Raw genomic sequence first — 139,412 nt, 5'->3', positions numbered from 1 at the left:
TAGACTCGAGGGCCCCCCCAGATGGAGGCCGGGACCCTGGGAGGAGTTTCCATCCTGGGAAACTAGCAACCCTTCAAAGAGCAAGGTGGAGATGGGACAGGCCACAGCAAAACAAGGCTTTCGGGGGTTTACAAATCTAGAATAGAAACTACCACTCTGTACTACTACTACTATATTTTTTTAAAAAACATTTATATGTAGTACTACTACTATTGTCAGTGTACTTCAGTCACTATTTGTAAGACAAGACTTTTTTCCTCCCGATGGCTTTCTGCTGTTTTGCATCCGAAAATAATTTAATAGTTGTTATGAATCTGACTTTCCGTTACATTATTTTACAGGGGTCTTTAAAGAAAAGCGAAATTAGGGTCAGCAACTCTCTAGCTTAAGTGCTTTTAGGTTCTTGATGTGGCATACCGGAGACTACAGCCAAAGACAGTGCTCTGAATCCTGTTATAACTTCAAATGGGAATTCAGGAGGATTCCTTAATCAACTGGTTGCTTCATCAAAGAGGTACTCGGGGATCTTTTTTACCAGTTTTTGCTAAAGGCAAACCTTTTATGGATGAAAACTGAGATAGCAGAGAGAAGGAAGCATTCCTAGTACAGTGTAAGGTAAAATTTCACAATGTTACTTTCTAGTTCCAGCCCATCTGTATTAGTTTCCTGTGGCTGCCATAACGAATTACCACTTAGTGGCTTAAAACAACAGAAATTTATTCTCTCACAGTCTGGATGCCAGAAGTCCAAATCAAGATGTTGGCAGGGCTGCACTCCCTGCAGAAGGTCTTAGGGGAGAATCCCTTCTTTGCCTCTTTCAGCTTCCGTGGCTTGAGGCCATATCACTCCAATGTCTGCCTCCGTCTTTACATTGCCTTCTCTTCTGTGTCTTTCTTCTTTTGTCTCTTATTAGGACATTTGTCATTGGATTTAGGGCACAGTCAGGTAATCCAGGATGATCTCATCTCATCCTTAACTTAATTACATCTGCAAAGACACTTTTTCCAAATAATGTAACACAGGCTACTGGGTTTAGGACATAGACATATCTTTTGGAGGGCCCTTACTCACCCCACCTTTCTAGCCTCTTCACCTGCCATCCACCAACTCCAATTCACACAGCTGTCACAGCTAATTGATGCTTACAACAATACTAACTTGTCAGTGCTCTTTCAAGCCCTGTTGAAAAGGCATTGCCTTTACAAAACTTTCCTTCAATTCCATTCCTCACATACCCCATTGGAAGTAACACTCTCTGATCTGAGCCGCCACTCTCTAAAGGCATTTATTTGACTCTTAACCTTCCATATGGGTAAGAAGCAGTAGATTAGGAATGATGTCTTTATCATTTTTGTATATCATCTGGCAGCAAGCACAATGCTTAGGCAATGCTTGTCAAGTGCATGTTTGCTGAATCTTATTAAGCCTCTAGAAGTAACTACCATTTATAGGAAATACAGGGGACAAATGTGTTAACTTACACCATAAGGATACAATCAGCAAAGTTTAGAATGTTTGGAACATTACATAACAAATGACTCTATTACTTTGACAAATAAATTGCAAAATAAAAAAGAGGAAGGAGAAGCCTATGGATTAAAAGGGACTTACAATTGTCAGGCTATGACAAGCTGTTATAAAATTTGAATGAAACTGCAAAGGGCCAGGAAGACCCAAGCCAATCTTGAAGCAGAATCTGAAACACTTAACGCTACCAAATTTTTTTCTTTTTTCTTCTTTCTTTTTTTGCCACACCACGAGGCTTGTGGGATCTTAGTTCCCTGACCAGGGATTGAACCCGTGCCCTCAGCAGTGAGAGCACAGAGTCCTAACCACTGGACTGCCAGGAAATTCCCACCACCAAATATTAAAAATTACTATTAAGCTATAGTAATTGAGATAATATGTTAATGGCATGAGGGCAAATAGGCCATGGAAAACTATTTAGTAGTATCTACTATAGCTGCACACATGCGTATGTTATGACCCAGCAATTCCACCTTTAGCTGTATACTCAGAAATGTAAACATACATCTACAAAAATACATGTACTAGAATGTTCATAGCAGCATAATTATTAATAGTCCCAAACTGGAAACAGTTCAAATGCCATCAAGAGTAAAATGCACAGGAAAAGTAAACTGGGGAATAGTCACACAATGGAATACTATACAGTGATGAAAATGAACATACACAAATTACACTGGACAATATGAATGAATCTCACAAACATGATGAAAGAAGCCAGACCCAAAAGAGTATATGCTATATGAGTCCATGCTCTTTCAAGACCTATTGAAACCAGACCAAACTAATCTATAGTATTAGAAGTCAGGTTAATGAGTACTCTGGGGTCTGCAGTGACTGAAAGAGAATGCAGGGAGCTTGTTTTACATGGGTGTGTTCAGTTTTTGAAAATTAATTGAGCTTATGATTTATATACTTTGCTTTTTGCAATACTTCAATAAAATCTTCAAAAACAGATCATCTTCAAAAATGTAAAGCAAGAAAAGAGACATTAACCAAATGAAATGCTTGGTTCTTGTTTAAATCCTGATTTGAACAAACCCACTGTGGAAAAGAAATGTTTATGAGACAATTAGAAAAATAAGAACACTGACTAGAATTTTGATGATATTAAATAATCAATTTGTGGGTTATGTTAGTGGCTGTTCACAGCAGCTTTTTTTTTTTATAGAGTCCTTTGAAATAATATGATGCCTAGGATTTGGTTCAGAATAATTCCATCTTCGGTGGAAGATGAGGTAAGAGGGGGAATATTGGTCATGAACCGATAATTACTGAAACTGGATAATGGATGTCTGGGGGATTTATAATACTATTCCCTTTGATTTTGTATATGTTTGAAATTTTCCATGATAAAAAGTTTTATAATGTATATTAGTTTTAAGTACAGTACTATGGTAATAAAATACCTAAAAGCAACTTTAATTTTTTCAAATGTTTATAGATAAGTGATTTATTAATTATAAATTTATTAAAAGTTTTCCTAAATGACTCCTACTTGCTAGTCCTTAATGGTGAATTTGACTTACTTTATGGGCAGTTCTTGAGATATTAATGTAAAAATTTATAATTCATATTTTCCACAGTTAAGACTACTCTTGATTTATCCATTCAACAAATATGGGCCCAGGCCTTGCTTTAGATGTTGAGGATACCTCAGAGAAAAGAGCAACCGGGTTTCTATTCTTGTGGGGTTGATACTATAGTGAGAGAGAGTAACAAATAAATTAATACGTATATAAAGTAATTATATAATTTGATTAAAATAATGTTAGAGGGGACTTCCCTGGTGGCGCAGTGGTTACGAATCCACCTGCCAATGCAGGGGACACGGATTCGAGCCCTGGTCCAGGAAGATCCCACATGCTGCGGAGCAGCTAAGCCCGTGCGCCACAACTACTGAGCCTGTGCTCTAGAGCCCGCGAGCCACAACTACTGAAGCCCACACGCCTAGAGCCCATGCTCCACAAGAGAAGCCGCCACAGTGAGAAACCCGCACACCGAAACGAAAAGTAACTCCCGCTCGCTGCAACTAGAGAAAGCCCGCACGCAGCAACAAAGACCCAGCGCAGCCATAAATAAATAAATAAATAAATAAATAAATAAATAAATAAATAAATAAATAAATAAATAAAATTAGAGTAACCGCGGTGGATTTTCCTGCTGTCAGCGTCACCCAATTAACAGTTCTGGGACTTCCCCTCCATCAACTCTACTGCCCCTCTGGGTAGAGGGAGGTGGCAAAGATCTCACCATCTATGCTGAGGGGCCTTATGCATGTCCTGGGCTGTTGACAACAGGAGTGTGCACGTGGGACAGTTTAGGTGGATGCGCAGCAAAAGTTCAGAGCATAGGGTTCAGGGTTTGGGCTGCATAGGCAGCTTGCCAATGGAGAGCCAGCTTCCATGGCCCTTCTCATTTGCTAACTCTCCACCAGTTCCTCTCCTGGGATTTATATGTGTGTGTGTGTGTGTGTGTGTGTGTGTGTGTGTGTGTGTGTTTTAACAGCCCCTGACCTCCATTAGCTTCTTCCTCCTACATCCCTTTCTCTCCATCTGAGGTACCACCCAGGAGTTTCTCAACTAGAATTTGAAAGTTGTGGAGGGCAGTCATCTGCTTCTCTCTCTGTCACTGCCTTGCTCAGGGTTCTTCTCAGGGCCTTTCCTTAAGAGCCTAGTTTGAAAATTACACATATTGAATATTGTTTTTTCTCTTTGCATTCCTGCTATAAGAACACTAATTCTCCTGGACACCCTCCGTCTCTGGAGAAAAAGTCCTGAGGTACGGCAGATAAAGGAAAACAGAGAGAGTAAAATTTCAGCATCTTCTTTTGCTATGTGGAGAAAGAAAGAAATGGGATTTCGGGCTTCCCTGGTGGTGCAGTGGTTGAGAATCTGCCTGCCAATGCAGGGGACACGGGTTCGAGCCCTGGTCTGGGAAGATCCCACATGCCGCGGAGCAGCTGGGCCCGTGAGCCACAGTTACTGAGCCTGCGCATCTGGAGCCTGTGCTCCGCAACAAGAGAGGCCGCGATAGTGAGAGGCCCGCGCACCGCAATGAAGAGTGGCCCCCACTTGCCACAACTAGAGAGAGCCCTAGCACAGAAACGAAGACCCAACACAGCCATAAATAAATAAATTAAAAAAAAAAAAAGAATGCAGGATCTAGCTATTAAAAAAAAAAAAGGGGTTTCATGAGAGAGATTGGGGGTCTCCTTTAGACAGAGTAGTTGGGGAAGGACTCTCCGAGGAAGTGACATTTTTTTTTTTTTTTTTCCTTTGTTTCTATTTCATTTATTTCTGCTCTGATCTTTATGATTTCTTTCTTTCTGCTAACTTTGGGTTTTGTTTGTTCTTCTTTCTCTAGTTTCTTTAGGTGTAAGGTTAGATTGTTTACTTGAGATTTTTCTTGTTTCTTTAGGTAGGCTTGTATAGCTATAAACTTCCCTCTTAGAACCGCTTTTGCTGCATCCCATAGGTTTTGGGTCGTCGTGTTTTCATTGTCATTTGTCTCTAGGTATTTTTTGATTTCCTCTTTGATTTCTTCAGTGATCTCTTGGTTATTTAGTAACGTATTGTTTAGCCTCCATGTGTTTGTCCTTTTTACGTTTTTTTCCCTGTAATTCATTTCTAATCTCATAGCGTTGTGGTCAGAAAAGATGCTTGATATGATTTCAATTTTCTTAAATTTACTGAGGCTTGATTTGTGACCCAAGATGTGATCTATCCTGGAGAATGTTCCGTGCGCACTTGAGAAGAACGTGTAATCTGCTGTTTTTGGATGGAATGTCCTATATATATCAATTAAATCTATCTGGTCTATTGTGTCATTTAAAGCTTCTGTTTCCTTATTTATTTTCATTTTGGATGATCTGTCCATTGGTGTAAGTGAGGTGTTAAAGTCCCCCACTATTATTGTGTTACTGTCGATTTCCTCTTTTATAGCTGTTAGCAGTTGCCTTATGTATTGAGGTGCTCCTATGTTGGGTGCATATATATTTATAATTGTTATATCTTCTTCTTGGATTGATCCCTGGATCATTATGTAGTGTCCTTCCTTGTCTCTTGTAACATTCTTTATTTTAAAGTCTATTTTTTCTGATATGAGTATAGCTACTCCAGCTTTCTTTTGATTTCCATTTGCATGGAATATCTTTTTCCATCCCCTCACTTTCAGTCTGTATGCGTCCCTAGGTCTAAAGTGGGTCTCTTGTAGACAGCATATATATGGGTCTTGTTTTTGTATCCATTCAGCCAGTCTATGTCTTTTGGTTGGGGCATTTAATCCATTCACGTTTAAGGTAATTACCGATATGTATGTTCCTATGACCATTTTCTTAATTGTTTTGGGTTTGTCTTTGTAGGTCCTTTTCTTCTCTTGTGTTTCCCACTTAGAGAAGTTCCTTTAGCATTTGTTGTAGAGCTGGTTTGGTGGTGCTGAATTCTCTTAGCTTTTGCTTGTCTGCAAAGCTTTTGATTTCTCCATCAAATCTAAATGAGATCCTTGCCGGGTAGAGTAATCTTGGTTGTAGGTTCTTCCCTTTCATCACTTTAAGTATATCATGCCACTCCCTTCTGGCTTGCAGAGTTTCTGCTGAGAAATCAGCTGTTAACCTTATGGGAGTTCCCTTGTATGTTATTTGTCGTTTTTCCCTTGCTGCTTTCAATAATTTTTCTTTGTCTTTAATTTTTGCCACTTTGATTACTATGTGTCTCGGCGTGTTTCTCCTTGGGTTTATTCTGTATGGGACTCTCTGCGCTTCCTGGACTTGGGTGGCTATTTCCTTTCCCATGTTAGGGAAGTTTTCGACTATAATCTCTTCAAATATTTTCTCTGGTCCTTTCTCTCTCTCTTCTCCTTCTGGGACCCCTATAATGCGAATGTTGTTGCGTTTAATGTTGTCCCAGAGGTCTCTTAGGCTGTCTTCATTTCTTTTCATTCTTTTTTCTTTAGTCTGTTCTGCAGCAGTGAATTCCACCATTCTGTCTTCCAGGTCACTTATCCGTTCTTCTGCCTCAGTTATTCTGCTATTGATTCCTTCTAGTGTAGTTTTCATTTCAGTTATTGTATTGGTGATCTCTGTTTGTTTGTTCTTTAATTCTTCTAGGTCTTTGTTAATCATTTCTTGCATCTTCTCAATCTTTGCCTCCATTCTTATTCCGAGGTCCTGGATCATCTTCACTATCATTATTCTGAATTCTTTTTCTGGAAGGTTGCCTATCTCCACTTCATTTAGTTGTTTTTCTGGGGTTTTTTCTTGTTCCTTCATCTGGTGCATAGCCCTCTGCCTTTTCATCTTCTCTATCTTTCTGTAACTGTGGTTTTTGGTCCACAGGCTGCAGGATCGTAGTTTTTCTTGCTTCTGTTGTCTGCCCTCTGGTGGTTGAGGCTATCTAAGAGGCTTGATGGGAGGCTCTGGTGGTGGGTAGAGCTGACTGTTGCTGTGGCGGTCAGAGCTCAGTAAAACGGAAGTGACATTTAAGTTGTGACTTGAAAGGTAAGAGGGAACCAATTACAAGAACAGGTGAGGGAAAGACTCTAGACAGCAGAAACATCAATCACAAAGGTTAAGGACAAGAGAGAGTCTGGCATGTTCTGGAACTTGACAGAAGTTCAGAGTACTGGAAACCTCTTCTTTCCCTTTCTCTCCCAATGAATCTTTGCTACTGAGATGCTACTATTAGAACACTAAATAGTAACAAAAATTTGCATTTGGGGAAACTCAATACTTAAGCATTTCAGGATTTTTTTTTTAACACATTTATGTACAGTTCATGAACTGATTTTTCCTCGGTTTATAAGCACAAGCAGACATGCTTACTATTTTTTCTCTTTGGCATTCATATCCATAGACATACAATAATTAAACCTAACATGATTCTGGCAACTATGGAAAATGATAGCTAAAGTCTATTACTCCTTGACTAGTCACTAAAGAATTGCATAGATGTTGCCCAAGAGCCTTAAAAGGTCATACAAGTAAAAATATTCATGAACACTTTTTTAGTGCTTGGAAGAATGTTTAAGTTATGTTAAATAAAAATTCAGGTTGTGAAACTACATATTTAACTATGATTTCAATTATTAAAAATATAAATACAGACATTGGAAAGAAATACATCAAAATATTAATAGTAATCACTAGGTAGTGGCAATCTATTTTATATATATATATAGGAGTTTAAGAAAGAAAGAACAGAAAAAAAAAAAGAAAACCAGTAGAAATATTCAATGGATACTTCAAAATTATTTTCCAGAACTGAAGGAAATGAGTTGCCAGAGTGAAAGGATTCACCAAATGTCAGCTCAGTGGGTGAAAATAGATGCACACCAAGTCAGATTATTGCAGAGTTTCAGCACGTTGAAGGGAGAGAGAAGATTATTTAAGGTTCCAGAGAGAGAGAAAAAAAAAAAAGAGGCCACAAACAAATGACTGGGAGTCAGAATGGCTATGGACTTCTCAGCAGGAGCAGAACCTAGAATACACTGTCTTCAAAGTTCTGGGGCAGCAATGCCCTTGTCCTAATGGTGGCACAAAAGCAGCAGAGTTCCCACTCTTCAGGAGCTATATGCAGTTGCACAATAGGCATATCAGAAGTAACTCACATAAATCAAAGCCTGGAGGGCTCTTCCCACATGTTTTTCTCTGTGTGAAACCCCTGGACCTTTGCACATCCCAGAGTGTGAGTTGTGGGGGGGATCTACAATAGTAATCAAGGTTGGAGTTTCCAGGTGGAAGAGGAACTCAGGGTCACCTTTAATATCATTTAAATAAAATAAAGTAATGTGATATTTCTTACACCACCCAAGATTGTGGTTGCAAAATCATATCTGCTATAATAGTTATTAGGGTAAAATTTAAGGACATAAAAATTATGGTAATAATCATAGGTATAAACTAATTACTATGGAAAATCAAATGTCGGTGAGTTGGTGGTTTATATAAAACACTAAGTTCTCCAGATTACTAATAACTTCCAACAGGTTTCACATAGAAGTTCCAAGATAGTAGCAAACGCCTGCCATCCTTAAATTATTCTTCGAAAAGACCTAGCTTCCTGCTTGGAAGGAAATACAGTGAGAACAAAACACAGATTTATATTTCAATAAAATATAATTCTGCACTAGGATAGTAGGATGCCTATTTAAAATGCTTTTCTTTATTGTGAAGGTAAAAATAAAGCTCTGTGAAATGAACAGAAGCACTTTTTTTTTTCAAGGTTTTAAAGACTATTTTTTTTAAGACCAGTTTTAGGTTCACAGGAAAAGCGAGAGAAAGTTTCCGAGATAGCCCATACACTCTCCGACCCCGCACTTGCATGGCCTGCCCTACTATCAACATCCTCCACAAGAGAGGTATATTTCCTACAATTGATGAACCCACATTGAAACATCACTACTACCCAAAGTGCATAGTTTACATTAGAGTTCACTCTTGATGTTGTACATTCTACGGGTTTGGACAAATATATAATGACATGTATCCATCATTATAGTATAATACAAAGTATTTTCACTGCCCTAAAAATCCTCTGTGCTCTGCCTATTCATCCCTACTTCCCCTCTAACTCCTGGCAACCACTGCTCTTTTTACTGTCTCCATAGTTTTGCCTTTTCCAGAATGTCATATAGTTGGAATTATTCAGTATGTAGCTTTTTCAGATTGGCTTCTTTCTTTTAGTAATACACATTTAAATTTCCTCTATGTGTTTTCATGGCTTGATAGCTCATTGCTTTTCATGGCTGAACAATATTCAATTCTTTGGATATATCACTTACTAAAAGGATATCTTGGCAGCTTTTAAGTTTTGGCAATTATGAATAAAGCTGCTATAAACATCCACAGGCAGGTTTTTGTGTGGACATAAGTTTTCAACCTTTTTGGGTATATACAGTGGTCCGTCAGTACCCACAGGCATTGGTTCCAGGACTCTCGTGGATACCAAAATCTGCGGATGCTCAAGTCCCTTATATAACTTGGTACAGTGTAGGTGGTCCTCCATATTAGCAGGTTCCACATCCTTGGATTCAACCAACCACAGATCAAAAATCGATCTACAGGGCTTCCCTGGTGGCACAGTGGTGAAGAATCCGCCTGCCAATGACGGGGACACGGGTTCAAGCCCTGGTCTGGGAAGATCCCACGTGCTGCAGAGCAACTAAGCTGTGCGCCACAATTACTGAGACTGCACTCTAGAGCTCGTGAGCCACAACTACTGAAGCCCGGGCACCTAGAGCCCGTGCTCCGCAACAAGAGAGGCCACCGCAATGAGAGGCCCGCGCACCACAACGAGGAGTAGCCCCCGCTCGCCGCAACTAGAGAAAAACCTGCACGTAGCAACGAAGACCCAACGCAGCCAAAAATTTAAAAAATAAATTAAAAAAAAAAGATTAAAAAAAAAATCGATCGACAGGGAATTCCCTGGCAGTCCAGTGGTTAAGACTCCCACTTTCACTGCCAGGGGCCCAGGTTCGATCCCTGGTTGGGGAACTAGGATTCCACAAGCAGCATGGTGTGGCCAAAAAAACAAAAAATGAAACAAAAACAAACAAACAAAAATCGATCTACATCTGTGATCTACTACGAGTTAATTTTTGTGACGGGTGTAAGGTCTGTGTCTAGAGTCATATTTTTTGCCAGAAACACTTTCTGTGTTTAAAAATTAATCACTGCAGAGAGAAGATGCAGAAGTACTTCTGTTTCAAATACCAAAAATCACACTGAAGAATATTTTTACTGAGATATAATTCACTTACCATAACATTTGCCATTTAAAAGTGTACAATTTAGTGGTTTCTAGTATATTAACAAGGTTGTGCAACCATCACCACTAATTTCAGAATATTTTAATCACCCCTAAAAGAAACACAATCAGCAATCACCACCACCCCAATGCCCCCCTCCCCCAGACCCTGGTAACCACTAATCTACTTTCTGTCTTTATGGATTTTCTTATTCTGAACATTTAAATTTTTTTTATTAAAATTATTTATTTATTTGGCCATGTCAGGTCTTAGCTGCCGCATGTGGGGTCTAATTCCCTGACCAAGGATTGAACCCAAGCCCTCTGCACTGGGAACGCGGAGTCTTAGCCACTAGACCACCAGGGAAGTCCTCTGAACATTTTATACAAATGGAATCATACAATATGTGGTCTTTTGTGTCTGGCTCCTTTCACTTAGCATAATCTTTTCAAGGTTTATCCATGTTGTAGCATGTATCAATACTTTATTCCTTTTTATTGTAGGATAGTAAGTAGTCCATTGCTTAGATGTACCACATTTTTAAAACATCCATTCATCAGTTGATGGACATGTGGGTTGTTTCCACGTTTTTTCCTATTATGAATAACGCTGCAATTGAATATTTGTGTACAGTTTTTTTTTTTTTTTTTTTTTTTGTGTACAGTTTTTATGTGGACATTTGTTTTCATTTCTACTGAGTGTATACCTAGAAGTGGATTTCCTGGGTCATGTGGTAACTCTCTGTTTAAACTTTTGAGGAACTGCAAGACTGTTTTGCAAAGAGGCTGCACCATTTTGCATTCCCACCAGCAATGTGTGTGGATTCCAATTTCTCCACATCTTTACACTTGTTATTACCCACTTCTAAAAAAATATAGCCATCCTAGTGTATGTGAGGTGGTACCTCCACACTGAGATTTTAAAAGTATTTGTGGAACAATTACTGATTGTAGACTAAATACTGATTGTAGAACAAATATTGATTATTTTGATCAGTGAGTTTTTCAAAGCCCAAAGTTCAGTTATTTCTGAAGTGATTAATGAGAGTGTAATTAATGAATAATCACTATCTCCTAGTCTAGCCATGTTTTATGACTTCCCACAAGTATCTATATCAAGTTACACAACCCAGACAATTATACAAATATTGAGTGATTGTGTTTGTGATGGATATAAACGGGCTATACAATAAAACCACTGACAGCTAGAGGGTCCCGTATAACAGCTCACAGAAAGAGAAATCTACTTTTGATAGAGAACAGAGTATAGCTACATTAAAAAAATTTTTTTTTTTGGCTGCACGGCACGGCATGCGGGATCTTAGTTCCCTGACCAGGGATCAAACCGGTGGAAGTGGAAGTGCAGAGTCTTAATCACTGGACTGCCAGGGTAGTCCCTAGCTACATTCGACTCGCTTGAGTAGTTTGAGCTCTACAGAGACAGTGTAAAATAACATATCATTTTTTTTTAATACATTTATTTATGGCTGTGTTGGGTCTTCCTTGCTGCTCGCGGGCTTTCTCTAGTTGCGGTGAGCGGGGGCTACTCATCATTGCAGTGCGTGTGCTTCTCATTGTGGTGGCTTCTCTTGTTGAGGAGCACCGGCTCTAGGCGTAAGGACTTCAGTAGTTGCAGCGCGCGGGCTCAGTAGTTGTGGCTCGCAGGCTCTAGAACGCAGGCTCAGTAGTTGTGGCGCATGGGCTTAGTTGCTCCACGGCATGTGGGATCTTCCCGGACCAGGGCTCGAACCCATGTCCCCTGCATTGGCAGGCGGATTCTTAACCACTGTGCCACCAGGGAAGTCCGCTACATTTAATCTTATTTGGGATATTTGTATTGGCTTGTTTAATCAGCTAACCAAAGCTCTTAAAAAAAAATCCATTAGAGTATAAATTCAGGTTCCTTATCAGCATTAAGGCATTTAACAGAACAGCATCAAAATAAATAAGGTATTTTTATGATATCCTTCCTGTGGTAGGCTGAATAACAGTCCCCCCAAAGATATTTATATCCTAATCCTTTTGAATGTTACCTTATGAAACAAAAAAGGACTTTGCAGATGTGATTAAATTAAGGACCTTGAGATGGGGGTGAGTATTCTGGATGACCTAGGTAGGCCCTAAATGTAATCACATGTATCCTTATAAGAGAGAGACAGAAGGAGATTTGACACAGAAGTGAAATCATGGAGGTAGATTGGAGTGATGTGCCACAAGCAAATGAATGCTAGCAGCCGCCAGAAGGCAGGAAGGCACATGGAACCGATTCTCCCCTAGAGCCTCCAGAGGGAGCCTGGCCCTGCTGACACCTTGATTTTTTGTTTTTTAAGGATGTTCTTTTTTTCTTAATTAATTAATTAATTAATTTATTTTTGGCTGTGTTGGGTCTTTTTTGCTGCCCACGGGCTTTCTCTGGTTGTGGCGAGAGGGGGCTACTCTTCGTTGCGGTGCACAGGCTTCTCATTGCGGTGGTTTCTCTTGTTGCAGAGCACGGGCTCTAGGCACGCTGGAGCTTCAGTAGTTGTGGCGTGCGGGCTCAGTAGTTGTGGCTCACGGGCTTAGTTGCTCCACGGCATGTGGGATCTTCCCAGACCAGGGCTCGAATCTGTGTCCCCTGCATTGGCAGGAGGATTCTTAACCACTGCACCACCAGGGAGGTCCCTGACACCTTGATTTTGATCCAGTGAAATCGATTTCAGACTTCTAGCCTCCAGAACCGTGAAAGAATAAATTTCTTTTGTTCTAAACCGCCAAGTTTGCTGTGATTTGTTACAGCAGTCATAGGAAACTGATAAACCTCTCAAAAAAAAAAAATCTGAAGTAAAAATACTTAGAATCTGGAACTCTATTTATAACCTACCTAGCAATCAAGAGTCAGAGTAGAATAAAAACATTTTCAGAGAAGCAAGTTCTCAAGAAATTTATCTCCTCTGCACTGTTTCTCAGGAAGCTACATGAGTAAATAAGGGAGTAAAGCAAGAAAGAGTACACAGATGAGATCCAGAAAACATGATCTCCAACCCAGGAAACTGGCAAAGGGAATTCCAAGATCCTGCATGCCACACAGCATGGCCAATAAATAAATAAATAGGAAAAAACCAAAAACAAGCCAAGGGAAACCCTAGGATGGCAGCTGGTACAGGCCTAGAGAGTAAGCAGTTCAATTACAAACAACTTGAAACTGATAGATTTCTGTTGTGATTGAATTGGTGGAAAGTTTTACTGAGGGGCTATAGGAAGAATTAGGAAAATAAGGAAAACTAATCAAACAAAACTGGGCAGTTATTAACTTTAGAATAGACAAAAAGTAAAGGAAACAATCTCACTAGATTGAAATGCTCAGCTATGAGTAGGCATATAACCTAAATACAGGTCTTTGATTTAACAAAAATTGTGATATTGTGGGTATGGGGGAGGGAAAGCAGAGGGGATAGTAAGGTTTGAGAACTAAATCCTCATCTTCCATAAGAGGAAGTCAATAAATGAAGTCTAAAATTGATTAATCAAAAGGTAACAGTACATACAAATTCTTTACAAAAATGAAAATGTGTAAATGCTAGAAAAGTAGCTAAGTTGAAAGTAGTTGTTTCTGGAGTGGAGGTCTGGAGGGATTGGGGTGAGATAAAGCAGGGAAATAGCTTTTTTGTTGTTGTTTTTATAAGCCCTTTAGAAACTATTTAACTTTCAAAATGATGTCTACGTTTTAAGAAAAATAAAATTCAATTAAAAATAATTTATACAAGAAATATACATACTCTTAAAAGAGAGAATGCCAGGTCAAACACATGGCCAATGATATTGCACTGGTAGAATTTAGGTTAACTATTCCTAGAGTATTAAAAATAATTTCTAAACATGGGCAAACTTTCAAGAGAGAAGTGTTGACTCGCTTGAGTAGTTTGAGCTCTACAGAGACAGTGTAAAATAACATATCAATGACAGCCACCTGCCTAGTGGAACAAAACTCTTACAAATTTCCATAAGACCCCAGCCATCTCCATTAGATTTAGTCTAGTCTTGAGGGCAGGAACTATAATTCAGCCTATTTCTACAATGCCTGGCTTGTAATAAGCAACTCAATAAGGGTATGATGAAAATGGGATGCAGGTACACTGACCACATGAAAAAATTAGGTGAATTAGGTGAGGGAGATAGCAGTTAACAATCTGGGATTTGGGATCAGAAAGAATTCTGAGTTCCTTCTCTGTTATTTATTAGCTGTAGACTACAGACAATATACTTAGTTGGCCTGTTTATTCATAAAAGAGTGAGAAATACTAGTTTCTGTTTCAAAGAGTTGTTCTGAAGATAAATAAGATGGTGCACACAAAGTCTTTCATAAAGTCTGACACATGGTAGCCCTAGATGAATGGCAGCTATAACTATTAACAAATGGAGACTCTTGAATTTCTTGCATCAACCCAAATGACTGCTAATGTAAATATTGTTTTTTGTTTTTTTATTTTTTTGGCCGTGCCACACGTCTTGTGGAACCTTAGTTCCTGGACAGGGATCTAACCTGGGCCCCAGCAGTGAAAGTGCTTAGTCCTAACCACTAGACTGCCAGGGAATTCCCTAAATATAGTTTAGATATTTACTAATGAGAAAGAAAAGGAGAAGAAATTAACATTTTTTGACCTATTATGTGCCAGGTACTTTACACATGTTATTATTTTAATTCTTACAATAATAGTAATAATTATTATCTCCATTTTACAGATAGGGAAACCAAGGTTGAGAGAGGTTAAGTAATTTCCTACAGGTACTCATATATTTTTTTAGTGACTACTTTGTGTAAGGCTCAATTCAAGACACTGGGAGGGACTTCCCTGGCGGTTAAGACTCCGCGATTCCACTGCAGGGGGCACAGATTCCATCCCTGGTCGGGGAGTATTGAGCAAAACAATCACAGTCCCTGAAGAATCTTTCATTCTAGCAAGGTAGACAGACAATACAGTGACAATGTAATTATAGATTATAGTAAGTGTTATTTAGGAAATAATCAGCATCTTGAGACAGAAAATTAAAGGAGGAATATGCTTTAGATAGAATGGTCCAGAAAGGCGTTTTTAAAGAGAAAGTTGAGTTGAGATCTGAAGGATGAGAATGGGTAAGCCATGCAAGGAGCCAAACGAGAGAGCTGTAGGGAGATGGTACAGCAAATACAAAGGTCTGGCTGCAGGAAAGAGCTTAGAAGTTCTGGAGCATGGTAGTAAGCTGTGTGGATAGAGGCTGGAGTTGTTTGTATTGGCCAAGGCCAGACCATGAGGGTGTTGGGGCCCATGATAGGCTGCCCCAAAAATGTACCTCAGTGGCATATTGATGATTTGGAATTAAAGTTACTTAAGAAAGGGACACTGCCACAGGGACACGTTGACCCTTCTGTCTCCCTGCGAGCAGGAAATAAACCTCTCATGTGAAAGGTGCACTACCTGCATCTAGAGGTAAAAGGACACCCTTATCGCCAGAGACAGGGAATTCAGGCAAGAAGCCTATATAAACAGATCTTGTTACTTCTTTAATTTGCTACCCCAAGCCTAAACTCTGTTTAGATTATTCACTAATTGAGCACCCCAAACTAAGTTTCTCTGTCCTGTCAATTTTTCATAAATTTATCGTTTCTTTGTCTAAAACTTACAAGCTGCCTGCTTTGGCCACTTCCTAGGTCCCATTTCTATGAGACCTCCTTGTGCTCCAATTAAAATTAGTTTTTTCTGCCTGTTAATCTGTCTTGTGTCAATTTCATTATTAGTCCAGCAACAAGAACTCAGCATGGGTAAAGGGAGAAATTTTTCCCTTCCTGACAAGGGCTTTACAGAACATGGTAAAGAGTTTGGATTTTATCCTAGGCATACAATGAGAAGCTAATGTAAGGTTATAAAGTACATGAAGGGCATAATCTGTTCGTTTTTAAAAATAGCCTTCCTTTTGCTGAATGGATGCAGTGGGAATGGAAAAGAGCAGAAGTGGCGAGACCTGTTAAGGAGGTTGTTAAGGACAGTTATTCAGGGAAGAGATAAAAGAGACTTGGAATAGAGTGGAGGACAGAGGTGATAAAAGCAACAGGACTGCACTGGACAGGGAGAAGAAAGGAATCAAAGGTCTGGTTAGCACCACGTGTCTAAATGAGAAAGATGAGGGTGGCGGTAAGGGGGGTAAAGAGTTCTGTTTTGGACAGGTCCATTGTGAGATGCTGGTGAGCCATCTAAGAGGAGATATCAGTAGGCACCTGGCTATGCAGGATGGAGAGGACCATCCATCTAAGCTGTAGATGTAGATGTTTCCTTGGGGGAATGTAGGAGGTTAATAAGCAGAGGAACACTTAAAGGGGCCTGAGAGCTTTCCACCCCACCTGGCTGTCACTTAAGAAACTACAACGTATCTTGGGACTTCCCTGGTGGCACAGTGGTTAAGAATCCACCTGCCAATGCAGGGGACACGGGTTCCAGCCCTGGTCTGGGAAGATCCCACATGCCACAGAGCAACTAAGCCCATGCGCCACAACTACTGAGTCCGCACGTCACAACTACTCAAGCCCACGCACCTAGAACCCGTGCTCCGCAACAAGAGAAGCCACTTCAATGAGAAGCCCGCGCACCACAACGAATAGTAGCCCCCGCTCGCCGCAACCAGAGAAAACCCGCACGCAGCAACGAAGACCCAACGCAGCCAAAAATAAAATTAATTAATTAATTAAAAAAAAAAGAAACTAGGATATCTAGGTTCCCGTGGGCTAAGTGTGGCCCAGAGGCGCAGTTCCCAGAGCCGACTATGGCACAGGCCCATGATTCATTATTTCCTGGGTCCACAACCCACATCTAAGCTCGTCGAGTCACCCCAAGCACTGCCCAAACGCCCAGAGTACCCTTACGGAAGCCAGCGGTCACTGAGGGCGAGTTGGGCCAGGGTGCGCGGGCTGCCGGGATTTGTAGGCTGACTGGGGCGGGCGTTTGCGCAACCTCCTTGAGACTCTGCCGGACGCTGCGCCACGTAGACAGAGGGAAGTGCCCCCTGAGCCTGCAGCAGTTACTGCAGGACGGCTGTCGGAAAGCGCAAAATTGATCTTGCTTTCTTTCTTCGAATCATTTGGGGATGACGATTTCTCATCAGTTGAAGGATAAATTCCTAGTCCTAAAGTGACATTCAGTGTCCTTTTCATCACGATTTCGTACCCGTGGTAGCCTTAACACTTCCTAATTATTCTTCAAGACTAGTCTGGACGTTTCCTCCGAGAAAGGGGCTTGCTTTGCACCTCTCTTCTGTGCTTCCACAGCACTCTCTTACAATTCTCTAATAACAATTATAATCACGGCCAGCCTTCCTGAGCGCTTCCATGCTCTAGTCTAAGCTATTTATCCGCACCACCTCATTAATTCTCACACAGTTCTCTGAGACGGTTGCTATTATTCCCATTTTGCAGATGAGAAAATTTTGGTTTAGAGACGCGATGTAATTTGACCAAGTTGAGCAAGTTGAAGTGTAACACTACTAAGCCCGGCGTCTCTCCCACTAGACTACGAGTTCCGGGTGGGCACAGTCGGATCTGCTATTTACTTTCCCGCGGGCCACGCCCCGGGGGCGGGATCTGGTGACGACACCGCGTCCCATGGTGCCTTGCGCGCCTGCGCTGCAATTGGCCCGGAGACTCGGCTCCTTTTTCAAATTGAGGCGCCGAGTCGTTGCTTGGTTTCCTGGGCTTCGGGCGGAGACTAGGTCGGTGATTCGAAGGCTCGGGCGGGTGCAGGACAGACGCCGGGGCCAGTCACAGTCCCTGGTGGAGAGCGATTTCCCCGGCCACGCCAATACCCGACAGGGGAGGAGGGCACCCGGGTCCGCGCCGGCCGCCGAGCCGCTCCCCGCCCCACGGCGCCCGAGTCCGCGACCAGGCCTTGAATTTTCGGCGGGGACCGTCATGGCGTCTCAGCCGAATTCATCTGCGAAGAAGAAAGATGAGAAGGGGAAGAACATCCAAGTGGTGGTGAGATGCAGGTAGGCCGAGCTTGGCATGATTCCGAGCCCCGGGCTTTGCTGCAGGGCTCCTTCCTGCGAGGTCCGAGGAGAGGGCTTTTGTTTGCAATTTCTGAAGGGACCAGACCTTCCTGTTTCATAGTTATCTGCGTTCTGTTTGATAAAATGACACCAGGTTGCTGTGAGGAGTAAATTAGTATTTTTTCTTTTTTTTTTCAGAAGAAAGGACATTTATATCTGAGTTTATAGTTTAAACTGCTATTGAGAAGGAGAATTTGGTCGCCGTTCTTTAGTGAAATGTGTTCTTTTCTAAAAAACTGCTGTCGACAAAGATTTAGGTGTCACTCCTTGCAGTTGGTCCGTTTGGAGATGACTGCACACCTACTTTACAGATGTTTTAGCACTTATGTTGGGATTACCATCCTCTCCATCACCTCTAAAAACGTAATCAGTCCCCTCTTCTCTTTATTCTAGATGGAATATTTCCTTAATCCCTACTAAACAAGTAAACATCACTGTATTTAAAATTTAAAAATTAAGTTGTAGAGTGAGTTTATGTTTTTAAGATCAAGGAGAAAACTTAAGTTCTGCTACATTTCCCAGTGAGTGGGTGAAAGGGTTCAACTCTCCCCTGATTGGTTTCCATATCACTTCCCAATTTTAAAATGAGCTAGGAGAGGAAGAACATACTTGAACATACTTGAGGCCCTCCACGGTTTACTGGTATTTGTGTGTTTTTTATGTCTGTTTTTGCTGCTGTTGTTTTAAAAACTACCAACTATCAGAAACTTTTCTGTAAGTCCAAACGTATTCTAAAATTAAAAGGTTATTTAAAAAGTGTATTAACAAACTTTCTTAGGTTATTGCCTACACAGCTTTGGTGACTTGAGTTGTAGATATCAAAGGTAATAGCTAACTTTCTAAAGTAGATGCCAGAGAAGACATTTGGTGGTAACCTTAAGTCTAGCCAATTACATTCTAGTTGCACTCTAGGGCTTCTGCTAATAGTTACTTGTTTTCAAGATTAAAAAAAACAGCCTATATTCAAATGCAAATTTTTAGATGATTTTTGATTGTTTAGTAAAGTCAAGTGGTATTACCTTTTCTGTGTGGCTTTATTTTCTTTAATTTCATTTTTATTGTTAGTTACAGAATATGTCAGACCTTTAAAAAGTTATAGAGAACAATGAAACAGACATCTGCGTATCCATCACCCAGATTAGAAACAGAACAATCATTACATCTAGAGTCCCGGAGTATCCCTCCGCATCCCTTTTCTCTACCCCAAGAGTTAAACATTATCCTGAACTTCATGTTTATTATCTCCATACATTTCAAGGCTTAACTTAAAAAAGATTTCTTTTACTTTATCACTAATGAAAATTGCTTAGGTTGTGTCTAATGTTTACAATAATTTCAGTATAAAGAGATGTTTTTCTTTTCAAGTTAGCCTTTTCTTTTTCAAATAGCCTTCCTAATGCAAATATGTCCTTAAACTTTACTAAATAAACAACTTATGAGGCCCTCGGAGGTTGTCAAATCTTTTCTGTAAAGGGCCCAGATAGTAAATATTTTAGGCTTTGCAGGTCATATGTGGTTTCTGTCACATACTCTTATCTGATTTTTTCCCCCGGTTTTTTTTTTAATTTATTAAATTTATTTATTTTTGGCTGCATTGGGTCTTCGCTGCTGCGCCCACGGGCTTTCTCTAGTTGCGGTGAGCGGGGGCTACACTTCATTGCAGTGTGTGGGCTTCTTATTGCGATGGCTTCTCTTGTTGTGGAGCACGGACTGTAGGCGCGCAGGCTTCAGTAGTTGTGGCTCACGGGCTTAGTTGCTCCGTGTCATGTGGGATCTTCCTGGACCAGGGTTCGAACCTGTGTCTGTTACATTGGGAGGCAGATTCTTAACCACTGTGCCACCAGGGAAGCCCTTTTCCCCCAGTTTTAAACTTTTAATTGGCACAGTTTTTTGTAGCCTAAGAGATCAGCAAAATTTGAAGAGATGACTTCATTACTTGATTACAATGAATACAGTCTTTACGATGTTCTTTACTTGTACAACAGCTATATGAATATTTATGGAATGAATGAATGGATTTAGCACTTCATTCAAAAAGTCCGCTGGACACGACTTTTTTTTTTAAAATCCTCAGTCTTTCTTTACCATTTTGGTTGTTTGAATTTTAATATACTGTAGTGAGGCCAACTAAAATTGATGGGTTTGCTAGTGTCATCAGCAGAAACCTTGCAATATCTAATTAAAGAAGTCTGGATAGGAAAATAGTTGCTTAGCAGCACTCTTTATTGTAGTGCAAACAGTCCCTTAAGCTTCTCTCTGGGAGCTTTGATAGCTCTTAGGAATGTGTGATTTGTGTGAATTTCTACTACTCTGCCCTGACAGCTTGAATGGTATTCATTTGGTAACTTAATCACACATCCAGGCAAGAGATTAGACCAATTGGAAAAGGTTTAACCACATGAGAGGAATTCATTCCACTTGATACTTTTGTCCTACCTCAGTACAAGTTGGTATTGACTTAATTTTGTTGAACTTTTAATAATACTGCATACTGTGACTTATGTGCATTGTGTAGGTTTCAGTACATTTGACAAATGACAGCATGACCAAATATTACTTGGAAGTTACTGAGTTAAATTTCCCAGGATCACAAATTTGGTCTTCTGACCAGTCAAACATGCTAGGGGGTGGGGCATGCCAGAGGACATTGAGGTATCCTTCTTAAAATAAATAGCACCTAGGTTCGTCTAGTAATGAGGGGAAAGATAATTTCCTATTTGGTGTTTCCTGTCACAGTATGTGATAATGAATGGGAAAAATGAACTCAGGTCAAGAGTACACCTTTCCCTTTGGCCCAGACGTGCGTTAAATATATCAATATCTTATAGATGCTATTCTGTGGACTATGGTTCTTTTTAGCTTTCCGATCATTCCCCTTAGGATGACATTTATTAAGCAGTGTAGTATAACAGATATTTGAGTGCCTGCTGTGTGCTAAGCATAGTAGACACTGGGGAAACAATAAATTAAACAGGATTTCTTTCCCTACACTGTGAGGTTGGTACTATTACCAACCTTAATTTTCAAATGAGGAGACAGGCACAAAGAGCTACATTTCCCAAGCAGACTGGATGGAGAGTCCTCACTCTACTGAAATGCCTAAGGAGGCATTTATTATCTTAGATTACTTCACAGGGAGTCTTTCCCGTCACCCATGCCTCTCCCCTCTCCCACCCTGTCCCAATTAAGGCCACATTAAACTTTTGCTGTATGTTCCTACCTTTTACGTACCCTTTCTAAACATCACCTCTCTTATAATCACTTGTTTTATGTCACTGTTCCCCACTAGACCTCACAGTGCTGTGAGGACAAACTGAGTTAATACATGTGAAGCACTTGGAACAGTGAGTACCTGACACCTAGTAAGCACTCAACGTATTAGTCATTATTTTAATCTGTTTTTTATTTTGTGCCATTTATCCACTGGCAGGTTAATATTTTGAACGCAAATCTGGCATGTTATTTCTACTACATCATAACCTAACTTGACCGGATTCTAAGAACAGTGGAAATAGAATTCTAAAAAATAAGTTTGGCATTTTTTACAAGTTAATTCTGTTAGCATCTACTCCAAGAAACTGTCAAAGTTGTACATGTCTTTCAAAACTTTTTAAGAAACTAATTTTATTTCTGGGAATTGAAACCTTAAAATTCTGCTGTCTGCCTTAGCAGTGTCATTTACTCCTCATTTAATCTCTATCACTAACAATGTAGTTAAAACTTCACATTGTTCTTGTCTGAGGTATTAACAAAAATGTCATCAGTAACCAGATAACTAAGAGTTCTTGAATAACCTTGTGTGTTTCTTTTTACAGACCATTTAATTTGGCAGAGCGGAAAGCTAATGCCCATTCTGTAGTAGAATGTGATCACATACGGAAAGAAGTTAGTGTACGAACTGGAGGATTGGCCGACAAAAGCTCAAGGAAAACATATACTTTTGATATGGTACTTACTTCCTAAAATGCTTCTACTTCTTTATTATTCACTAATGTAAAGTTATCCTAGTACACATATTTTCTGTAGGTTCTAGTGTACAGTTACAAATTTCAGTTAATCCTTTAAGTTGTCAAATGGTTTCTAGTGGGCTGAATAAGTTAATATATTAAAAACAAAATTATTAAAGTTATTCTGAAGTTTTTTTTTTTTAAGAAATGCCTTTTTTTTTTGATAGGTTTTTGGAGCATCTACTAAACAAATTGACGTTTATCGAAGTGTCGTTTGTCCAATTCTGGATGAAGTTATTATGGGCTATAACTGCACTATTTTTGCGTGAGTGAAACACTATTTTTCAAATTGATGAAAAGGTTTAGATGAGTGTATTCATTTTTTTGTTTAACACTTTTGTTAATTTTGACAGATATGGCCAAACTGGCACTGGAAAAACCTTTACAATGGAAGGTGAAAGGTCCCCTAATGAAGAATATACTTGGGAGGAGGTATTTATTGTTTATAACAGACTTCTGTCTCTAAAGTGGCTGAAGAATAGCCAAATAAAACTTGGTTGAAGGCCTGTCTTGAAATGGAAAAGATCACAGTACCCATGTCAAACATGAATTTAGGATAAACTACTACTACAGTAAAATTAAAGTATATGGTATGGCTTTTGTTTAAGAAACATACATTCTTATTGGGAGAGAGAGGAGCAATACATATGGCACAGTTACGTGATAAGAGAAGGGTCTGTTTCGGAGAGAATAGTTGGAGCAGACTATTGTGGGAAAGTGGAATGTGAGTAGGGCTTGAAGGGGAAAACCTTGCAGTGCGGGAGTTAGTATCATAAAGTTAGCATACGGGGGAAGCGGTATGGTACTTTATTAATGATGGCTTTGAGTGTTCAAGAAATTAAGATAGCTGTATTGTTGGATATTATAGAAAGCACATAGTACGTTTCACAAAGATTTCTATCAAATGTGTTTAAATGAGTTTAATGACTAAGTTAATTTTCCATATTATCAACATTTAGGTAGATCCTTTTTTCTAGTGGTTACATACCTGAGGTATTAACTTACTTTATGCATGGATAATAAAGTTATGGAATTGTAATCATAGGAGATATGGAACAGGATTAAAGCACAGTTTCAAAATTTAGAGAGTCGTAACAGTTTTATTAAGGATGCTTAGACATTTGAGAAACAACTTTGTTTTATGTCAGAATTAGAGAATATACTGTTAGATGAACCACTTCTGATTAAAATGATGGTGTTATGTTCTCATGAGAAAACTTGGAAAGGATTATTGAAATTGGCTTTTATAAGTAGCTTGGTTCAATTGGTTTCTGTGTAATGCTCAGGCATAAAGTGGCTGACAGGAATGACAGATTTGTGGAAGGTGTAAGGAAGAATAATTACTATTAAACAGACTGTTGTAAATGGCTTGGCTTCTCCAACAGGTTAGTTTTTGTTTTGTTTTTAAACCTGTTTTGACATACTTATGTTTAAATATACTATAAAGGAGGCCCTTGTTATATGTGTTTTAACTATTGCAGTAAACGGCATTCTTTAAAGTCTTTATTAACATTACAATTTCAGGATCCTTTGGCTGGTATAATTCCACGTACTCTTCATCAAATTTTTGAGAAACTTACTGATAACGGTACTGAATTTTCAGTCAAAGTGTCACTGTTGGAAATCTATAATGAAGAGCTTTTTGATCTCCTTAATCCATCTTCTGATGTTTCTGAGAGACTACAGATGTTTGATGATCCCCGTAACAAGGTAACTTCAGTCTTTGAGAATGAAATGTCTCCAAATGTTAATGTGTGATACTTTGGGAAGTCCATATATAGATATATATATTTTAAACCAATCTAATGGATGCTTTTTTGATATTTTGTCAGAGGGGAGTGATAATCAAAGGTTTAGAAGAAATTACAGTACACAACAAAGATGAAGTCTATCAAATTTTGGAGAAGGGGGCAGCAAAAAGGACAACTGCAGCAACTTTGATGAATGCCTACTCTAGGTGAGAAAGCCATTGTTTCCCCCACCGCTCCATTTCCTTTTTAAGAAGAATTATGAACTTGGGGAATCAAAGTGGGGTGAGTCAAGGTATGTGAGTCACACGTCTAGATTGTATGCTAGATTGCATGCCTTAGTAATTGGCTTGAGATTTATAGGGAGAGCACCAATGTTGGGAGAATGTTGAAAGGAGAACAAAGACAAGTTGAACTTGAGCAGAAGTATTAAGTCTTTTTAAGGAGAAGATTTCTTTTCCCAAATGAAATTATACATGGGAGCCCAGATTAAAATGTGGCTGCTGTAGTTGATTTGGCAGTGGGATGCTCAGAGGCTAACCTCCTCAGCCTTAGGAAGGTTTGCCCTGAGCACTTTTCTGGAGCCTCTCAGTGTACTGAGAACACAGTTTGAAAACCCCTGATTTGAGTAAGGATTAGAAGAAAATCAAATGACTTTATTTTATTTTTTTCCAGCTTTATTGAGGTATAAATGACAAAAATTGTATATATTTAGGTTGTGCAACGTGATTTTTTTTTTTTTCCCCAAATGGCTTCATTTTAATGTAGGAACACAAATGGTCACTAACACTGGCTTTCAAGAGGAGAAAGGGGCATATTTGATAGTACCCCTTATAGGATGCATCCCAAACCCTCCAAATGCAGTTCACCAAGTCAGAGGTGATTTTTTTTTCTGCTAGTCTTTGAAGGAAACATCAGAATGTAATTGAAAGAGCTATGGATTAGGAGTTAGATATTTGTGTTTAGTTCCAGTTCTGCAGTTAACTAAATATGTTACTTCAGGTAGTTAAACTTATCTGAATATCATTTTCCCTGAGCTACAAAATGACTTTTAGGGCTAACTCTCATTTCTTTGCTCTCTTATAGTTGGACATTTCTACAATATGCTATAACGATTATAATTGCAACTCTGTAAAAATATGTATGCATTTAAAGAAAGAAGAAAAATAGCATAACATGAAAGTAATTAAGATCATGGAATTATGGGTGCTTTTACAATTTTAATTAAATTTTCCTATAATAGCTTTCCATTTAAAAAATTAAGTTATAAACCAATCATAGAATGAAATTTCCATTTTCATTAAATGATTGGTTTATAACTTTATTTAGAATTTGAGGAATGAACTTAAGAAAATTTCTTTTCTCTAAATACTTTTCTCTGAAATATGAAATTCTTATTCTGTAAATTTGAATAATTAGGGATTCCCTTTTTTGTACATAGACTGGAATAAAGATCTCTTCTTATGAATGTATGTGATAAAGAGAAGGAAAACGTAATTCATTTTTCCAAAATCAGAGTTAACTTTTGTGCTTAATTACATTAATTCCATAATCTTCAATTAAGAATGGATAAATTATGGTAGGAAAACATGAGATGCATGTTATAATTCAAATCTATAGTTTATATTTTTCCATGTGCCCTTCCTCTTTTGTTATATAAAATAATTCAAATAATTTTGTAAAAATGATACTTATTGTAAAATTTTCCAAGTAACGTGAAAAGTACAAATGAGGAAATTAAAAATTACCATATGCCAACCATCAATGACATTAACAAACATAATGTCATTTACCAAATGTCACTGATGCAGAAAGGAATGATGTCTTTGGTTGTCTATATGATTTTGATATCTCTCAGATAAAAGTTGAATGTCAGTATACAGCATAAGACAGACTTTGGAAAACTTTATAGTCTAGCAGTGATTATCTTGTAGTGTTTTGGTAAACACTGCTGTTTACTAATTTCTGCTGTTCAGTGGAAGGAGCTACCTATCTCTGATGACATTCTCAAAGCAGAGCAATGTACTTTTAGAACAATTGACTTTGAAGGGGAGTAATCAGATGGCTTGCCTGGTGCTGTTTGAATTTATGGTAATGACATTTCAAGTGGTTCTTTTTTTAAAATTTTTTACTTTTTGGCTGTGTTGGGTCTTCATTGCTGTGCACGGGCTTTTCTCTAGTTGGGGGCGGGCTGCTCTTCGTTGCGGTGCACGGGCTTCTCATTGCGGTGGCTTCTCTTGTTGCAGAGCACGGGCCCTAGGCATGCAGGCTTCAGTAGTTGTGGCTCGTGGGCTCTAGAGCGCAGGCTCAGTAGTTGTGGTGCACGGGCTTAGTTGCTCTGCGGCATGTGGGATCTTCCTGGACCAGGGCTTGAACCCATGTCCCCTGCATTGGCAGGCGGATTCTTAACCACTGTGCCACCATGGAAGCCCCTCAAGTGGTTCTTATAAGTAGAAAGATCGATTGCAAGCCTTCCCTTTTGGGATCTCCCCTGCGGGCAGCAGGTACAAAAAAACAAAAACCTAGCATTCTATTCATCCACTGTCTTCCAAAATCTTATTAGTATCTTCTCTGATACTATCTTTTTCTACCCTGGTGGATTTAGATCTTTCTTTGCTGTTTTCAATATTTTATAGAAAGCAAATAATGTTTTGTATTATAATGACTGGGCAACTTGGTCTTGTTTTCTAGTCGTTCCCACTCAGTTTTCTCTGTTACCATACATATGAAAGAAACTACAATTGATGGAGAGGAGCTTGTTAAAATTGGAAAGTTGAACTTGGTAAGCATCAACCTTAATACCACTGTTTCATTCTTTCTGTTTTTTTTTTCTGGTTTTATTGAGGCATAATTGCCAAATAAAATTATGTATTTAAAATGTACAGTGTGGCAGGATATCCTTTCTCATGGCTGAATAATATTCAAGTGTGTATGTGTGTATCACATCACATCTTCTTTATCTGTTCATTCATCAATGGGTACTTAGGCTGTTTCATACCTTGGTTATTGTGAATAATGCAATGAATGTGGGAGTGCAGATATTTCTTTGAGATAGTGATTTCATTTCCTTTGGATACATACCCAGAAGTGGGATTGCTAGGTCAGATGGTAGTTCTATTCCAATGTTTAATTCTTTATCACCTCATAAAGCAGCTTGAAGGTTTGTATTTATAGACAATATTTTTGTAGTCACTGGGTTATTAGGTTTGTAGTGGATTGTTAATTATAGAAAAATTACTGGCTATTTAATATATTTATGTACAATACGAGAATGAAAGTCTTCTATTCCAAATCCAATAGACTGAGAACTTACTTTTATTTTTAAAATTTAAGGTTGATCTTGCAGGAAGTGAAAACATTGGACGTTCTGGAGCAGTTGACAAGAGAGCTCGGGAAGCTGGAAATATCAATCAATCCCTGTTGACTTTGGGAAGGGTTATTACTGCTCTTGTAGAAAGAACACCTCATGTTCCTTATCGAGAATCTAAACTAACTAGAATTCTCCAGGACTCTCTTGGGGGGCGTACAAGAACATCTATAATTGCAACAATTTCTCCTGCATCTCTCAATCTTGAGGTAAGCTCTTTGAAAGGTATCCGGAAGTGTAGTAGCTATAATTCTTATTTAATATCACATATTTTTAAAGTTCATCAATTGGCTTCATTCATTCTATACTACAGTAAAAAGAATCTGGACATTGCATGTGGACATGTAGAGGAGGACACCACTGAAAAAATTGTCTTTCTCCTTTCTGACAGTTTTTAATCTTAAAAAACTACTTACTGGGACTTCCTGGGCATGGTGGTTAAGAATCCGCCTGCCAATACAGGGGACATGAGTTTGAGCCCTGTCCGGGAAGATCCCACATGTCGCGGAGCAACTAAGCCTATGCGCCACAACTACTGAACCTGTGCTCTACAGCCTGCGAGCCACAACTACTGAGCCTGCGTGCCACAACTAATGAAGCCTATGCACCCTAGAGCCCGTGCTCCACAACAAGGGAAGCCACCGCAATGAGAAGCTCACACACTGCAACGAAGAGTAGCCCCCACTCGCCGCAACTAGAGAAAGCCAGTGTGCAGCAACGAAGACCCAATGCAGCCAAAAATTTAAAAATAAAAAATAAATAAATAGTTACTTAAGGGGGGGTGGGATGAATTGGGAGATTGGGAATGACATATATACACTACTGTGTATAAAATAGATAACTAATGAGAACCTACTGTATAGCACAGGGAACTCCACTCAGTGCTCTCTGGTGACCTAAATGGGAAAGAAATCCAAAAAAGAGGGGATATATGTATACATATAGCTGATTCACTTTGCTGCATAGCAGAAACTAACACAACTTTGTAAAGCAATTATACCCCAATTAAAAAAAAACCAAACTAGTTACTTAATTGCATTTTTCCACACAGTCTTCAAAGAAAATTGCTGTGGTCATTAGCAGTGGATGGTCTGATTGAGGACTTAGAAGTGGGTTAAGTGAATGCTACTGTTTTAGAGGCTGCTTAGAGAGCACTGAAGATGGGGTTGGATGTGTGGGAACAGGTAGGAAAACCAAGAGAAACAACAAAGATGGTAAAATCTTTTATTGGGTTATGTGCTTTAAATGGAATTAGGAAAGGTCTCTAACTCCCCTTTCATTTAAAAAAATATCTTTATTGGGATATAATTCACATACCATAAAATTCACCCATTAAAAGTATATAATTCAGTGATTTTACTGTATTCACAGAGCTGTGCAACTATCACCAAAATCTAAGTCTAAACATTTTTTTTAAATTAATTAATTAATTTTATTTATTTATTTTTGGCTGGGTTGGGTCTTTGTTGCTGCACGCAGGCTTTCTCTAGTTGCGGCGAGCCAGGGCTACTCTTTGTTGCGGTGTGTGGGCTTCTCATTGTGGTGGCTTCTTTTGTTGAAAATTAATATTTTCAGTAATTGGCCTTTTCTTTTCATCACAGGAAACTCTGAGTACATTGGAATATGCTCACAGAGCAAAGAACATACTCAATAAGCCTGAAGTTAACCAGAAACTCACCAAAAAAGCTCTGATTAAGGTATTTGTGAATTTTTGTGGAGTAATGTAATCTTGTTTGACAAATGTGAAAATGAGGAACTGAAATAGATAATTGTTAAAAAAATTTATTAAATTGCCTATGGTAAGGCTTTTCATCTAATGATTTGAACTAAATACCCTATGTGTTAAAATGTTTTTCCTAATGCTAATATGTTGACTTTACCAGCTCTATCAAGTCAGCAAAATTTAAGTGTATAATGGTGCTTCAAGGAAGTTTTAATTAGTAGTTCCCTAATGAATAATGATATTGAGCATCTTTTCACATGTTTATTATCCATTTGTATTATCTTTTTTTGTGAAATATCTACTAAATCCTTTGCCCAATTTTTAATTGGGTTGTCTTTTTATTAAGTTGTAAAGAGTTGTTCATATCTTCTTGATACAAGCCCTTTATGAGATTGTTTGTAAATATTTCCTCCCAGTCTGGCTTGTCTTTTCCTTTTCTTGGTATTGGTTTTTTTTTTTTTAATTGAAGATTTTATTGAGGTAACTGTAGATTCACATGCAGTTGAAAGAAATAATACAGAGAGATCCTTTGTACATTTTATCAAACAAAATAGTGAAAAATCACCACAGGGATATTGACATTAATAACAACTCACTGATCTTATTCCCCAGTTTTCCTTGTATTCACGTGTGTGTGTTTAGTTAATGCTATACAATTTTGTCACATGTGTAGGTTCATGGAGCCACCACCACAGTCAAGATACTGAACAGTTCCATCACAATAAGGATTCCTCATTGCCCTTTTATAATCTTTTCCTTCCCACTTTCACCTCCCCTCCCTAATCTCTGCTATCCACTATCTGTACTCTATTTCTAAACCTTTGCCATTTCAAAAGTGTTATTGAATGGAATCATATAGTATGCAAACTTTTGGAATTGCCTTTTTTTTTTTTTTTTTTTAATATTTATTTATTTACTTTTGTCTGCATTGGGTCTTCGCTGCTGCGCGCGGGCTTTCTCTAGTTGCGGCGAGCGGGGGCTACTCTTTGTTGAGGTGCGTGGGCTTCCCATTGCAGTGGCTTCTCTTGTTGCGGAGCACGGGCTCTAGGCGCACAGGCTTCAGTGGTTGTGGCTCGCGGGCTCTAGAGCGCAGGCTCAGTAGTTGTGGTGCACGGGCTTAGTTGCTCCGCGGCATGTGGGATCTTCCCGGACCAGGGCTGGAACCTGTGTCCCCTGTGTTGGCAGGCGGATTCTTAACCTCTGTGCCACCAGGGAAGCCCTGGAATTGCCTTTTTTTCACTCAGCATAATTCCCTGGAGGTTCACCTGACTTGTGCATATCAATAGATTTTCCTTTTTAGTGCTGAGGAATATTCCATGGTATGTGTATACCATACATACAGTTTGTTGTCACATTCACCTGTTGAAACACATATGGGCTGATTTCAATTTTTCACAATTATAAATAAAACTGCTTTGATCATTTGTTTACAGTAATTTGTGTACACATAAATTTTCATTTTTCTGGGATGATTGCCCGAGAGTATAATTGTTGTATGGTAATTGAATGATAAGTTTTTAAGGAACTGCCAAGCTGTTTTCCAGAGCGGCTGTACCATTTTACATTCCCACTAGCAATGTATGAGTCATCTAGTTTCTCCACATCCTTACCAGTATTTGGTGTTGTAACTATTTTTTATTTTAATCATTCTGATGAGTATGATAGGTAATAAATAATATCTCACTGTGGTTTTAACTTACATTTCTGTACTGGCTAATGATGTTGAATGTCTTTTCATGTTCTTATTTGCTGTTTGTTACCCTCTTTGGTGAAATGCCTGTTCATGTTTTTAGGCCCATTTTCTAATTGGATTATTTGTTGTTGTGGTGGTGGTTTGAAAGTTTTGAATATATTCTACATACTAGTCCTTTGTCACAAACATGGTTTGCAATTATTATCCCCCAGGCTGTACTTGTCTTCTCATCATCTTCTTATGGGCTTTTGCAGAGCAAGTGTTTATGATTTCGATGTGGTCTAATTTGTCAATTTTTTTCTTTTATGCATTGTGTTTTTGGTGTCAATTGCAAGAACTCTTTGCCTACCTCTAGATCCTGAAGATTTTTTCCTTTTTTTTTTTTAAATGAAGGTTTTGTATTTCTACATCTCACATTTAATTTCATGATCCATTTTGAGTTGATTTTTGTATAAGGCATAAGACTTAGATCAAGGTACATTTTTTTCACCTATGGGGTGTCTGGATGGCTTTAGCATTCTTTGTTGAAAAACCTATGTTTTCTCCATTAAACTGATTTTGCACCATTGTGAAAAGTCAGTTGGGTATATTTGTGTGGGCACATGTCTGGGCTTTCTATTCTGTTCCATTGATTTATGTCTGTCCCTCCACTAATATACAGTTTTATTGTTTTATTTTTTATTTTTTTTTATTTTTTTATATACAGTTTTAATTACTATAGCTTTTTAAAAAAAATTTTTATTGGAGTATAGTTGATTTACAATGTTGTGTTAATTTCAGGTGTACAGCAAAGTGTAATACCTCTTGGAATCAGGTAGACAGTTTAAAGGAAGTTTATTTGAGAAAACCTCTTTTTTCATAAAGAGCCTCAAAATTGTCAGGACCTGAGGAAAACTACAGTGATTTTATAGTCATTGTTTTTAAAATGCCAGGCTCCTTTATAAGCATTAATTTTATTTAGACACTTGAATATTTGAACCCTAATGTTATTATTAAATCTAAAATATTTAACAGTAATTCTTTAAGATGATAAAATATTCGGTCATTTTAAAAATTTCAATTGTTTCAGTGTATATTTTTAATAGTTTGTTTTAGGATCCAATTAAGGTTTACCCTTTGCAACTTTTGGATCTATCTTTAGGTTTCAATACATTGGTTCTTCTTCCATCTACTTTCTCTCTTATAATGTATTTGTGGAAGTATCTGTATTATTGTCCTGTAGAAGTTTCCTATACTATCTTGACATGTTCTATTCTTCGTATTTTCTATAAATTGGTAGTTGGATTTTGAGGCTTGATAGATGCAGGTTTTATTTATTTATATATTTTTGGCCAAACTACTTCATAGGTGGTGGTATATTCTCCCACTAGGAAGCACATAATGTGTGGTTCTTTCTCTTTTTGAGGGGAATTGATTATATTCAAGTGACTTGATCCATTAGTTCTTTAACGATCGCAAAATGATAATTTTCTAATTCAATTATTCTTTCTTAGTTGATTGCTGGACTACCTCTATAAAGAGGAACTTTCCCTCAGCTACCCAAGTGTATAATTCTTATAGGAAAGGCAGGACAAATGCTTGATTCATTTCCTTTGACAGTTTTGAGAATAATGAGTTGGTTTCCCAGCTTTCTTAATATCATTATAAACTCATGGACTTAAAACATTTGTGCTTACCAATTGTAGTTAATATCCTCGCTGATGTTCAAACTGTCCCGTCTTTGATCAGTGGGTACCTCTTAAGTGGGTTCTTGAGTCCTTTTCACTAGCCTAGGCTTCTTTGGCTTTCTTCCTATTTTCTTTGCCAAGATGTTGCAGGTTCATCCTGAATGTTTCTTGCTCCAGTCCTAGAGTCAGACACTTCTCTAAGAAATCCTGGTTCCTTTTAATGCGAGATGCTATTTAGAGACCAACCTGGGTACTGGAGGTTGTGTTTTTTCTTCAGAAGCCTGTATTTTTATAATGAGTGCATTTAAAGGAGTTTTGGAAGCTGTTGAAACACTTTATTCTAAACAGAGTAATATTGAATGAAAAGTATGGTTATGACTTTTTACCATACATTTTTATGCTTTAAAAAACATAGGAGGGCTAACTTTGTTTTATTTATTGCATATCCTCCCCAAACTGAAGTGCTAAATTGACATGACATTCTTCTTGCATAGGAGTATACAGAAGAGATAGAGCGTCTGAAACGAGATCTTGCTGCAGCCCGTGAAAAAAATGGAGTGTACATTTCTGAAGAAAATTTCAGGTAAGCCCTTGGCTATGGAAATTAATTTCTAAGAATAAGCATTTTCTGGTAATAGGCTATTTGAAGTGCCTCCTCTAGATGCTTCTTTTCGTTTTGACATTAACAAGTAGTTATGAAACAGTTTAAAACTCTTTTATGTAACTTTATTTTTAGATAATGATAGATTCATATGAAGTTGCAAGAAGAGTACAGAGGTTCTATGTATTTTTCACCCAGTTTCCCACATCTTAAGTCACTGTTTGTACAGTATCAAAACTGGGAAATTGACACTAGTACAATGTGTGTGTATAATTCTACCTCATTTTATCACATTTGTAGATTTGCTATAGTTCTACAGTTAAGATGCAGATTTATCCTATCATTACAAACATCTTGCTCCTGCTACCCCTCTGTAGTCATATTCATTCACCCTTCTTCCCCAATGATCCCTAACCCCTGGCAACCACTAATCTGTTCACTTTTTTTTTTTTAATATTTATTTATTTATTTATTTATTTGGCTGTGTCGGGTCTTCGTTGCGGCATGCAGGATCTTAGTTGCGGCACATGGGCTTCTCTCTAATTGTGGCGTGCAGGCTCAGTAGTTGTGGCATGCGAGCTTAGTTGCCCCGCAGCATGTGGGATCTTAGTTCCCCGACCAGGGATCGAACCCACATCCCCTGCATTGGAAGGCGGATTCTTAACCACTGGACCACCAGGGAATTCCCTCTGTTCACTTTTTAACCCTGGAGTAGTTTGTTTTAAGGAAAGCTTCTACTGAAGCTTCATGTAGAAACAACAATAATAACAGAGGCAGAAGGCAAGTGGGATGCTAAGGATTATAACTTGAAAATTCCTGAATGCGTTTATCCTTGAAGATACTAAGGAGGGTGACTTTCACAGGGCATTTCTGATAATAACCAAAAGCATTTTAATATAACCTTTTACTCTTTTATAGATGTTACATTACATGATCATTCTAATGGTGTATAAATCATTTAATAAACTCATTTTTTCCATTTATTTTCAATTACCATAATGTGCTATATCCTCCTGATCGTTGTTCATATGTTAGTTTTCCAAATGCTCCAATTTATATTGTGTATTTATATTGTGTAGGGTATTAAACAATAATTCTCCTTTTATTCTTCCTGTGTGACTTTAGTTTTGTTTGTTCCTTTCATGGCCCATACCCAGTTGGCAAAAACATTTTTACAAAAATCTTTTGTAAATTTGTACTTAATTCTTAAACTTGGTATTTTAAAATGTTTTCTTTTTTCTGTTTCTCTGGTTTTCAGATATACTCCTCTACCATACACACTAGTCCTGCATTATTTTTTTTCAAGTGTTCACTTTACAGGTGTCCCTATTTCTATCATTTTAATATTTTTTATATGTTATACTCAATAAAAACATTTTGTATTTTAAGTTTGGTATCAGAATGCTAGAAAACCCAACTTAAACTGACTTAAAACAGCAAGGATATTTAGTCCAGTAACTGAAGGATCCTGTTTCCTGTCCTGAGTGGTAACTTTCTTCTAGGGCTAGCTGTTCATCAAGGAAGATGGTCAGCAGCAGAACAGCTACCTTCTCTCGTTCATGTCTCGTGTGGATGAGAGGCTGCCTGTCCTTTAACCATCAAGACTGGCCAGGGGAACATCACTTGTTGATTAGTTTAGTCCTCAGTTATGTCCTTGTATGAACCCATACAAAGGCAAAGGAGTTGAATTTCCCTGATTGTCTTGAGCCAGTCAGGCTTATTCCCTGGATTTAGGGATGGATTTAGCTCCCCCACCACCCCGGCCCCCATACAGCTTGGCTGCTGTACAGTCAGGGGAGAGTAATTCCCCAGAGGAAATCTGGATGCTGGAAATAGGTGCTTAGTAGGCAACCAGTGGATATCTACAAGTGGTTTTGTCTCTTGATTTGCTAATATGGTATCTTCTGCTGTTAATAGTCAAACGTTGGACACTGCAGACTAATTTTCTTATCTTCTGTTCATCTCTCTGATGTAGTTTAGATTAAGAAATAACTTTAGTTTGTCCATCCCATTATTTTAAGGACAGTGTGTACTCATAATAGGCATGAGGCATGATCTGAAATAAAGTTCATTCTGAGAAAGCTCTTAGAATTATTATACTATAAGTCAGAGAAGGATCACAAAAGCTGCAGCCAACATTTAAACATTTATCCCAAGTTTAATAGACCTTTTAAAACTATATTAAAACTATATCATTCCCTCCAGCCTCTGCCTACTCCAGCTGGCCTGCCATAGCAACCCAGCACATGCTGTCTGCACAGGGGATGTGTCTATACAAGGACATCCATGCCTTTAAGACTGGGAGAGGTGGTATACTAATTGGAAAAGATATATGTTCCCATATGTTCATTGCAGCACCATTTATAATAGTTAAGATGTGGAACCAACCTAAGTGTCCATTGACAGATGAATAAAGAAGATGTGATACATAAATAATGAAATACTACACAGCATGAAAAAGAATGAAATCTTGCCATTAATGACAACATGGATAGATCTAGAGTGTATTATGCTAGGTGAAATGAGTCAGATAAAAACAAATTTATGATTTTACTTGTATGTCGAATCTAAAAAACCAAACAAATGAACAAACATAATAAAACAGAAACAGACTCATAGATACAGAGGACAAATTGGTGGTTCCCAGTGAGGAGGGTGGTGAGGGAGTGGGCAAAAGAGGTGAAGGGGATTAAGGGGTACAAAATTCCAGTTATATAAGTAAGTCACAGGGATGTAATGTAAAGCATAGGGAATATAGTCAATAATATTGTAATAACTTTATATGATGACGGATGGTAACTAGACTTATTGTGGTGACCATTTTGTGATGTATAAAAATATCAAATCACTATGTTGTACACCTGAAACTAATATAATATTGTAAGTCAATTATACTTCAATTAAAAATTATTTATCAAAACTATATCATTCATTAAATAACAATGTTGCATCCCTCTTGTATATTCAGTATAGGAAAAGCATTTCAAATATCCCATTCTACTTTAAAGAGCTATTTCCAATAAAGAACTAATATAGTTATCAAAAGACTGTTAGAATTAACTCTCCTCTTATACTTCAGTTCTGTCTTTTCCTTTAATTAACAATATCTCTAGCTAATAATTTGAAGAAATCTACATTCTTAAAATTCTTTGCCATTTAAGCACAGTGTGGAATAGAAAATGATTGGTAGTTACGAGGGAACTAGAAGAATGCAAAAGATAGCACTGACTTCTGAAACTTGCTAATGCTCAAAAAATCAGAGAGCCCCGTTAAAGCAGACCAGAATTATCTGGTCCAAAATGTCAGTAGTGCTAAGGCTGAGGAACTGTGCTTTAGAGAATAATCGTTTATCTCATGAGGATTTTTGCGGTGGTGTGACAGTGGTATGTGTGTGTACGGGGGTATGGGTGCTGGGGGCAGGGGGTGTAATTGCTCTATATACATACTTTAGTTTCCCAGGTTTTAGCCCCTTACCTCCACCCTTCCTCCTGTGACACCTCATGCCTTCACATCACAAGCCTCTCCTGGATTCTTTGTGTCTGGTTTATACTTTATATTCCTGATTCCTGATAGACACCTAGCTGTATGTCCCACCTCTACTTTTTTTATGTGGGTTATAATCTTCTGTCATCTTTGTAGCTTCTTAAATTATATATACACACATCTTTTTTCCCCCTCGTAGGTAGGGATTCTCAGTTTCAAAATGGAGAAAACAAGAAAAAGTCTATTTATAAACCAAGGACAAAGAATACATTTGTTTTCTGCACTTAGTATCTATCGCTTGACACTTAGGCATCATTGTCATGATAGTGATAAATGGTAGAGATTATATGTAACTGCCTCAATTGTGTTAGAATAAATTTTATAAGAATTAGGAAAAAATATTAACTGTCAAACTCCTTTCAAATTTTATTTTAGAGCCATGAGTGGAAAACTAACTGTTCAAGAAGAACAAATTGTAGAATTGCTTGAAAAAATTGCTGCTGTTGAGGAAGAGCTAAGTAGGGTAAGCATTCAAAACTGTATTGAATGTCATGCAAAAAGCAAATATTAAAAGACAATTTCAGAAGGTGAGGAACCTGATATTTTTTCTTTAAGATTTTTTTTTCTTGCTGACCTTTAAACTAAAAGTAAGTTGTATCACAATTTTTTTACTATCATCAATGATAATGAAGAAGCTATTTTGACACATATTAATGCAACATTTTAAGAAATTAACTGAATTGTACAATTTAATGTTAAAGCTAAATAGTGAATGCTGAGACATTTTCATCAACATGTTTATCAGCTGAGGAAATGCAGATGTTGGGAGAAACCAGATGTTAAATAACTAAGGTAGAAAGACCTGACCCTTCAGTGCCACCCTCACACTGGCAGTGTTGGAAGGAATCTGAAGAATTAACACCACTCCATTAGACCTATTACTTGTTTTTTGTTTGTTTGTTTGTTGCATGGCTTGTGGGATCTTAGTTCCCTAACGAGGGATCGAACCTGTGCCCCCTGCACTGGAAACGCAGAGTCCTAATCACTGGACCGCCAGGGAGCTACCCTGTTACTTGTTTTTAATGAATTTATAGGAAGAAACCAGATGCCGTATAAAATGTTCTAACCTACCTGGTAACTTGTTACAACTTTTACATGGAAATAATTTGTTTGGTTCTTCTGATATTATATTATGAACTAGCCAGGTATCTCAACAACCAGTTCAGCATTTTTTTAATTCTTAAAAAAAAAATGTTTAATGTGTTATATATAGGTTACAGAATTGTTTATGGATAATAAAAATGAACTTGACCAGTGTAAATCTGACCTGCAAAATAAGACACAGGAACTTGAAACCACTCAAAGACATTTACAAGAAACTAAATTACAGCTTGTTGAAGAAGAATATTTCACGTCAGCTTTGGAAAGTACTGAGGAGAAACTTCATGATACTGCCAGCAGGGTTTGTCCTTTGTTTTAATTTGTACTTGCATTAAAGAAATTAAAGAATGGGTAGAAGTAACTCTTAGCTTAAGCGTTAATTGTGAAATTCTATTTATCCACCCCAAATGATACTTCCACCCATTTAAGAAACATTATTTTACTATTTTGTATGAATTTTCTTCACTGGAGATGCTAAGTTAAGAAAAAACTATTCCTAAAGTTTTGAAAATAGAACATGACTTTAATATACTTTGTGGATGTTTAGAATAATGGTGTTGTAATGCTTTACCTGTGGTCATGGTTGAGATTAATCAGTCTTCAAGAATTTAGTATCTTCTAATGAGTATTCAATTTTTTTTATTAGGTGTACTTTTCCTAGGAATTAGTAACACATAATGGGGAAAAAAATTTGTGAGGGAGCATAATTACTAAAATAGATTGGCAAAATCAGTTTTCCTTGTCTAGATGGCTAGGGGAGGGGAAATAAACATTCCTGGATAAATTAGCATAAGTTTAAATTTTTCTTCTGATACAATATATAAAATTTACTAGTTCTTATCAGGAGAAATCCTTATGAAGCACAGATATTTTCATTAGACTGCTTTTGTCATATCCATCTTATCAACACTTATTTTTAAAAATCATATATAGTTGCTTAACACAGTTGAAGAAACTACAAAAGATGTATCTGGTCTCCATTCTAAACTGGATCGTAAGAAGGCAGTTGATCAGCACAATGCAGAAGCTCAGGATATTTTTGGCAAAAACCTGAATAGTCTGTTTAATAGTATGGAAGAATTAATTAAGGATGGCAGCACAAAACAAAAGGCCATGCTAGAAGTTCATAAAACCTTGTTTGGTAAGTTCAGGCATTTCTAATTCTAATCTTTGTGTGTTTAGTGTGAGACTAATTTAAAAACTGATAATTAAATATCATAAAAACTCAGGTGACAGTGTCACTAGTCCCCTCCAATGCACACACTATTCAGACTAGGGATTAATGCCTTTTTTTTTTTTTTTTAAAGGAATTCCTTTATTTTTATTATTTATTTATTTTATTTATTTATTTTTGGCTGTGTTGGGTCTTCGTTTCTGTGCAAGGGCTTTCTCTAGTTGTGGCAAGCGGGGGCCACTCTTCATCGCGGTGCGCGGGCCTCTCACTATCGCGGCCTCTCTTGTTGCGGAGCACAAGCTCCAGATGCGCAGGCTCAGTAGTTGTGGCTCACGGGCCCAGTTGCTCCTTGGCATGTGGGATCTTCCCAGACCAGGGCTCGAACCCGTGTCCCCTGCATTAGCAGGCAGATTCTCAACCACTGCGCCACCAGGGAAGCCCGATTAATGCCTTTGAATTAAAACAAATGTTAGTTGAGTTTTTTCTATAAAACTCATATTACATATCTTGTTACATATCTTGTGTTTCCTTATTGAAATTTTCTGTGCATAAACATTGTCCAACTTTTTTTTCTTTTGAGAATGTGTATTTTGAATGTTTGCTATATTGTCAGAATATGTGGGTATTATTCTTAACCATAACCATTGTTGTTATCTTCATTTAGGAAAGTAAGTATCCATTCGTTTATTATTATTATTATTTTAAATTTATTTATGTATGTATGTATGTACATATGGCTACGTTGGGTTTTCATTGCTGCACGCGGGCTTTCTCTAGTTGCGGCGAGCCGGGGCTACTCTTCATTGCCGTGTGCGGGCCTCTCATTGCGGTGGCTTTTCTTATTGTGGAGCATGGGCTCTAGGCTCCTGGGCTTCAGTAGTTGTGGCACACGGGCTCAGTAGTTGTGGCTCGTGGGCTCTAGAGCGCAGGCTCAGTAGTTGTGATGCACAGGCTGAGTTGCTCCCTGGCATGTGGGATCTTCCCGACCAGGGCTCGAACCTGTGTCCCCTGCATTGGCAGGCGGATTCTTAACCACTGCGCCACCAGGGAAGTCCCCCATTTGTTTATTATTAAAGTATTGTCTTCACTATAGAAAAGTTGGAAGATGCAGAAATGTAAAAAATTGTAAAAATCACCTAGAGTCTAGTCACTCTAAGCTAACCACTAAAAATTTTGTTTATTGATTTCTAGTTTCTCTTCTTTAGCCTCTTTTATCTACAGTAATACTGTGTATTACCTTCAGTTAGAGATTAGTTTTTAGAATATTCTAACTCTTGATTTACACTGAGTTACAGTTTTGGGTCTGATACATCTACAGATGTGCCAAGTGCTTACTGAGTACTGCAGGAACGTATTTAATTTATATTTACAATAATTCCATGCTTATGTAGTGAGGCAATTATTTTAAGCTTATTTGTTATTACAAATTTCCACAACAAGGATATAATTTTGCCAACCTCTTTGAAGGTTGTATTTGTATTTAAATATATTTATTGCCGAGTTTAAATCTTCTTTTTCTTTTTTCTTTTTGGTATAGGTAACCTGCTGTCTTCCAGTGTCTCTGCACTAGACACGATTACTACAACAGCACTTGGATCTCTCACATCTGTTCCAGAAAATGTGTCTACACTTGTTTCTCAGATTTCTAATATGATATTAAAAGAACAGTCATTAGCAGCAGAAAGTAAAACCGTACTTCAGAAATTGATTGTTAGTAAATCTCTTATTTTTGAAGGGTTACATTTGATAAGTCTTCAAAAACAATGTTAACTGCTATTCTTTCATCTTAAGCTTTACTAGACACAATGGTAAACATATCACTTTAAGAGAGTAGGTTTATATTTTTAAAGGCAAATCTCTTCATTGTTTTTTTCTCCCAGAAAGATTAATTTCCAAATGCATATATACAACTTTTGAAACTTTTTTCACTTAAATCCTGTAACATAAAGAGTAGGAGTTAGTAAGCCTTTTAATAACTAGAAAGAGTAGGTTTAGCTCCACATGAATTCAAGGGACCCATGACTTGTTAGCTGGCTCAGAAATTGGTCATTCATCTTTTCCTCAAGGGTTCTGGAATAGTCATGCTAATGTTACACAGACCCAACCAGGAGATATTAGGTAGTTAATTTTAAAACTACAGAAATACAGAAAAATATACAAGAAAAATGACTTATAGAATTTGGAGAATGTATATAATAATTTGTGGTGTCAGGTATGTGTGGTCAAGCCCTTCTGGACTTTAACTGTGAGGTTGTTTTTCATCATTCTGTAGAAGCCAGCCATCTAATTACACAATGTTGTTTACCTTTTCCATACTTGATTTGTATATACCCTTTATTTTGTAATTGTATCATTTGTCTAGGAAGTTCTTGGTCATCTCACTTTTTTTTCTTTGTACAGGCTCTCTGCCTCCCTTTTTGAGTTTAACAATATTTGTTGAACATTTTCCAAGTGAATACTGCCAATGTTCACTGACACTGCCTAAATTCAGTGCTGTATGACATTATTTGGTAGATTTCTTCAGTCACCCAAATTTAACAAAGTTAAAAGATACTCTGTTGGTACTAACTTTTTGGAAATTGATTCATTCACTAAATGGTAGTCTGTATTTATTGATGTCTTTCTATCAAGCTATAAGCAAGCTTGAGTCTGAGGAGATGATTGCTGCTCCCACAGAATGAGTTGAAATTAGTATGCTCGCTCTTCTTTCAAAAGAAAACCAGTACCCTTTTAAGTATTTACTAATTATTTCTGTTATAGTTCCTCATGCTTGCCCTAGTAAAAGGAGCTTGGTTCAGAATTGTTTTCTTCTTTTTATAAAAATTCCCAATCTACAGTACTTTCTCAACTCTTCTATGTAACTTGACAAGAACAAGAAGAACCTTGACAAGTTCTTCTGATACAATAGGATATAAGTTGCCAGGTCTTCAAATTTAAATACCTCCAGCCCAAGGCCTACTCTTGAAGACTATTTGGTTTCAGCCTTTTTGACTTAGTAACCTAAACTTGTTTGAGATTTATTTCGTTAAAATATAGTTGTAGGTGTTTTTTTTTCTTCCTTTGTTTGCAATGCTGAAATCTTATCAAATGACTGTCATTTTCCTCTCATCTGAATTCTTCTGACTTCTGTTGCATTAGACTGTTAAAAATCTATTGTACATGAAGCAACCATTTTCGTAATTACTGTATGCAGGATTAAGTAATTTATGATGAATATAAACTCTAGTAATAAATAGGCTCTGTAGGGTATACAGAATAGAGAATGGATACGTAGGATTTTAATATGCATGTGTTCAGTTAACACAGTATTTAAGATATTATCATTTATTTAACCAGCCAGATTTATGGAAGTGAAAATATTCTTTTTAAAGAGTTGTTTGTTTATTTTCAAAACCAGAATGTACTTAAGAGTGACCTCCTCAGTTCACTGGAAACAGTTTTATCCCCCACTGTGGTATCTATGCTGGAAATCAATAGTCAACTAAAGCATATTTTCAAGACTTCATTGATACTGGCTAATAAGGTAACAAATATTCTTATTATCTCAAATTGTTGTTTAAGAAAGAAACTCTATCTGTGGCCACATCTAGAGAGATGTCTACATGCAAAACCCATGGGTTGTGAGAAGGAATCTGGAAGAGGGAGGAGATAGGATGCTCTCTGCCATTGATGTGGTCAGCAGAATCATGGTGAAGAAAAATAAGAGGGAATGATCTTCAAGATAAATATTTAACTTCACATAGTAGCATATATAGCGGTCTATCATATGGTGGGGGAGGAAGATATACATATGAACGTATACCCATATATGTATGCATAAATGCCTCAACATGGATAATAAAAAATCTCTGAAAGTGTTTAGAAATAGTAACAATCATCTCTCAGAGGTGGGAGTGGGACTGGGTGAGGTTCTAGGGGCTGAAGGGGAAAGGGACTTTTCTCTGCATACTGTTTTCTACCTTTTCTATTTTGTATGTATTCAAAAAAATAAAAATAAATAAATAAATAAACTTAAGACCTTTTTCTAAAATTTTTATTTATTTATTTATGGCTGTGTTGGGTCTTCGTTTCTGTGCGAGGGCTTTCTCCAGTTGCGGCAAGCGGGGGCCACTCTTCATCGTGGTGCGCGGGACTCTCACTGTCACGGCCTCTCTTGTTGCGGAGCACAGGCTCCAGACGCGCAGGCTCAGTAGTTGTGGCTCACGGGCCTAGCTACTCCGCGGCATGTGGGATCCTCCCAGACCAGGGCTCGAACCCGTGTCCCCTGCATTGGCAGGCAGATTCTCAACCACTGCACCACCAGGGAAGCCCAAAACATTTTTAATTTAAGAAAAGAAATTAATTTTTTTTAACATCTTTATTGGAGTATAATTGCTTTACAATGGTGTGTTAGTTTCTGCTGTATAACAAAGTGAATCTGCTATACATAAACATATATCCCCATACCTCCTCCCTCTTGCATCTCCCTCCCACCCTCCCTAACCCACCCCTCTAGGTGGACACAAAGCACCAAGCTGATTTCCCTGTGCTATGTGGTTGCTTCCTGCTAGCTATCTCTTTACATTTGGTAGTGTATATATGTCCATGCCACTCTCTTACTTCGTCCCAGCTTACCCTTCCCCCTCCCTGTGTCCTCAAGTCCATTCTCTATGTCTGTGTCTTTATTCCTGTCCTGCCCCTAGGTTCTTCAGAACCTTTTTTTTTTTTTAGATTCCATATATATGTGTTAGCATATGGTATTTGTTTTTCTCTTTCTGACTTACTTTGCTCTTTATGACAGACTCTAGGTCCATCCACCTCACTACAAATAACTCAATTTCATTTCTTTTTATGGCTGACTAATATTCCATTGTATATATGTGCCACATCTTCTTTATCCATTCATCTGTCAATGGACACTTAGGTTGCTTCCATGTCCTGGCTATTGTAAATAGAGCTGCAATGAACATTGTGGTACATGTATCTTTTTGAATTATGGTTATCTCAGGTTATATGCCCAGTAGTGGGATTGCTGGGTCATATGGTAGTTCTATTTTTACTTTTTTAAGGAACCTCCATACCATTCTCCATAGTGGCTGTATCAATTTACATTCCCACCAACAGTGCAAGAGGGTTCCCTTTTCTCCACACCCTCTCCAGCATTTGTTGTCTGTAGATTTTTGATGATGGCCATTCTGACTGGGGTGAGGTGATACCTCATTGTAGTTTTGATTTGCATTTCTCTAATGATTAGTGATGTTGAGCATCCTTTCATGTGTTTATTGACAATCTGTATATCTTCTTTGGAGAAATGTCTATTTAGGTCTTCTGCACATTTTTGGATTGGGTTGTTTGTTTTTTTCATATTGAGCTGCATGAGCTGCTTGTAAATTTCGGAGATTAATCCTTTGTCAGTTGCTTCATTTGCAAATATTTTCTCCCATTCTGAGGGTTGTCTTTTCGTCTTGTTTATGGTTTCCTTTGCTGTGCAAAAGCTTTTAAGTTTCATTAGGTCCCATTTGTTTATTTTTGTTTTTATTTCCATTTCTCTAGGAGGTGGGTCAAAAAGGATCTTGCTGTGATTTATATCATAGGGTGTTCTTCCTATATTTTCCTCTAACAGTCTTATAGTGTCCAGTCTTACATTTAGATCTTTGATCCATTTTGAGTTTATTTTTGTGTATGGTGTCAGGGAGTGTTCTAATTTCATTGTTTTACATGTAGCTGTCTAGTTTTCCCAGCACCACTTAGTGAAGAGGCTGTCTTTTCTCCATTGTATACTCTTGCCTCCTTTATCAAAGATAAGGTGACCATATGTGTGTGGCTTTATCTCTGGGCTTTCTATCCTGTTCCATTGATCTATATTTCTGTTTTTAAGCCAGTACCATATTGTCTTGATTGCTGTAGCTTTGTAGTATAGTCTGAAGTCTGGGAGCCTGATTCCTCCAACTCCGTTTTTCTTTCTCAAGATTGCTTTGGCTATTCGGGGTCTTTTGTGTTTCCATACAAACTGTGAAATTTTTTGTTCTAGTTCTGAGAAAAATGCCATTGGTAGTTTGATAGGGATTGCATTGAATCTGTAGATTGCTTTGGGCAGTTGAGTCATTTTCACAATGTTGATTCTTCCAATCCAAGAACATGGTATATCTCTCCATCTATTTGTATCATCTTTAATTTCTTTCATCAGTGTCTTATAGTTTTCTGCGTACCTGTCTTTTGTCTCCTTAAGGTTTATTCCTAGGTATTTTATTCTTTTTGTTGCAGTGGTAAATGGGAGTGTTTCCTTAATTTCTCTTTCAGATTTTTCATCATTAGTGTATAGGAATGCAAGAGATTTCTGTGCAATAATTTTGTATCCTGCAACTTTACCAGATTCATTGATTAGCTCTAGTAAGTTTTCTGGTAGCATCTTTAGGATTCTTTATGTAGTGTCATGTCTCTGCAAAGAGTGACAGCTTTACTTCTTTTCCGATATGGATTCCTTTTATTTCTTTTTCTTCTCTGATTGCTGTGGCTAAAACTTCCAAAACTATGTTGAATAATAGTGGTGAGAGTGGACAACCTTGTCTTGTTCCTGATCTTAGAGGAAGTGGTTTCAGTTTTTCACCATTGAGAATGATGTTTGCTGTGGGTTTGTCATATATGGCCTTTAGTATGTTGAAGTAATTCCCTCTAGGCCACCTTCTGGAGGGTTTTTATCATAAATGGGTGTTGAATTTTGTCAAAAGCTTTTTCTGCATCTATTGAGATGATCATATGGTCTTTCTCCTTCAATATGTTAATACGGTTTATCACATTGATTGATTTGCGTATACTGAAGAATCCTTGCATTCCTGGGATAAAGCCCACTTGATCATGGTGTATGATCCTTTTAATGTGCTGCTGGATTCTGTTTGCTAATATTTTGCTAAAGATTTTTGTATCTATGTTCATGAGTGATATTGGCTTGTAGTTTTCTTTCTTTGTGACATCTTTGTCTGGTTTTGGTATCAGGGTGATGGTGGCCTCGTAGACTGTGTTTGGGAGTGTTCCTCCCTCTGCTATATTTTGGAAGAGTTTGAGAAGGATAGGTGTCAGCTCTTCTCTAAATGTTTGATAGAATTCGCCTGTGAGGCTATCTTACCCTGGGCTTTTCTTTGTTGGAAGATTTTTTTTTTTTAACATCTTTATTGGAGTTTTGGAAGATTTTTAATCACAGTCTCAATATCAGTGCTTGTGATTGGTCTGTTTATATTTTCTATTTCTTCCTGGTTCAGTCTCGGAAGGTTGTGCTTTTCTAAGAATTTGTCCATTTCTTCCAGGTTGTCCATTTTATTGGCATAGAGTTGCTCGTAGCAATCTCACATGATCCTTTGTATTTCTGCAGTGTCAGTTGTTACTTCTACGTTTTCATTTCTAATTCTATTGATTTGAGTCTTCTCCCTTTTTTTCTTGATGAGTCTGGCTAATGGTTTATCAATTTTGTTTATCTTCTCAACCAGCTTTTAGTTTTATTGATCTTTGTTATTGTTTCCTTCATTTCTTTTTCATTTATTTCTGATCTGATCTTTATGATTTCTTTCCTTCTGCTAACTTTGGGGTTTTTTTGTTCTTCTTTCTCTAATTGCTTTAGGTGTAAGGTTAGGTTGTTTATTTGAGATGTTTCTTGTTTCTTGAGGTAGGCTTGTATCGCTATAAACTTCCCTCTTCAAACTGCTTTTGCTGCATCCCATAGGTTTTGGGTCATCGTGTTTTCATTGTCATTTGTTTCTAGGTATTTTTTGATTTCCTCTTTGATTTCTTCAGTGATCTCTTGGTTATTTAGTAGTGTATTGTTTAGCCTCCACATGTTTGTATTTTTTACAGATTTTTTCCTGTAATTGATATCTAGTCTCATAGCATTGTGGTCAGAAAAGATACCTGATACGATTTCGATTTTCTTAAATTTACCAAGGCTTGATTTGTGACCCAAGATATGATCTATCCTGGAGAATGTTCCATGAGCACTTGAGAAGAAAATGTATTCTGTTGTTTTTGGATGGAATGTCCTATAAATATCAATTAAGTCCATCTTGTTTAATGTATCATTTTAAGCTTGTGTTTCCTTATTTATTTTCATTTTGGATGATCTGTCCATTGGTGAAAGTGGGGTGTTAAAGTCCCCTACTATGATTGTGTTACTGTTGATTTCCCCTTTTATGACTGTTAGCATTTGTCTTATGTATTGAGGTGCTCCTATTTGGGGTGCATAAATATTTACAATTGTTATATCTTCTTCTTGGATTGATCCCTTGATCATTATGTAGTGTCCTTCTTTGTCTCTTGTAATAGTCTTTATTTTAAAGTCTATTTTGTCTGATATGAGAATTGCTACTCCAGCTTTCATTTGATTTCCATATGCATGGAATATCTTTTTTCCATCCCCTCACTTTCTGTATGTGTCCCTAGATCTGAAGTGGGTCTCTTGTAGACAGCATATATACAGGTCTTGTTTTTGTATCCATTCAGCCAGTCTGTGCCTTTTGGTTGGAGCATTTAATCCATTTACATTTAAGGTAGTTATGGATATGTATGTTCCTATTATCATTTTCTTAATTGTTCTGGGTTTGTTATTGTAGGTGTTTTCCTTCTCTTGTGTTTCCTGCCTAGGGAAGTTCCTTTAACATTTTTTGTAAAACTGGTTTGGTGGTGCTGAATTCTCTTAGCTTTTGCTTGTCTGAAAAGGTTTTAATTTCTCCGTTGAATCTGAATGAGATCCTTGCTGGGTAGAGTATTCTTGGTTGTAGGTTTTTCCTTTTCATCACTTTAAATATGTCCTGTACTCCCTTCTGGCTTGCAGAATTTCTGCTGAAAGATCAGCTGTTAACCTTATGGGAGTTCCCTTGTATGTTATTTGTTGTTTTTCCCTTGCTGCTTTTAATATTTTTTCTTTGTATTTAATTTTTGATCATTTGATTAATATGTGTCTTGGCATGTTTCTCCTTGGATTTATTCTGTATGGGACTCTCTGTGCTTCCTGGACTTCATTGACTGTTTCCTTCCCATATTAGGGAAGTTTTCAACTATAACCTCTTCAAACATTTTCTCAGTCCCTTTCTTTTTCTCTTCTTCTTCTGGGACCCCTATGATTCAAATGTTGGTGTGTTTAGTGTTGTCCCAGAGGTCTCTGAGACTGTCCTCAATTCTTTTCATTCTTTTTTCTTTATTCTGCTCTGCGGTAGTTATTTCCACTATTTTATCTTCCGGGTTAGTTATCTGTTCTTCTGTCTCAGTTATTCTGCTACTGATTCCTTCTAGAGAATTTTTAATTTCATTTATTGTGAAATTTCATTTATTGTATTGTTTATCATTGTTTGCTCTTTAGTTCTTCTAGGTCCTTGTTAAACGTTTCTTGTATTTTCTCCATTCTATTTCCAAAATTTTGGATCTTCTTTACTATCATTACTCTGAATTCTTTTTCAGGTAGATTGGCTACTTCCTCTTCATTTTTTTGGTCTTGTGGGTTTTTACCTTGCTCCTTCATCTGCTGTGTTTCTCTGTCTTCTCATTTTGCTTAACTTACTGTGTTTGGGGTCTGCTTTTCGCAGGCTGCAAGTTCGTAGTTCCCGTTATTTTTGGTGTCTGCCCCCAGTGGCTAAGATTGGTTCAGTGGGTTGTGTAGGCTTCCTGGTGGAGGGGACTGGTGCCTGTGTTCTGGTGGATGAGGCTGGATCTTGTCTTTCTGGTGGGTAGGACCACGTCTGGTGGTGTGTTTTGGGGTGTCTGTGACCTTATTATGATTTTAGGCAGCCTCTCTGCTAATGGGTGGGGTTGTGTTCCTGTCTTGCTAGTTGTTTGGCATAGGGAGTCCAGCACTGTAGCTTGCTTGTCGTTGAGTGGAGCTGGGTCTTAGCGTTGAGATGGAGATCTCTGGGAGAACTTTAGCCATTTGGTATTACGTGGAGCTGGGAGGTCTCTGGTGGACCAATGTCCTGAACTCGGCTCTCCCACCTCAGAGGCACAGGCCTGACACCCGGCCGGAGCACCAAGACCCTGTCAGCCACACGGCTTTTGGGAAGTCTGAGGTCTTCTGCCAGCGTTGAGTAGGTGTTCTGTAGGAGTTGTTCCACATGTAGATATATTTCTGATGTATTTGTTGGGAGGAAGGTGATCTCCACATCTTACTCCTCCACCATCTGGAAGGTCTCCTCGAAATTAATTTTTTTTTTCTTCAAAGATAGAAGATCAGAAGAAGGAAATGGATGGATTTCTCAGTACACTGTGTAACAATCTACATGAACTAAAAGAAGATACAATTTCTTCCTTGGCTGAAACACAGAAGCTATGTGAAAACTTAACTGAAGACCTGAAGACAATAAAGAAAATCCATTCACAGGTATCTTATTTAGGTGATTTAAGGAGTGTAAAAAGAAAGTATTATGATCTTTAACTTGATAATCCCTGTTACAGACTGAAAGCTATATAACTAAATTAGAATCCTGAAAATACTGTAGCCACTTTTGCTTATGACAGTAATTAATGTGAAATAATTGAGAGTACTTCTCTTGATCAGTTAATATTTGATGATTTGCTACACGTAGAGCCCTATGCTAAAGCACGATAAGACATACAGTCCTTTCCTCACATCAAGAAGAAAGATGAACTGCAGAAATATACCATCAGGAGTACAATTAGAAGAAAATGGTCGTAGCATTTAAAATGAACATGTATCTACATCTTAACTTGATGATTTTTGTTGTTGTTGTTTTTGTTTTTAATGTAACATGGATAGTTATTCTCTTTCACAAACTATTCCCTGCTTTCTTTTACTATTTTTGTCTCATCAGTATCAGGCATTTACATGTAGTAAATTGATACAATTCTTAATTTTTATTGATAAATGTAATTTATGACTTGCTCCATGTAAACTATTCCTCAGTATATGACACTTTAAATCAAAACCAAACCTTCAAGCCAGGCAAGTCATAATCTATAAATATCAGATATATGGAAAATAATTTCTGGTATTCTTAAGCCCTTAGTAATGAATTCTGAAGTTCTGTTAAATGAGGCTATTACTACATGACAGAACTCTTTGGTCAGTGAAACTGTTGACATGGTTTAGTGACCAGTAAAGAATTCTTTGTTTTGGGAAGTGAGGGAAAGGGAATTCATATCCACGTCACCTGAAATGAGAAGGGAAACACATCTAAGGTTTTTAGATAAGAATTAAAGCAACTTTAGCTTTCTGCCCATGGACGCCACCGAGCGAGCATTGTTAAAGTCTCCCCCCCTCCAGGGCCCTCATGTCTAAGTCAGAGTCTCCCAAAGAGCCCGAACAGCTGCGGAAGCTCTTCATTGGAGGTTTGAGCTTTGAAACAACTGATGAGAGTCTGAGGAGCCATTGTGAGCAATGGGGAGCACTCACAGACTGTGTGGTAATGAGGGATCCAAACACCAAGAGCTCCAGAGGCTTCGGGGTTGTGACGTATGCCACTGTGGAGGAGGTGGATGGGGCCATGAATGCAAGGCCACACAAGGTGGATGGGAGAGTTGGGGAACCAAAGAGGGCCGTCTCAAGAGAAGATTCTCAAAGACCTGGTGCCCACTTAACTGTGAAAAAGAGTTTTGTTGGTGGCATTAAAGAAGACACTGAAGAATATCACCTAAGAGATTATTTTGAACAGTATGGAAGTGATTGAAATCATGACTGACCAAGGCAGTGGCAAAAAGGGAGGCTTTGATTTTGTAACCTTTGATGACCATGACTCCGCAGACAGGATTGTCATTCAGAAATACCACACTGTGAATGGCCACAACTGTGAAGTAAGGAAAGCCCATCTCAGCAAGAGATGGCTAGTGCTTCATCCAGCCAAAGAGGTCAAACTGGTTCTGGAAACTTTGGTGGTGGTCGTGGAGGTGGTTTTGGTGGGAATGACAGCTTTGGTCATGGAGGAAGCTTCAGTGGTCGAGCTGGCTTTGGTGACAGCCAGGGTGGTGGTGGCTATGGTGGCAGTGGGGATGGCTATAATGGATTTGGTAATGATGGAAGCACTTTTGGAGGTGGCGGAGGCTACAATGATTTTGGCAGTTACAACAATCAATCTTCAAATTTTGAACCCATAAAAGGAGGAAACTTTGGAGGCAGAAGTGCTGGCCCCTGTGGTGGTGGTGGTCAGTACTTTGCCAAACCATGAAACCAAGGTGGCTATGGTGGTTCCAGCAGCAGCAGGAGCTATGGCAGTGGCAGGAGGTTTTGATTACTGCCAGGAAACAAAGCTTAGCAGGAGAGGAGAGCCAGGGAAGTGACAGGGAAGCTACAGGGTCAACAGATTTGTGAACTCAGCCGAACACAGTGGTGGCAGGTCCTAGCTGCTATAAAGAAGACATGTTTTAGACAATACTCCTATATGGGCAAAAAAAACTCAAGGACTGCATTTGAGACTAATTGTATAACAGGCTGTTTTAGTTTCTGTTCTGTGGAAAGTGTAAAGCATTCCAACAGAGGGTTTTAATGTAGATTTTTTTTTTGCACCCATGCTGTTGGTTGCGAAATGTAATAGTCTGATCATGACACTGAATAAACATGTCTTTTTTAAAATGTGCTATGTGAAGTTAGAATTTCTTCATGGTGATGCCAGGTTCCAAATTTATTTACAACCTGCTTGGGTGGAGAAGACATTGTCTTCAGAAACCTTGGTGTAGTTGAACTGACAGTTACTGTGTTGTGACCTGGAGTTCACAGTTTTAAAAGGGTCACCTAAGCAAAGTCATGGAGGTTTTTGGTTATTAATATGATTGTTGGCACATCCTATGCAATATATCTAAATTGAATTATGGTACCAGATAAAGTTCTAGATGGGAATGAAGCTTGTGTATCATCCATTATCATGCGTAATCAATAAATGATTTAATACCCTCTTGAGGGAATTCCCTGGCATTCCAGTGGTTAGGACTCGGTGCTTTCACTGCCGTGGCCTGGTTCAGTCCCTGGTGGGGAAACTAAGATCCCGCAAGCTGCACAGCACGGCCGAAAAAACAACAAAACAAAACCCTCTTGAATGGAATGAAAAAAAAAAAGAAAGCAACTTTAAAATAAGATTATTTGTTTCCCTAATTGATAAGCATGTAACTTTTCAGACAAAAGGTTAATATTGGAAATTAGTACAAATGATAGTTAACATTTATTGAGCAACTCACTGTGTGTTTATTCCTCACACCAATATAGATACAGGTTCTATTACTAGCCTAGTTTTCTAATGAGGGAACTGAGGCCTCAAGTTCATCTAACAATAGTTAGCTCCCCTTATAGCCGTGGTGGTGATTATACTGCCTGAAAGGCATCCATTTATGAGGGGCTCTTCTATATGTTTCTAGAACATATTCTTGCTGTTTGAAATTGCAACAAGTTTACCTTAAACCTGCCTAGATCTTTTTAGGTATGTAGATCAGCTTTTTATTAATTAGCTGTTTTGAAATGTTTAAAATTGGCAAGCAACTGTTTAACAACAAACAAAACGGGACTTCCCTGGTGGTCCAGTGGTAAAGAATCCACCTTACAATGCGGGGGACGCGGGTTCAATCCCTGGTCAGGGACCTGGGATCCTGCATGCCGCGGGGCAACTAAGCCCGTGCACCGCAACTACTGAGCTAATGCAACTTAACTAGAGAGCCTGCGTACCGCAAACTACAGAGCCCACATGCTCTGGAACCACAACTAGAGAGAAGCCTGCACGCTGCAAGGAAGAGTCCACACACCGCAATGAAAGATCCCGCATACCTCAACGAAGATTCTACATGCTGCAACTAAGACCCGACACAGCCAAAAAAAAAAAAAAGTGCTCTTAAAAACATCCTAATATTTAAAAAAAAATTAAAAAAAAAAACCCACCTATGCCATGAAAAGTATTTTAGCATGAGTGGTTTGACTTCCCTGGCTTAAAGGAAGCAAGTTTACTAACTGAGCTATTTCTGAGATATTCTAGAACTTGAGGTTAGTGCTGACAAACCAATGATGTAAACTCTGAACACCTGGCTACATGTAGATAAATCTGAAAATACCTGCATTTCCCTCTACTTTGAGATAAGTAAAAATACTGACACTCTATTCATAATCAAAGTGTTAGATGTGTATTGTCAGCTTATGTGTTGTTCAGAAATGTGTTTAAAGATCCCAAGTATGAGAAAAGGTTAAGCTCTATTTATTTGGCCACACCTTGAGGCTTGCGGGATCTTAGTTCCCCAACCAGGGATTGAACCCGCACCCTTGGCAGTGAAAGCACAGAGTCCCAAGCACTGAACTGTCAGGGAATTCCCTCTATTTACATTTTATTAATATGATCCAACTAAGTTCTGTAAAATGTTTCAGCTCTATTAACTGATAATATTTTTGCACTTCTTGACCCATTAGATTTTCAGCATTACTTTGTCTTCTAGTAGTGTTATCAGTTAAGAAGCAACTATGTATATCTGTCAAAGTGGTTCTCAAACACAATGTGACATTTTGGTGTATTTGGTTAGTTTTGAGGTACACGGAAAGTAACTTGTTACTTATAGTTAAAATAAGAAAGTTTGCTAATTATTTACTTTTTTAAAAAATGCCTGTAATATTATTATCCTTGTAATATCACTTCCACAAATCTCCTGTATGTGAGAGAGATGGAGTTAAAGATCCCTTGTCAGGAATTTTTATAATTCTCACCTATGGGAAAATACTTTATATCAGTATAGAAAAAAGTTTAACTGTTATAATTTCAGTCTTTTCCTTCCCCACACCTTTCTTACAGGAACTTTGCCAGTTAATCAATCTTTGGAAGGAGAGATTCTGTGCTTTGGAGGAAAAGTGTGAAAACATGTGGAAACCACTTAGCAGTGTTCAAGAAAATACAGAGCAGTAAGATGTTTTAAAATTCTTTTTAATATATCTTTTCTGAATAAGTTACAGCCTTTATAATCTCCACTTTCCCCCCAAATACTTCAGTGTGTATCCTAAAAACATAAGCTACTGTCTTATATAATAATTATTTTATTTTAAAAAAATGTTTTTATTTTTTAACTTTTTTGGAGTATAGTTGATTTACAATGTTGTGTTAGCTTCAGGTGTACAGCAAAGTGAATCACTTATACATATGCATGTATCTATTCTTTTTTAGATTCTTTTCCCATACAGGTTATTACAGAATATTGAGTAGAGTTCCCTGTACTATATAGTAGGTCCTTATTAGTTATCTGTTACAACAGTTATTTTAAATTAGAAAATTAATATTGAGAACTACTATTATCTGATATACAGACCTAATTCAAATTTTGCCAATTCTCTCACTAATGTTCTTTATAAGAAAAGAAAAAGATTTTCCTCCTGGTCCAGGATTTACTTCAGGATCACACATTGCATTTAATTGTCATGTCTCTTGAGTCTCCTTTAATCTGGAGCAGTTCCTTAGTTTTTGTCTTTTATAGCCTTTTCTTTTTCGAAGAGCATAGAATATTTATTTAGTACAATGTCCCTCAGTTGGGGTTGGCTTTCATGATTAGTTGCAGTTGTCAAGAAAACCACAAAGATGGTATGTTCTTAGTGCATCTCAGATATCAAGAGGTTTAACTTTTTTTTTTTTTTAATTTTATTTATTTATGGCTGTGTTGGGTCTTCGTTTCTGTGCGAGGGCTTTCTCTAGTTGTGGCAAGCGGGGGCCACTCTTCATCGTGGTGCGCGGGCCTCTCACTATCGCGGCCTCTCCCGTTGCGGAGCACAGGCTCCAGACGCGCAGGCTCAGTAGTTGTGGCTCACGGGCCCAGTTGCTCCGCAGCATGTGGGATCTTCCCGGACCAGGGCTCGAAACCGTGTCCCCTGCATTGGCAGGCAGATTCTCAACCACTGTGCCACCAGGGAAGCCCAAGAGGTTTAACTTTGATAATTTGGTTGTAATGTTGTCCTCTAGATTTCCTTTGCAATTGATAAAGAACATAAGGGGAGATACTTTGAAACTATATAAGTATCCCGTTCCTCTTAGAATCTATTGATATGTATTTCTGAAACGATTATGATAGTGGTTGTCAAATGATCTTTTTTTCTAATCCCATCATTCCTTCAACATTTGTTAGTTGGCATTCTACTGAGAGGAAGAATTTTCCCTTTGTCCTGCCATTTATTCTTTTTTTAAAAAATAAATTTATTTATTTTTGACAGCGTTGGGTCTTTGTTGCTGCATGCAGGCTTTCTCTAGTTGCAGCAAGTGGGGGCTACTCTTCCTTGCAGTGCGTGGGCTTCTCATCGTGGTGGCTTCTCTTGTTGCGGAGCACAGGCTCCAGGTGTGCTCGCTTCAGTAGTTGTGGCACATGGGCTCAGTAGCTACAGCTCATGGGCTCTAGAGCACAGGCTCAGTAGCTGTGGTGCATGGGCTTAGTTGCTCCACGGCATGTGGGATCTTCCCAGACCAGGGCTCGAACCTGTGTCCCCTGCATTGGCAGGCGGATTCTCAACAACTGCACCACCAGGGAAGTCCCCTGCCATTTATTCTTATTCATTTATTTATGTTAGCATGTACTCATGGATTCTTTTATCCTCTGGGTATAGTCCACTATTATTTATTCTGATGTTCAAATTATCCCAGTTTTGACTAGTAAGAGCGTCTTCAACTTGTCTCCTGTGTCCTTTTGATATGATCTGTCCTTTTTGATCATTTTCTTACTTTCTGATATAGCAAGACATTCCAGGTATCTTGTACTTTCTCAGCCCTAGCTCTGAAATCATATTAATATAAACCAAGATCTGGGCACTAGATGTTCTTTTTTTTTAATTTGTGTCATGCTTTATTTATTTATTTTATTTATTTATGGCTGTGTTGGGTCTTCGTTTTTGTGCGAGGGCTTTCTCTAGTTGTGGCAAGTGGGGGCCACTCTTCATCACGGTGCGTGGGCCTCTCACTATCACAGCCTCTCTTGTTGTGGAGCACAGGCTCCAGACGCGCAGGCTCAGTAATTGTGGCTCACGGGCCCAGCTGCTCCGTGGCATGTGGGATCTTCCCAGACCAGGGCTCGAACCCGTGTCCCCTGCATTGGCAGGCAGATTCTCAACCACTGCGCCACCAGGGAAGCCCACTAGGTGTTCTTATTGCTACTGGGGTGTCATTTCTTCTAAGGCTCCCCAGGTGGACATAGCTAGAAATACATGTGTGAATGTGTATATATATGTGCACTTAAATATCTTTCTATTCTGTATTTGTACTCCCTTTTCAGACAGAAACCTGGCTCTCATCCACAATATATCTACCTATTTGCTCAATTTTAGAATACACATTAAGTAATTTCACAATTTCTAACCCATATCCATGATGAAATATATACTTACTAATTAGAGTAGGGTTTGGCAAACTATGGCTGCTGGGCCGGATGCCTGCTACTTCAAGTAATTTTATTGGACACAGTCATGTTGGTTTACTCAATCTGCCTATTTGTTTATGTGTTGCCTTTAGCTATCTTTGACTGCCTTTGCACTGCAAAGGTTACATCAAAGACTATATACCTGTAAACCTAAAATATTTGCTATCTGGATTTCTAAGAAAAAGTTTTTAAGAAAAGCTGATTCCTGCACTAGTGTTTAGTGTTGCTTTATAGCCTCATTGCTTGCCAGTCTCACATCCTTATCATATATTCCAATCAGCTTTATGTTTTCTTTTAGAAGTTTTATAGTTTTATGTAAGATTTAAATCCATGATCTATTTTTAATTTTTTGTTTAAGGTATGGGGTTTCTCAAGATTCAGTTTTTTGCCTATAGATATTCTAAACTCATGAGGATCAGGGTATTCTGATATTTACCCCTATTTTTGGCCATTAAATTGTTCCTTCCTGAAGTTCCAAACAGGTCTGCTGGCCACAAATGCTATTTTCCTTTGTCTGAGAATATCTTGATTTTCCTTTCATTCCTGAAAAATATATTCACTGGCTATAGAATTCCGGGTTGACAGGTCTTTTCTTTCCGCACCTGGAATATGTTGTTTCATTTCCTTTTGGTCTCCATGAGATGAGAAATCCCATCATTTGAATCCATGTATTCAAATGATTGTTCGCCTATAGGCAATTTCTCTGTAGCTGCCTTCAAGATTTTTTCTTTGTCCTTAGTTTTTAGAAGTTTGATTATATTGTGTCTTCTTATGTATTTCTTTGAGTTAATCCAATTTGGGTTTGCTCAGCTTCTTGAATCTGTAGACTTATGCCTTTCACCAAACTTGGAAATTTTCATCCATTCTTTCTTTTCTTTTTTTTTTTTTAAACCAAGAATTGTTTGTCTGTTTGTTTGTTTTTTGGTGGCACTGCTTGGCTTGTGGGATCTTAGTTCCCTAACCAGGGATTTAACCCAGGCCACAGCGGTGAAAGCACTGAGTCCTAACCACTGGACCACCAGGGAATTCCGTTCATTATTTCTTTGAACATTTTTTCAGCCTTATATTTTTCTCCTCTGCTTCTAGAACTATGATGACACAAATGTTAGATCTTTTATTATGGTCCCATAGGTCTCTGAGGCTATAGATACTAGTCTATTTTCTCTTCGTTGATTGATTGAATAAATCCTGTAATCTGTCTTTGTCTTTATGTCCACTGACCCTTCCTTTGTCATCTCTAACCTAGGTTGAACCCATTCAGTGAGGTGTTTTATTTCAGTTACCATGTTTTTCAGTTTTATAATTTTCATTTGCTTCTTTTTTTTAAATTCTCTTCTATTTCTTTGTTAAGATTCTCTCTTTTTTTTTTTCTAAATGTGTTTTCTTTTTTTTTTGGCTGCACCTCGCAGCCTGTGGGATCTTAGTTCCCCGACCACGGATTGAACACAGGCCCTTGGCAGTGAGAGCATGGAGTCTTAACCACTGGACCGCCAGGGAATTTCCTTTAGATGTGGGGTTTTTTTTTTTTTTAATTTTTATTTTATTTATTTTTTCATACAGCAGGTTCTTATTAGTCATCAATTTTATACACATCAGTGTATACATGTCAATCCCAATCGCCCAATTCATCACACCACCATCCCCAACCCCCCACGGCTTTCCCCCCTTGGTGTCCATACATTTGTTCTCTACAACTGTGTCTCAACTTCTGCCCTGCAAACCGGTTCATCTGTACCATTTTTCTAGGTTCCACATACATGCGTTAATATACGATATTTGTTTTTCTCTTTCTGACTTACTACACTCTGTATGACAGTCTCTAGATCCACTCACATCTCAACAAATGACCCAATTTTGTTCCTTTCTATGGCTGAGTAATATTCCATTGTATATATGTACCACAACTTCTTTATCCATTCGTCTGTCGATGGGCATTTAGGTTACTTCCATGAACTGGCTATTGTAAATAGTGCTGCAGTGAACATTGGGGTGCATGCGTCTTTTTGAATTATGGTTCTCTCTGGGTATATGCCCAGTAGTGGGATTGCTGGATCATACGGTAATTCTATTTTTAGTTTTTTTTTTTTTTTTTTTTTATAAATTTATTTATTTATTTATTCATTTCTGGCTGTGTTGGGTCTTCGTTTCTGTGCGAGGGCTCTCTCCAGTTCCGGCAAGCGGGGGCCACTCCCCATCGCGGTGCGCGGGCCTCCCACCATCGCGGCCTCTCCTGCTGCGGAGCACAGGCTCCAGACGCACAGGCTCAGCAGCCGTGCCTCACGGGCCCAGTCGCTCCGCGGCACGTGGGATCCTCCCAGACCAGGGCTCGAGCCCGTCTCCCCCGCACTGGCAGGCAGACTCCCAACCACTGCGCCACCAGGGAAGCCCTATTTTTAGTTTTTTAAGGAACCTCCATACTGTTCTCCATAGTGGCTGTATCAATTTACATTCCCACCAACAGTGCAAGAGGGTTCCCTTTTCTCCACACCCTCTCCAGCATTTCTTGTTTATAGATTTTCTGATGATGCCCATTCTAACTGGGGTGAGGTGATACCTCATTGTAGTTTTGATTTGCATTTCTCTAATAATTAGTGATGTTCAGCAGCTTTTCATGTGCTTCTTGGCCATCTGTATGTCTTCTTTGGAGCAATGTCTATTTAGGTCTTCTGCCCATTTTTGGATTGGGTTGATTGTTTCTTTAATATTGAGCTGCATGAGCTGTTTATATATTTTGGAGATTAATCCTTTGTCCGTTGATTCGTTTGCAAATATTTTCTGCCATTCTGAGGGTTGTCTTTTGATCTTGTTGATGGTTTCCTTTGCTGTGCAAAAGCTTTGAAGTTTCATTAGGTCCCATTTGTTTATTTTTGTTTTTATTTCCATTACTCTAGGAGGTGGATCAAAAAAGATCTTGCTGTGATTTATGTCAAAGAGTGTTCTTCCTATGTTTTCCTCTAAGAGTTTTATGGTGTCCAGTCTTACATTTAGGTCTTTAATCCATTTTGAGTTTATTTTTGTGTATGGTGTTAGGAAGTGTTCTAATTTCATTCTTTTACATGTAGCTGTCTAGTTTTCCCAGCACCACTTATTGAAGTGGCTGTCTTTTCTCCATTGTGTATTCTTGCCTACTTTATCAAACATAAGGTGACCATTTGTGCGTGGGTTTATCTCTGGGATTTCTATCCTGTTCCATTGGTCTATATTTCTGTTTTTGTGCCAGTACCACACTGTCTTCATTAATGTAGCTTTGTAGTATAGTCAGAAGTCAGGGAGCCTGAGTCCTCCAGCTCCGTTTTTCTTTCTGAAGATTGCTTTGGGTATTCGGGGTCTTTTGTGTTTCCATACAAATTGTGAAATTTTTTGTTCTAGTTCTGTGAAAAATGCCAGTGGTAGTTTGATAGGGATTGCATTGAATCTGTAGATTGCTTTGGGTAGTAGAGTCATTTTCACAATGTTGATTCTTCCATTCCAAGAACATGGCATATCTCTCCATCTGTTGGTATCATCTTTAATTTCTTTCATCAGTGTCTTACAGTTTTCTACATACAGGTTTTTTGTCTCCTTAGGTAGGTTTATTCCTAGGTATTTTATTCTTTTTGTTGCAGTGGTAAATGGGAGTGTTTCCTTAATTTCTCTTTCAGATTTTTCATCATTAGTGTGTAGGAATGCAAGAGATTTCTGTGCATTAATTTTGTATCCTGGAACTTTACCAGATTCATTGATTAGCTGTAGTAGTTTTCTGGTGGCATCTTTAGGATTCTCTATGTATAGTATCATGTCATCTGCAAACAGTGACAATGTTACTTCTTCTTTTCCAATTTGTATTCCTTTTATTTCTTTTTCTTCTCTGATTGCCGTGGCTAGGGCTTCCAAAACTATGTTGAGTGAGAGTGGACATCCTTGCCTTGTTCCTGATCTTAGAGGAAATGCTTTCAGTTTTTCACCATTGAGAATGATGTTTGCTGTGGTTTTGTTGTATATGGCCTTTATTATGTTGAGGTAGATTCCCTCCATGCCCACTTTCTGGAGAGTTTTTATCATAAATGGTGTTGAATTTTGTCAAAAGCTTTTTCTGCATCTATCGAGATGATCATATGGTTTTTATTCTTCAATTTGTTAATATGGTGTATCACATTGATTGATTTGCGTATATTGGAGAATCCTTGCATCCCTGGGATAAATCCCACTTGATTGTGGTGTATGATCCTTTTAATGTGTTGTTGGATTCTGTTTGCTAGGATTTTGTTGAGGATTTTTGCATCTATATTCATCAGTGATATTGGTCTGTAATTTTCTTTTTTTGTAGTATCTTTGTGTGGTTTTGGTATCAGGGTGATGGTGGCCTCATAGAATGAGTTTGGGAGTGTTCCTTCCCCTGCAATTTTTTGGAAGAGTTTGAGAAGGATGGGTGTTATCTCTTCTCTAAATGTTTGATAGAATTCACCTGTGAAGCCATCTGGTCCTGGACTTTTGTTTGTTGGAAGATTTTAAATCAGTTTCAATTTCATTACTTGTGATTTGTCTGTTCATATTTTCTATTTCTTCCTGATTCAGTCTTGGAAGGCTATACCTTTCTAAGAATTTGTCCATTTCTTCCAGGTAGTCCATTTTATTGGCATAGAGTTGCTTGTAGTAGTCTCTTAGGATGCTTTGTATTTCTGCAGTGTCTGTTGTAACTTCTTCTTACATTTCTAATTTTATTGATTTGAGTCCTCTCCTTCTTTTTCTTGATGACTCTGGCTAATGGTTTATCAATTTGGTTTATCCTCTCAAAGAACCAGCTTTTAGTTTTATTGATCTTTGCTATTGTTTTCTTTGTTTCTATTTCATTTATTTCTGCTCTGATCTTTATGATTTCTTTCCTTCTGCTAACTTTGGGTTTTGTTTGTTCTTCTTTCTCTAGTTCCTTTACGTGTAAGGTTAGATTGTTTATTTGAGATTTTTCTTGTTTCTTGAGGTAGGCTTGTATACCTATAAACGTCCCTCTTAGAACCGCTTTTGCTGCATCCCATAGGTTTTGGATCGTCGTGTTTTCATTGTCATTTGTCTCTAGGTATTTTTTGATTTCCTCTTTGATTTTGATTTCCTCTTCAGTGATCTCTTGGTTATTTAGTAACATTGTTTATTTAGCCTCCATGTGTTTGTGTTTTTTACGTTTTTTCCCCTGTAATTCATTTCTAATCTCATAACGTTGTGGTCAGAAAAGATGCTTGATATGATTTCAATTTTCTTAAATTTACTGAGGCTTGATTTGTGACCCAAGGTGGGATCTATCCTGGAGAATGTTCCGTGCGCACTTGAGAAGGAAGTGTAATCTGCTGTTTTTGGATGGAATGTCCTATAAATATCAATTAAATCTATCTGGTCTATTGTGTCATTTAAAGCTTCTGTTTCCTTATTTATTTTCATTTTGGATGATCCATCCATTGGTGTAAGTGAGGTGTTAAAGTACCCCACTATAATTGTGTTACTGTCGATTTCCTCTTTTAGAGCTGTTAGCAGTTGCCTTATATATTGAGGTGCTCCTATGTTGGGTGCATTTATAATTATAATTGTTATATCTTCTTCTTGGATTGATCCCTTGATCATTATGTAGTGTCCTTCCTTGTCTCCTGTAACATTCTTTATTTTAAAGTCTATTTTATCTGATATGAGTATTGCTACTCCAGCTTTCTTTTGATTTCTATTTGCATGGAATATCTTTTTCCATCCCCTCACTTTCAGTCTGTATGTGTCGAGGTCTGATGTGGGTCTCTTGTAGACAGCATATATGTGGGTCTTGTTTTTGTATCCATTCAGCAAGCCTGTGTCTTTTGGTTGGAGCATTTAATCCATTCACATTTAAGGTAATTATAGATATGTATGTTCCTATGACCATTTTCTTAATTGTTTTTGGCTTGTTTTTGTAGGTCCTTTTCTTCTCTTGTGTGTCCCACTTAGAGAAGTTCCTTTAGCACTTGTTGTAGAGCTGGTTTGGTGGTGCTGAATTCTCTTAGCTTTTGCTTGTCTGTAAAGCTTTTGATTTCTCCATCAAATCTGAATGAGATCCTTGCCGGGTAGAGTAATCTTGGTTGTAGGTTCTTCCCTTTCATCACTTTAATTATATCATGCCACTCCCTTCTGGCTTGTAGAGTTTCTGCTGAGAAATCAGCTGTTAACCTTATGGGAGTTCCCTTGTATGTTATTTGTCGTTTTTCCCTTGCTGCTTTCAATAATTTTTCTTTGTGTTTAATTTTTGCCAATTTGATTACTATGTGCCTCGGTGTGTTTCTCCTTGGGTTTATCCTGTATGGGACTCTCTGCGCTTCCTGGACTTGGGTGGCTATTTCCTTTCCCATGTTAGGGAAGTTTTCGACTATAATCTCTTCAAGTATTTTCTCTGGTCCATTCTCTCTCTCTTCTCCTTCTGGGACCCCTATAATGCGAATGTTGTTGCATTTAATGTTGTCCCAGAGGTCTCTTAGGCTGTCTTCATTTCTTTTCATTAGTTTTTCTTTATTCTGTTCCTCAGCAGCGAATTCCACCATTCTGTCTTCCAGGTCACTTATCCGTTCTTCTGCCTGAGTTATTCTGCTATTGATTCCTTCTAGTGTATTTTTCATTTCAGTTATTGTATTGTTCATCTCAGTTTGTTTAATTCTTTAGGTCTTTAATTCTTCTAGGTCTTTGTTAAACATTTCTTGCATCTTCTCCATCTTTGCCTCCATTCTTTTTCTGAGGTCCTGGATCATCTTCACTATCATTATTCTGAATTCTTTTTCTGGAAAGTTGCTTATCTTCACTTCATTTAGTTGCTTTTCTGGAGTTTTATCTTGTTCCTTCATCTGGTACATAGCCCTCTGCCTTTTCATCTCGTCTATGTTTCTGTGAATGTGTTTTTTGTTCCACAGGCTGCAGGATTGTAGTTCTTCTTGCTTCTGCTGTCTGCCCTGTGGTTGATGAGGCTATCTAAGAGGCTTGTGCAAGTTTGCTGATGGGAGGGACTGGTGATGGGTAGAGCTGACTGTTGCTCTGGTGGGCAGAGCTCCGTAAAACTTTAATCCGCTTGATTGCTGATGGGTGGGGCTGGGTTCCCTCCCTGTTGGTCGTTTGGCCTGAGGCAACCCAACACTGGAGCCTACCTGGGCTCTTTCGTGGGGCTAATGACAGACTCTGGGAGGGCTCACGCCAAGGAGTGCTTCCCAGAATTTCTACTGTTAGTGTCCTTGTCCCCACTGTGAGCCACAGCCACCCCCTGCCTCTGCAGGAGACCCTCCAACACTAGCAGGTGGGTCTGGTTCAATCTCCGCTGGAGTCACTGCTCCTTTCCCTGGGTCCCGATGTGCACACTACTTTGTGTGTGCCCTCCTAGAGTGGAGTCTCCGTTTCCCCCAGTCCTGTCGAAGTCCTGCAATCAAATCCCACTAGCCTTCAAAGTCTGATTCTCTAGGAATTCCTCCTCCCGTTGCCGGAACCCCAGGTTGGGAAGCCTGACGTGGGGCTCACAACCTTCATTCCAGTGGGTGGACTTCTGTGGTATAAGTGTTCTCCAGTTTGTGAGTCACCCACCCAGCAGTTATGGGATTTGATTTTACTGTGATTGCACCCCTCCTACCGTCTCATTGTGGCTTCTCCTTTGTCTTTGGATGTGGGGTATCTTTTTTGGTGAGTTCCAGTGTCTTCCTGTCGATGATTGTCCAGCAGCTAGCTGTGATTCTGGTGTTCTCACAAGAGGGAGTGAAAGCATGTCCTTTTACTCTGCCATCTTGGTTCCTCCCCTTTAGATGTGTTTTAGTTGCTCATTGAAACATTTTTATGATGGCTACTTAAAGTCCTTGCCAAATTGTTCCAACATTTGAAGTATCTCAGTGTTGGTACCTGTTATCTTTATTCATTCAAGTTGTGATTTTCCAGAGTGGTTTTTAATTGTATCTTGAACATTTTGACTATTATGTTAGGAGGTTCAGAATCCTATTTAAGTCTTCTTTTTTAAGTAGGCAGGTCCTGGGCCACTTTTTTGGGCTGTGGTTCCAATAACAATTTATTTTTCAGAACATTAGTAGTTTTATTCTGGCATGCTTCGTTTCTATGCTACGCATATGTGAAAAATCTGTATTCTGCTTTTGATGGATGAAGTGTTCTAAACACATCAGTTAGGTCAAGTTAATTGGTAGTGCTGTTCATGTCACCTGTATCCTTACTGAGTTTCTGTTTACTTATTCTATCAATTACTAATAGAGGGGTGTTGAGATCTCCAGCTGTAATTGTAGATTTCTCTATTTTTCTTCTCAGTTCTGTCAGTTTTTGCCTCATATAAGTGATGCTCTGTTGTTAGATGTATACACATTAGGGTTGATACATCTCTGATAATTGACCCTTTTATCATTATGTAATGTCCCTTTTTATCCTTGATAATTTTCCTTATTCTGAAGTCTACTTTGTCTGAAATTAATACACAAACTTCAGTTTTCCCTTGATTGTTATTTGCATAATAAAGCTTTCTCCATTCCTTTACTTTTGGCATGAGTCTTTTCTTTTTTTTTTTGGCTGTGTTGCTTCTTTGTTGCTGCACACAGGCTTTCTCTAGTTGTGGTGCGCGGGCTTCTCATTGCGGTGGCTTCTCTTGTTGCGGAGTAGGGGCTCTAGGTGCAAGGGCTTCAGTAGTTTTGGCTTGTTGGATCTAGAGCACAGGCTCAGTAGTTGTGGTGCATGGGCTTAGTTGCTCTGTGGCATGTGGGATCTTCCCAGACCAGGGCTCAAACCCATGTCTCCTGCATTGGCAGGTGGATTCTTAACCACTGTGCCACCAGGGAAGTCCCTTGGCGTTATTCTTTATATTTAAAGTGGATTTCTTGTAGACAACATATAATTGGGTCTTGATCTTTTATCAGATTTCACGATGTATGGCTTTTATTTGGTGTGTTTAGACCATTCTCATTTAAAGTATTGATATAGTTGGGTTAAAGTCTACCATTTTGTTTTCTGTTTGTTGCATCGTTTGTGCTTTGTTTCCTTTTTTCCTTTCCTAATTTAAGTTGAGCATTTTTATGTTTTCATTTTATCTCTCCCATTGACTTATCATTTATACTTTTAGAATTACTTTTTTAAACTGTTTTTTCTAGGATTAATAATATATATTTTAAAATAATTTTAATCCACCTTCAAGTAATTTGCTGTTTCATGTGTAATGAAAGGACCTTAACAGTATATTCCCAATTCCTCCTTCCTGTCTCTTATGCATTGTTTTCATGTATTTTACTTCTACATATGCTATATTTACCCAATACAGTGTTACTCTGATTATCTATTTTCTTTTTCAGTATGACTTCTAGAAATTTTTAAATTACATATGTGGCTCACATTATATTTCTACTGAATGATTCTGCTCTAGAATTCTGGCTATCACCTATGCTACTACCTAACTCCTATCATCTGTTTTTCAATCCTGTTGTTGGTCTATTCATTATGTCATGTTTCCACTCTGAATTCTTCTTTCTAGATTCTGAATCTAGAAAGTGTTTCCCCACTTTTTATTCCTAGTGGGTTTTGATTCCTTGAGGGGATAGATTTGTGTTGATAGCCTCCAAGCTTACCACTTAATTTTCTTTTCCTTTTTCAATTATTTTCACTTAATTTTTAGTTGAACTTCGGTTTTCAGCACATTTGCTTCCTCATGTGATTTGCTCACATGGTGTACCATCTAGTGGTAGTAGAGGGTAACCTTCATTCCCCAAAGTTTAACTCTGCTCCTGTGAGATGACTTTGAATGCTATTATAGGGAACTTTACTGAGAAGGAAGCCATCAATGAATTTTAAATGTATATTTTGATATTAGTTTTATATCAGGGTTATGTTACATTGTACTATGTGTGCTATATGTATAGTTTGTCTCACCCCAATATAATTTTCTTTTAATTGTTAGATAGCTTTATAGTTGACTTTGTTTTATAATATTTATAATTTTTATGATTTATTTTGTATCATAGGCAAGGCAGAACTGCTTAAGAACAGAATAAGTAACTGATTGTGGACAGTTTAGGGACTAAACTAGAGGCTAGAGGCTGTAGGAGGTGTCCTTAAGTAACATAATCTAGTAGGAGGAGTAAAACACATTGGCAGAGTTCATTTTAATAACCATATAGTTAATATTCTAAGAGGTACAAAGTAAAGTGTCATATCTGGAAAAGGTTTTATAAGAAAAGAGATATTTTCAAAGGTCATTTAGTTGTAGATGTGATGCCAGTCTGCTGTGAAAAGACAATTAAGGGCTTGTGCTCTGGAATTAGACTGCTTAGGTTTGAATGTGCCATTTTTGAGCTGTGTGATCTTGGGCAAGTTATGTATCCTTTGAGTCTTAGTTTTTCAAGTTAACAGTGTTATTCTCTTTTCCTATAGGAAATCTAAAGATATAATCAGCAAAACAACTTCTCACAGTGAAAAATTTGGTGCTGATTTTGATGACTTGTCAGCGGAACTCAGACATTTTAACCAGGAAGGTACAAAACTGGTTGAAGAGTCTGAGAAACACTGTGATAAACTCAGTAGCAACCTTGAAGTAATATCTCAAGAGAATGAACAGAGATGTGAGGCTCTGAACACAAGCACACTTTGTTTTTCTGAACAGTGGGTATCTTGCTTAAATAAAAGGGAAGAGGAACTTCAGAATTTATTGAAGGTAATAACTTTGTAACTGGAACCTCCTTTGGGGAGAATAGTGATAATCAGAAAATTAAATATTCTTGGCTAAGAATTGGTTTCAAAACACATGATATTTTAAAGTATAATTTTTTTTTTTTTTTTTTGGCTGCATTGGGTCTTCGATGCTGCGCGTGGGCTTTCTCTAGTGGCAGCGAGCGGGGGCTACTCTTCATTGCATTGCGCAGGCTTCGCATTGTGGTGGCATCTCTTGTTGCGGAGCGCGGGCTTCAGTAGTTGTGGCTCGCGGGCTCTAGAGCTCAGGCTCAGTAGTTGTGGCGCAAGGGCTTAGTTCCCATGACATGTGGGATCTTCCCGGCCCGGGGCTCAAACCCGTGTCCCCCGCATTGGCAGGCGGATTCTTAACTACTCTGCCACCAGGGAAGCCCTTAAAATATAATTAATGACTTAAAATTTTAAGTGTAACAGTTGGTATGCTTATATATGATCTTGTTTCACATATATGTTTCCTAGATCTTCAAATTATTTAACATTTATCTGATCTGTCCTATATCTATCTGTAGTTTTTGACTTGTTAGTTCCTTCAGTTAAGAGCACCCCGTCTTTTGATATATAATACTTTTCACTTATGTATGCTTTTTACTTTTCTCCAGGTACATTCAAACCTGTTATTGCTTTAATTATTTAGGATATTGTTCTGGTTACTCAGAAGATATCTGATAGATTTGTGGGTTTGCTTTAACTTAACACTTGCATGAGCCCTTTGTGGCTTGGTTTTTCTTCTGTGCAATAAAAGGATTTTACTAATATTCTCAGGAATTAGGTAAAAGAACTTAAGTATTTTAAGCTATATAAGCTATTTTCACTAAAAGGAACCATGACTAGTGGAGAAATAGGTAATTTCAGGTTTGGTGCAGGAAGTGTACCAGATGAGCCTACAGATCTTGTCATACCAGAACGTAAGGAAGCTGTTAAGGATTAGTGGGGCTGTGTCAAAAAGACTTAGGAGCCAACTTGATGACACTCCCCTGTTTAAAGGTGGTACAATTTGAGCATCAAAAAGAGTAATTGCTACAATAGATTAAGATACGTCAAATATGTTAAAATTGATGAATTCATAAAAATTTCATTAGTCTCCTTTGGATCACGCTAAGGAAGCAAGAAATGATTCTGAGAAGTGGTAAATAAAGGGAAACAATTGAGCATCCATCTGTCTTTCCTGAAAGAACTCTATTTTGGTTCAGCAGGGTAATGGATGAAGAAAACTGTTTCAAAGAAGAATCCCAGCTAATAAAATGCAGAAGAAATGACAGAATTAGGATATCACAATTTTGCAACCCTTAGTGAAATAATCCCTGTGGACATTAATGACTGCTTACACCATTTGATCAAAAGCTGAAGGAGATCTTTATAATTAAGAGGGTGACCACACTCTAACACATGGATTAATCTTTTTTTTTGGCTGTGCCACGTGGCTTGTGGGATTTTAGTTCCCCGATCAGGGATTGAACCCAGGGCCTCAGTAGTGAAAGCGTGGAGTCCTATAACCACTGGACCACCAGGGAGTTCCCCACACTGATTAATCCTAACGTGAGAGACACGACCAGGCATTATGTGCTTTCAGTACCACCTATGAAATATGCTTGCCCAAAAGTTAAAACCTGATTTAGATCAAGGCTTTAGATCTAACTAATTTGTAGAAAATACAGAGGACAGATGAACATGTGAAAATAACAGCTTAGAGGTGCAATCGACAAAATCCAGAAATTGAGATATTCAGTAGAGCACAAAGACCTGGTTTCTTCAATGAAAATTTTTTTCAAGGAGAAAAGTATGAGGAAGGATAACATATCAAGAGAGAGTTAAGACTAGAGGGCCTTAAGACCCGGTTTTCCTGAGATAGTCCTTGTTTATATCTATTGCACTGGGGTTATTATTATTAATGGCCCTTTTTACTCTGAGAATATCTGTTTGGATGATAAATTATATAGTCAGTTAAGACATATCAGCCAAATATAATGATGAATTCTGATTCAAACAAAACAAGTCTGAAAAACAGACAATTGGTGAAATTTGAACACTGACTAGACATTTGATATAAAGAAACCAATGTTAAATTTTTTAGAAGTGAGAGTGGTCTTAAGAAGCTCTTAACTCTTAGAGAAGTATGCTGAAGTAAATGGATGAAATAATATAGGATTTGCTTCAAAATAATCCTGGTGGAGAGCAGGAGTAAGTGGCCAATCTTGTTTGATCTATATCCCATGTAGTAATAAATGTTGAGGCTGGGAGTGAATATAAGGGGGTTATTATTATTATTTCTACTTTTGCAGTTTCTAAAACTTTTATTATGGAAAATTTCAAGGTAAGGAGAAGTTAAATATTGCATAAAGCACCGACAACTTTGATTTTAATAATGAAGTCTCATTTGCATCATTTACAGGTTGTACAACAAGGTTGTGAGGCTTCAAGTTCAGAGATTACTGAAAAATTAATTGGGCATAAAGCAGCTAATGAGAACCAGCATAACATTCTTCTTGGTCAGATAACTATTGATGAAGAAGAATTAATGACACAAAGTCAAGAACTTAATAAAACTGTAAAAATTGGTTTGACTAAGCTTAATTGCTTTCTGCAACAGGATCTGAAACTGGATATCCCAACAGGTACTTTAAAAGGGAAATGGAATTGTTAAATTTTTTGAAGTTGAATTCAACTGTATACAGTGCTAGATGTTCAGAAAAACCAGGTCCTGCCATTGTCTGATAGGAATTTACCATCTCACTCTGATCAACTCAAATATGGAAAAATTAGAACACCAAAATAGCTTTGATCAAGCATTAAATGATGCACATGACATATACTCCCAGACACTTGGGCATCATAATTCAGTAAAAGTTTACAAACATTCAGGGAACTGGCTTTGATTAAGAGCGTACATTTTAAAAGCAAATAAAAAGAAAACCAACCATCTATCTAGCACTGTTTATAAAAGGACATTTTAATACCAAAAATAGTGGAGGAATGTAATTAAATAAATCTAGTTTAATGCAGAGCTTACCACATTGCGCATTTTCTTATGTGTACCTCTCATTTTGTCATGACTGTTAGATTGGCATTTAGGAATTACCGTTTTGGGAGGTCAGAGATGGCAAGGATCAGTGTAGGCTATAATGATTCAGGGACGCCTTCATGAAAGAAGGTGTAACAAACTGTTTCACACAGGATGCGTAATTGAGTTATTCATTAGATTGTGGTAGGGCTAGCAGACCCTGTAAGTTTAGTAAAAATTACTGAGTGAATTTTGTGGTGTGTAAATTACACTTTAAAGCTTTTTTTTTTTTTTTTTTTTTAGCAATTGTAAAAGAGGATGGCACTAAAGGATGTCAATTTATTTTTTCCCCAAGACTCTTGATATTTATTGTCCACTTTTCAATGAAATAAGGAATATAAACATTAAGTGAAAAAGCAAGTGCCTGTGTAAATTATGAGAGCATGAGTTATTATAAAGAAAGGTAACTGGTTAATATGTAGCTGCCACCAAATGTAGTGAAATGATTATCCCCGTCAAACTGATCATGCTGCCATTCCTCAGAACACTCTGAATCCTTTTAGAGCCTACAATACATCTTCTATACATGCTCAGAGATGGAAAATTTCATGTTTTGGTGTAGGTGGAATCTTGAAAATGGTTGAGTCTATTTAAGATCAGTTGTCAAGTTAGGAAATATTTTAAGCAACATATGCCTGACAGATAGCAAGACTGATTCTCATATGTGGCAATGGTTCTATTTTTGGAAGACAAAGACTTATTGGGAGGTATAAGTTCTAGCATTTAAAAAAATACCTTACTCATATCCCACACTTCAGTTTTTACCACTTATATTATGTCCACTAAAGGTACGACACCACAGAGGAAAAATTATTTATACCCATCAACACTGGTGAGAACCCAGCCACGTGAACAGCTCCTTGATCAGTTGAAAAGGAAACAGCCTGAGCTGTTAATGACACTAAACTGTTCAGAAAACAACAAAGAAGAGACCAGTCAGGTAAAATTTATTTTAGGCATCATAATTTTAGAACTCTCCCATGAACTCTTTTTTTAAAAAAAAATAGTTATTTATTTATTTAGGTTGTGCCAGGTCTTAGCTGCAGCAGGCAGCCTCCTTAGTTGCGGCTCATGGGCTCCTTAGTTGCGGCATGCATGTGGGATCTAGTTCCCTGACCAGGGGTCAAACCCGGGCCCCCTGCATTGGGAGCGTGGAGTCTTATCCACTGCACCACCAGGGAAGTCCCTCCCATAAACTCTTGATGTCATCATCTTCACGAGAAGAATTTTATTCTTTGCCCTTCAGTCCTACCCTGTCTCATTAAGGATAGTTGACTGCTAAGCCTGTTTGTTTTAATTGGGCCATTTTTTATGATTAGACTCATAGATAATTATAATAGACAATGTTTATGTTGTGTTTATTATGTGCCCGACACTGTTCTAAACACTTTACATATATATTTACTCAGTTAATTGTCTCAATAACTCTATAAGGTGAATGCTAGTACTATCCCCATTTTAACAGGTGAGGAAACTAAGAATTACCTTGTCCTAAGTCACAAGGATGGAGCTGGAATTAGAACCTAGCTCCACAATCTGTGCCCTTAACTATAGTAATTATAGAAAAGTTGGGAAATTGGAAAGTAACAAAGAAGATAAAAAATAAACTGTAATCTCTTTATTCTGAGATTACCATATTTAACATTTTATTATAGGTACTTCTCTATATGAAAACATAATAGGAATTATTTTCATTACTTTGTAGACTCCCTACTGATTTTGTTGAGGTTTAACTTTTATGTAATGGACATTGTGTTATTTTCAAAGAAGAAAACTGCCTTTACTTGTGTGAAGGTTTTTAAGCCCTGGGACTTAATCACTTATCAGCTTCTTATTTTAGGACTTGGATGAAGAAAAGGCGGTTCTGGTGCACACTGTTGAAGAACCTCTAAGTCAAGAGCCATCTGTAGACACTAGTTTGGATTGTTCATCAAGTGGTGGGGTTCCATTTTTCCAGGTACCTCATTATATCCTATCAGATAACCCTTCCACATCTGATGTAAGTCAGTCATTTGCGATTCAGTATAAAGGCATTACTCTTGGTGGGTGGAATAGAAAAAATATTTTAGTCATTCCTTTGGGATGGCTTGTTAACTTTTCTGATTTAAATTATTTACACAAGTATGATAATCGATTAGGGGTTTTTGGTAGGATAAATAAAGGCAAAATATGACTTAATCCCATCCTTAGCTGGTAATCTTCTGCTGTTATATTTATCCCTTTATCTGCTTCCTACATACTAAGAGTGATACTAAAAACAGTCATTTCTCTCTTCCTTCACCTTTGACGTGGAAGTCCTGGAGCCTGTCTCTGTCTATGATCAGACTTTGAAGGCTAAGAAGTTTAAAAGATTGAGAGACCGAATGCCTCTCTGTTAAATGACTGATTCTCCAACTTGAGGCTTTTCTCCTATTCACTATTCCCCCACGTAGCCTCCTGCCTTGATCTTGTGTGTTTAAATCCCATGCCCTCTCCTATCACTTTTTCATCACTGTTGGGAGTATGGCACTGTAAACTATCTACATCTTTCCCTCTAATTTGAAGTCATGAGCCTAGACAGTCTGTGAGGTAAGGATTTCCTTACTTACATAGGACATTGATGTCTACATTTTATAGTTGAAGTGCTGCTTCTGATATGTATATGCTTGTACCTGTCTTTAATAGACCTGCAGGTCTTTCCACCAAGATCTAAAGATTCTCCATCCCTGATTTAAGCTGTTAAAACTTCTAGCTCAGATTTTATTAAATTCCTCTCTGTCTGCATCAAGGCAGTTTTATCTCCAAAGTCTTCCTACCTTTTGCTTCATTCTTTACTATTAGAAAACTCTAGATATATTTCTTTCTATTTATCGACCCTCTCTTCTATCTTATAAAGTTAAGAAAGGGGGAAAGTTAAGAGAAGAGAACCTTAGTGACTACTTAATCCCTGTTTGGAAATCCTTTCGTTATTAAAGTTTATGATGTTTTGAAGGCCAGGCTTAGTGGTTCAGCTATGGAAAAGAAGTTCCTATAGTACCAGAAAAGACTTGGGATTGGATTTTAGACCTTTAGCTGAAGTACAGAAATTATTTTTACTCTGATAGCCGTCTGATATGGGGAAATTTTCTGGGTTAAAAACTTTAAAGTTGGTTTATGATTTGTCTAAGAATTGTTGAGTGGGTCTACAATGAAAGTCGTCAGTTACTTAAAGCCTCTCTAAGGGCAAGTACAAGGATTCCAATGAAATATTTCCAAATGAGAAATATAAGATTTTTAAAAGATAAGATACAATTTAAATAAAAAGTGTCTTGAGGTAGCCTGTATATCAGATTCTGTGCTTAAAATAGAATTGCCTTTTGTTTTTTTTTTTTTTTTGCCCGCACTGCACCTCTTGTAGGATCTTAGTTCCCTTACCAGGGATTGAACCCAGGCCTTCAATAGTGAAAGCACGGACTCCTAACCACTGGACCACCAGAGAATTCCCAGAATTGCCATTTTTGTACAATAACAAATCTTTGTTTCCCTAGAGCAAGATTTCTAGCAGCCACACTATTGACATTTTGAGCTGGATAATTCTTTGTTGTGGTGACCTGTCCTATGTATTATGTTTAGCAGCTTCCCTGGCTTTTGTCCACTAGAAGCCAGTAGCAACCCCCTAGTTTTAACAACCAAAAATGTCTCCAGACAGTACCACATGTCCCCTTGGGTGCAAAATCTCCCTACTGAGAACCATTGCCCTACAGTAAAATCTGTAATTATTCCTTGGAAAATCATACAGAAAATTAATATTTCTTTCAACCCCCTCTTGGTGATAAAATGAAGAAGGCATTCATTTCTACTTGCCAGATTGTTGGCTCAAATTTGTGCTGAGTGTTTTCTAAAGTTTTCCACACCTAATTTCTTGCCTATAAACCAGAGAACTATGAAAATAGAATATGATTAATATGTATTAGATGTTACTTTATATTGACTTAATTTTCCCCCTTAAATCCACAGCATAAAAAATCACATGGAAAAGATAAAGAAAACAGAGGCATTAATCTACTGGAGAGGTCTAAAGTAGAAGAAACTACAGAGCAATCTGTTATGAAGAGCAGATTACCTCTACGAGCCCAGAACAATTTTTAGTTAACTTGAGGACAGGTAATTTTACTTTCTAAGAAAAATGAAAAATAAAACCTGTAACCCCAGAACTTGAGCCTTGTGTATAGATTAAAAACGAGTAGAAAATATCAAGGCAGTACTGTAAATTAGTTGAATTTATTATCTACCCATTTTTTCTGTCATTGCTGTAGTTTACTGTATATTAAGTTGGGTTTCATTTGGGATTTGCATTGAGTAAATATGCATTTCTCGCTTTTGATATAAAATAGCTCTTTCATAACAAATGAAAAATATTTTTCTAGTATATTACTAAATAGCAGATATATAGAAGCTGCAGTGTTCTTTTAGGCTTGAACTTATATACGTAAATATCACCAGCGCATGGTTTTAGGAAGGACCGTATCCTTTCTTTTCTTGGTATGATTGAATTATGTTTATATTTGCTTGCCTCCTTCCCTAGACTTTTTCATTCTGCCTTCTCAGCAAACTTTCTCCCTTTTTTTGTCACCAAACCATTTGTAGAGCTACAAAATGGTATCCATTATTATTATGAGATAGCCAGAATTTTACCTAGGAATCTTTTACACTTTTCTGTGGTTATCTCTAAAATTGCTGTCAACAGTAAACACAACCCTAGAAGTATCCCTTCCTTCAATATTTTAATTTGTTTCCCCCTAGATATGAAATCATTTCATTCCTTTTTGAGGCCTAACACATTAGTCCCCACAGAGTTCATAAGAAGCCATCTTCTCCAGAATATAGATTGCTATTATGAGAGAACTACCTGGAGTTCTGATTAATGGCTATGTGACCCTATTTTGAAGCCTGTATCTTGTGCAAAAGCTCAAAGTGTTTAAGCGCTTTTTGAAGCTATTAATTATGACTATCATTTATATTCTTTTGTTTACCTGGTGAAACTTTTTGTTGTTCTTTGTATATAATAAAATATGTGTGTATATATTTTTCGCTATTGAAATCTTAACCCTTTTTAGAAGGGCCCTGACAATTTTGATCTGGCAGCCAAATTTCTGGAAGTTGGGATGTTTGAACATGAAGAACCAGAGCACTTAGAAGGAATATATGTGAAGAATAAATTCAGTGCACACATCAAGTTTAAGTGTATAAATTCAGATTTGATTCTGATAGCTAAGTAAAACCAAACCCTGTTGGAGAATTAGAAAATGTGCTACTTCAAGGAACTAAGTTTGCCTTGCAGAGTGCTAATTATCTTAATAAAAATGATCATATAATTTCTCTGCAAAATCAGATGTCAACATAAGCTATGGATAATATCTAAAAAAATAAGCTACCCTCAGTAAATCCATGATTAATAAATTTGGTTTCTACATTAACTTATTTGTCTCATTATTTCTTATTTGGCAATGGGTATGTTTACAGAGTTAAGCCAGTTATATTAAAATTCCTAAAATAAAACTTCTACAGAAGTACCAGCAAGGAAGAAGGGCCTTGGTAAACATCCCGGCTTTCAGTTGCACTTGAAGGGGCTATGATTTAGTGTAAGATTAATGAGAAACAGATTGGGCCTCACAGGGCGTGAAGTCCAGCTTTAAGTCATCTCATTCCCTAAGTTTTAAAGTTATCTAGGAATGCTAATGCAACTGGTTGAACTGCCTGACAGAAGCAAAAATAAATCTGGAGAATTTTAACATCCAGAGCCTTAAATTAGCTCTGTAAATTTTAATATACAATGTCAAGGACTCAACAAATAACCCTCAGCAAAAACAGAGTAGGTAGCTTCAAGGACCCATTCCTCCTCAGAGGCAAAAACATTCAGAAGCAATTTTGTCAGAACTTGGAAGCAAATGTTGAATCAAGAACAAAGTGACTTAAAAACTAGGAAAGCTTTTTGGTGTTTTACTTGCCCTTGTTCCATTCCCCTTCCCAGCTATGTGGTGGTCTTGAAGACATGCAGAAGCCCATCGTTCTCAGAGTGAGACCCTGTTCCCTGGTCCTGAAGGAGTAGAGGAGATCTTAATCTCAGAAAGTTGTTTGTTGAAACCTGTCTAAGCCAACCTGAAGGACTGAAGCAAGGCACTTGCCTTTGTTTCATCTAACTCAGAACTCAGGGTGGAAAAATGGCAGGTATTTCTCAAAAATATTGTAAGGCAAATGAACAACCTGCTGCCACCTTTGGCAAAGGATTACAGTTGAGGTAAATAAAGGAGTGCCTAAAGCCTGAGAGGAAAAAATGGGAGAGAATTTCCTAGGGAAATTAGGCTACTCACAAACAACAGTGTATACTAGGGAACTGAGAAGGCCATCAGTTAGGCCAAGTTGCATGCTTAGAAAAGACCTGAGAAGACCTGAGTGTTCACTGCTGGCTGAACTCTAGGCTCAGCACAAGCAGGAAGTGAAGGCTAAGCAGATTTAAAATGACCTAGCTAAGCACTTAAAGGAGTGCTCCAACACAGCCAACCTACAAAGACTGGGAGGATTTTTTTTTTCCTTTTTTTTCTTTTAATTCTTGTTTTATGTATTTATTTTTTGGCTACTAGCATTCAAGGAAATCTGTCAACACACTAGCTGAACACAAGCAAAAATATAGTCTTTAGAGACTACGTAAGTCAAAGAATTGAGACTTTACAAAAGAATAGTTTAGAAAAGTCACTAAATAAATTGCTACAGCCCACAGCAAGGAACAAAAACAAACCCCGAAGCATGAAGAATCTGATTTCCAAAGTTACCCTATTATAATATTCAAATGTTCAGTTTTCAACAAAAACTAGGAATTATGCAAAGAAAGTATGGCTCATTCACAGAAGAAATGAACATAAACCATCCCTGAGGGAGCAGAAACTTTGGACTTTAAATCAACTGTCTCATATATGCTCAAAGAGCTAAAGGAATCCAGTATGAAAATGTCTCAACAAATAGAGGATATCCGTGAAGAAACCATAAAAAGGAACCATACAAATTTGGAGCTGAAAAGTAAGATAACTGAAATGAAAAAAATCACTAGAGGCTTCCAATAGTAGATATGATCAGGCAATAGAAAGCCAGTGAACTTGAAGCTAGGTCAATTGAAATTGTCCAATTGAAGAAGCAAAAAGGGAAAAGAATGAAGGAAAAAGTAGAACTTAAGAGACATGTGGAGCACAATGAAGCATACCAATATTTACAAAAAAGAGAGTACCAGAAGAATAGGAGAGAAAGAAAGAGGCAGACAATACTTGAATAAATGATGGCTGAAAACTTCTTAGATTTGTTAAAACACTCAAATCTACACATCCAAGATGCTCAATAAATCCAAACAGGATAAACTCAAAGAGATCCACAACAAGACAATCAAACTGTTAAAACTGAAGACAGAATCTAGAAAGCAGCAAGAGTGTAGTCTTCAGGAAAATGCAAATCAAAACCACAATGAGATAACCCTACATCCACAAGGATAGCTATAGTAAAAACAGAAAATAACAAGTCCTGGTGAAGATGTTCAATGGGAACTCTCACATATTGCTTGTGGGAATGTAAAGTGGTTCAGCCACTGTTTAAAAGTTTGGTGGTTCATAAACAAGTTAAATGTAGAATTACCATTTAACCCAGCAGCTCTACTCCTAGGTATCTACCCAAGAGAAAAGAAAAAATTTATCCACACAAATTTGTACACAAATGTTCGTGTTAGCACTATGAGCTAAATGGTATAAACAATCCAAGTGTACATCAACATATGAATGGATAAACGATATGTGTTATATACATATAATGGATTATTACTCAGCCATAAAAAAGAATGAAGCACTGATACATGCTACTGTGTGGATAAATCTTGAAAATATAATGCTATGTGTAAAAAGTCAGATGTAAAAATTCATATATTGTATGTTTACATTTTTATGAAATATCCAGAATAGGTAAATTCATAGAAACAGATTGGTGGTTGCCAAGGCTGTTTTGAGTTGAGGGAAAGGGCATGATTGCTTAATGAATATCGAGTTCTCTTTTGGGATGTTAGAAATGTGTTGGAACTAGATAGATGTGGTGGTTGTACAACGTTGTGAGTATACGAAGTGCCACAGAATTATGTACTTTAAAATGATTTATTTTAGGGACTTCCCTGGTGGCACAGTGGTTAAGAATTCGCCTGCCAATGCAGGGGACACGCGTTCGATCCCTGCTCCAGGAAGATTCCACATGCTGTGGAACAACTAAGCCTGCATGCCACAAATACTGAGCCCGTGTGCCACAACTACTGAAGCCCAGGCGCCTAGAGCCCATGCTCTGCAACAAGAGAAGCCACCGCAATGAGAAGCCCATGCACCGCAACGAAGAGTAGCCCCCACTCACTGCAACTAGAGAAAGTGCGCGCAGCAATGAAGACCCAATGCAGCCATAAATTAATTAATTAATTAAAAAAAAATAACCTAGTATACCAAGAGACAGACCAAAAACCCACAGAAAAGACAACAGAAACAAATTACAGAAATTACAGCTAACTGAGTTGCCAAACAAGATCTTTTATTTATTTATTTTTTGCCACACCATGCAACTTGCAGGATCTTAGTTCCCCGACCAGGGATTGAACCCAGGCCATGGCAGTGAAAGTGCTGAGTCTTAACCACTGGACTGCCAGGGAATTACCAAAATTCTTTAAATGTTTAATTTTATGGAATTCCCAAACAAGATCTTTTAAAATTAAAAAAAAAAGAATCAGATGGAAATTCTAGAACTGAAAAATACAATAAATTATGAATACAGGGGATGCGTTTAGTTGCTGAATAGACAGTTAAAAAGAGTTTCAAAAAGTGGATGATAGGTTAGAAGAAAATTGTTACACTGAAGCATAGCAAGACAAAAGGATGAGAAATATGAAAGAAACAGGATGTGGTGAAGATATCTAACATCCATATAATTAGTGCCTCATAAGGAAAAAGAGAGAATGGGACTGAAGCCCTGTAATTCCTGAGCAGGATAAACGCAAAATCACACCTAGGTACACCATAGGCAAACTGCTAAAAGGTTAAATGAAATAAGAAAGTAAAAACAAGAGAGATACTTAAACTGCTGAAACAAAATAACTGATTGCCATCACAGAACTCTATACCTAATGAAAATATTTTTCAGAAATGATGGTTCATTAAAGGCATCTTATGTGTCTAAGAAATGAAAATTGATTTTTGTCATCACCAAACTGGCACTAAAGGAAACACTAAAGAGTGTTCTTTAAGTGAAAAGAAAATGATACCAAATGGCATCTCAGAGATGCAGGAAAGAATAAAGAACAATGGAAAATATAAATGCATCAGAAAGGTAAATAATCACTATAAAACAATAACAATGTTTTATAGTTTCTAAAATATATATGGAATTAAAACCCTCAAGAATAGCACATAAAATGGAAGAAGGATGGGACTTCCCTGGTGGTCCAGTGGGTAAGACTCCATGCTCCCAATTCCAGGGGCTGGGGTTTGATCCCTGGTTGGGGAACTATATCCCATATTCATGCCGCAACTAAGAGTTCACGTGCCTCAACTAAGAAGCCTGCATGCCACAACTAAGAAATCTGTATGCCACAACGAAGATCCCGTGTGCCGCAACTAAGACCCAGAGCAGCCAAAATAAATATTAAAAAAAAAAAAGATGGAAGAAGGTTAAGAGGAGCTAAAGGATTCAAAGATTCTTTGATTATCTGGGAGGTAGTAAAGGTTCTAATTAATATTAGACTGATAAGCAAAGTCTAAGTAAAATATTAAACTTGAAAAGAATGTATTTTATCATTGGATGGATTTTTCTGTAAATGTCAGACCAAGTTGATTGATAAGGTGGTCAGGTCTTCTGTAACCTTACTGATTTTTCTGTGTAGTTGTTCTATTAATTAAAATGTTGAAGTCTTGAGAATTCCCTGGTAGTCCGGTGGTTAAGACTCCATACTTCCATTGCCAAGGGCCCATGTTTAATCCCTGGTTGGGGAACTAAGATCCCACAAGCCATGCGGTGTGGCAAAAAAAAAAAAAAAAAAAAAAAATTGAAGACTCTAACTACAACTGTGAATTTTTAAATTTCTCCTTTCAGTTCTTTCCATTTCTAGCACCTGTGTTGTGACGTACATACATCCTTAGAATTGTTATACTTCTTGATGAATCGACCCCTTTATCAGTATTGTCCCTTTTTATCCTTTGTGACATTCCTTATTCTAATGTTAACTGTTATATTAATGTAGATACCCCAGCTTTCTCTTTTTTTTTAAATTTCCTTTTTAAAAAATTAATTTTAAAATTGAGGTATAGTTGATTTACAACTCCAGCTTTCTCTTTCTTAGTGTTTGCATGATACAGGCATACCTTGGAAAGCCTGCGGAATCAGTTCCAGACCACCACAACAAAGTGAATATAATAAAGCAAGTCACACAAATATTTTGGTTTCCCAGTGCATATAAAAGTTATGATTACACTATAGACTGTAGTCAGTTAAGTGTGTAATAGCATATGTCTAAAAAAATAGGGATTTCCCTGGTGGCGCAGTGGTTAAGAATCCGCCTGCCAGTGCAGGGGACATGGGTTCGATCCCTGATCCAGGAAGATCCCACATGCCGTGGAGCAGCTAAGCCCGTGTGCCACAACTACTGAAGCCCACGTGCCCTAGAGCCTGCATTCCGCAACTACTGAGCCTGTGTGCTGCAACTACTGAAGCCTGCACACCTAGAGCTCATGCTTCGCAACAAGAGAAGCCACCGCAAATGAGAAGGCCCTGCACCGCAGTGAAGAGCAGCCCCCACTCGCCGCAACTAGAGATAGCCAGTGTGCAGCAACGAAGACCCTATGCAGCCAAAAAATAAATAAATAAATAAAATAATAATAATAATGTACAACCTTAATTTAAAAATACTTTATTGCTAAAAAATGCTAATCATTATCTGGGCCTTCAGAGAGTTATAATCTTTTTGCTGGTGGAGGGTATCACCTCGATGTTGATGGATGCTGACTGTTCAGGGTGGTCTTTGCTGAAGGCTGGGGTGGCTGTCGCAATTTCTTAAAATAAGACAACAGTGAAGTTTGCCACATCTATTGACTCTTTCAGGAATGAGTTCTCTGTAGCATGCAATGCTGTTTGATAGCATTTTACCCACAGAAGTACTTCTTTCAAAATTGAAGTCAATTCTCTCAAACAGTAGGCTTAAAATATTTAGTAAATCATGTTGTAAGATGACACGCTGTCATCCAGCCTTTGTTGTTTCATTTGTAGAGCACAGGTAGAATAGATTTAGCATAATTCTTAAAAGCCCTAGGGATTTTGGAATAGTAAATGAGCATTGGCTTCACGTCTTCACCAGCTGCATTAGCCCTAAACAAGAGAATCAGCCTGTCTTTTGAAGCTTTGAAGCCAGGCATTGACTTCTCCTCTCTAGCTATGAAAGTCCTAGCTGGCATCTTCTTCCAACAGAAGGCTGTTTCATCTACATTGACTCTGTTTAGTGTCGCCACCTTCATTCATTATCTTAGCTCGATCTTCTGGATAACTTGCAGCAGCTTCTTCATCAGCACTTGCTGTTTCACCATGCATGTTTATGTTGTAGAGACAGCTTCTTTTCTTAAACCTCATGAACTAAACTCTGCTAGCTTCAAACTTTTCGTCTGCAGCTTCCTCACCTCTCTCAACCTTCATAGAATTGAAAAGAATTAGGCCCTTGCTCTGAATTAAGTTTGGCTGAAGTGACTGTTGTGGCTGGTTTGATCTTCTATCCAGATCACTAAAACTTTCTCCATATCAGCAATAAGGCTGTTTCTCTTTCTTATCATTTGTGTGTTCACTGGAGTAGCACTTTCAATTTCCTTCAAGAACTTTTACTTTGCACCCACAACTTGGCTATTTGGCCGTTTGGTGCAAGAGGCCCAGCTTTTGGCCTCTCTCAGCTTTCGACGTGCCTTCCTCACTAGGCTTAATCATTTCTAGCTTTTGATTTAAAGTGAGAGATGTGCAACTCTTTTATTCACTTGAACACTTAGAGGTCATTGTAGGATTATTAATCAGCCTAACAATTTCAATATTGTTGTGTGTCAGGGAACAGGGGAGCCCAAGGAGAGGGAGAGAGATGAGGGAATGGCTGGTGGGTGGAGCAGTCAGAACACAGGCAACATTTATCAATTAATTTCACCATCTTACATGGGCATGTTTTGTGGCACTGCAAAACAATTACAATAGCAACTTCAAAGATCACTGATCACAGATCACCATAACAAATATAACAATAATAATGAAAAAGCTTAAAATACTGAGAGAATTACCGAAATGTGACAGAGACATGAAGTGAGAAAATGCTGTTGGAAAAAGGATGCTAATAGATTTGCTTGATGTGGGGTTTACCACAAACTTTCAATTTGGAAAAAATGCAGTATCTGTGAAGTGTAATAAAACGAGGTATGCCTATAATATCTTTTTCCATTCTTTTCCTTTTAATTGTCTATCTTTTCTATTTGAAGTGAGCCTTTTATAGATGATAATTGCTCTGTATACAGTCTGACAATCTTTTAATTTATTTATTTGGACTACTTATATTTAATGTGATTATTGGGTTTAAATATATAATCTTGCTAGTTGTTTTCTATTTGTTCCCTCTGTTCTTTGTTTCTTCTTTCTGTTTTTTTAGCAGTACAAATTAATTTTTTTATTTCTTATCTTTTTTTAAGGTTTCTTTTTTTTAAAGATTGAAGTATAGTTGACTTACAATGTTGTGTTAGTTTCAAGTGTACAGCAAAGTGATTCAGTTATACATACATATATATTTCTTTTGGATTCATTTTCCTTACAGCTTATTACAAAATATTGAGTATAGTTCCCTGAGTTATACAGTAGGTCCTTGTTCATTATCTATTTTATATATAGTAGTGTGTATATGTTAATCCCAAACTCCTAATTTATTCCTCCCCACTTTCCCCTTTGGTAACCATAAGTTTGTTTTCTATGTCTGTGGGTCTATTTCTGTTTTGTATATAAGTTCATTTTTATCATTTTTTTTTTTAGATTCCACATATAAGCGATATCATATGATATTTGTCTTTGTCTGGCTTACTTCACTTAGTATGATAATCTCTAGGTCCATCCATGTTGCTGCAAATGGCATTATATCATTCTTTTTTAGGGCTGAGTAATATTTCACTGTATAAATATACCACATCTTTATTCATTCATCTGTTGATAAACATTTAGGTTGCTTCCATGTTCTGGCTATTGTAAATAGTGCTGCAGTGAACATTGGGGTGCATGTATCTTTTCAAATTATGGTTTTCTCTGGATATATGCCCAGGAGTGGGATTGCAGGATCATATAGTAGCTCTATATTTAGTCTTTAAAGGGACCTCCATACTGTTCTCCATAGTGACTCTACCAATTTACATTCCCACCAACAGTGTAGGAAGGTTCCTTTTTCTCCACATCCTCTCCAGCATTTATTATTTGTAGACTTTTTATGATGGCCATTCTGACCACTCTGAGGTGATACCTCATTGTAGTTTTGATTTGCATTTCTTTTGTTCTGTGTTTCTTTTTTTCTCTTTTTCTTCCTCCTTTAGAATTAATTGAATGTTTTTATGAATCCATTTTATCTCCATTAAAAATTTTGTTTAGGGACTTCTCTGGTGGTCCAGCATTTAAGACTCCGTGCTCCCAATGCAGGGGGCCCAGGTTCAATCCCTGGTCAGGGAATTAGATCCCACATGCTGCAGCTAAAGGCCCAGTGCAGCCAAATAAAAAAATGTTTTTTGTTTAGTTTTTGTCCAAAGGCTTACAATATATATATTGAATTAATCACAGTCTGCCTTCAAAAAAAAATTATACTGAGTCATATATAGCTTCAGAACCTAACAAAGCACACTTCTAATTATTCTCTCTCATCTCTGTGGTTTTCATTTTACTTTCATATTTGCAATAAAACCACAATACACCAGTACTATATTTCTTTTTGAAAGACAATGATCTTTTGGAGAGATTAAAAATAAGAGAAAGAATGTCTTTCTATTATTTTTATTTTAACCATTTCCAGAGATCTTCATTTAGTTTTATAGATCTATTTCTTTGTGTATGATACCAGATTCTCTGATATACTCCTCTTGCTTGTAGAACTTCCTTTAATATTTCTTATAGTACAGGACTACTGGTAATGAATTCTGTCATTTTTGTTTTCTAAAAAATTCTTTATTTTGTCTTCATTTTTGAAAGATATTTCATTGTGTGTAGAATCCTGGGTTGACAGTTATTTTCTTTCAGTACTTTAAAAATGTCGCTCCATTGTCCTCTGGTTTGCACAGTGTCTAATGAGAAGCCTGGTGTGTAATTCTTATCTTTGTTCTTCTGCATTTAATGTCTTCTTTCTCTGGCTGCCTTCTAATTTTTATTTTGGTTTTCAGTAGTTGGATTAGGGTAGGAGCTAGGTTGCTAGAGGGCTTTTTCAGTGTTCCTACTCCATCCTCAGCTTTCAGCCTTCCCTGTGTGCCTGAACTGGGGAAGGGTCTCTGAGCACACTTTTGCCCTTCCGCCATGGGAAGGCTGCTGTTCCCTTCCCTCATTCGTGGGTCTTGCTGGCCTGGAGCTGGGGATTGGGGAGGGTTTTCTGCTGCCCAGGTCCAGCTTTAGTCCTAGCAGGCCCTGTGTCCTGGGTCTCAGGGGATTTGGGCTTTCTCAGTGATCCTGTCCCTCCCTGGGGTAGCAAAACTCTGCCAGTAATTTTGGCAGGTTCTTTGCAGGAGAGAGTTTCCTGCTCCTCCCCTAGAAGTAGAGGGTTTTTGTTAGTTTTTTTACCTTGATCTCAGTCACAGTGGTTTTCACCTGTTCCCTGGGAGCCACAAGTTTTTCTACCCTTCTCCCTATGGCTTTGGTCTGTAAGGAAGAAGGGTCTGGGCAGAGCTTCATGCCTTTTTTTGTAGTGGTGGCTGCTCTCTTTTCCAAGCATGCATCACAAATGGCGGCTTTCTCTGGTCTCCTGCCTGGGCTTCTGTTTTTCTTGAGCACCTGGTAAAGTCTGTGAAGAGCCTGTTAGTGTGTGCCAATTCCCACTGTGTCTGCAGCTCCCAGGGGTTCTATACTTTCATGCTAGCTCACATTAAACCTTTGGCAATTTGTTAAATATTTTAGCTGAATTCTTACCTGCTTGCACGATATCTGGTGTCTCCTCCTCCAGGTCAGCTACTGCTCATCCCTGTCTCTGGGAAGTCTTCTCTTTCCTCAGATTGCTTGGCTGTCCTAAGACAGCTCTCTGATTGGTTCAGAAAAGCTATGATTGTGTGGTTTGTCTAGTTTTTTCTTGTTAGAAGGGCAACAGTGGTCTTTTCAGCTTTCTACATCCTAGGTGGGAGCAGAATCAGTGTACTTTCCTGCTAACAACTTCTAACTTGTTAGATAAATAGTGGGACTGATTTCAAGAGAGGTTTCCTTTTAGATGTGTGCCTGTTTTGTTCCCATTTCACTCTTCTTAAAAAAAATTGTTATATGTTGACTTATTATTTCTTCTGGCCCCTTAGCAGCCGAGTCTTTCTCAGTTTTTATGGTCACCACCTATGCCTTCAAAGATACTTCCCCAATGTGTACTTGAAAAGTCCTGAGCATGTAAGAATTTGATCTGGGACTTCCCTGGTTAAGAATTTGCCTGCCAATGCAGGGGACACGGATTTGATCCCTGGTCCAGGAAGTTCCCACATGCCACGGAGCAACTAAGCCTGTGAGCCACAACTACTTAGCCTGTGCTCTAGAGCCCGTGAGCCACAACTACTGAGCCCGTGTACCACAACTACTGAAGCCTGCACGCCTAGAGCCCGTGCTGTGCAACAAGAGAAGCCACTGCAATGAGAAGTCTGCGCACTGCAACGAAGAGTAGCCCCCGCTCACCGCAACTAGAGAAAGCCCATGTGCAGAAATGAAGACCCAAAGCAGCCAAAAAAAAAAAAAAAAAAATGTGATCTGATATCCTGTTAGGTTTAACCTAATCTCCATACTGAAAAGCTTTTGTTTTGAAGGAAATTGAAAACCTTGCTACTGTACCTTGCATGGCAAATTATCTGCTGCAGCAAGTGGCTTTGGTTCAACAGAAGCATCAGTGGCAGATCTCACTTGGTACTTGTTCCCCCAAAGAGGAAGAGAAAGAAGAGAAACTGGTAAAAAACATTTCTTAGATATTTTATTAAAAGTATTATTTTAAATGGCTGTTGTTACTTTCTCACTGAATTATAGATCACTTGGTTGGATAACTCAGAATTAGAAGAGCAAAAACAAAATCAGGCTACACTTTTAGAATCAATCTGATTTTTCTTTTTATCAGTGGGGATAGACCATGAATTGATGAACCTACTAATACTTGCTTGAAGTTTCTATAAAGATAAATAATGGGCTTATTGTCTATCCTTTGTATGAAAAAGTGTCTTAGACTTATTTAAAGTACAATATTGGATGATTAAAATGTAATCAAAACAGTTTTAATTTATGGAGTTTGAAATAACCTAGTGCAAAATTGGAGAAGTTCCTGGGCAGCTGCAATACCAGAAGCAGATATTCTCGCCCTGGCTACAGGCTTCAGCACGGGATCTGGCTCCCGCTCCTGCTGCAGCTCCAGCTCCAGCTCCTGCTCAGCCCAAAGAGCCTCCACCAGCCTGTGCTTTAGGAAATTCAGCCCCTCCTTATGCTTCAGACTGCAAGGCCCTGAACCAAGATGGCAGAGTAGAAGGATGTGCTCTCACTCCCTCTTGCGAGAACACCAGAATCACAACTAGCTGCTGGACAATCATTGACAGGAAGACACTGGAACTCACCAAAAAAGATACCCCACATCCGAAGACAAAGGAGAAGCCACAATGAGACGGTAGGAGGGGCGCAATCACAGTAAAATCAAATCCCATAAATGCTGGGTGGGTGACTCACAGACTGGAGAACACTTATACCACATAAGTCCACCCACTGGAGTGAAGGTTGTGAGCCCCATGTCAGGCTTCCCAACCTGGGGGTCCGGCAACAGGAGGAGGAATTCCTAGAGAATCAGACTTTGAAGGCTAGTGGGATTTGATTGCAGGACTTCGACAGGACTGGGGGAAACAGGGAATCCACACTTGGAGGGCACACACAAAGTAGTGTGTGCATCGGGATCCAGGGGAAGGAGCAGTGACCCCAGGGGAGACTGAACCAGACCTACCTGCTAGTGTTGGAGGTTCTCCTGCAGAGGTGGGGTGTGGCTGTGGCTCACCGTGGGGACAAGGACACTGGCAGCAGAAGTTCTGGGAAGCACTTCTTGGTGGGAGCTCCCAAACTCATTCTATGAGGCCACCATCACCCTGATACCAAAACCAGACAAAGATACAGACTGAAAGTGAAGGAATGGAAAAAGATATTCCACGCAAATAGAAATCAAAAGAAAGCTGGAGTAGCAATACTCATATCAGATAAAATAGACTTTAAAATAAAGAATGTTACAGGAGACAAGGAAGGACACTACATAATGATCAAGGGATCAATCCAAGAAGAAGATATAACAATTATAATTATATATGCACCCAACATAGAAGCACCTCAATACATTAGGCAACTGCTAACAGCTATAAAAGAGGAAATTGACAGTAACACAATAATAGTGGGGTACTTTAACACCTCACTTACACCAATGGATGGATCATCCAAAATGAAAATAAATAAGGAAACAGAAGCTTTAAATGACACAATAGACCAGATAGATTTAATTGATACTTGTAGGACATTCCATCCAAAGACAGCAGATTACACTTTCTTCTCAAGTGTGCACAGAACGTTCTCCAGGATAGGTCACATCTTGGGTCACAAATCAAGCCTCAGTAAATTTAAGAAAATTGAAATCATATCAAGCATCTTTTCGGACCACAACGCTATGAGATTAGAAATGAATTACAGGGAAAAATACGTAAAAAACACAAACACAGGGAGGCTAAACAATATGTTACTAAATAACCAAGAGATCACTGAAGAAATCAAAGAGGAAATCAAAAAATACCTAGAGACAAATGACAATGAAAACACGACGATCCAAAACCTATGGGATGCAGCAAAAGCAGTTCTAAAAGGGAAGTTTATAGGTATACAAGCCTACCTCAAGAAACAAGAAAAATCTCAAATAAACAATCTAACCTTACACCTAAAGGAACTAGAGAAAGAAGAACAAGGAAAGCCCAAAGTTAGCAGAAGGAAAGAAATCATAAAGATCAGAGCAGAAATAAATGCAATAGAAACAAAGAAAACAATAGCAAAGATCAATAAAATTAAAAGCTGGTTCTTTGAGAAGATAAAGAAAATTGATACACTACTAGCCAGACTCATCAAGAAAAAGAGGGAGAGGACTCAAATCAATAAAATTAGAAATGAAAAAGGAGAAGTTACAACAGACACCACAGAAATACAAAGCATCCTAAGAGACTACTACAAGCAACTCTATGCCAATAAAATGGACAACCTGGAAGAAATGGACAAATTCTTAGAAAGGTATAACCTTCCAAGACTGAACCAGGAAGAAATAGAAAATATGATCAGACCAATCACAAGTAATGAAATTGAAACTGTGATTAAAAATCTTCCAACAAACAAAAGTCCAGGACCAGATGGCTTCACAGGTGAATTCTATCAAACATTTAGAGAAGAGCTAACACCCATCCTTCTCAAACTCTTCCAAAAAATTGCAGAGGAAGAAACATTCCCAAACTCATTCTATGAGGCCACCATCACCCTAATACCAAAACCAGACAAATATACTACAAAAAAAGAAAATTACAGACCAATATCACTGATGAATATAGATGCAAAAATCCTCAACAAAATCCTAGCAAACAGAATCCAACAACACATTAAAAGGATCATACACCATGATCAAGTGGGATTTATCCCAGGGATGCAAGGATTCTTCAATATATGCAAACCAATCAATGTGATACACCATATTAACAAATTGAAGAATAAAAACCATATGGTCATCTCTATAGATGCAGAAAAAGCTTTTGACAAAACTCAACACCCATTTATGATAAAAACTCTCCAGAAAGTGGGCATAGAGGGAACCTACCTCAACATAATAAAGGCTATATACGACAAACCCACAGCAAACATCATTCTCAATGGTGAAAAACTGAAAGCATTTCCTCTAAGATCAGGAACAAGGCAAGGATGTACACTCTCACCACTATTATTCAACATAGTTTTGGAAGTCCTAGCCACAGCAATCAGAGAAGAAAAAGAAATAAAAGGAATACAAATTGGAAAAGAAGAAGTAAAACTGTCACTGTTTGCAGATGACATGGTACTATACATAGAGAATCCTAAAGATGCCACCAGGAAACTACTAGAGCTAATCAATGAATCTGGTAAAGTTGCAGGATACAAAATTAATGCACAGAAATCTCTTGCATTCCTATACACCAATGATGAAAAATCTGAAAGAGAAATTAAGGAAACACTCCCATTTACCACTGCAACAAAAAGAATAAAATACCTAGGAATAAACCTACCTAGGGAGACAAAAGACTTGTATGCAGAAAACTGTAAGACACTGATGAAAGAAATTAAAGATGATACCAACAGATGGAGAGATATATCATGTTCTTGGATTGGAAGAATCAATATTGTGAAAATGACTCTACTACCCAAAGTAATCTACAGATTCAATGCAATCCCTATCAAATTACCAATGGCATTCCTTACGGACCTAGAACAAAAAATCTTAAAATGTGTATGGAGACACAAAACACCCCGAATAGCCAAAGCAGTCTTGAGGGAAAAAAATGGAGCGGGTGGAATCAGACTCCCTGACTTCAGACTATACTACAAAGCTACAGTAATCAAGACAATATGGTACTGGCACAAAAACAGAAACATAGATCAATGGAACAAGATAGAAAGCCCAGAGATAAACCCACGCACCTATGGTCAACTAATCTATGACAAAGGAGGCAAAGATATACAATGGAGAAAAGACAGTCTCTTCAATAAGTGGTGCTGGGAAAACTGGACAGCTACATGTAAAAGAATGAAATTAGAACACTCCCTAACACCATACACAAAAATAAACTCAAAATGGATTCGAGACCTAAATGTAAGACCAGACACTATAAAACTCGTAGAGGAAAACATAGGAAGAACACTCTTTGACATAAATCACAGCAAGATCTTTTTTGATCCACCTCCTAGAGTAATGGAAATAAAAACAAAAATAAACAAATGGGACCTAATGAAACTTCAAAGCTTTTGCACAGCAAAGGAAACCATAAACAAGACCAAAAGACAACCCTCAGAATGGCAGAAAATATATGCAAACGAATCAACGGACAAAGGATTAATCTCCAAAATATATAAACAGCTCATGCACCTCAATATTAAAGAAACAAACAACCCAATCCAAAAATGGGCAGAAGACCTAAATAGACATTTCTCCAAAGAAGACATACAGATGGCCAAGAAGCACATGAAAAGCTGCTCAACATCACTAATTATTAGAGAAATGCAAATCAAAACTACAATGAGGTATCACCTCACACCAGTGACAATGGGCATCATCAGAAAATCTACAAACAACAAATGCTGGAGAGGGTGTGGAGAAAAGGGAACCCTCTTGCACTGTTGGGGGGAATGTAAATTGACACAGCCACTATGGAGAACAGTATGGAGGTTCCTTAAAAAACTAAAAATAGAATTACCATATGATCCAGCAATGCCACTACTGGGCATATACCCAGAGAAAACCATAATTCAAAAAGACACATGCACCCCAATGTTCATTGCAGCACTATTTACAATAGCCAGGTCATGGAAGCAACCTAAATGCCCATCGACAGACGAATGGATAAAGAAGTTGTGGTACATATATACAAGGGAATATTACTCAGCCATAAAAAGGAACGAAATTGGGTCGTTTGTGGAGACGTGGATGGATCTAGAGACTGTCATACAGAGTGTAGTAAGTCAGAAAGAGAAAAACAAATATCGTATATTAACGCATATATGTGGAACCTAGAAAAATGGTACAGATGAACCGGTCTGCAGGGCAGAAATTGAGACACAGATGTAGAGAACAAACGTATGGACAGCAAGTGGGGAAAGCGGCCGGTGGGTGGGGATGGTGGTGTGCTGAACTGGGCGATTGGGATTGACATGTATACACTGATGTGTATAAAATTGATGACTAATAAGAACCTGCTGTATAAAAAAATAAAATTAAAAAAAAGAAAAAAGCAATAACCTAGTGCAATTTTTATAATTTTAAAAATAAAAGGTGGTAGAAATCTAATTTATTTTGAGCATGGTGCTGATTAATAATTTTGTATACACTATCTATATATGTATGTACTTATGTACCTGATCATAATAGACAATATATGCTTGCTTATACATTTAGATTAATAAAGAGACTTCCCTGGCAGTCCAGGGGCTAAGACCCCACGCTTCCACTGCAGAGGGCACGGGTTCGATCCCTGGTCACGGAACTAAGATCCTACGTGCTACATAGCATGGCCAAAAAAACCAAAAAAAACCTTTGCTCTCCTTTTGTTTTCTTTCGTGGAGACTTCCTGTTTTTCACTTTAATGTCCCAGAATACCCAGGAATGGGTGCATATGCAGGGAATAAAGTGATAGGTATGGCCTTCTTGTTTAAAAATAGTACTTGCACCTCTTACAATTGCTTAACCAATAGCAACGGCTTTATGGCACCACAGAAAGATCTTGTTCAAGAATCATATCCAAGATTAAATCCTTGCTTTGCTATTTATTCGCTCTGTGCCTTTGGACAAGTTGTTTAACTTCTCTGGGCGTGTTTCCTCATTTATAACATGGAGTTGTTACCTATCTGCTGGATTACAAAAAGGGAGCAAAAGTTTCTTGGGTTTCCAGCCTTAGAGGGTTAATGAGGTGGAAAATAATGAGCCTACAGTCATTTTGTGGCTAGTGTTCCATCAACTCGAAGGCTGGAACTCCATGTGTAACATCCTCCTGCTCTACTTCCACAATCATTGCTCCTGATGATCAAGAAAGAGAAAGGCCTCACAAACTGTGGCTCAGTGCCATGAGCCACCCAGTTTAGGAGCTGCTGTCACCACAGCAACTGCCTGTGACTGCTGCTCTTGTCCATATTCCTTGTCCTCATTCCCTCTGAGACTTCTTAAATATTCTGCTCCATCCAGATGTTCACCTTCGGATTCAGAAAAACAGAATGGCTCGTTCTCCCTAGAAACCCAGCAAGCCCCTTTTGTACTCAGGGTTGGGCTTTCAGCCTATATAATCCTTCTCTTTCTCCGAGAAGTGCTGGGGTGATACTCAGTGACCCACATTTGATGATGCCATCCTGATGCCAGGGACAGTGCTGGGTGCTGGTGGAGGACAGGGATGACTAAGACACAGCTCCTGCTCTTCAGGAACCATTAGGCCTCTCCCGTCCTGGGGACTGTACGCTCTTAAGTTCAGTCCCCCAAATCAACCTGGGCAGTCATCTTCTCTTTTCCTCTTTTCCACTACTCCCACTTCAACTATTCAATCTCTCTTCTCTCTGCTTCCCTCTTCCCCATCTCAAACACGGCTCTTCTCTTTTTAGCTTCAGTGGCTGAGTGGCTGGAGGGACTAATAATCAAGATCATGAACTCAGAAGGAGAAACAAATCAGAACCATCTTCCCTAAACTAGCAAAGATTTAGGAAATGTACAGCCCCGCTCCTTTTATCAATTTTGTTTTCCTTCAACATAAGCCATGCAAATAGTATTTTGTATAATTTATGAGGTTAAAAAATCAAACAACCAAAAATTGTTTGCCTTTCAACTTGGGAGAAGGAAAGACGGGCTAAACTAATTTCTTTACAGCTTATTGCTTGCCGCCAGGCAAAATTTATTCTACTCCTTTCAAATAGAAGGAAATTGAGAACTGACCGGGTCAGGTACAGTGCTAAAAATTTTAAAGGCAGTGGTACATTTAATCCTCACAACTGTATGATATAGGTGTGATTATTAGCTTTTTTTTTTTTTAGGCTAAAATAAAAAACATAGGCTGAGAAAAAGTAAATGCTTTGCCAAGGTCATAGAGTTAGGAAATGTCAGAGAAAGGTCCATGTTTTTAACCAGTGGGTAATACTACCTTTCATATCTATGCATATATAAAAACAGTATACAAAAAGCCCAGATGCTAAGCAAAGAAGAGGGAAGAAGATTCGAATGTCGTCCATGTGATATCTGGTTCATTGCTACACTAAGAACTGTAATAACTGCAGAATCTTGAGTATTAGCTTCATTGAACTTTCCAGCTCTTGAATCTTCATGCAGTGTGTTCATTTTAATTAATTCACTACAACAACAGCAATCAGATAGTCTAGAGTTTGTTTTTAAGACATTCATTCACCCATATTATTATAACAAAGCTCCTTGAGGGCAGGGACCTTTTCTTATTAATCTTTATATCCTCTACAGTATAATAGACCTCAAGTACATTTCTAATTGAAAAACCTCCTTGTAATAAAAGATTCCCGGGCTTCCCTGGTGGCGCAGTGGTTGAGAATCTGCCTGCTAATGCGGGGGACACGGGTTCGAGCCCTGGTCTGGGAAGATCCCACATGCCGCGGAGCAACTAGGCCCGTGAGCCACAACTACTGAGCCTGTGCGTCTGGAGCCTGTGCTCCGCAACAAGAGAGGCCGTGATAGTGAGAGGCCCGCGCACCGCGATGAAGAGTGGCCCCCGCTTGCCGCAACTAGAGAAAGTCCTCGCACAGAGACGAAGACCCAACACAGCGAAAAATAAATTAAAAAAAAAAAGTTAAAAAAAAAATAAAAATAGAAATAAAAGATACCCAAATCCAGATGATGCACATTTATTTCAAGCAATATTGACTAGAGCAATGCTCTATTTTCGTAGAAGAATTAGTAGATCCCTCTGGTCTGCTTCTCTTCCACCATCGTTGTTGTAGTTGTCATCATCATCATCATCATCGTGATCATCATCACAGCAACTACTCTTTATCGACTGTTTAGTGTATGCCAGTGATTTACATGCAATAACTCATTTAATCCTCATAACAGTATTATGAGAGAGACATTATCACAATCCCTATACTGCTTTTGAGGAAACTGTGGAGCTCAAAATGGTTAAGAAACTAATCAAAGCTTGCAATAAAAATGGTGGAGCTAGCATTAAAAAATCACGTTGTTTTTTTTTTAATTGAAGTAGAGTTGATTTACAATGTTGTGCCAATCTCTGCTCTACGGCAAAAAATCACATTTGTTTGACTCCATTCACCCTTTCAAAAATATCTATTGAGCACCTACTACATGCCAGACACTGTTTCAGGAACGGTGTTCAAAATTCAAAAAGTACAAAAGGGTATACAGCATAAAGCCACTTCCCATCTCATTCACACTCCCCTCCCCTACATCTGTGCCACCATGCCATTCCCTTCTAAGCAACTGATGTTATCAGTTTCTTGGGACCTATAACTTCAGGTAGGGATTTCCCTTTTAGGTCAAACATTGGCATGATCAATATTTCCCACCCCTCCTGATAGTCTCAGACATCTTTGCTGAGTTATCTGAAACAATTCAGTATTTCAGACCCATTTCACAGCTGGGGGAAAAATGTGTCCTCGGGAAGCCAGATTATGTTTTATCTGAGGTCATTGCCAAGCAAGAGAGTGGGTTCCTGTAGGCAGCTCACAGTGTCTTTACCATGAAGCACTTTACTCAGTTTTCTAGGAGGTGATCATCTCCAGCTCTTATTGATTCCCACACTTAGGATTTCCAGAATGTTTCCCCTCTACCTCTCTGAACTGAAGATTTCTTTATGACCCCCACAGTCCTGCTGAATAAGACCTGCGACTTCTTTGTGGTCGGGGCATCATGACATTTGTTGCCTTTTCCTTTTCTCAGAATAGAATGTTGTTTTTTCCAGCTAAACTATTTTTTAAACATTTTTATTGGAGTAGAGTTGCTTTAAAATGTTGTTAGTTTCTGCTGTATTGTAAAGTGAATCAGTTATACATATACATATATCCACTTTTTTTAGATTCTTTTCCCATATAGGTCATTACAGAGTATTGAGTAGAGTTCCCTGTGCTATAAAGTAGGTTCCTATTAGTTATCTATTTTATATATAGTAGTGTGTATATGTCAATCCCAGTTCATCCCTCCCCCCTTTACCCCTTGGTAACCATGTTTGTTTTCAGAACAGAATCTTTAGAGTGCTCCTTAGAGTTAAGGACAGGGGAATTTTATGCCCGTAAGATCTCAAATGATTTCATGAAAATTAAAAAATCAGGACCAGAATCTAAACTGGCTTTAAATTTTTCTTCCGACATTTGGTTCCTTGGTAATAAACTTCTTCTTCCTCTCCTTTCTAGGGGGTGATTAGAAAGAAGGGCACCTGCCTGGTGAAAAAATGCAAATGAGGGAACACAGGCTCCAGGGAAGTAGGTTGGTGTGCTGAATAGAAAGGGCCCATGGCTTCCCTGGTGGCGCAGTGGTTGAGAGTCTGCCTGCTAATGCAGGGGACACAGGTTCGAGCCCTGGTCTGGGAAGATCCCACGTGCCGTGGAGCAACTAGGCCCGTGAGCCACAGCTGCTGAGCCTGCGCGTCTGGAGCCTGTGCTCCGCAACAAGAGAGGCCACGATAGTGAGAGGCCTGCGCACAGCCATGAAGAGTGGTCCCCGCTTGCCACCAACTGGAGAAAGCCCTCGCACAGAAACGAAGACCCAGCACAGCCAAAAATAAATAAATAAATACATAAAATTAAAAAAAAAAAAAAAAAAAAGAAAGGGCCCATGGTCCACACAGCAGGAGTCCTGGTTCATCATTTCTGGTTCTTTCTCAAGGATTGTTGCCTGGGAGCTTAGATGAATATCCACAGATTTGGATTACATGTCAAAATATCACTTCTGACATTGTAGCCTTTGTTAAAATTATTATTCATGTGACGTCCTTTCATCATTAAAAAATAACATAACAGCTCTACTTAGATATAATTCACACCATATAATTCACCCATTAAACATTTTTCTTTTCTGGATACTCTCAAAGTTGTGTAACCATCACTACAATAACTTCTAGAACATTTTCATTACCTCAAAAAGAAACTCTGTACCCATTAGCAGTCCACCCTTCATTTATCCCCAACTTCCTTAGCCCTAGGCAACCACTAATCTACTTTCTGTCTCTATAGATTTGCCTTTTCTGGACATTTCATATAAATGGAATCATCTAATATGTGGCCTTTTGTGTCTGGCTTCTTTCACTTAGCAAAATGTTTAAGTTCACCTATGTTGTAGCACGTGTCAGTACTTCATACCTTTTTATTACCGAATAATATTCCATTGCTTGGATGTACATTTTATTTATTCATTTATCAGTGGATGGACATTTGAACTGTTACCGCTTTTTGGCTATCATGAATACTTCTACTATGAACATTTGTGTACAAGTTTTTGTATGGATAAATGTTTTCATTTCTTGGGTATACACCTAGGAGTGGAATTACTGGGTCATATGGTAACTCTATGTTTAACCTTTTTAGGAACTGCCAGAGTGTTTTCCAAAGCAGCTGCTTCATTTTACATTGCCACCAGCAATGTACAAGGGTTCTAAATCTACACATTCTTACCAACATTCATTATTTTGTTTTTTTATTTATTGTTGGCTGTGGAGTCCTCACCACTGGACCGCCAGGGAATTCCCGTTTAGAGTCATTCTTTTCTTTTTTTTGTTTTCTTTTTGGCCACACTGCACAGCATGTGGGATCTTAGTTTACCGACCAGGGATCGAACCTGTCCCCCCTGCAGTGGAAGTGCAGAGACCCAACCACTGGGCCGCCATGGAAGTCCCTATTTTGTTTTTTTAAAAAGAAATTATTATAGCTATCCTAGGAGGTATAAAGTGGTATCTGCTTATGGTTTTGATTTTTGTTTCCCTGATGTCTAATGGTATTGAACAGTTTTTCACATGCTTATTGACCATTTGTGTATCTTTTCTGGAGAAATGTCTATTCAGATCTTTTGCTCATTTAAAAAATAGGGTTCTCTTTTTGTTATTGAGTTCTTCATCACTTTTTTAAATTGAGCAAATAAATATCATAAGCTCCACCCAAAGCTCAGTGGTTGCTAAAATTTACCCACATTACAGTGTTATGTAAAGTACATTACAGTATGTAAAATGTGAACACCACTGAATCAACATCGTGATGACTACTGCCTGTGTTTTCCAGAGCTCTGATCCCATTCATGACATGGACAAGATATTTCTTTTGATCGCAGTAGCATCTTTTAAGTTAGTAAAACCCTAAAACACTAATTAATTAGATTTTGTCAAATTTTAAATAAAATACAATACAGTGAAATAGAATTAAATGTTATAATAAAATCAATTCATGCTCTCAAGCTAGAGCTCATTTGAAGTTTTACTTCTATGTACATTTAACTACTGAAAATAAGTTGCAAAAAATTTACCTAAACTCCTACTAGATAAACTAGAGGTGAGAACCACATTCTCTTCTTACAAAGTTTGGTATCTTGCACAATAGTAGTGACTAAAATAAATGGTGCCAAATTTTTAAAGTCTTCTTTAATTCAGAATATAATTAAAATCTCATGTAGCTTTATTGGTTTTAGTATCCAGCAGAGAAAAAATATTGAAACTCCAAGAGATTCTGAATTAAATGGCTACAACAGTTTTGTTTTATTAGTTCTGACTGGGTGAAAAAAAATTTTAAGGACAACTTTGGGAAAATCTAGTTCTTTTAGAGCCCCAGATGACTTTTAAAACAATAAAACAAACTATAAAACCTACACAAGTGATATTAAAAATTATGTAGTTCAATGAATGTGACATTCACAAATGTGGTTGTAATTTTTTTTAACTATAGTGAAATGAACACGGATCTGACGATTGGATTTAGAAGACATGGTGTTATACAGCTTAACAGAATTAAGTGCTTCAATTTGCTGGTTAGGATTACGTAGCTGAGTTGGAATGTTATACCAATGCCTTATTAGATCCCCATCACCTCACAGGGTCTGTGCCTAAATCAAAGAAAGGAATGATGCTTCCTTTTCCTATATTGATTATTTCCCTAGTATTTTAATATATACTTTTGGAATGTTTGTAGACTTAGATCTTTTTGGCTGGTGGCCGAGTCATGCACAGAATAAACTATAAACTCATACTATTTATGAAGATGGAGAATGAAGGCTGGCCAGTGATTTACTGTAAGGGCATTAAATGAGTTGGAGTAATCATCTCAATTACTTGCTAGGTAGAAGGGGCAGGAAAAAGGAGAAAAAGATGAGGGAGAAACATTTTGTGAGAAAATAATAATCACAGTAACCTGCTTAGTTTAAAACAGACATAACTTCTGAAGTCCTTTAACATAACAACTGTCCTTTCTTTGTCCCCAAATCCCGTCTCTGTCCTTGATACACAGAAGAATACACTTCACTTTCAGTCTCCCAGCACCTTCCTGAATTCTCCATCAGGCCATGTGAGGAGAATTATGGCTGGTGGAGGGGGCACGACATCAGACCAGACCCCAGAGAGACCGATGATTCGCAAATGGCCCTCCACAGATGGTTTCCAGGAGGAACGCACTGCCTGAACTTGTATGCAGACTTAACAAATAATTCAAATAATTTTTAGCTTTTAAAAAAACCGAAACAGTGTTTTTATTTTTTAACATATAGATTCATACTTATTTTTAAAGTTTTTATATTAAAAAATTTCAAACCTACAGAGAAGCTGAAACTAGTACAATGAACATCTGTATACTCTTCACTTAAATTCACAAATAAATAAATTTTCTAATTTGGTTTATCTCCCTCTTTGTGTATATACATATACACATATGTATATATTTGTGTATGTGTATCAATTGGAAAGTAAGTTGCAGATTTCATGACCCTTCACACCCAAATACCTTAGCTTGTACCTCCCAGAATAAGGACACTTCACCCACAATACCAATATCACACCTAAAACAATGAACATTAATATAATAATGTCATCTAACATAAAATCCCTATTCAATTCTCCCCTATTATCCCCCTAAATGTCTTTTAGAGCTTAAAAAAAATCCAGAATCCAATCAATTGTGGTGATACTATGAGATCTTGTGAAAATCCTCATCCTCAACGATGTTTCACTTGATGGTTTTGGATGATTCTTGAATGAATTAATACATTTTCTGATTTTATCAATGTTTCCACATTTGTTAGCTAGCATTCTTCCAGCTTTACCATCTACCATCCCTTTCTCTCTCTGAGTATCACTATGAACAGTAATACTATGAACTCTTATAATCCATAGTTTTGATGCTTAAATTACCCCAAATTTGGCCAATGGAAAACCCTTCAAGCCGGTTCCTGTTTTCTGTCTGTGGTTTCTGGCACAAGATACCTGGAGCTCACCTTGTACGTTTCCTGCCCCAGACCTAGAATCAGCCACGGCTTCAAGGACCTACTTATACGATGAATAGGTCACACATCCACACAGTTCAATTCTCCAAAGAGTCACAAAGTGTACAGTACATTCTCCATCTCCACCTCTCTCTTCACAGACAGCCAATGTTATTAGGTTTTTGTGTATCCTTCCAGAGATAGTTTGTATAATAAAGGCACAAATATTCTTACCTTCTCCCAACGTTTTAACTGAAATGACAGCATATTACACTTGCTGTGTTTGTCTGTAGCTCTTGTCTGTCGTCAGATTTTGAAAGACGCCTATGACCCCAACCCAAAAAGATCAGAAAGCTTTAGGTTAAGCCCTAATTGTTTCAGATGAGAAAAGCTCCGGGAGGGTGACTTGAAAAGTTGTATTGAGGACACTCACATGTTATTCCCTGGACTTGAAATGTTAGTTCCTCTCTAGGCTCCTAGACACCTACTCATTTTTCAAACATCACTTCCTTGGGGAACACTTTCTCTTCCTTAACACATCTCCCTCACCCAGCTAGGTGGTGTCCGCTTGTTATAAGGTTTCGGGTTATCACGTACTTCTCCTTCCTAGCACATATATAAGTCACTGTATTAAAATTTGTTTCCTGCCACTGCGAGGACAGGAACTACATCTGTTCTGTTCACTGCTGGCACACAGTAGTTGCTCAACAAAAAAAGTGCGGACTGAAACTTGAACTCAGGCCATCCGGCTTCCAGCCCACTCTTCCTACCGCCTTCCCACTGCAGTCAGAGAAATAATCCCAAGATGTAAACAAAAACTCTCAATAGAAAAAGCCGGGAAGTTTTTTCATTTCCACGATTAATGGAGGACCTTGGCAGAAACCACTCACCGCGAGGTGTGACAGCCGCAGGAGGGCGTCAATCAAGAAAATGCCCCCTTGCCCCGTAGGCGAGTGGAGCCGCACAGAGCTGAGGCCACACCGGGTAGCGTCACAGCTTCAATAGCAAACACGTGCAAAAAGGGAAAGCGGGGCTGCGCGCAGCTGCGATCCCCCAGGACCCGGGGATAGGGGACAGGGAGCAGCCCCCACTGGGTCAGAGAAGACTGCACAGCTTCTGCCTGGCGCCGTAGGATGCAGGCCTTCCCTTGATTCCTGCCCGAAGGGACTTCTGCCGGCGTCCCCGGGGAAGTGGCTGAGTCCCGGGGCCCACAGATGAAACGGGCTAGAGAGCAAGAGTCCGCAGCACCTAAAGTCTAATCGTCCTTACCACGCTGGGACGCAGGCAAGGGCCGTAGATCTCTCTCCTTGGAGTTGCCCCAGGAACCCAGGGCACTCTCTCCCGCTACGAGCACTCCCGAGACGCCCGGGGCAACAGCCAATGCTACCGTTACTCCAGGGAGCGCGCTGACCACGGAGAGTGCTCTCAGGCCTGCGAAGGCGCGGCCCGACCAGGGGCCTCTACGCCTGCGGGGCCCGAGTCCAGTCGCCCCTTGCCTGGGCCGGCTACCGCCTCCCCGGTCCCGGGCCTGGACCAGTGCCCCCGAGTTTCGGCGGAGATGCCTCGCCGCCGGGGCTAGGGCCGCTTGAGGCCGCCTTCCAGGCAGCTGCTTGCCTCGCGCCTCGCCTGACGGACGCGGCCCTGGGCTTCCTTCGAGGGCGTCCCGGGGCTGGGTGCCTGGAGCCCCGAGCGCCGGCGGCGAGGGTACAGCTGAGCGCAGGGTCCTAAGAGCCTGGAAGCAAGCGCGTCCCAGGGGCGGGGACCTCGGCCGGCGGGGGCGGGCCAAGGGTGGGGGCGGGAGACGGCTCCGGGGGCTCCGCGCCATTGGCCGCAGGGCCCAGCGGCAGGAAGGGGCCAGAGAGCGCGGCCCCACCCCGCGGCCGGCAGAGCCTATAGCCGGGAGCGCGGAGCGCGGATAAATGTAGCGCCGCGGCGCGGGCCGGCAGCTCTCCGAGGGCCCGGAGCGCGGCGGAGCCATGCAGTACCCGCACCCCGGACCGGCGGCAGCGGGCGCCTTGGGGGTGCCGCTGTACGCGCCCACGCCGCTGCTGCAGCCAGCGCACCCGACGCCGTTCTACATCGAGGACATCCTGGGTCGCGGGCCCGCCGCGCCCACCCCCACGCCCACGCTGCCGTCCCCCAACTCCTCCTTCACCAGCCTCGTGTCCTCCTACCGGACCCCGGTATACGAGCCCACGCCGATCCACCCCGCCTTCTCGCACCACTCCGCCGCCGCGCTGGCCGCCGCCTACGGACCCGGCGGCTTCGGGGGCCCTCTGTACCCCTTCCCGCGGTCGGTGAACGACTACACGCACGCCCTGCTCCGCCACGACCCCCTGGGTAAGGCGGCCGGGGTCATGGCGGGGCCGAGCCCGGGCGGCGGCGAGAAAGGCGCCACCCGGCAGGTGGCAGCGCCCAGGAGGCGGCGGGGGCGGAGGGGAGGCAACAGAAAGTTGTGGCAAAAGAGATTGAAAAGCGGCTGTCGGGCGCGCGCGGGGGACGGCAGGCGCGGGCCCCGGCGGCGGGCAGCCCAGTCTGCCCGCACCATGACTCAGATTGGTTTTCCTGCACCTTGCAGGCGTCGGGGCGCGCGGGCCCGGGCCGGACCTCGGGCGCTGCCGCTGGGGCCCGCGGCTGGAGGAGTCCTGGGGGCGCGTGTCGCCCGGGTGGGGCTCCCTTAGCTGGAGGGACTGGGAAGGGAGAGCCAAAGCGCCCCGGGCCGCCCCTGCGGGGCAGGGATAGCTGCCGGGCCGGGGTGGTTACGGGGCTGGACCTGGTTCAACAAGCTTGTGCAGTGAAAGAGCCTGACCCTTTCCGTTCATACAGGAAATCTTGAGTTCTCGATAGGAGTAAATCTGGTTTCAGAAGCTGTTAAGTGTTTTCCTGGCTGCATGAAGCAGACCCTTCCCCCGGAGTAGTGCACGCTGCTGATTATTTTATCGACATCCTCAATACAGACAAATTCAGGAAACACTCGACTTCTGATAGCCGGGATCCGTTTTTCTGATATTGTTCATTTCCTCTGTGTGGGATGTGACTTTATGGCAGCTAAAATAACCAGTTGCTTCCCTTTTTTTTTTTTTTTTGAGGCTGTTTTGCCCCAGTCTGAATCCTGACGTAAGCAAAATCTCGAAAAAACAACATTGCCAACTTTCAAAGCATTTAGCGCAGGCCTGCAGACCCACGGACGGACGGACGGACTGACCCACACGTCTTTGGAATAGGAAGGGCAGCGCGGACACGTCGGCCGCATAGAGTTTGCGGGACTTGTCCCCTCAGTGCGTGGCCTAAGAAATAAGCCACCCGTGATCTGCGCTCCGGGTGGCCCTTGGTGCCCCCGGGTAAATAAAACGGGGCTCCTTGCCTTGGGCCGCCAGGGTTTTAAATCTACTCTGTTATTGGCAGCTTCTGCAGGCACCCTGGAGACAACTAACATATTAATTGACATTTTAATGTCATCAATATTATGGTGTGGCCCCTCACTCAGTTCTCCACCTTCCTTTCTCGTCGCTAGAGATTTGGGGGGGATTATATTTTAGTTCTTTTTTTTTTTAAGTTATTATATTGTGTTTTTGATTCCATTCTTGAGGGTTTGATGGCGCAGGCCCGGTGCGGCTCTGTTTGCCTTCTGGGCCCCGAGGGGGACCCTCAGCCAGGCCGGGCCTGGGGGCAAACGTTTTCACAGAGCGCGCCCTGGGTTTCCTTGGGTTACTGCTGGGACTGCGCAGGAGGAAGCAAAGGGTTTTTCGAGATAGACCAACAGGAAACACATTGACGGAAATGTTGCCATAGCCCACGGGGTGGCTCTAACTGGCCGCCCCCACCGGCCGGGTGTGAAATCAGAGGAGGCCCGGCGCCCTCCAGCCAGGATTGGAAGCTCCACGCGCCCTGAAGCTTGCTCTCGGGCCGGAGGGCTTCCGTTGTAGCCAGGCCGCCGGCCCCTGGCAGCAACGCCTTGGCTAGTGTGACAGACCCACTCTTCCCCAACCTAACGGGTATTTGGAAAGTGCGGTTCACCAAGGGAGAGGACCTCTCTGCAGGTCCTCTAGACTAAAAAAGTTGTGTATAAATTTTGAGAGCGACTGATTAAAGAGGGTCATGGTATTTTAAGCTCAACCTAGAGTCGGTGTTCTTTTGGGGATCAAAATAATTGTACTTAGCCATGGGTGTGATGGTGTGTGTCTGTGAGCATACACGTGTGATCTTTGTGCACATGCCGTGTAGGTGTGTGACTTTGGATGTTCCTGTGTCTCTGGGTATGATGTGTATTGGTGGGAGCGTGTTGGGTCCACGTCTCAGGGGGTATACGTGAATGTGTCTGCTTGAGTGTCCCGTAGCCTCCCCTCGCCTTCTTTGTCATCCCCAGTGCAGGCAGGTCCGGGTGGGCCACGCCGCTTCAGGGCCCTCACTAACCGTTTCTTTTGCCCGCAGGCAAACCCCTGCTCTGGAGCCCTTTCCTGCAGAGGCCTCTGCATAAAAGGAAAGGCGGCCAGGTGAGGTTCTCCAACGACCAGACCATCGAGCTGGAGAAGAAGTTTGAGACCCAGAAATACCTCTCCCCGCCCGAGAGGAAGCGTCTGGCCAAGATGCTGCAGCTTAGTGAGAGGCAGGTGAGCTCACTCGCGGGGCGCAGGCAGGCTCCTGGGGCGGGGGTCGCGGGGCAGAAGGGAGACAGTGGAGCCACCGGGAGCTCTGGCGCGCCTGGAGCGCTGGTTGGCTCAGCAGCTCCTGAACGGCTTCTCCCCTCCTCCCCAGGTCCCTCGGGATTCTGGGCTCCTGGCAAGTTTTCTTTCTGTCTTTCCTGTAGGTCAAAACCTGGTTTCAGAATCGACGCGCTAAATGGAGAAGACTAAAACAGGTATTGACATGGTTCTGTTTCTATGGAAATAAATATTTTTATCATGTTATCTCAATGCGAGGCCTGTTACAGGTTGTATGCAAAAGTCATTTGAGGGACTATTTAACCTCTTCACCTTGATTAAAAAGGCAAATAGTCCTGCTGAAATTCAGGATGAGTTGTTCAGGCGGCAGTAATGCTAAAAGCACCTAATGCGGTTCCTATATCAATTATGCTTGGGTTTTCACACACTGGCTAGTAAAACTCCCAGCTAATTGTTTTATAAACCCCATATGTTGTTTATCTAATTAACGCAGGAAAGATAAAGTAATTGACAGTAAATGACTTAAGCAGTTATCTTTGGGAGAAAATTGTTTCTTTTATTTACACAGCCACAATAAAACTAGGCAGAGCTCAAGGGTAAATATAAGGAAATAAACACTTTTAAGTCTTGTTTGCACTGTTTTTTAGAAGAATTAAATATCAAAGTGTTTAAAAATTATTTTCCCTCTAATTCTAGCTCTTAAAATGAATATAAAAACAGTAAGAGGATATCCAAGCCTGTTTGAAAGGCAGCTTAAACTTTCTAACAGTCTTTCTTCCAATGACCTTGTTATGCAATATGTGATAAAAAGTAAAGGCTAATTCAGTTTTTAAAGAAGCTCTGTTGACTTAAAGCTAAAGATTTGTTTTTGATGTCCTAATCTGGATGTCTTCTCCAAAGTTATCTGACAAATGCTTAATTTTTCATTTGCCAGTCTATATACGGTTTATAATAAATGAAATAGTTTTGAAACAATAATGAGTGGGGAAATTGAAAGCAGCGTGCATTTTAAAATTTAGCGATAAATTTCACATTCCCTCTTAATATCTGAACTTGTGACTTGTTACATAGTTGTAAGCTTGGTAAATCTATTATTCTATAGTCTTGCTTTAGAAAAAAAAACCTTAGCAGTATATCATAATATTTCCTCATAGTGTCTATGTGCATTTTAGACAAAAACAGGATTAAAAATTTACTAACTTATTTGGTTCTTGGTCAAAGGTGGTTTACCAGGGACTTTAAAAACAGTGGTTCCTATGTAATATGGGAATATTTTCCAGGAATTTCCTCCAGATTTTTTAAGTAAATGATATTTGTCTCCCTTTCCAGTTAGCAACGTTCTTCCAGTTCTGCATTTTTTTCTTTGCCATGATTGTGTAACTTGCTACACATATTTATGTGTGTATATGTTTGTGAACTTACTCCAGAAAATGCATTAAAAAAGGATTCAATCTAATAATTTTGAAACTTTATCCTTAATTCACTATTTAGCATTCATATTTTTTAAATGTCGGAAGACTTTGTTAATTGGCAAGGTTTAAATATTTGAAGAATAAAGATAGTGTGTATCTGTAGTGATCTAATTTCTTTTTCTCCCTAAACTTTTAAGAACCTTGAGACCATGGGTCTGGGCTGGAGTTAAGCCTTCATTTGACATAACACATTTACATTTATATTTGTGATTGGTTGTTCTTATCTGGCAAGAGTATAATCTTTCTCTGGCTATGACAGGAACTTTATTTCTTCCAAAGTGAGAAAGAAGCACAAGTATGTATTTTCTGAATAAAAATATTATACCTGAAAGCAGTTGATAAACTAAAAATTAAAAAGATGATAGAAGATGAAAAGACATTTGATTTATGTCTCTCACTTCTTCATATCTCATGATCCCACCAATCTCCATTTTCATCCTCTTCATTCAGGAGAATCCTCAAAGCAATAAAAAAGAAGAACTGGAAAGTTTGGACAATGCCTGTGACCAGAGGCAAGACAGTGAACAGAATAAAGGTGCTTTGGATAGCTCTCAATGTTCGCCCTCCCCTGTCTCCCAGGAAGACCTTGAATCAGAGATTTCAGAGGATTCTGATCAGGAAGTGGACATCGAGGGTGATAAAGGCTATTTTAATGCTGGATGATGACCACTGACATTGGCATGTTCAGAAAACTGGGCTTTGGAATAACATTTGCTACAGAAAATCTCCATAGATGAACTGGGAAACTATATGAGAAAGGGAATCAATTTTGGGTATTCTGGAAACCTAAAATGTTTGGTGCACTGGCTAAATAACAAACACATTGAAACCTTAATTTTGACTTAAATAGTTTATGAACTGATTTTAGATTGTATGATAAAGGGACTCTTCACTGATTAAATTCACCCCCTTTTTAAAAAAGTAACTTGTGTTTTCTATTTATAAAAAGTAATTTTGAACTTTTTTGTTAAATTTTTAAGTTATAACTTTAAAGATTTTAATAGGAATTTCTTGAATGATTTTTCTATAACCTGTTTCTACATCCCACTTAATGGAAAAGTAAAGGGACATCCCAAATCCAGAGGTATGCCTTGGAAAGGGGGCCCACAATTCAGGCAGCCTTGTAATATTTTAAAGGAAACATTCCTTACTTTTTTGTTACATTCTTACACTGCTGCCTTAAATCCAAAACCATCTCAGAGCTTTTGTCTCGGGGATGCATGTGTTCTTTTTGTCAGAGAGATATATAATCAGTATAAGTTGATAATCTTAAATGCTTGTTTTGCACTGTCACTTAGAACCTGTTTGACCAAGGTGTTAAGGGGATAGTACAGTCCAGTTCAAGCAGAGAAACTGACTCTGATTCAGTGACTAAAATTAATCACAGATGAACTAGAAGTAGCAGATTAATTAAATGTAAGTAGATTGTAGATATTGTGTTTTATATTAAACAGTGTTTATAATGTGTGTATATATAATTGTTCACTGTAAAAAAGACATGGCCAAAATGGTTTGTTTGTTTTTTTTAAATGAGTAACTTGTATATAAAATAAATCCGTCGGTGGGATGACTGACCTCTTTGGACCTCTCATTCTTCGATTAAAACAAACCCACACCTTTTCTTCCAGCGCCTGGGGTGACTGGCGCGGTGCTGGGCGCTGGGGCCGGGGCCGGGGCGTGGGGTCCTGCGTAGGAGCCTCTGGCGGTGCGTCTCGCCGGCGCTCCTGCGGCTCGAGGCCCTGGCGTCCTGGGGGCGCGGTTCTGGGGCTGGCACCTGAAAGGTAGATGTGAGCCTTTCCCCGGGGGTTTGCTGGGGGTTGGCGGTTGGGGGGCAGGGAGTGGTGTGTGTCTGGAGCAGCGGAGGAGGCCAGCAGACCCCGAGCCCCGGGCGCGCCAGGCGGCGGGAAGGGAAGAGCAGCTGCGCCGTGGCGGAGCGCGGGGGCCGCTGAACGGCATCGATTCACCTTGGCTGGCCGGGCAGCCCGGGCCGCCGTCCTTGACCCGCGTGAGTCAACACTGCGTCATCCTTGGGCTGCCGAGCCCGGGTTGGGGGTCCGCTTAGGGGGAGGGGAGTACTTTGTGCCAGGACAGCGGTTCTCCTTCTCCAGCGAGCTTCAGAATCACCTGCAGAGCTTGTTGGAACTCATTGCCCAACCCATCCCCAGAGTTTCTGATTTGGGTAGGTCTGGGGTGGGCCAGGGAATTTACACTTCTGACAAGTGCCCAGGTGTTGTCCAAGCTGCTGGTCTGGGGCTCTAAGGTGCTCCTTGTGTGGAAAAAGCAGGTGGGACCCGCGTTCACCCCTCACTCCCTCAGCTGCTCCCTTCCTCCCGACAATTCCTGCCAGTGTGGGAACAGGAGGCTGGTAGCTTTGAGAAGGAGGACGAGGGGAGGTGGGAGCAGGGTTCCTGGTTGAGGGGAGGGAGCAGGGTTGAGGAAGAGGTATTGTGAGCTGGGGAGGAATGAAGTGCTGAGCTGGGGGTGGGTGTGGAGCTGCGAGGAAGGGTGGGCTGAGGTTTCTGACTGGGCCGGGTATGGCCAGCCCAGCTGCTTGCCTACTTGGGCCGTCAGGTTCCTGACATTCCAGGAAAATGATGAGCGAGATCTGTGAGGGGAGAGTCCAGAAATCTCTTCCTCAGATTGGGATTGACATATACACGCTACTATATATAAAATAGGTAACTAGGGCTTTCCTGGTGGCGCAGTGGTTGAGAATCTGCCTGCCAATGCAGGGGACACGGGTACGAGCCCTGGTCTGGGAAGATCCCACATGCCACGGAGCAACTGGGCCCGTGAGCCACAATTACTGAGCCTGCGCGTCTGGAGCCTGTGCTCCTCAACAAGAGAGGCCGCGATAATGAGAGGCCCGCGCACCGCGATGAAGAGTGGCCCCCACTTGCCACAACTAGAGAAAGACCTCGCACAGAAACGAAGACCCAACACCGCCATAAATAAATAAATACATAAATAAAAATTAAACTTAAAAAAAAAGACAAGTCAGAAACTGTATACTATTACAAGAAAATTTTCACAAGAAAAATAAATATTATTCATAAAATTAAAAAAATATATAGGTAACTAATAAGGACCCTGTGTAGTACAGGGAACTCTACTCAATACTCTGTAATGGCCTATATGGGAAAGAATCTAAAAAAGAATGGATATACGTATAACTGATTCACTTTGCTGTACACCTGAAACTAACACAGCATCGTAAATCACCTACACTCCAGTAAAAATGAAAAAAAAAAAAAAAAAGAAATCCCTTCCTCTAGCCTGGGCCTCCATGGAGGCCTCTAGTTATTGTGGAGTTGGGTGCCTCTGGGCTGAGGTCCTGTGAAGGAATGCCTCTGCCCCTGGCCTGGCTTGACCAGGGCTGTGGCTTCCCAGACGTGAGCACTCAGATGAAGAGAGTGAAAAAGTCGTTGCACTTAGAGGGTTGTCACACCCCGCCTCCTTAGATTCCAAGAAGGCCCCTGGAATTACCTGTGAATTTTATTTATTTATTATTTATTTATTTTAATAATTTTTTCCATCAAACTTGCTATATTGCTACTTTCAGATAATTTTTTTTTTAATCAACAGGGGACTCCTTTTTAAAAAACATTTATTTATTTATTATTTATTTTATTTATTTATTTTTGCTGCACTGGGTCTTAGTTGCGGCACGCGGGATCTTCCTTGCGGCATGCAGGATCATTTTTTAGCTGCGGCAAGTGGGCTTCTTAGTTGCGGCATGCATGTGGGATCTGGTTTCCCAACCAGGGATCGAACCCAGGCCGCCTGCATTGGGAGCGCAGAGTCTTACCCACTGGACCACCAGGGAAATCCCTACCTGTAAATTTTAATCTCTGAGAAAATTTGTACTGGGTCCTGAAGTAGAGAGGTGTGCATTGGCCTGGAAGTTTGAAGATTTGGGTTGGAGTTTTAGTTCTTTGCCTCAGTTCTTTCATCTATTGAATGAAGATGGTCTAGTTGATCTACATGACCCTTACCAGCACCCCAATTCCCAACTCAGTTCTCCTCAATGTCGGAGCCCAAAGTAGACATCCAGTGGGAGGGTCTCCTTTCCCCTCAACTGTAGGCTCCAGGCTCCCTGTCCCTGCTTGACAGGTTTCATCAAGGTTTCAAAGGTCATAGTCAGTCTCATTTGAAAAGAGGACTGTCTGTATCAGAGTTTGGGGAGAACAGGAGGCTTATGGGCCTAATATTGAATTAAAGCAATCCTGAAATCAGTGTGTGTGTGTGTGTGTGTGTGTGTGTGTGTGTGTGTGTTTCGCTCCTGGAGATAACCTCTGGTTAATGTTTATTCTTGAGAATAACTGTATCATGACTATCAAGCAGAAGAATACAGGTTTATGTATTGATTGGCACTAGAAAAATTGAGGAGTGAAATCCTGTTTTAAAGTAGACAATCCCTGAAACCAGGCCATTTTCCAATTTAAAGCTATTCCCAGTTCTCTTCAAGTTGATCATGTTCTGAATCTAAACATGTCCTTAAGAATCCACAGCATGTTACCTGGAGGAAGTACAGTATTTTCAGGACACAGGTTGGCATTAACTGTTTTCTAAAGTGCCCCATTGCAGATTGCCAATGAATATTTACAAATTCTTCCTACAATCCAGGCATTTTTCATTTGTTTGTCTTTTGGCTATTTCATGTTGAAGCAGCATGTATGACCTTTACAGCACAACTCCTGTCTTGTTTTTAACTCTTTTTATCAGGAGATTCAACTTGAAAACGGTTATCATTTAGCAGAAAGACAAACAGAAAAGCACATTTTTGTAAGCAAAACGTTAATGATTGGAAGAATTGCCCTAATTTCACCATGACAGTGTGTGATTAATCCCCTGGGTCATGTACTTATACTTTAAGTTATTCAGTTCGTCAGTCTTTGATATTCAGAACCCTTTCTAACTTAATAGGATATTGATTTTGTTGGATGATGTACTTTGACTCTTTAAACAACATCACTTTTAGGAATGACTAGGCCGCTGTGTAGTATTTTATTTAGAGAACTGTTGCATAAGGTTTCTTTTTCTTACTTTTTATGGTTTTCTCAGGGTGAAGGCTGATAAGACATCTTGTGGGAAAAGAGGAAACCATCTCTGATAGTGAAAGTACCTATTCTCTTTCAACATTTCTGACAACCTTTTTTCTGTGTGTGGTTTCATTGTTGTGAATATTCATTTTAGTTAATGGGGGCAGGGCAGGGATTTAAGAAAATGTATCTAGACTTGGGGGAAATGCATTTAGCTGGGGACAGAACACACTTACCAAAAACCCCCATTCCAGTTATACTGCCTTGTGGAAGACAACGGGAACTCAAAATCTCACCCTTTTGATTCTTCTTTAAAATCTAATGATTTTGAAATCTAATGCTCCTCTAAATCTGTGATTGGAGGTGATATTTATGTGAATACTGACAGCATGGGACAAATGTGGAAAACTAAACAATCACTCACGATGCCTCTAATTAGGAGTTTGGTATCTCGTAGTAAAAATAATCAGATGTTGTACTAACATTTACTTTTCATCCCTTTGGGTTTCATGAAATTCCAGCTGGAATCTCTATCTAATCTGATTTTATCCCTTGATACTTTTTTTTTTTTTTTTGTATTGTTGTTGAATACGAATGAGAAGCACTTTGGAGATTCCTCCCACCCACCAGTATACCTGAGGTCCAAGGTCTACAGAACATTAGCTACCCCTTCAGATATGGCTGTGGGGAACCCTACTCAGGAATCTTACCGTTGTGGATAAGAGCAGGGCTGGAAGTAAGGCAGACGAGTCCCCTCCACCTCCCTTGCTGGTTGGGGGCCTTGGGCTCAATTCTCAGCCTCAATTCCTCGAGAGGTGGGCGGCTCACCTGAGAGGAGGCATCAATACCTGGCACACAGTGGGCGCCAAGTGTCAGCCAGAAAAGCTAGAAAGCCCCCACTGAGTCCCTTCTTTTGAAGCAGCTCTTTGATTCGCAGTTGCAGGCGGGAAACCTCTTCAGTCGGATGTACACAAATCTCTCCAGACAATAGAGAGGGCCGCGGGGAGGAGACCTTGGGGCTGGAAAAGGCATTTCCTGTCTGCGGAGGATCTTGACTTTGGAGCATCCGGCGGTAGCCGCGAGGTTTTCGAGGCGGCCGAAAACTTTCTCGTGTGGCTGCTTAAAAAAGTCACTGCCAATTTCAAGCGATTTTCTCGATGAAAGCTAAGGAGATAACTTCTCACTTAAAAAATTTTTTTAAGCGTTAGAATTTTTTTTTTTCTAATTTGGAAGGGGAGTTTGGTATCATTCAAAATCTTAAAAATTCAAAAATCTCATCACCCATCTCATCACTCCATAACACTACGACAAGAAAGGGTTAACGTAACCTCATCCCTGCCCGACCCCCAATTCATAGAGACTGGCAGGAAGAGAAATACCTATTCAGTTTGTCTCCATTCAACTTGTTTATATTTTTCTTTTGTAGTTTATGTCCTTTATCCCTCCTCACCTCTCCACGTTTTAAAAATTTATTCCCTTTTTACAACCTTCCCCCCTTTCCTGCATCTCAAGATTCCTCTTCCTCATTCAGTTTATTTCCCCATTAAGAATAGAAAATGACTAGTTTCAATTCTTTAGACGTCACAATGAGGGCTAAGATTTTCTTCAAATATATAGAAATTTTCAGCTTTCAGGTGAAAATTCTAAAGTTTGAGGGCGATGTTGCTGGAGTCCTAATACACTGCCCCCATCCCTCCAAGGACAGTTCTTTTAGTTTAGCTTTTTATTTATTTATTTATTTTCTTTTTGAACCAGGATAAGCAGTAATAGTGATAATAATAATCAAAAAGTAATAATACTTGCGTCCCCAGGGGTCAAGCATTTGTGCACTGGGGGGTAGTGGAGCTGCCCAAGAGATGGTGCAAGGGGTAGGCTCAGGATGCCCTGGCAGAGCCTTCCAGAAGTCCTAACGCAGAGGAAAGTAAATGGAGTGCTGTTCTAGAGAGAGAGATAATCATGTTCACAGACCTGGAAGGGAAGGAGGGCAGGGAATAAGTATGACTAGAATCTTCAGAGGTGTTTGGGTTCCAGCATTTTGGAAAAAGGGATTATGGACTGCATCCTCCCCTTCCAGTCACACACATCTCTTTGCTTTTACTTTTGCACTTTCCTCCATCTGGAACTCTCCTTCCCCAGACAGTCTCCTGGCTGGCTCCCTTGCCTCCCTCAGGCTTGGCCTTCCTTAGCCATCCTGTTTAAGATCACAACTCCCTCTTCCCTATTCCCCTCCCACAATTTAATGTTCTCTATTTCCCTTATTACAACTGGATATCATATTTCAGCTTATTTATTTATTACTTATTTGTCTCTCAATGAAATGTTATTGCCGCAGCATAGGAATTTTTATCTGTTTTGTCTACTGCTATGTATCTCCAGCCTGACACATAATAGGTGCTCCCTGGTATGTGTTCAATGAATGAATGAATGAATGAACATATATTGAGCACTTACTATGCATTAAATATTATATGAGTCCTTCACATAGTTTATATCATTTAATTCTCACAAAAATCTTCTGAGGTGGCTACTGTTATCACCCTGTTTTCCTGATAAGGAAACTGTCACCAAGAAGTTAAGCCCAAGACCTCAATTACTGTACCAGTCAATGTTGTAATGTGAAATTCCTCATTTAATCTTTTGTACCCTTGAGAAGGTATCAAGCCAAGTCTAATTCTAGCTGTAAGAAGAGAGTTGAGGGTTTTTGTTCATTTTATGTAATCTTTTTGTTTTAATTCAAGTCCGGCATTAAATCTGGAAGGGATTACCACACAGTGTAGGGGTTGTGCAGCTTCTGTGTGTATAGCACATTATTCTGTTACACAAGAAACTAATAAGCTGACTGGAGCACCATTTCCAGTTTTCTGGGGAAATGAGCGTTATAAAATACACTTTAGGAATTCCCTGGCAGTCCAGTGGTTAGAACCATGTCCACTGCAGGGTGCCCGAGTTCGATCCCTGGTCGGGGAACTAAGATCCCGCAAGCTGTGAGGTGCGGCCAAAAAAAAAAAAAAACCACTTTATATCTGTTAAAGTGTTTAAAAAAATATCTGTCCCTGGCTTATGTTATTTGGTGTTCCCATTATATAAACTGTCTAGTATCATTACATTTCTTCCTCATCTGATCCACTAATGCATATTCCACAAGGGCCTCTGAACACAGAGCAGCTCAGTGGCTTACTATGGGGTCCCCAGCATCTAGCACTGGGTTTGGCATGCAGTAAGCTTTTTTTTTTTTTTTTTTTTGATGTGGACCATTTTTAAAGTCTTTATTGAATTTGTTACAATATTGCATCTGTTGTTTATGTTTTTTGGGTTTTTGGCCAGGAGGCATGTGAGATCTTAGCTCCCTGACCAGGGATTGAACCCACACCCCCTGCATTGGAAGGTGAAGTCTTAACCACTGCACCGCCAGGGAAGTCCCATGCAGTAAGCTTTTAATAAATATTGTACTGCAGAATGAAAATGAAAACCACGTGCCCTCCCCAACGGAAAGGAGAGACATTTCCCCTCCTCTCCAAGCCTTTCACTCTCATTATGTTTCCTCTTCCTTGACCATCAGAAATATAGCTTCTCTGGATGGTTCCCACAGCACAGTAGAAAGCGTAGTAAGGGCTGCAAGTACAGGAGAGTCTATGCCAGGCTTGGTCATGGGTGGGAGGAGGAAAGGTTTAGGTCTGTTTAGTGCTTTAAACAAGCGCTAAAAGATGTTCTCCCCCCTCTTTTAATACTATTTTTTTTTTAATTTTATGTATTTATTTATTTATTCATTTATTTATGGCTGTGTTGGGTCTTCGTTTTCTGTGCGAGGGCTTTCTCTAGTTGCGGCAAGTGGGGGCCACTCTTCATCATGGTGCGCGGGCCTCTCACTATCGCGGCCTCTCTTGTTGCGGAGCACAGGCTCCAGATGCGCAGGCTCAGTAATTGTGGCTCCCGGGCCTAGCTGCTCGGCGGCATGTGGGATCTTCCCAGATCAGGGCTCGAACCCGTGTCCCCTGCATTGGCAGCCAGATTCTCAACCACTGCGCCACCAGGGAAGCCCTCCCCCCTCTTTTTATGGACATGAATTTAAAAAAATTTTTTTAACATCTTTATTAGAGTATAATTGCTTTACAATGGTGTGTCAGCTTCTGCTCTATAACAAAGTTAATCAGCCATACATACACACATGTCCCCACATCTCCTCCCCCCCACATCTCCTCCCCCCTGCATCTCCCTCCCAACCACCCTCCCTATCCCACCCCTCTAGGTGGTCACAAAGCACCGAGCTGATCTCCCTGTGCTATGCGGCTGCTTCCCACTAGCTATCTATTTTACGTTTGGTAGTGTATATATGTCCATGCCACTCTCTCACTTTGACGGACATGAATTTTAAGAGGAAGTCCTTCTGTGGGTTTATATTGGCCATCTTTCCCTTAGATTTGGCAATTTCATTCAATTTCCAATTCACACTTCTCAATTTCAATCAAGAGTTTCATTTAAAATATACCTGGTTTACTGAAAAATGACACCATTTGGAGTAGCCTGTTATTACTACTATTTTTATCAGCATGATCCATTTAGCAAATGGAAGCAGGAAATCCAGATGTTTTTAAATGATTTCTTAAAGTACATGAATTGCAAAGAAATAAATGTAGAAGGAACATTAAATGTGTTTGCTTCACACCCTGGTTCAATGTTTTAGCTTTCCTCAGCAGCTTATGGAGTCTCTATTACTACGGACTTCCCATTAATTTTAAATTAGGCAGACTAATTCAATAAATGTTTAAAAAATGGCCCCTGAGCGCAGGTTCAGATGTCCAGAGGAAGTGGTTTCTTAGACACCTGCCTCCCATGTATTGAGTTGATGGTATGTAGGTGGAAGGGAGTGAGATAGTTATGATGATGTATGGTGCTGTTGATTAGTTAATTGAAGGTAAAATTTTTAGCTTTACCAAGCAATTACCTGATCTCATTAAGGTCTTTAAAATCACCAAATATGATTTTGCCTGAAGCAGCTGCCCCTTGTTTAGATGTTATTTCAGGCATTAAGAAAAACACAATACTAATGGTAACCAGGGAATTTAAGCCTGCAATTTCTGGAGTATATTGTTCTGAATCTTAGCCATTATTGAGTACTATCTGAACATGGGACGCTAAAATATATTTACATTTGTATGGTGTTTTATTTTTCAAAAACTTTTTAAAGTATATGTTTATAAAATATATATTTTTAAACAAATGAAATTTTTAATGTTGATTTTATTTTAATTTTTAAGAAAATGTCTTAGTAAACTATAATTTACATACAAAAAAGTTCACAAATCATAGGTGTATGGCTCACAAAATGTAGACACCAGGTAACTGGAATCCTTATGATGACATAAAACTACTAGATCCCTAGAAGCTCCTTTTATAGCAACTCTGGGTCACTGTGCCCACTTCTGCCCCAAAGGAAGCCACTATCCTGAGTCCGAACAGTGTAGACTCATTTGTTGATTTTTGAACTTTATATAAATAGAATCATACAGTCCTCTTTTGTCTCTGGCTTCTTTAGTTCACTTTTTTATTTGTAAAATTCACCCACATTATTGTGTGATGTTGTTTGTTCATTCCAACTGCTGTGTAGTAGTTCATTGTATGAATTTTCACGCTACTTTAAATAATCCATCTGAAATTAAAAACTGTACCACAAAGTTTACAAATATTCAAAAACAATAACACTTCACATATTATAACTAGACATTTATTTTTCAAATGACATGATCCATTTGTAATTCCAAGACTCCTAGGTGCTTGGAAGGAAAGAAAGCAGGAAGACCACAGGCATCATCAAGAAGCAAATGACAGGGCTTCCCTGGTGGCACAGTGGTTAAGAATCCACCTGCCAATGCAGGGGGCACGGGTTTGAGCCCTTGTCCAGGAAGATCCCACATGCCATGGAGAAACTAAGCCTGTGTGCCACAACTACTGAGCCAGTGCTCTAGAGCCCGTGAGCCACAACTACTGAAGCCTGCGCGCCTAGAGCCCGTGCTCTGCAACAAGAGAAGCCACCGCAATGAAAAGCCTGAGCATAGCAATGAAGAGTAACCCCTGCTCGCTGCAACTAGAGAAAGCCCGCGTGCAGCAACGAAGACCCAAAACAGCCAAAAATAAATAAAATTAAATAAATAAATAAATTTATTTTTTAAAAAAAGAAACAAATGACAGCAACCCTTTGCATACCAGGAGGGTTGGGAATATTAGTAACTAAGCTACTGCCTATTTTTTTCCACTCAGGAAAGTTAAAACAATTTTTTTCTAAAAACAACTTTCCAAGGTTAATTTATGTTACACATGGTTGTTCATGGTAAGAAAGCTAAGTAATAACAAGTCAAATGAGCAAAGAAGAACCTCAAATTTATTTTAATTCTGGACATAGGGTCTCCTAGTAGTTATAGTATTTTTATGCAGTAATTTTAGGAATTTTGTTTGCATCCTACTCTACTTTTATGTTCCTTTTACTTTGCAGTTAATGATTATGAAGGTGCCATGAAAAGGTGGCCTGGTTTTGACTCCTGGATTTGCTGTTAAGTAGTGATGTGACTTTGGACATATCCCTTACCCTCTCTGAGTCTGTTTCTTCATAATAAAATGAGGGTCTTGGACTGGGTCTTTTTTTTTTTTTAGAAAAATTTAAAATTTTATTATTTTTGTTGTTGGTCGTGCTGCACAACTTGTGGGATCTCAGTTCCCTGACCAGGGATTGAACCTGGGCCATAGCAGTGAAAGCCCGGAATCCCTACCACTAGGCCACCAGAGAACTCCCTGGGTCATTTTTAATGTTGCATTTAACACTAAGATGCTACGTTTTTCTATTCTGTATCTTTCTAAAGAACACGTTAATCTGTATTTCACTGGTTATACATTTGAGGTGTTGAGGGGGTGGAGGAATCTCTCATTTTACTGGCTCTCTGGTGTTAAGTTCCTGTGCTGGGCTGCTGCTTTTACTTGCACTCAGTAAGGTTGACTCAAGGCTCAGTCTCTTTCAAGGCCTATGACAGCTCACCATAGGGAAGTGTTCTAAGGGAAAATCTTTCTAGTAATTCCCAGACTGGCCATAAAATAATAGAGTATTTAAGTATGCTAATGTTGATTACAATTCTTCCATCAAATTATTAAATTAATTCAGCCATTCATTCAGCAAGCATTTATTGAGCACCTACTATGTGCTAGTGGCTATGAGAAGCACTGGGGATATAAACCTGAATAAGACAAAGTAGTGTGACTTTGAAGACCAGAGAAAACATCCTTTGAATTTCCGATAAAGACAAATATATTTCTATTCCAAGCATAATAATGATTTGCTTGCTATATAACAATTCCATACTATTTCAGTTCTTGAGTTTGCCATTACAAAAGCTCTTAACCAAACAATCCATAGCAAAACATTTAATGACACATGGGCAGTCCAGAGTTCTAAATAACCAACTGAGGCAGTCCTGTTTATAGAACTGCCCCACCAATGTCCTCTTCTCTCCTCATTTTCATCCTGGGCCTTATGTGCCCACTTCTTCCCCCAACATAGTGTGATCAAACGACAATCAAAGCATCCCTAACAAATGACGTCATCTGGCATCCCACACCCAGAACTGTAGTCTCTTTGTCACCATTTCCTTTCCATCTTCCCTGGCTTCATCCAGGTGACTCCCACTCGGGCAGGTCCACGGTTGGCCAGCTCTCTTCCTTCCTCCTCCTTCCCCTCTAATCCTGCCCTTCCTTCCTTTTCTCACCCTTCTCTTTCTTTTGCTTTACTTGGAACCAAAAAATCCTTCAAGTAAAGTTGAGGAGAGTTGATGTACAATTATGTTGTTTGAAGCCTTTTGCTATTACATGCAATGCTACAATAAATATCTTGCATACGTGTCATTTCTGCTGTAGAATACCTAGGACAAATTCCTAGAATTGCATTTGCTGGGTCAAGTGATATGTGCATTTTAAATCTGGATAGATACTGCCAATTCACTCCCTATGTTTTACCATAATTGAGATTATACTGAATGTGCAATTTTATTTCCTGTGTTTAAAATATTTTATGTAAATATGAATATTTTCTTTTTTTTTAAATATATTTTTCTTAACCATATTTGCTTATTTATTTATTTATTTATTTTTATTTTATGGCTGTGTTGGGTCTTCGTTTCTGTGCGAGGGCTTTCTCTAGTTGCAGCAAGTGGGGGCCACTCTTCATCGCGGTGCGCGGGCCTCTCGCTATCGTGGCCTCTCTTGTTGAGGAGCACAGGGTCCAGACGCGCAGGCTCAGTAATTGTGGCTCACGGGCCTAGTTGCTCCACGGCATGTGGGATCTTCCCAGACCAGGGCTCGAACCCGTGTCCCGTGCATTGGCAGGCAGATTCTCAACCACTGCGCCACCAGGGAAGCCCTGAATATTTTCTTTTATAGATGTCATTTTAATGATTGCATAATACAGTATATGTTTATGTAGCAATGCCATATTTCTTAATTCCTAATTGTTGGGTTGTGTAACATTGTTTGTTGCTATAACATTTTCTAAATGGAGCTCAATTTACCTCCATTTCAGTTTAATTCATTCTAGAGCACATTCATAGTGAGTCAGAGGGATGAATATTTGATAAATATTGTGAAATTATTTCCTGGGAAAGTTCTATTAATTTACATCAGTGGAGAACAAGGCTCACTTCACCACACCTTCACCAGTGGGGAGTGCTATTTTTCTAATCTTTCTTAATCATACAGGAGGAGAATAATATATTAATTTTATGTTTATTTATTATTATTAAAAATTGAATTATTTTATATGCTCTTTATTTCTTTTTCTTCTTTAGCATATTGTCTTTTGTATTTTAGTCCTTTCCTTATGGATTTACTTGAACTCTTTATGTTGGAGAATGTGACTTTTTGTCTCATTTATTATAGAAATATTTCTCAGTTTCTAAAATACATGCTTGTAATTTTGACGTGAAAAATTCTGTGTAGTCAAATGTAGCAGTATATTCTTTATGATTTCTTTTATTTCACTTAAGCTTAGAAAGTCTTTCCTCATTTAGAGAGCTAATAAGCATCCATGTACATTAAAAAAATTCCCCCTAAGGCTCTCCCTTCCATTCTCCCCCCAGCCCCTTCCCTTTATCTCTACATTTAATTCTTAATCTATCTGGAATTTATTTTGCCCTACAGTATGAGGTGAGGAACCAAATGAAAAATTTCCCTCAAATATCTAACCGATATTCAATAGTCATTCATTCAATAATCCTTGCTTTTTGGCCCTTTTCCTATATTAAATATCTAAAAACATGTTGGTTTCTGGACTAATTACAATGTTCTTACAATTTGGTTTCTGTACTTCCTATATTTGTGGCTGGGCTTAAGGACCAGAACTTGTGTTTTGCAGCAGAAGGAAGAGATCTCCTACTCATCCTTAGATATAATCAGCTTTCTCCTTCTTGCAAGGTGTGGGCCAGCTTTTTGAATAGACAACATCTAGCATCCAGTTCTACCATACCTAGGTCTTCCTGCTCATTATTCTTACACCATTATTCAGCTGAAGGGACTGTCAGACGTACAAAGCACCAGACTGAAGAAGCCCAGAACTTAGGAAGCTTTATATGTCTCACTGTCTGAATCATCTGACATGGAGGAGCGGATGTCCTGCTGTCCAGTCCACTCATATTTTAAATTATACTATTTCAGTGTTGTATTAGGCAAAACCTTAGATTAAAAAAAAAATAGCTAACACTTACTGGAGGGTTATCTTTTTTTCCATTTCTTCAAATCTTCATTAATGTTCTCAGTAAAGTTAAATATTTTCTAGATATAACTCATACTCAAATTTTGAATTTATTGAGGCAAAATACACATGACATGAAGTTAACCTTTGTAAAGTGAACATTCACTTAGTGCATTCACAGTGTTATGCAACCACCATCTTTATTCTGTTCCAAAACATTTCCATTACTGCAAAATAAAACCCTGTACCCATTAAGCAAGCACTTGTCATTCTCCCTTGCCCCCAGCCCCTGGTACCCACTAATCTGCTTTCTGTCTCTATGGGTTTACCGATTGTAGATATTTCATATAAATAGAATAATACAATACGTAGACTTTTTGTCTAGCTTCTAAAACATTAGCATAATGTTTTTGAGGTTCATCCATGTTGTAGCATGTATCAATACTTCATTCCTTTTTGTGGCTAAATAATGTTCCATTGTATGTACATACTACAATTTGTTTATCTGTTTGTCAGTTAGTAGATATTTGGGTTGTTTCCACCTGTTGTCTATTGTGAATAGTGCTACCACGAATGTGTGTGTTCACATATTTATTTGAGTACCTGCTTTTAATTCTTTTGGGTATATACCTAGGAGTGGAATTTCTAGGCCATATGGTAATTCTATAACTATTTGAGGAACTGCCAAAACGTTTACTGTAGTGGCTGTACCATTTTACATTCCCACCAGCAATGTATGAGGAGTCCAATTTCTCCATCTTCACTGATACCCGTTATTTTCCTTTTTTTTTTTGATTATAGCCATCATTGTGGTGTGAAGTGGTATCTTGTGGTTTTGATTTGCATTTCTCTAATGACTGATGATGCTGAGCATATTTTCATATGCTTATTTGCAATTTATATATTTTCTTTGGAGAAAATGTCTATTCAAGTAATTTTCCCATAAATTGGGTTGCTTGTCTTTTTGTTGTTGAGTTGTAAGAGTTCTTTACATATTCTGGATAAACTAATTATACAATTTACTACAGCCTTATCAGATATATAATTTGCAGATATTTCCTCCCATTCTCTAGGTTGTCTTTTCATTTTCTTGATAATGTCCTTGGACACACAAAAGTTTTAAATTTTGATGAAGTCAAATCTATCTATTTTTTTCTTCTGTTGCTCATGCTTTTGATGTCATATCTAAAAAATCCATTGCCAAATCCAAGGTTATAAAGATTTACCTCTATGTTTTCTTCTAAGAGTTTTATGTATTTTGCTCTAATATCTCAGTCACTGGTACCTTTTGAGTTAATTTTTTTATATTGTGTGAGGTAGGGGTTCAACTTCATTCTTTTACAGGCAGATATCCAGTTTTCCCGGCACCACTTGTTGAACAGATCATTCTTTCCCCATTGAATGATCTTGGCACCCCTATGGAAGAGCAATTGGCCATAAATGTATGGATATATTTCTGGGCTCTCAATTCCATTCCATTGGTCTATGTGTCTAACCTTGTGCTAGTACCACACTGTGTTGGTTACTGTAGCTTTGTGGTAAGTTTTGAAATTGGGAAATGTGACCTTTCCAACTTTTTTTTTCAAGACTGTTTTGGCTGAGAGTTTATTATATGCCAGATACTACTATAAACCTTAGCACACATTATGTTATATAATTTGTGTGACAACTTTGTAATGTGACTATTAATATCCACATTTTTCAGGTTAAGTGGTTTGGCCAAGGTTACAGACTTGGTAGTAGATATAGGATTAAAACTAAGATTATCCAACTCCAGAGCCTGCTTTCTTAAGAATTACACATACTGTCTCTGTCAAAGATGAAAGATGACTGGAGGTTAGTAACATTGTTTTCTTTAGGTAAAAGGCTAGAAATCTGTTTGTAATAGTGAACATTTCTTACTTGGTAAGAAATGACCTGGTTACACCGAATAGATATACTGAAACGCCTTTTTTTTTTGCATTTAATACTTAATTTTTAAGGTTTGTGACTGCTCAGACAGTTTTGCATCTTCTTCTGCCTTCCTCTTTTTTGTGATCTTATTTTTTTCAGATGGATGTTATTTTCTATTTTGAGAAAATTACACAAATCTGATTTATTATCACAACAGTTCAAAAGTGGTTCCTGTTGAAACCCTCCACATTGTCAATATTGTATGCTTCTGTCATTCTCCTTCACAGGACAGGAAACTACTGACTATGGGTGATGCTCAATAATGTGTTTTGAACTAAATTGTTGTTGAAAGAAATCTTAACCTCCTTAGATGTGTCAAAGCAAATATACAAATGAAGATTTTGCCATCATTTGTGTGTACGACATTGAAAGCAAATACACAGTGCTTATTATATTGGCAAGCTGTTTCTATAGCTTTGATGTAGTATTTATTTATTTATTATTTACATTCAGTAAAATTCACTCTTTGCTGTATACTTCTGTGAGTTTTGACAATGCACCATTGTATAACCACTACCATATTCATGATAGAGAATGGTTCCATCACCCCAAGAAATTTCCTCCTCATCCTGCCCCTCTTCTCACTCCCAATCCCTGGTATCCACTAATTTTCTCTCTGTCTCTGTAGTGTTTCCTTTTCTAGAATGTCATACAAATGGAATCATACAGTGTGTTGCCTTTTGAGTGTGGCTTTTTTCACTTACCATAGTGCATTTTCTATTCATCTATGTTCTTACTTTTAGCAATAGTTAGTTCTCTTACTGCTGAGTAGTATTCCATAGTATGGATGTGCCATAGTTTGTTTATCCATTCACCACTTGAAGGACATTTGGATTGTTTCCAGTTTTTGGAGATTACAAGTAAAGCTTCATAAACAGTTCATGTAAGGGTTTTTGTGTGAATTTCTCTTGGGTAGGTACCTGAAAATGGGATTCCTGAGTTACGTAATAAATGCAGGTTTAACTTAATGAGAAACTGCCAAACTGGTTTTCGCTTTCTTAGAGCTGCTGTAACAAATTACCGCAAACTTGATGGCTTAAAACAACAGAAGTCTATTCTTTCACAGTTCTGGGGCCTAGAAGTCTGAAATCAAGGGGTTGGCAGGGCCATACTCCATTTGAAGGCTCTAGGGGAGAATCCTTCTTTGCCTCTTCCTAGCTTTGATGGCTCCTGGCAATCCTGGGAATTCCCTGGCTTTCAGCTGTGTCACTTCAATCTCTGTCTCAGCCTTCACATGATTTTCTTCTCTCATGTGTCTTTCTGTGTCCTCTCCTCTTTTTTCAAGGACACCAGTCATAGAATTTAGGGCCCACCCTAATCAATTCTGACCTCATCTTAGCTAATTATATCTGCAAAGACCTTACTCAAATAAGGTAATACTCTGAGGTTCAGAGTGGACATGAATTTTGGGGGGGACACTTATTCAATCTGCCACAGTGGAGTCCCACCTGCAGTATATGAGCATTCCAGTTGCTCCCAATCCTTACCAGCAGTTAGTACTGTCAAAAAAAATTTAAGAGCCATTCTAATAGGTCTTATAGTGTTGTCTCATTGAGGTTTGAATATGCATTTCTGTAGTGACTAATAATGTTGAGCATCTTTTCATGTACTTATTTTCCATTGTATGTCTTCTCTGGTGAAGTGTCTGTTCAAATCTTTTCCCCATTTTAAATAATTTGTTTTTTCTTTATTGAGTTTTGAAAGTTCTTTATATATTCTGGATATAAACACTTCATCAGATATGTGATTTGCAAATATTTTCTCCCAGTCTGTGGCTTGTCCTTTCATTCTCTTAACAGTGCTTTTCATAGAACAGAATTTAAAAATTTTGATGAAGTCCAATTTATCAATTTTTTCTTTTATGGCTCATGCTTTGGATGTTGTGTCTAAGAACTCTGCCTAATTTGGGGTCACAAAGCTTTTCTCTTGATGTATTTTTGAAACAATAAAGATTTTTAAAAATTTTATTGAAGTATAGTTGATCCAAAACACTGTGCTAATTTCTGCTGCACAGCAAAGTCACTCAGCTATACACACATACACATTCCTTTTCATACTCCTCTCCATTGTGGTTTATCACAGGATATTGAGTATAGTTCCCTGTGCTACACAGTAGGACCTTGGTGTTATCCATCCCATACATAGTAGTTTGCATCTGCTAATCCCAAACTCCCAAATCCTCCTTTTCCCCACCCAACCTCCCGCTTGGCAACCACAAGTCTGTTCTCTATGTCTGTGAGTCTGTTTCCACTTTGTAGATATGTTCATTTGTGTTGGGTTTTTAAAAAATTTTTATTTATTTATTTTTTGATCATGCCATGTGACATGCGGGATGTGAGTTCCCCGACCAGAGATCGAACCCGTGCCCCCTGCAGTAGAAGCTTGGAGTCTTAACCACTGGACCGCCAGGGAAGTCCCTGTGTCGTGTTTCAGATTCCACATATAAGTGATATCATATGGTATTTGTCTTTCTGATTCTGACTTACTTAGCCTAGCATGACAATCTCTAGGTCCATCCATGTTGCTGCAAATGGCGCAATTTCATTCTTTTTTTTATGGCTGAGCAATATCCCATTGTATATATGTACCACATCCTCTTTATCCATTCATCTGTTGATTGACATTTAGGTAGTGAAACAACAAAGATTTAATTTGGTCAAATATCAAATTGATTTGAGAGAAAATGCTTGGGTTCACTCAATATTAGAAGGAGATTAATTCAGTTAAATTAATTGATGGTTTAGCATTCAATGTCTTCAGGACTCCATCATTATTTTTCAACTCTTCTTTCCTCTTAAACACAGAGGCTTCCATCTCAGGCAGGGTCTCTCTTTATGGTCAGTGACTCCAGGTTTAGCGACTTCAGGAGAGAGAAGTAGTTCTCTTCCCCAACAGTTCCATCAAAAGTCCCAGGACTTTCTCTCATTGGACTGCCTTGGTGAACATGCATTTATCTCTGAACTGATTACTATAGCCTGGAGATGGAATATGACTGTTGGCCATGTCTTGGTCTTGTCCTCACCCCTAAAGGGAGGGATGGAGAGGGGTCAGACCCACCTGAATCCCATGAATTAGGAGTGGGTAAGTGAATTCATAGTAGAAAACTAGGCATATGTTAACAGAAAAGGGGGAACCAAATAATTGTCAGGTAAGAAAAACAATTTTCCACTACAATTGGGAAAGTGCCCTTTGTAACTTGCTAGGGACTGAATTTCTATATCCCCAAATTTCTATATTGAAGCCCTAACCCCTAATGTGATAGTATTTGAAGATGGGGCCTTTGGGAGGTAAATAGGTTTAGATGAGGGAGTAGGGCCCTTGTGATGGGATTACTGACCTTGTAAGAAGAGACATCAGAGAGCTAGCTCTCTCTGTCTCCCTCTGCTCTCTCTGCTATGTGAGGACACAGCAAGAAGTGACCATCTGCAAATCAGGAGGAGGGCTCTCACCAGAGCCTGGCATGCCAGCACCCTGATCTCACACTTCCGGCTTCCAGAATTGTGAGAAAATAGTATCTGTTGTTTAAGCCACCCAGTCTATGGTATTTTATTATGGCAGCCCTAGCAGACTATTACTCAGCTGTTCTTTATCAGTTTCCAACACCTGCTGTAATCAAAGCAACAGCTACCCTTCATTGATTGCTTTCTGTGTGCCAGGCACTGTGCCCCGTTTTCCCAACAATTCTCTGAGGAAGATACTATTACTCTCATCCTGACATTACATAAGGAAACTAAAGTTCAGTGACATTGGGTAACGTGCCCAAGGTCACATAGCTATTCAGTGGTAGCCCATGGGCCCCAAGCCAGGTTTGTCTGACCTCAGTGCCCACCCTAGTAACCACTATGATATCCTGTTATCTCTCCCCAGCCTCCCAACCAGCCAGCCTTCCCTCTTCCACCTTGACTTGACCCTTTCATTGACATGAATAAATTCGCCAGGGTGGTGATTTTTCAGTATTTCAGCCCTTCCCCCCCCCCCCACAGTGACAGGCAAACTCTGCCTCCTACTAAGTTCTGGATTCAGAGCACAGGCAGGTTTCCTGCCCTTTCCCCCATAGCAACTAAATTCTGCTTTGTATTAGTAGGGGATCTTGGGCCCAAGAGGGTTTCCTGTCCCTCACCCAGCTGTTGCAGACCTCTGCTTTGTATCAGAGCTGAATCCTGGGCACAAGAGTATCCCTTGCCCCTCCTCCCGGGGCAGACAAGCATCACCTTGTCCTCCAGGCTAGGGCTCGCAGTATGCATGGGCTTCTCCAGGTACTCCTGCTCCACCCTCAAACCTTGGCAGACACTGTAGGACTGTAGCACCAAGAGAAAGGATCTCTCAGGTCTACGGTCGGCTTCCAATCTTTCTCATGGGTACCAAGTAGAAGCTGATGGAAGAGAGATGGCAAGCAGGTAGGGATTCCTCTTGCGTCTGGAGTGCTTAGGGATTTTCAACTGTCATGCTAGCCCACGCTCAGCCTTTAAAACTTTTTCATTTTACCCAGTTTTATGGTGATTACCTATTCTTCCCACTCTTTGCCATGAGAGAAACAGTTGATATGTCTTTTCTCTCCTCAGAAGGGCTTGTCATCCTGTAGAACTCAGTTACCCTGGTTGTTTTGCACCTCAGTTTTCTGATGGGCTCAAAAATTTTAGTTTTGTAGATTATCCATTTTATTATTGTGGGAGCAGCATTCCCTTGAGGCTTTCTACATTCTAGGTGGAAGTAGAAGTTCTCAGTTCCAAGCTTAGAAAAATAGTTTCCAAAGTAATTGTTAGAAAAATACCAGCCTCACAGAGTGTGGATATGGGGAAGAAAAGATTCTGGGGTCAAATAAGCTTGCAAAATTTGGCATACCTTATTCTCTTTTGGATATTTACATGGCCATAATAACATCGTAAAGGCTCTGAGAAGTCCTGCAGAAAAGAGAAATAAATTTAACTTTGTTTAACAAAGTATCCTTAACATTTGTTTGGTCCCAGAACTCTTTGCTTGTGTAGCACCCATTATTTCCCTTAGAATTACTATTCTGTGAACACAGCTTGGAAAATAGAGGCCTAGATAGTCATACTTTATTCCCTGGAAACCTGGGACCATAACAGAAAGCAGAGATCCCTCAAGATAGTACCAGAATCCCTGTGGGTATTCCTAGAACCAAACGCCATCCTGAAGATTGGGTAGGGGTGATGGGTGGTACTGAAGCACTCAGAAATGGCCTCCGTCACAGTTCGTGTCTAATTTTGTGTGCTGTGACTTCAGAGAGGATACCTGAATGAATGAAACAAAATGATGAATCACAAAGTCAAAATCAAATATCTGAAAGTCTATAGATCATTTCACTGGCTCTCCTGGAGAGTCTGACACACCCCACTACACTTTCTAAAACCAACCATAAATCTCTTCCTCTAGACTATGTTTATACAACTTGCTCTGTTGGCTTGTGGTAACCATACCCGCTGTGCTTGGGCTACACCTTGAATATGGAGCTGCTATTGTATAGTAGGGCTGGATGTGAACCTATTCTATGGACCCTCATGCTAGTTTGAAATGAATCTTCAGCCTCAACTTATACGCCTTAGCTTTTGGGCCCTGGTCTGTCCTATGGATTTGAGAGTCTCTGCCCTCCACCCCGCAGTTACATTATCAACCTTTGAAGTAGCCTAGACATCTGTTGTTTCCATCTCCTTGTATCCCTTTCGTTTCTCCTCTTGGGACACCACCTCACTTCCTTTGAAGAACTAACCCTCCTCCCTCTCTTATTCAGGTGGGTCTGCTAATTGGTAATTGCTGGCAAGGACCAGAGCTGGGATTCAAATCTGAGTAGTCTGACTCCAAAATCTACTTCCATAAAATTACACTAACCTGCTTCCTCGTTCTGAATGGTATCACTTTTCATTTATATAGCATTTACTACTTTTTGTTACTCTGAGTAGTGAATTTCTTTTTTTTTGGCTGCGCCAGGCAGCTTGCGGGATCCTAGTTCCCTGACCAGGGATTGAACCCGGGCCCTGGCAGTGGAAGTGCCAAGTCCTAACCACTGGACTGCCAGGGAATTCCCGATCTGAGTAGTGAAATTATCTTATATTACAGAGTTTCTCCCCAGCCATTTGGATAACCACATATGACATATCTGAGTCAAGAGTTAAGATTATAAAAAAAAAGTTCTCATTTCATAATGGGGAAATTATTTTATCTTATTAGTTTTAGTGATGGCACAAATTAGGTTCTTTTTGAAAAATAATCATTTTTGCTCTGAAGTCTTTGGTCCTTTTTATTCCTTAGCTACTTCAGCGCCACTGTGGCCATGAGTGATAATTAGGGAAGCGAACAGCTTTTTCAGAAAGATACTAGCCTAATTAAGCTAGAACTGTTAACCATGAATCAAGAAGTCTATCATGACTTCATTGTTCATTACACAAAAATTATATGATCCCTTATTTCTTCCATGCCTGTCTCTCAGTCTAAAAGTGTATTTAACTAAGCAATCAGGGATATTAACTATTCACAGCCTAGGCAAGTGTGGGCAAATAACCCCTGCAATAATCCACTGGCAGCCTCAGAAATGGCTGGCTGTGAATACGCACACAGCACTTAGTCTGGTCCTTCTTATGTGTTTGCTGATACATTTACAATTTCATGCACAGTTTTAAATGTTAAGCACTAATTGGAAATGGGTACTGAAGCATCAATAGAGTCTACATTTTGCCCCTGTTAATGAAAATGCTAGATACAGATTTAATGCAAAACTAAACAGCTCGGTGTGTGCTACTCCAGTAAATTAGCCAGTGTTTGTCATCTTTTTAAAAAACTGGGAGTTTAATGCCTCATTTCACATGGTTTTGTTAGGGACAGCTAGAAAGCTGATAAACAATCCATTTGTTCTATTACAGGAGCTCCTAGCCACACCACTGGAGTTAAGCTTCAGTGCTCATTGCCTTTACAAACGCTGTTGTGAGTTGAAGTGGCCTCTTTTGAACATTTGACTGAAGCAGAGCCTTGGCAAGAGTGCTTTCTCAGAGGAACACAGACTCGGCTTTGTTGGACAGTGGCCCCAGAGTAATGGGCTCTGAAATGACCCAATGAACCCAAAAGGGAACATAGCATCAGTGAGCCCCTCCTGTGTGCTGTTCTAGGTTTTCACATGCATTCGTCCCACAACAATCACCACAACCCCGAGAGATCCATGTGACTACCTCCACCTGCCCAGATGAGGAAACCAGGGCTCAGAGGTGAAGCTGAACAGCTAGTAAGTGGATTTGAACCCACTCACTATATCACGCTGCCTGGCAGCAAGGGACTGCACTCCCCCATCTCTACCAGTAGTGCACTATTTGTCATTCAAGGAGGTTACCTGTGTCACCTCCACTAGGAAGTCATTGCTGATTGCCTGCTTGTTGACTATCCTTGTTAATTTTTTTTTTTTGTATAAAGTTATTTGTTTTAGGCAGCGTTGGGTCTCCGTTGCTGCACATGGGCTTTCTCTAGTTGTGGTGAGCGGGGACTACTCTTCGTTGCGGTGCACAGGCTTCTCATTGCAGTGGCTTCTCTTGCTGTGGAACACGGGCTCTAGGTGCCCGGGCTTCAGTAGTTGTGGCTCTTGGGCTCTAGAGCGCAGGCTCAGTAGTTGTGGCGCACAGGGTTAGTTGCTCTGTGGCATGTGGGATCTTCCCGGACCAGGGCTCAAACCCGTGTCTCCTGCACTGGCAGGCGGATTCTCAACCACTGCACCACCATGGAAGCCTCTTCTTACTGTATTTTTATTGCACTTTATCTGTGCCTCCAATGTAGCCCTCAGGACTTTCAACCTTTGATTATATTAGTTGAATACCTGTCTGACTCCCTGTGAGAGGAAGGGTTATCTCTCAGATCACCTTTGTAAACACTGTAGGACTGTCCCTATCAAAGATAATGAATGTTCATTAACATTTTTATAAAGTAGATGGATCTTAACATCTCAAATCCTATTTCCAGAATTATGAGGAACTCCATGGTGAAGGGGCAGGTCCTGCAGGAAGTCTCCCTCTATTTGAATCCCAGCCGAATGACCTAAGGCAAGTCACAGAGCTTCTCTGAGTTTCAGATTTCTTACTATATAAAGTAGGGACAATAATGGTACCTACCTCAAAAGGTTGTTGCAAAATTTCAATAAGATAAGGCATGCATAGTGCTTGGAACAGTGCCTGGTGCATAGAAAATGCTCAATAAACGTTGGCTGTTATTCTTCTGAAAGCTGGAGATTCTACAGCATAGCAAGAAACTATGTGGCACTTGATTTGTCTACATTTTAAAATCTAAAAGAAGGGGGATTGGATTGAGCTATGGTGGAACTGACAAACCTGAAGGACCATTTGATGATGACCAATCAGATAAGATATGGAAAGAGAAATGATTGCAAAGACCCAGGTTTTGGCAAGCCTTGGATTCACCACGCGCTTGGACCCAACAGTGTACTCCAGCTGCAGTCCAGGATGTGGGCATGAGATTTATGTAAGGAAGACGTGTAGGCAATATGTATAATGCTTTCTGACAATGACTTTCCACTGACACAGGTGTCATATTTTCCAAACCTACCTAATAATTATATACCAGAGGGACAGACAAAGAGAGAGATGCTCACACAGTTCAGAGAGCTAGTTTGGTAAACCAGGGGGCCACTCTGTCCCTGTTCTGGATCGCTAACAAATGAACTGACTAACTGCTTGCCTATTTAACACAATTTGACTCAGGGTGACCCTCTGAATGTCTCTTTGAGGCTGAATCTTCTCATAGATAAATATGGGTCAAAACAGATACCTCCCCTCTGTTTCCCTCTCTGGGCCTCAGATTCCCATTCATCAAATGACCACGCAGCCTCTCAGCCCCTCCCCTGGCCAACCTCCCATGGCTCTGCCTTCCTTGGATGCGGTGAAGTCAGTTCGGTAATATTGACCAAGCTGTTTTGGACTTCCTGACCCCTGGCTCTGCCAGACACCAACCGACCAGAAGAGTTGATGGATACAAAGGGAAAAACTGTCTTTCTCCCCTGGCAGGAGGACAGCTGCCTGACCGGGGTTTCTCCTGAGTGACTCCTCAGAAAGGAAAGGGTGGGGCAGCTGGACGGCTATGTCTCCCCCGCTTTCCTGGCCACCTGGCCTCTGCTTGCATGTAACAATTCTCCCTTTGGGCAGCAAGCAAATGGCAGGAGGGCCCAGATGTCTACATTTTCTTAAGCAAACAGGCACCTTCCAGGACCCTTGCCCTGACACAGCAGCCTCACTCTCATGGAACTCTAGAAGCAGCCCACCGTGAAGGGAAGAGAAGGGCAGGAGGTCTTGCAGCCTAGACTCTTTGGCTCCAGCCGGCCGGAAAAGTCAACAGCCTTAAACAGAGGTTCCCAAGCCCCGTGTACACCAGCAGCATCTGGGGAGGTTGTTCTAAGACAGATTTGTGGGCTATAGACTAGAACACTCTGATTCAGTAGGTAAATGGTGGGCCTGAGCATCTTATTTTTAACAAACTCCCCAGGGGGTTCTTGTGCACAGTCGGGCTTGGGAATCCCGTTGGTTTAGGTCATAGTGTGATAGAGGAGATTAGAGGAGTCTCGTTGGCAAAACACTTCAGCTCCACCCATGCCCCAGTGGGGTGGGCCGTTTCTGGTGTCCCAGCTCCTTCTAGCTGTGCCCACGGGTGTTAACATCTCAAAGCCTCAGTTATCACATCTCTAAAATGGGAATCATGGTGATGACCCCAGAGTCCTAATGTGCAGGTTAGATAGACAGTGTCCACGGAACACCTGGCAGAGGGCTTGGCACTGAGTGAGCATTGAAGAAATGTTAGCCGTTGTCATTGTTATTGTTACTGTTGTTATGACCGCTGAAAGCAGTTTGACTCTTCTCTGACTAGTGTGTCAGGAACTCGCCCTATTCCAAAGAATCTTTCTGAGAGGCCAGTAAATCTTACACTGACTTAAAAGTAAATAAATAAATAAAAGGAAAAAGGCATAGCTAGATTTTGGGTGGGGCCTGAGTCTTCTGAAAAGGCAAAGGGAGGTACAGGCAGACAGCTGGAGGACTTCGGGCTGTGGGTGGAGGGGAAGGAGTGCTGCGTGGGAGTCAGGAGACCTGGGTCTAGGCTTGGCTCCGAGCACATGTCAGACCTTGGGTGGGTGGTCACATGACCACCCCTGGCCTCCTTCTCCCCCCTCGTTTGTACAGTGGAACTGCCTCGGATGACATCTAAGGTCTTGTTCTCTAGATGATTTACCCCAGAGCCCCCTGAGGAATCACACTTCCAACACTTTTTACAAAGATGGCTTATGGAATTAGGCTAAAAATATGTCAATATCTGTTCAATCGCATACATGCCTGTTAGAATATTCCTTCAATTGCTTGTACTTTTGAAATATTTAACCACCACAACAAACTATCATTTACAAATGCCAGCTGATTGGTTCACGTTAATCCCGGCTGGCATGACCCTGATTGAAATGGGGAAGCAGGCAAAATGGCGTTCAGTGGTCCTCCAGCTGTGTGACTGCACCCCCCTTCCCTTTGGGAGTCCCCCCTGCACTCCCTTTCAAGTTCTTCAGCCATCCAAAGCCTCCCTTCCTCAAGGACTTGTTTTTCCAAGGCTCCCGATCTCATTGTGGGACTGCTTGGACCTGAGGTCATGAACAGCTGATGTGACTTAATTTCAATTCCTGCTTCTATTCGTAAACCAAACAGCATGCGTGTCAGACCCATGCTTGTGGGTGGGGAGGCTGGTGAGGACGATTTGTTGGGGGGCGGAGGTCACACACTGCCCCTCAAACTCAGATCTGAGCACCAAACAGATTTTTTCCATTTGATTTCAATCCAAATGATGGATCTTAAACTGAAAAGCTAATACCCTTCTCTTGAAGTAATTTACTGTTATTTAACTCTTACAATGATCCCTTATACAACAGGTGACTACATCCCATACTTTGGAGCTCTGGACCCTTGCAGAGGGTCTTCTAATCACACTACTGGTTCTATCCTGGCCTTAACCCACCCAAGCCAGCCCCTCCAGTGTTAGCTTTAGATGTCTTGCATTCTCTCCCAGGGCTCTTCTCCAAGTCTCTCGGGCCTTTGCACCTTGCCTCACTAGACACTTATTCGAGTCTGTGCCGAGGCAAATTTTGCCCAGGGATCAGTCTTCCCAACCCCTGCCTCCAAATATTTCCAGGGAGGGTTGACTGTGTAGCCTCTCAGAGGCTCTATTTTGTCATCTGCAAATCGAGGAAATATAAAAATACTTGCTGCAAGGATTAAATGATCCAGTGAAGAGAAAGTGCCTTGCACATGGCCATAAGTGCTCGATAAGCAGTAGCAACTCTTGTTAGCCATTAAGACATTAAGTCTGACCCCAGTGCCAGCTGCTTTCAAACACTCAGCTCTTAAGCCACCCCCTTAGCCCTTGCTACACGCATTCACTGACTCTAACAAATGCCAACAAGTGATCGGTTTACTTAAACTCCTGGTCAGTGACGGTTGATTGTCTGGAATGCCATTTGTGTTTGCGTGGTACATCTCAGATCTGAATTAGCCACCAAAGTCAAGTAGCTTGAAAAGGAGTGTGATTGGAGGGCATGTCATTGTTTCCCAACTGAGAGGCTCATGGCTTCCTGGGGAGACCTTTGTTTTTCTCCCTTAGTGGACATGTGTAGAGGGGCAGCTTCTAAGAAGGGATATGGCCTTTAGCTCTCAAGGGGCTTTGGAGTGGCTGTGTCCTCCTGCCGATTGGGCAATACATTCATGGTAAGTGCAGTTCCTTTGTGTGGGCCTTTCTTTGACTTACGCACTAGACTCTTGGAAGCCAGGCTCATCCTCTTATAAAGGGACGCCGAGCAGAGAGTCATACAGTAAAGGGAGGTAAACATTCTTTTAAACTAATTTATCAATTTAACACAGCATAGTGGTGTTGGGTTACTGGGGTCAACAGCCAGCAGTCACATTCCTCAGTTGTTTGATTGGTGAAATGCATTAACAAACAGCCAGTAAAACTCTTTCTGATTAATTATGTTGATAAGTTTTTTTTTGTTGTTGTGTGCTACTAGCTTTTTAATTTAATCTGCTTGGACAGCAGCCATTCTGATGAAGTGTCTTGACTTATCTAAAGAAGCCTTGATGAGAAGGCTACCGGGCCTGGAATTTTACTGTGGTATCATGTAATCATTAACGCATGTGGCTACTGCCTTCCTGCATTTTGCTTCCTTTCTTGAAATGAAGTGTTTGTAGGGTGAGGGCGTTAGGTAAGCAAGGATGAGCTCCAGAAGCAGTGAAAGGAAAGGAGGATGCTGTGAAGAGCTGAACGTGAAAACGTAGTCTTATTGTCAGGAATAAAAATATTTGAAAACGCTAGTAAGAACTGCAACGAGCACTCATCTTTTAAAGGCAAAAGAAGGCAAGTCTACATTTCTCTCATGAAGTGGAAATCTAGATCGGGGTTTTCCCACCTTGGTACTGCTGACACTTTGGGTTGAGTAATTCTTTGTTGTAGGGAGCTGTCTTGTGTATTGTGGGATGGTTAGCCTCTACCTAGTAGATGCCAGTAGCTCTCCCTTCATTCCTTTGTGGCAACCAAAAATATCTTTAGACATCACCCAATGTCCCCTGGGGGACAAAATTGCCCTCAGTTAAGAGCCATTGTCCTAGATGTACAGTTCTAAAATTTCAAATAACCTATTATGACTCTGCTGACCCCATTTCATATTATTTAAGACACAACTGAACATTTAATTCTTCCAGGGGTCCTTTGTCACCCGGACTGTTCCTTCATCTGTTCTCTCTACATCAAGACCTTCAGTCTACACTGTCTCCCCCTCCTGCTCCTTTTTCTCTTCTTCCTCCTCCTTCTTTCATACACAGAAGCCTGTACTGAGCAACTGTTCAATACCAGCTTGCCAATTAACCGGGGGATTCTTTCTCCCTTAGGCTTGAGACACCTCGGAGGCAGTCTAGATAAAAATCCCCTCAATTATTCAGAGATTAAAATGAATATTCTTTAATTAAAAATAGATGTCTAAATGATAGCAATTTAAATGGGGTGAGAGGCAGCAGGAAGAAGTGGTAGAATTGCTGAAATTAAACATACTTCACCACTGTTAAGTACTTACTAGGTACCACACACACTACCTTATTTAACTAGATGTTATCCCCATTTTACAGATGAGGAAATAGAGGTTTAGTGAAGTGAAGTAATTTGTTCAATTACTTGAACCGGAGCTTGGCAGACAGGAGTGCCTCAGGGGTGGGCAGTCAGCCCCTAGTCATACAGCTGCAGCCCTAAACAGGTGGAGGATCACTGAACGAGGCTGGGGACCAGGAGGAGTGACTTTTCAGGAGTTGTAAGAACAACTCAGCTGAATTCTAGAGGCCCCAGCTTTCAGTGTCTCGGCTGATGCAAATCTTGAAGTGAAAGTGGTCCCATTTCTTTGTTTCCATCTGTCTTAGTGAAACTGTCTCTGCTTAGCGGTGTGGAGTATTGCTTTCCCAGTTTAGAAAGTTAATTTAAAAATGCAGCTGAAGTGAAGAATATGGTTCAAGAGGGTGCCCAGCTGGCAGGTGTTAGGGGAATAGGGTGGGGGCAGGGAATGCAGGGCTGGAGAATCGAGAAATAAATTGAACCTTTGACCCTTGAAGAATGTGAGAAAAAAGAAAAAAAAAAAGCATGGGCATAAGTCCAGAGCCTTGGCAGTACCTATCCCTGGACCTGTCCTAAAAAGCCCGTTTTTGCTCATTTTGTAGTTCTGACACAAAAGCACAAAGAAGTAGTTGTTTCCAATGTCTTGGTGGCAAAATTGTATGCAAACACTGAAAAAGATTTCCCCACTCCCTTCTATGTTACAGAAGTAAACATGTTTACTGGAGAAAAATTAGAAACAAGAAAGAAAAATTTAAAAATAACCAACAATCCCATCACATAGCAGAATCCACTGTTTACATATTGTGAACCATACTCTTGCAGGTCGCAAATAAAGTCTTCAAGTGAGTTGTAATCAAATGATCGGATGAACAAGATGGGAAGGAGGGAGGAAAAGGGAGGCCATGGTAAAGGCCAGAGTGAACAAAATCAACCCTCTTGTATCAGCTGTTCTCGGCCTGCTTTAATAAGCCTTACGCGTTTTGCAGGGAGCAGAATGTCAATTCGTAAAGATGGGACCCTCCTTTACAACTGACCGTAGGCATCATCTCTGCCTCGCTCTAAACCCCCTCCTTAAGCCTGGAGCAAGGCCGCTCAAGGGCCTTTGATAACCCTGCATCCCCCCTAGAGGACCCTCCAGGAGCCAGCCATCCGTGCATGCGTTCCTGAACATGCTCTCCTGGCCGTCTCTCCTGAGTAGTGCTTCAAGAACCACAGCCCTAAAAGACTCTCTAAACTCTAGGGTTCTCTCTAGAAACTACCCCTCCTGGGCCTTCTGGAGGGCTGCACCACTGGAAGGCGTGAGGAAAGATAAAGTCACACCATCATTGGGAAAGCTCTTCTTTGTGCTGAAATCTGCTGTCAGCCTGTCGTCCGCTCCATTGCTATGTAACCCAATGTTGTGTGTCTGTGTGCCATGACATGTGATTTAGATGTTTTTTGCCTTTGAGGATGGGAGATGTTTTTCTCCTAAAATGATTGTTTGATTTGCTTTTTTTAAACCCATAACATTTTATTTATTATTATTACTTTTTTATGGAAGTATAGTTGATATACAATGTTGTGTTAGTTTCAGGTGTACAGCAAAGTGATTCAGTTATAGATACATATATTCTTTTTTTTTTTTTAAGATCTGAAGGTCCTACCTCCTTTTTTTTTTTTTTTTTTGATTAACCAATTTATTTATTTATTTTTGGCTGCATTGGGTCTTCGTCTCTGTGCGAGGGCCTTCTCTAGTTGTGGCAAGCGGGGGCCACTCTTCATCGCGGAGCGCGGGCCTCTCACTATCGCGGCCTCTCCTGTTGCGGAGCACAGGCTCCAGACGCGCAGGCTCAGCAATTGTGGCTCACGGGCCCAGTCGCTCTGCGGCATGTGGGATCCTCCCAGACCAGGGCTCGAACCCGTGTCCCCTGCATTGGCAGGCAGACCCTCAACCACTGCGCCACCAGGGAAGCCCATAGATACATATAGTCTTATCCAGATTCTTTTCCATTATAGGTTATTACAAGATACTGAATATAGTTCCCTGTGCTATACAGTAGGTCCTTGTTGTTTATGTATTTTATATATAGTAGTGTGTATCTGTTAATCCCAAACTCCTAATTTATCCCTCTCTTGCCCCTTTGCCCTTTGGTAACCATAAGCTTGTTTTCTATGTCTGTGAGTCTATTTTGTAAATAAGCTCATTTGTATCATTTTTTTAGATTCCACGTATAAGTGATATCATTTGATATTTGTCTTTCTCCATCTGACTTACTTCACTTAGTATGATAATCTCTAGGTCCATCCATGTTGCTGCAAATGGCATTATATCATTCTTTTTTATGGCTGAGGAATAGTCCATTGTATATATGTACTACATTTTCTTTATCCATTCATCTGTCGATGGACATTTAGGTTGCTTCCATGTCTTGGCTATTGTAAATAGTGCTGCTGTGAACATTAGGGTGCATGTATCTTTTCGAATTATGGTTTTCTCCGGACATATGCCCAGGAGTGGTATTGCAGGATCATATGGCAACTCTCTACTTTTAGTTTTTTAAGGAACCTCCACACTGTTCTCCATAGTGTCTACACTAATTTACATTCCCACCAACAGTGGAGGAGGGTTCCTTTTTCTCCACACCCCCTCCAACATTTATTATTTGTAGACCTTTTGATGATGGCCATTCTGACTAGTGTGATTTGCTTTGAATGGAAAATCCATCAATAGTACAAAAGGGCACATACAGTGAAAATTGTCTCCCCCAGCCTCTTTTACCTAATCTCTCAGTTCCTTTCCCCAGAAGCAACCACTACAACTAATTTCTTGTGTATTCGTCTGGAGAGATTCCATGCATGTGCAAACGTGGCCCCTTCGATCTTTTCCATGTGGTCAGAGTGAATATTTTTAATGGACAGCTGAGTCTGTCATTCCCTTTCGAGTCTTCCCAGGACACAGAGGACCGAGACCTTTGTGCTCCAGCCACACTGGCCTGCCCTCCGTTCCTGCCTCAGGACCTTTGCCCATGGTTTTGGGACCTGGCCACTCCACCTGGGTTCTCTCTCCCCTTGTTTTGAGCAACCAAGCTCTTTCAGGTCTTCATTTACATACCACTTCCTCAGAGAGGGCTTCCTGACCTCTGTCTCTAAACTGAGTCCTTCACTGTCCTCTCAGCACAGCCAGATCACCTTGGAGCATTTTCTTAACTTGTGCTTATATATCTGTTTGTGTGACTATGTGTTTAATGTCCCTCTCCTGCTAGACCATGAGCTCCCTGAGGGCAGGGACCCCAGCGTCCTGCACAGCGAGGGCACACGATGTCCCGCACAACAGTGCTCCAGTCACTGAGGGAATGCATGAAGTCCTGACTAAATATTTGGTTGGTTTGGAGGCAATTGTGCTTTTGTGTGTTTTCTGCCTTTTTATTTATTTGTTTATTTTTTGGGCCCCACCGCGCAGCTTGCGGGGTCTTAGTTCCCTGACCAGAGATTGAACCCGGGTCCCGGAAGTGAAAGTGCTGTGTCCTAACCACTGGACCACCAGGGAATTCCCTATTTTCTGCTTTTTAACTTAAAAAAATTTTATGGAAAATTTCAAATATGCATAAAAGTAGGAAGACGGATACATTGAACCCCTATGTACACATCACCTAGATTCACCAGCTGTCAAGATTTTTGCCACATTTGCACAATTTTTCCCTCTTTTACTTTCTTTTTTCCCCTAGCCTTTGGAAGGCACAGAAAAATTAATGATAGCTGGCATTTATTGAGTATTTACTATGTGCCAGTAACTGTGTTAGATGTTTCTTACATACATCAACATTTAATCCACTCAACAACCCTGCTAGTGGGCATTATTATCCCCATTATTTTAGAGATGAGGAAGCTGAGTCAGTTTAAGTCATTTTGTGCAGGGTCCCCCATTTAGTAGATGGAAAAGCTGGGATTCAAACCCAGGTCTTCCTGACTCCACAGCCCAGGTTCTCAACTCCCAAACTGCTTGATGCAAACTTCA

The 139,412-nt window shown here is 39.6% G+C and overlaps 2 protein-coding genes and 1 pseudogene across 2 annotated transcripts; all 3 read left to right on the top strand.

Annotated features, from left to right (window-relative positions):
* Nucleotides 1-17,949: 17,949 nt before the first annotated feature.
* Nucleotides 17,950-75,439, top strand: KIF11 (kinesin family member 11). The gene is made up of 22 exons (XM_036829726.1): nt 17,950-18,260; nt 22,136-22,268; nt 22,495-22,592; nt 22,681-22,759; nt 23,852-24,037; nt 24,160-24,284; nt 26,767-26,857; nt 27,409-27,651; nt 29,044-29,139; nt 33,020-33,108; nt 37,045-37,132; nt 37,883-38,071; nt 38,704-38,911; nt 40,482-40,654; nt 42,342-42,467; nt 49,119-49,277; nt 53,668-53,774; nt 66,635-66,914; nt 69,339-69,561; nt 70,796-70,947; nt 71,848-71,964; nt 73,983-75,439. Exons 1-22 carry the CDS (start codon nt 18,184-18,186, stop codon nt 74,112-74,114), a joined length of 3,171 nt encoding a protein of 1,056 aa, XP_036685621.1. The 5' UTR covers nt 17,950-18,183; the 3' UTR covers nt 74,115-75,439.
* Nucleotides 50,188-51,183, top strand: LOC118883112 (annotated as a pseudogene).
* A 25,914-nt stretch (nt 75,440-101,353) lies between the features above and the next one.
* HHEX (hematopoietically expressed homeobox) lies at nt 101,354-107,146 on the top strand. The gene is made up of 4 exons (XM_036827722.1): nt 101,354-101,778; nt 103,870-104,048; nt 104,246-104,296; nt 106,022-107,146. The coding sequence occupies exons 1-4, from the start codon at nt 101,415-101,417 to the stop codon at nt 106,232-106,234; spliced, it is 807 nt and encodes a 268-aa protein (XP_036683617.1). The 5' UTR covers nt 101,354-101,414; the 3' UTR covers nt 106,235-107,146.
* The last annotated feature ends 32,266 nt before the right edge of the window (nt 107,147-139,412 follow it).

Source organism: Balaenoptera musculus, chromosome 16 (genome assembly GCF_009873245.2).
Source record: "Balaenoptera musculus isolate JJ_BM4_2016_0621 chromosome 16, mBalMus1.pri.v3, whole genome shotgun sequence".
NCBI lineage: Eukaryota > Metazoa > Chordata > Mammalia > Artiodactyla > Balaenopteridae > Balaenoptera > Balaenoptera musculus.
The sequence above is the reverse complement of the archived record's forward strand: the minus strand, read 5'-3'. Positions and strand labels throughout refer to the sequence as shown.

Bases quoted from the DNA above. Each gene is read 5' to 3' on its own strand.
- KIF11 (XM_036829726.1), top strand. From the start codon at position 18,184: ATGGCGTCTCAGCCGAATTCATCTGCGAAGAAGAAAGATGAGAAGGGG. The intron at 22,593-22,680 runs GTGAGTGAAACA...TAATTTTGACAG, and splicing joins TATAACTGCACTATTTTTGC to ATATGGCCAAACTGGCACTG. The intron at 53,775-66,634 runs GTAAGATGTTTT...CTTTTCCTATAG, and splicing joins GTTCAAGAAAATACAGAGCA to GAAATCTAAAGATATAATCA.
- HHEX (XM_036827722.1), top strand. From the start codon at position 101,415: ATGCAGTACCCGCACCCCGGACCGGCGGCAGCGGGCGCCTTGGGGGTG. The intron at 104,049-104,245 runs GTGAGCTCACTC...TCTTTCCTGTAG, and splicing joins TGCAGCTTAGTGAGAGGCAG to GTCAAAACCTGGTTTCAGAA. The intron at 104,297-106,021 runs GTATTGACATGG...CTCTTCATTCAG, and splicing joins AATGGAGAAGACTAAAACAG to GAGAATCCTCAAAGCAATAA.